At 46.9% G+C, this 144,179-nt stretch overlaps 2 protein-coding genes across 9 annotated transcripts in view; both read left to right on the top strand.

Moving 5' to 3' along the window:
* The window catches only part of SCAI (suppressor of cancer cell invasion), a 175,882-nt gene extending 141,763 nt beyond the window's left edge, over positions 1-34,119 (top strand). For 2 of the 3 annotated variants that reach the window (XM_073590731.1, XM_073590732.1), the window contains exons 15-17: positions 20,018-20,191; positions 26,335-26,435; positions 32,529-34,119. In XM_073590731.1, the coding sequence (XP_073446832.1) occupies positions 20,018-20,191; positions 26,335-26,435; positions 32,529-32,675 (422 nt within the window). In that variant the 3' untranslated portion in view covers positions 32,676-34,119. The remainder of the gene's footprint in view (positions 1-20,017; positions 20,192-26,334; positions 26,436-32,528) is intronic. The other variant, XR_012234999.1, reaches the window with a different exon arrangement.
* Positions 34,120-58,610: 24,491 nt separating this feature from the next.
* Positions 58,611-131,417, top strand: GOLGA1 (golgin A1). 6 transcript variants are annotated; one of them, XM_073590724.1, is made up of 24 exons: positions 58,611-58,731; positions 65,071-65,339; positions 65,452-65,542; positions 68,019-68,093; positions 77,160-77,257; positions 90,017-90,049; positions 91,188-91,316; positions 92,369-92,538; positions 93,261-93,372; positions 93,981-94,076; positions 94,521-94,646; positions 95,511-95,606; positions 101,181-101,276; positions 102,395-102,490; positions 114,313-114,465; positions 115,432-115,527; positions 120,383-120,472; positions 120,556-120,658; positions 120,888-121,048; positions 121,343-121,495; positions 123,501-123,560; positions 124,011-124,169; positions 125,520-125,606; positions 128,050-131,417. In XM_073590724.1, the coding sequence occupies exons 2-24, from the start codon at positions 65,205-65,207 to the stop codon at positions 128,128-128,130; spliced, it is 2,496 nt and encodes an 831-aa protein (XP_073446825.1). In that variant the 5' UTR covers positions 58,611-58,731; positions 65,071-65,204; the 3' UTR covers positions 128,131-131,417. The 6 variants fall into 6 exon arrangements, with proteins under 6 accessions (XP_073446825.1, XP_073446829.1, XP_073446827.1 ...); XM_073590725.1 differs by having other exon boundaries at positions 58,626-58,735; XM_073590728.1 differs by lacking the exon at positions 68,019-68,093.
* Positions 131,418-144,179: the final 12,762 nt, after the last annotated feature.

Raw genomic sequence — 144,179 nt, 5'->3', positions numbered from 1 at the left:
GAGAGTGATGTCTGAAGTTCATTGCTCTGCATTGGCTGGTCATCCAGGTATTTTTGGTACTAGAGATCTGGTGAGCCGGTCTTTTTGGTGGCCCTCCTTGTCTCGTGATGTCAGGAATTTTGTGCAGTCCTGTGGGACTTGGTCCCGATCTAAACCTTGTTCTCGCTCTAGTAGATTGTTGATGCCTTTGCCGGTCCCCAGGCGGCCATGGACCCATATTTCAATGGATTTCATCTCTGATATGCCTGTCTCTCAGAGAATGACTGTTATTTGGGTGATTTGTGATAGGTTCTCTAAGATGGTTCATCTTGTACCACTCCCTAAGTTGCCATCTTGTACTCAACACTAAAAAAACTGCTGAGATGGTTGTGGATTTTAGGAAAGATCAACATGAGATACTTCCAATCTACATCCATGACGAAGTGGTTCTTAGGGTCACAGAGACCAAATTCCTTGGTGTTATCATCTCTCATGATCTTAAATGGGGGAAAAACGTGGATGCTGTTATAAGAAAAGCACAACAGAGGATGTTCTTCCTGCGTCAGCTGAAAATATATGGTTTGTCTAAGAATCTGCTGATCTTTTCTTTAATGCTGTCATCAGATCTGTGATTTGTTCTTCTCTGATAGTCTGGTATGGGGGAGCCACTGTGCATGACAAAATCTGCTTACAAAGGACTTTCAAAACAGCAGAGAGAATTATAGGTTCCCCCCTGCCTAAAATCCAGGATCTTTATGATAAGAGTATTCAATCCCATGCATTAAAAATTTCATCCGATCCCTCTCACCCGGGACACTCCTCATTACAACTACTCCCTTCAGGACGTCGCTTCAGAGTCCCCAAATGCAGCACCAACCGCCATATGAAAAGCTTCTTTCCACTCTCTGTTCAACAATTAAATCATCATGTGTAGACTATATACTGTATCTGTCTTGTTAGATGTTACTTGTTGTATCTGTTATATATTATGTTGCCTCTTTGCCACAAAGAATTCCTTGTATATATGTAATATGTACTTGGCGATAATAAATTTGATTGATTGATCTTCCTCTGAGTTGGTGCCCCTGTTTTTGCAACAGGTGGTTCGCTTGCACGGAATTCCTGAGAACATTGTATCTGACAGAGGAGTTCAGTTTGTGTCTAGATTTTGGAGGACTTTCTGTTCCAAGCTGGGAATTCAGTTGTCCTTCTCCTCTGCTTTTCACCCTCAGACCAATGGGCAGACGGAGAGAACAAACCAGACCTTGGAGTCGTATTTAAGATGTTTTATTTCCGCTGATCAGGATGATTGGGTTTCATTTTTGCCCTTGGCCGAATTTGCTTTAAATAATAGAGCTAGTTCTGCCACTTTGATGTTACCTTTTTTTTTTGTAACTTTGGGTTTCATCCTTGATTTTCTTCAGGGCAGGTGGAGCCCTCTGCCTACCCAGGTGTTGACACTGTGGTGGAGAGAATGCACCAGATCTGGGACCAAGTGGTGGATAAGTTATCTCTCTCCCAGGAAAAGGCCCAGCGGTTTTCCAACCGACATAGGACCATTGGTCCCCAGTTTAAGGTTGGTGATATGGTTTGGTTATCATCAAAAAATATCGCTATGAAGGTGGCTTCTCCTAAGCCTAGATTTATTGGACCTTACAAGATTTTGGAGATTATTAATCCGGTCTTTTTTCGTTTGGCTCTTCCTGTTACATTTAAAATCCATAATGTGTTTCATAAGTCCTTGTTAAAGAGGTTTGTTGAACCAGTAGTTCCTGGGGTGGCACCTCCGGACCCTGTATTGGTTGTAGGTAACATGGAATATGAGGTAGAGAAGATACTGGATTCCCGTTTGGCTAGACGGAGACTCCAGTATTTGGTTAAGTGGAAGGGTTATGGTCAGGAGGATAATTCCTGGGTCTCTGCCTCTGATATTCATGCCAAAAGATTGGTACGTGCCTTTCATCGGGCTCACCCTGATCGCCCTGGTGGCGTGGATGAGGGTTCGGTGACCCCTCCTCATGGGGGAGGTACTGTTGTGAGTTCATTTTCCCCTTCACCATTGAGGTCTGATGAACTCCATCTTCTGGTGAAGGAAGATAGTGAGGCTGATTACTAAGCACCTGGGCAGGATGATGATGACTGGGTGACGGGAATTACTGCCTGGATATAAGACAGCCGACGCCCTTCTGCCTTGCTGGTGATCTCTCTGAGGGATTCTAGGAGACCAGTCTGATTCCTGCTCCTCAAAAGCTAAGTTTTCTGCTCTACCTTTTGCATTTGTGTTTTGGTTTTGTTTTGCTTTGTTTTCCTCGATTTCTGCCATTCCCTGCTGGTGTGAGCTGAAATCCTTCTTGCTCTGTCTTCAGAAAATACCTGAGTACTGATATAGTCTTTTTGAAGCCTAGCGTCTTCAGGGCTTTTTTCCCTATCAGCTGTTGGCTCTTGTTTTGATAGGGTTTTGGCGGATTACAGACAGCAGCTTTTCTATCCTGTCCTGTCTAGTTAGCTTGGGCCCCATCATTTGCTCAGCCTATCTTTCTATCTGTGTGAGTGTTTTTTCATCTTGCTTCACCGTCATTATATGTTGGGGGCTGCCTATTGCTTTGGGGTCTGCTCTGGGGCAGTTTAGATCTCCCTTTCTGTCTTTAGGTTATGCAGTTCTCCGGCTGTGATCGAGGGGTCTAGGGCACCGTAGGAACCCCCCACGGCTACTGCTAGTTGTTGATAGGTTCAGGGGTCTGCAATCCGATAGCTGCCAACTTCTCTGGTTTTCTGGACTTAGCTAGTATTTCTGTTTTTGCCTCCTATGGTGACTCATTCATAACAAAGTATGGTTTAATTAAGGTCTATTAAAGGACTCTGTGTTAAAGGACCTTATTCTGGCTGTGTCTTTATTTAACATGTAAATATAGGATTAGTAATGGATACCTGTCATATAGACTCTTCTCCATTACTAAACTGTGGGCTTGATGTCACCAGACAATAGAAAGGTGACATCAACCTCACAAATTACCCCATTTGCCACCACTACAGGGCAAGTGGTAAGAGCTTGGTAAAGTTCCACAATTCGCGCATCTTTGGATGGGGGCGGCTGTGGGCTGCTATTTTCAGGCTGGTGTTGACCAAAATCCACGAGCCTCGCCAGTCTGAGAATACCAGGCTGCAGCTGTCTGTCTTTTTTCTTGGCTGGTTAACAAAAATAGGGGGACCTCACACTTTGATTTTTTTTTTTATTTTTTTTTTTGGGAGGGGATCCCACTATTTTTGCTCAGCAGCCAAGGTAAGCAGAATGCTTCTGCCTGGTATTTTCAGGCTAGTAAGGATCATGATTATTGGATGCTTGCCAGCCTGAAATACCAGTCCCAGTAGTCTGCTTTACTCTGGCTGGTTTACAAATATAGGGGGACACAATCCATTTTTTTTTTTCTTTAAATTATTATATACTGTATTAAAAAAGGGGAGCGCTCTCTGCTTTCCTCCACTTCCTGTGTCATGTACTTCTGGCTGTGTCAAGATTCACCATTATGTAAATTAGTACACCTGCGTTGTAAGCTGCGTTCCTGCACTTAATACACATGTGACTAGGAAGATAATACGGCTTTACCACATCTAATGAAAGTGTATGGGTAATTCACGCATCTACATAAATTGACATGCTGCAGTCTGGAAAGACGCGCCGCATATCCGTCTCTGCGTGTGAGCCGCGCGCATAGTGGGCATGGGATTTCTTGAAATCCCATCCACTATGCTATAACATCTGGATGCTGCAGGGTGGACATTGCAGATGTACGCAGCATCCAACCCGCAGCGTTTACTGACCGTGGGAAAAAACCCCAATACAGCTCTGGGAAAAATTAAGAGACCACTGCCAAATTTTCAGTTAGTCAGATTTTTATCTTTTATAGGTATATTTTTGAGTAAAATGGAAGTGGCTCTTATTCAATCTACTGACAACATATTTTCAGAAAATGAGAAATGGTCAAAATAACAAAAAAAATGCAGTGCTTCCAGACCTCAAATAATGCTAAGAAAAGTTAATAATTTAGAAACAACCAATACTAATGTTTTGACTCAGGAAGAGTTCAGAAATCAATATTTTGTGGCATAACCATGATTTTTAATCATAGCTTTCATGCATCTTGGCATGCTTTCCACCAGTCTTTCACACTGCTTTGGGGTGACCTTCCACTCCTGGTACAAAAATGTAAGCAGTTCTTTGATGGCTTGTGACTATCCATCTTCCTCTAGATTACATTCCAGAGGTTTTCAGGTCTGGAGATTGGGCTGGCCATGACAGGGATTTGATGTGGTTGTCCTTCATCCACACATTGATTGACCTAGCTGTGTGGTATGGTGCATTGTCCTGCTGGAAAAAACAGTTCTCAGAGTTGGGGAACATTGCTTGAGCAGAAGGAATCAACTGTTTTTCCAGGATAACCTTATATGCTGCTTGATTCATACGTGCTTCGCAAAGATTAACCTGCCCACTTCCAGCCTTGCTGAAGCATCCTCAGATCATCCCCGATCCTCCACCAAATTTCACAGTGGGTGCAAGACACTGTGGCTTGTACGCCTCTCCAGGTCTCCTTCTAACCATTAGACGACCAGGTGTTGGGCAAAGGTAAAAATTAGACTCATCAGAGAAGATTACCTTACTCCAGTCCTTTATAGTCCAATCCTTATGGTCTTTGGCAAACTTCAGCCTGGCTCTCCTTTGATTCTCATTGCTGAAAAGCTTTTTTTTTAATTCAGTCGCCATGACAGCACCACGAGAGAGGGGATCCGCCCTTCAGGGACAGGAAACCTACAGACATAAAAAGGGTGTCCCTCTCTCCCGCTTCAGTTGGTTTCCTGTCCCTGACAGGGGATCCCTGCAGACATACCGTAAGCTGGAATCATGGAAGACCCAGGCCTGGCGGCCGACTCAGGCAGCGGTGGTCCCCTGCCTCGGCCTGACCAGGGCCATGGAAGCGCCGCACAGCAGGGGAACTGTCGGTGCAGGCGATGCAATTGTGTAGGTGGCCTCCAGGGGGAGCGTCCACTACAGGACAGCCAGCGCCAGTACCGGGTGAGTAGGCTGGCTCCCTCTTTCTCCTCGGCCGGGGGGGGGGGCGGATGCTGTCCTTCCTGCTCGGTGAAGTGCGGGCCCGGGTACGTCCGCGCCGTTGCCGTCGCCTACTTCCGCTTCAGGGGGCGGCCGAGGGTGTGCGCGGGCGCTGACTGATGGCCCTGGCGTCACAGGTGCGCGCCTCTGGGGGGGTCGAGCGGCGGCGAGCGCATGTGCGGCGTCCTGGGGGCGTGCGCCGGGTGGGGGGCGTCCCGCCGGGGTTGCGGTCGGGGGGGCGGCTAGGGGGATGCTGGTCCACGAAGAAAAGAAAAATATTCGGCGCTGGTGGAAGGCACCTGCGAGCCCCAGAGGGGAAGATGCCATGGCTATTTGAGAGCTTCGGTCACAGGGAGAGCTGCTTCTGGCCCTGTATCAGCCCATAATGGCGTCGCAGGAACAGCCAGACCCTCTGGAGGAGACGCAGCCTCAGTCTTCAGAGAAACCGGACCAGCGTTCTGGCAGCAGCAGCAGCCGTTCTGAGAAACACAGGTCTACTCAGAAGGCAAGACCTGAGAAACCCACGAGTAAGAGTTTGGCGGCTCCGATGGACCCCCCGCAGAACCTGGTACTGCGCTGTCGTAAGCCAGGGTAAGTGAGCCACGAGAGAGTTCAGTGGGTGATGATCTGTTCCCCCTCCCCCATTCTGCCAGGGGAAAAAGTGTTTGGGGAAAAGCAAACACAGACAGTGTGCCGAGTGTGGAGTCCCCCTCCCGGACGTTCAGGGAAGAAAACTCTGTAGACCCTGTATTAACCGCCTGGTCTCAGAAGAGACGGCTGACTTTTCCTCCAGTATAAGGGAGATAGTCAGGGGTTCAGTTAGATCCCTATCTCCGGCAAAATCTAGGGGAATGTCCCCTAGATCACTGGTCCTAGTCTCCGATAGTGACTCACAGGAGCTAAGATCAGATTCACCATCATCCTCGAACCAGATCAGGACGTTCCTGTTTCCCACTGGAGCAGGTCAATCATCTGGTAAAAGCAGTAAATACTACAATGGGAATTGAGGTAACCCCAGCAGAGAAGTCAGTTCAGGACTCTGTTTCGGGGATTGGACCGAAAAAAATCGAAGGTCATTCCCTCTGATGGATTAAGTCAGTGCCCTTATCACAGGAGAATGGAAAAAACCTGAGAGGAAGGGCTCCCTACCTCCGGCCTTTAAAAGAAGGTATCCATTCGAAGAGACAGATTCAGCATCATGGGACAAAGCCCCAAAACTGGACACGGCTATAGCAAAGGCTTGCAAAAAGACTTCCCTTCCCTTTGAGGATCTGGGTAGCTTAAAAGATCCCCTGGATAGGAAGGCGGACTCGTTCCTCAAGGGAACCTGGGAGACGTCAGCTGGAGCCCTTCGGCCAGCAATTGCGGCCACATGCACCGCCAGATCCTTAACGGTTTGGTTAGACCAGCTGGAAGAACAGATTAGGGATAAGGTCCCGAGACAGGACATTCTTTCTTCCCTCTCTACAGCTCAGGGAACAGCGGCCTTCCTGTCTGATGCTTCGGCGGATTCTGTGAAATTAGCAGCCAGATCCGTGGCCCTCTCCAATGCTGCCCGCAGGGCCTTGTGGCTTAAGTGTTGGCCAGGCGATATGCAGGCCAGATCTAAATTATGTGGCATGCCGTGTGAAGGGATTTACTTGTTTGGCAAAGTTCTGGACGAACTGCTGGAAAAGGCAGGCAATAGCAAGAAACGCTTCCCAATTTAGGAAGACCGCCTTTCAGAAGAGGCTCCTACAGAAGGTGGTTTGATCAAAGGAGTTCTTCCAGAGAAGGACCCAGATATGATGCCAGGAGAAGAGGTAGGGGGTGTATGTTTAACACCCCTCGAGACCGTAATGAGCCCAAATGACTGTCGGACAAGGTGGGAGGAAGGTTGCTGTCCTTCTACCCGGCCTGGTCACATATCTCAAGTAGTCCTTGGATCCGGAGCATCATAAGAACAGGACTAAGATTTGAGTTCCAGCAGACTCCGGGTGACAAGTTTATCTTAACTCCCATCCGTTCTTCGTCCACAGAGCAGAAGGCGGAGATCTACGATCTTCTCCGGAAAGGTGTATTGGTTAAAGTTCCTGAGCTACGAAGAGGTAAGGGGTTTTACTCCCCCCTCTTTCTAGTCAAGAAGCCGGATGGCTCTTATCGCACCATAATCAATCTCAAAGGCCTTAATAAATTTATTAAAATCTATTCTTTCAAAATGGAGTCTGTAAAATCGACAATTAAACTACTGTTCGGTGGGTGCTTTATGGTAGTCCTAGACCTTAAAGACGCCTATTATGTCCCGATACATGCAGATCATCAGCAGTTCCTAAGGGTAGCCATCTCACTGGGGGGGAGAGATAAGCCATTTTCAGTATACAGCACTTCCCTTTGGGGTGGCAGTGGCACCCCAGGTCTTTACAAAATTAATGGCTGAGGTCATGGCCCATCTGCACGAGCAGGACATTCTAGTAATTCCCTATCTAGACGATCTCCTGATTGTGGGGAACTCGGAGTCTCATTGTGCCACCCAATTAGGGAAGGTAATAGCCAGCCTCCAAGATCTGGGTTGGATCATTAACTTTAAAAAATCACGACTACGACCCACGAAAGTACAACAGTTCCTAGGTCTTACCATAGACTCTGGTTTACAGGATTGTCTGTTACCAGAGTCTAAAGTTATGAAAACCCAGCATTAGATACGTAGGGTGATAGATAATCCATCAGTTACCCTTAGAGGGGCTATGTCACTTTTAGGCTCTCTTACGGCATGCATCCCAGCAGTTCTCTGGGCACAACTCCACACAAGAACCCTACAGTGGGACATCCTACACAACACCCATCGGCTGGAGGGTTGCCTCGAGGCTAGAGTCACCTTATCTAACGTTACTGTTCAGTCCCTTCACTGGTGGTCCCTAAGTTCGAATCTGCGTAGAGGTGTTCCTTGGATTAACCGAATCTCCCGATTTCTAACCACGGATGCTAGCCCCAGGGGTTGGGGGGCCCATATGGGGGCAACTGGGTCCAGGGAGTGTGGTCTCCCTCCGAACGAAGTTTCTCCTCTAACCTTAAAGAACTGCTAGCAGTAGAGCAGGCGGTAAATGCTTTCCTTGTGTCCTTACAGGGCGAACACGTCAGACTCTTTTCAGACAACCAGGTAACTGTAGCCTACATTAACCACCAGGGGGGAACCCGGTCCAGGCCCTTAATGGATGTAGCAAATCGTATTTTCCAGATCGCCGAGCTGCACCTCCTATCCCTCACAGCTTTACACATAAAGGGAAAACAAAATCTAACAGCCGACTTCTTAAGTCGCAACAGGCTCAAACAGAGAGACTGGACACTAAAAAATGCCATCTTTGGACAGATTGTACACAGGTGGGGGCTTCCATAGATAGACTTGTTCGCCAGCAGAAAGAACAGTCAACTCCCTCTGTTCTGCTCTCTGAATCCCAGAGAAAACCCGTACGCGGTGGACGCTTTCCTGGTTTGGTGGAGCTTCGACCTAGCATATGCCTCCCCCCCCCCCCCCCCCCCCCCCTCTGAATCTGATTCCAATGGTGCTAAGGAAAATCTGAGAGGACAGGGCCAGTGTTATCTTGATAGCCCCATTCTGGCCCAGGAGGGCTTGGTTTCCTTGGCTGAGAAGATGTCTGTGTCCCAGCCATGGATTCTCCCCGGGCTCCCAGACCTTCTGTCCCAGGGTCCAGTATACCACCCACGAGTCTCCAACTTACATCTAGCGGCATGGAGTTTGAGGGGGAGCTGTTAAGAGGGAGAGGTTTGTCCCGGGGGCTAGTCAATGCCCTCCTAAAAAGTAGGAAAGTCTCCACAACAAATATCTATGCTAGAATCTGGAAGAGGTTTTTGGCAGTGTCAGGAGCAGAAGTCTGTCAGAGAATCCGAATTGATCAGATTCTGGAATTTCTTCAGAAGTGGTTGGAGATGGGTCTAGCCACAAATACACTTAGAGTCCAGGTTTCGGCGCTAGGGGCCTTTTACAACTGTAACTTAGCGAGGAATTACTGGGTGGCAAGATTCATTAAAGCAGCAGCAAGATCCAGACCCATCATTAAAGACAGGCTGGTCCCATGGGACCTCAACTTAGTCTTATCAGCACTAACAGAGCCCCCCTTTGAACCTATTGATTCCATTCCCATAAAGATCCTGTCATTCAAAACTGCCCTTTTGGTTGCCCTAACATCGGCCAGGAGGGTTAGTGACCTGTAGGCCCTCTCTAGGATACCACCATACACCCAGTTTGGGGAAGATAGGGTCTCCTTAAAGCCAGACCCCTTATCTACCTAAAGTCGCCTCGAAATTCTACAGGCTTCAAGAAATAGTCCTCCCATCTTTCTACCCGAACCCCTCTAACCTGACCGAGCAGAAGCTCCATTCCCTTGATGTGAGACGGTGCCTCCATAGTTACATTTCGGCCACGGAGCCATGGAAAAGGGACAGTGCCCTATTTGTATCTTTTCAGGGAGCTAGAAAAGGACTAAAGGCCCTTTTACATTTAGCGATGCACCAGCGTTCCAACCAGCGATCCGACCCGGTCAGGATCGCTGGTGGATCGCTAAATGATCGCTAGTGTCACAGCGATGCAGCAGCGACGCAGCGCACGATACTTACCATTCACACACAGCGATCCTGCGTCCTCCCGCCAGCGTCGCTCGTCGTCACAGCAGGAAGTCTCAGCAGGAAGCGCCCGACGAGAAATGGAGCCGGACATTCTCGCGCGATCAGCGATGGACAGCGGGGGAGCCGGTCGGAGGTAAGTATCACACATAGCGATATCGCTAGCAATATCGCTATAACGTCACAAAACCAGTGACGTTTTAGCGATATTGCTAGCGATATCGCTTAGTGTAAAACCCCCTTTAGAGTGTCGAAGAACAACCTAGCCTCCCTAATCCACCTAGCTATCTCTTTTGCTTATACAGCAGGTGGTCTGGAGATTCTGGAAGGCATAAGAGCACACTCTACTCGGGCCATGGCAACATCCTTGGCAGAGAGATCGGAAGTATCCATCGAGGACATATGTAAGGCGGCCACATGGTCCTCTCCAACTTTTTTTCAACCACTATAGATTAGATTTAGGTGGGTCCGCCGACCTCCCGTTCGAGAGAAAGGTGCTTGAGGCAGCTATCCCTCCCTAGAGCTCTCCTCATCTCTGTAATTCTCTCGTGGTGCTGTCATGGCGACTCAATAAATGCTTAGCTACTTACCGGTAGCGGTGTTTTTCAGGAGCCCATGACAGCACCTTCACATTCCCTCCCTCTGCTTTCACGTCTTGGATCAGCACCTTTTACTTTGGTTAAAAATTTGTCACGGGAGTAAAGTATATTTAGTTTGACTGCATTTATGAATTGCTACTAACCAGGGAGGTCCTCTCCTGCTCTGTAATCCAACTGAAGCGGGAGAGAGGGCCGCCCTTTTTATGTCTGTAGGTTTCCTGTCCCTGAAGGGCGGATCCTCTCGTGGTGCTGTCATGGGCTCCTAAAAAACACTGCTACCGGTAAGTAGCTGAGCATTTTCTAGCTTTACATGACTTGAGCCCTGCCTCTAGGGGCCTGTAAGTCTAGGTTCACATTTGTGTCGATATGTGCAGCGTATCAACCACAAACGCATCGTTTTTTATCCGCGTCCGCTTCGCATGATGGCAAAAAAAATGCGTTCGCATGCGTTTTTTTGCATGCATTTGTTTTTTCAGCGCATGCATTCGGGATTACCTTGACACAAGCCACACCCATTGGGCGTGTCTCTTTTCCAGGACATGATTATGTGAAAAATGCATGCGTTTTGAATGCATACGTTCCCATAGATAGTAATGCGTTTATTTGACGCACTCCATCTGCATGCGTATGGCCGTGGAAATTTGACGCCTCAAAAAATGCAACATGTTGCGAAACGACGCATGCAAACGGATGTGCCTGCATACACCATGTCAAAGATACGCACACTGAACGTATGAGGATGAAGTGCTGCGTTCAGACGCAAATGTGAAAGCAGCCTTATGAACTGTTCTTACCGTGCACTTCACCCCAGCTGCCATTTTCCATTCCTTTTGTAGGTCACTATGTCACCCTGCGGTTGCTGAGTGACATTCAAATAAGATGACTGTCATCCCAGTCAGTGGAGAGTTATGCTTCGCCCTCTGCCGGTTTGTAGCTTTGTTGTCCCCAATGTCTGCTGCTTGACCTTGTTGTAATGGACTACTGTCTTAGAAATTTTAAGGATGGAGGCAACATGACGCTCACTGTATCCCTCTGCTAGTAAAGCCAGAATTGAGCCTTTCTTTACCTCGCTCAACACTTTTCAATTCCTTTGGCTTTGGTTAAGTTATTTTTTCATTCCTATTACTTTTGGGATATTACTAGCACTTGTTTTGCCATCCAGCTTGTCCTATTGCAAGAGGATTGTGAACACCACAGCAGGGTTTTTATACTTTCCTTCATTAAATAAGATTTGGTTCAGGTGATCACCTAATCAGAAGCGCATTAAGTAGAATGAGGTGTACTCTGGTTGGAATTCAACTGACACTGGAATGGCTGTCAGACATGTAGAGAAGCTGATTTTTAGAAAACTGTGCCTGAGCTGTAGATCTGCAAACAGGAAATCCCTTTTTTTTTTTTTTTCCTTTCCAGAAGCCAACTTTCAATTAGCTTTATTTCAAGTGACAAAAAAAGCATGCCATGAAAAAACTCCTCAAAAACGCAGGCAACCTACCTGTGACCTCAGATGCAGATTTGGTGCAGATTTCACTTGCGTCAAATTCTGAGCAAATACTGAGCCATTACTGATGGTGTGCACATACTTAGCACGTTTTTAATCTTGAGATTTGATATTCTTCCATACCACACGATGCAACCCATTATACGACAGCTGAGTCCGCTGCTCATCAATCGTGTGATGCAATCGGCAGTGCAACATAGTTTTTAAAGGTAACCAAGAAAGAGATGTAGGCAAAACCCTAGCGATGATTTTCTTTTTGATGAGCGAAAAGCAGATCTGTCTTTCCTATTAAAGCTCTGCTTGCCTTGGTGGATCCCGACAGACCCTGTTAGCCAGCGGGGTCTGGCACATGCTGCTGTTGGCGCCAACCCAGCTTTGCTTAGTGGTTTTCCATATACATGGAGCCCAGGGTGCTAATGTGAGTGGACCCTTTATTGTTCCCATACTGGGTAACGCCTTACTGCAAGAGAAATCTATTTTAAAATGCCTCCTGGTGGTAAAAATGACCAGGAAAAGCACAAAGCAGGTTGGGACGTTTCTCTTTATTACTAGGGTAACCATCTATACCCAAATATTTCCTTTATTTGAGACCTTTCTTTTTTTTTTTTCTTATTATTTTGCCTTTGTGGGTGCAAAGTTGTGAAAGATAGAAGTACAAGTATAGCCCGGTAAATAAGAAATAATCTGCAGCTACACCAAGCACAAAGTGGTCTAGATATTAAGGTGTTAAAATAACTGGCATGAAGTGGTTAACCCCGGCCAGGATGTGGGTGGGGGTGGGGGGGTAAAGCCTTTGTACTCCTGCCAAGTCAGCGGATCCTGGTGGTAGTGTCCCAGGCCCAGCCGGTTGGAGGCGCTCACTTCAGACTGTGGCGCGACTCACACCAATATTGCTGGCTTCCTTCTACTCCTGGGATCTGTGACCTTAAGTAAGCCGCACCGTAAGCCATGATTCACACTGGCGTCAGTCCAGACGCACGCAGCGTGCCAGGACGATGGCTCGGCTGTGAAGAAAACCACTTTTACAGATACTACTGCAGCCATTCCTCTGTCTAGCAAACACTGGGTTAAAACTGCAAGCCAAGAACGCCTGCTTAAAAAAAAAAAGTAGCTTAGTCTGACTTCACCTTTTAATTGTTTTGTTTAACCTTTTAACAACCAGGCATGATTGAACTTTTTAAAGGGGGTTTCAGAGAACCCCTGGCTACAATGAAAGAAAAGCACAAAACTGCTTTATGCACACTCCTCGGGTCCAGCGCTGAGTCTCAGCTGCTACTGGTTGTCTGTTATTGTAAGCAGCACTGATTTCACATCAACATTGATGCAGCCAATCAGTGAGATCTTACGCCTCCCCGAGCCGCCCAGAACCGCCGGGCTCACTGATTAGTTGCAGTGTTATTGACGTGACGTTATATTAGCGCTGCCGCCTTGTGTTTTGCAGACTGGATTTTTTTTTAAATTGATTATATGTATGGTGGGGATTTGGAGAAAATTAAAGGCTAATTCTCATTTTTCCATGAATGGGTATTGCTGGATAGATCTTGTAACTACAAGCAATTTTACTGCTTATTAAAATGTTCAGCCGTTCCTGAGATGTTAACACTTTTGTTTACAGCGTACTGCCTAGGAGACCGACCACCACTGCAACACATCAGAACATGCACAATTCTACAAGCTTTCCTATTAATCTAGTAAGCACAGTTTAAGGCTATGTGCACACGTAGGAAAAGTGGTGCAGAATTTTTTGCACAAAATCTGCATCTCCTGTCAGAATCCACAGCCGTGGATTTGCTGCTGTTTTTGTGCGGATTTGCCGCGGAATTGGTGCGGATTTTGTGCAGTTTTTGCCACTGCGGATTTCTATCATGGAGGGGTCTAGAAACGCTGCAGATCCGCACAAAAGTGACATGCACTTTTAAATCCGCAGCAATTCTGCACTGATTTTTCTGCACCATCTGCACAGCTTTTTTCTGTCGCCTCATTGGGGGGACACAGAACCATGGGTGTTATGCTGCTGTCCACTAGGAGGCGACACTATGCATAATCTGAAAAAAATTAACTTTGGTTCCTCCTCTGCAGTATACACCCTTGGACGGCGTCAACCTTCTCCAGTTTTTGCTTAGTGTCGCATAGGAGGCAAACCTAAAGATTTTTTTTTTTTCCAACGGATTACAGATGAAGAAAAGTGGATCTCATGCGAGACTCCCGGCATGGCTCCTTCCTCGGTCCCCTATTATGGGGTGCCCGGTTGAAGTTGAGATGGATATTCCCCATGTCGCTCCTTCCCCAGTCCTTCGGGTACTGGTTCGAAGTCGAGACCCCCCCCCTCCTTCCCCAATTCCTTTGGGTTCTGGGTTGAGGTCGAGGCGAGGATGAAGACCCCTGATGGTGACAAAAGCACCCTCCCTAATCCCCCTCTAGGGGCATTAGGTTGAGACGCCTCAGGTAGGGTCTGAACAAGGCAGCATTCTGCAGCTCCGAAAGCCAGGGACCCCAGACAGCTGCGGGCTCCTGTTGGGGCTGGGGGAGAGTGCAGGCAGGCATGGCACATGCAGACACAGGGCTCCCTGCGCCCCTGTCTCTGCGGCAGCACCTGCTCCATAGCGCCTCAGGGGGACCCCTCACAGGGCCCCGTTTTGGCTTTAGCCCCACCGCCATCCTGCCTCTTAATCCAGGGGGGGTCTGGACACTCAGACTTAAGCGGACCCACAGGTCGCGTTCATCTGCGTCATCCTATAGCACACGGTCATCCCCCTCTAGGGACAGACACCGTGGTTCCAGGTCACCTAGACCGTCCCCTAACAGAGACAGACAACGCAGATCTCCACAGAGATCGCCAACCACAGAAGTCCTCCGCCCCAGTTCGCCCACCAGGGAACGCCTTAGCGATGCGCAGGATTCGGAAGGCATCTGTGACTCCGACTCGGACAACGAAACGGAGAGGTCTCTGATCCCTGGCCCCCCCTAGCAATACAGCGCTAGTTGAGGACATAATTTCTTCCATCCGTCGGGTGCTGGACATTTCTGACCCACCCCAGGAAGCCTCAGAACACAAGATTTGCTTTGAAGGTGTTCTGAAACCACCTAAGGTCTTCTCTAATCATCCGGAATTTCAAGCGATACTTACTAAGCAGTTTTCGCAGCCTGAGAAGAAATTCACCAATCGCAGATATTTGGAGGCAAGGTACCCCTTCCCACAGAAGGACACCAAGGAGTGGACATATCCACCTGAAGTGGACCCCCCAATCTCTAGGCTAGCAGCACAGACCCTCCTCTCACTGCCAGATAGCTCAACCCTCAGGGACGCAGCAGACCGGCAGGTAGAACGCATGGCTCGTTCAATCTTCGAAGCGGCAGGGGCCTCTCTGGCTCCCGCATTCGCTTCAGTCTGGGCGGCCAAGGCCATTCTGGCTTGGGCCAAACAATTGCAGGCTGGCTTCCAAGCTTCAAATCCTGAGCTGTCGGACCAAGCGGTTCAAATAGCAGTGGTAGCAGATTACATGCTTCATGCAGCTCTGGATTCCGCAAGAGGTGTAGCGGGAATAGCATCAAACGCCATCACGATCCGGCGTATCCTCTGGCTGCGGGAATGGAAAGCAGACGCAGCCTCAAAAAAGTCCCTCACGCATCTCCCGTACCTCAGTGGGCGGCTTTTTGGTGAAAAGTTGGACACAATGATATTCAACGCCACTGGGGGTAAGAGTACCTCTCTCCCTCAACTAAAGCCTAAACGCGCGTTCAAAAGGCGTAAACAAACTCAATTCCGATCCTTTCGGACTTCTTCGGGCTGGTCTGTCTCGCGTCCAGCACAAAACCGTAACTGCTCTCCGCGCAGGGACAACCCACGGGCGGCGCAGAGGCCGTACAGGACCTGGCTGTCAAAAGCGGGCCAGGCAAAGCCCAAAGGAGGAAAACCTCAGACTTTCTCCTCTTCATGACTCAAGAATTCCGGAAGACACCCCACCCGTAGGTGGACGACTTCTACTCTTTCAGCAAGTCTGGCTGCCTATTACAGAAGACAGGTGGGTCAAAGAAATAGTGTCTTCCGGATACAAGATAGATTTCACTTCCAGTCCACCGAACCGATTCTTTCTCTGTTCCCCCCAAAACCGCCAGACAAGGCTCGTGCCTTCCACCAAGCGGTTTCCTCCCTCCTTCAAGCAGGAGTAATGGTACCGGTTCCCGCGGCCGAGCACTTCTGAGGGTTCTCCTCCAAATCTGTTCATAGTCCCCAAGAAAGGAGGCAGCGTCCGGCCCATTCTGGACTTAAAACAACTCAACAGTTACGTACGGGTTCGTCATTTTCGCATGGAGTCCCTTCGGTCAATCATTGCGTCCATGGAGAAGGCAGAATATCTCGCCTCCATAGACATACAAGACGCATACTTGCATATACAGATTGCTCCCGCCCATCAGAGATTTCTCAGGTTCGCAATCAACCAGGACCACTACCAGTTTGTGGCTCTCCCTTTCGAACTCGCCACGGCTCCAAGAACGTTTACCAAGATCATGGCAGCCACCATGGACGTTCTACACTCCAGAGGCATAGTAGTCGTTCCATACCTGGACGACCTTCTCATCAAGACTTCCACCTTCGAGGAGTGCGAGGTCAGCGTCTCAATCACAATCGACACGGAGTCGCCTGGGCTGGTTAGTCAACTTGCAAAAGTCATCGACTGCCCAAGTCAGTCTCTGACATTCCTGGGGATGCTATTCGACACCTCCAGGGGTCTGGTGCTCCTTCCCAGGGACAAGTCACTGGCTCTCCATCTAGGAGTTCGCATACTCCCCTGCAATCCACCCCGATCTCTCCGGTTTGCCATGAGAGTCCTTGGCAGGATGGCAGCAGCAATGGAGGCGGTACCATTTGCCCATTTTCACCTCAGGCCGCTTCAACTTGCCATCCTCAAGTCCTGGGACAGGAATTCCTTCTCCCTCGACAGGGAGATAAGGCTAACATCGGCAACCAGGAGGTCCCTGCACTGGTGGCTCAAGCCAACCTTGCTTGCAATGGGAAAATCTTTTCTCTCAGGTCAATGGAAGGTCCTGACCACCGACGCGAGCCTGACAGGTTGGGGTGCGGTGCACCTACATCACAGAGCACAGGGCAAGTGGTCACCAGTGGAAGCGAGCATGCCCATCAACATCCTGGAAATTCGGGCCATCTTCCTGGCATTGAGAGCCTTTCGTCACTTACTGGCAGCCTCTCATATCAGAGTACAGTCGAACAATGCCACGGCGGTGGCATATGTGAACCACCAAGGCGGGATCCGCAGTACCCAGGCGATGAGAGAGGTGGCACATATCCTCCACTGGGCGGAAGACACGAGGTCGGTACTCTCTGCGGTCCATATTCCGAGTGTGGACAACTGGGAAGCCGACTTTCTCAGCAGACAAGGAATGGACTCGGGGGAGTGGTCCCTCCATCCCGAAATTTTTTGCCAGATCTGCCATCGCTGGGGGACCCCGGATGTGGACCTAATGGCATCCCATCTCAATGCCAAGGTCTCCAATTTCATGGCCAGGACACGCGATCCGCGGTGACTTGGAGCAGATGCCCTGGTTCAGGACTCGACCCAGTTCCAGCTTCTGTACATTTTTCCACCTCTCCCCCTGATATCCAGAGTCGTGAGGAAGATCAAACAATAGGGAATTCCAACCATCCTGATCGCATCGGACTGGCCCAGACGTACATGGTACGCTGACATCGTGCAACTTACAGCAGACGCCCCCTGGCGTCTCCCCGACCGTCCTGATCATTTGTCACAAGGCCCGTTCTACCACCAGAACTCAGGGGCTCTCAATTTGACGGCGTGGCCCTTGAGACCTGGGTTCTAACCCAGGCAGGGCTCTCACTGGACGTCATTAGAAAAATGATCAGGGCACGGAAGCCAGCCTCCGCCAAGATCTATTACCGTACCTGGAGAGCTTTCTTTACTTGGTGCGAATCTCGCGGCCAGATCCCACTCCCTTATTCCCTCCCAAAGGTACTTGGCTTTCTCCAATCAGACCTGGACGCCAGGCTATCCCTGGGCTCCCTTAAGAGCCAGGTGTCAGCGCTCTCGGTGCTTTTTCAAAGACGCATTGCTAACAAGCCGCAAGTAAGGACTTTTTACTCCAGGGGGTTTCCCGATTGGTTCCTCCCTACAGACGTCCACTGGAAACGTGGGACCTCAACTTGGTCCTGACAGCATTGCAGGCACCACCTTTCGAACCCCTTAAGGAGGTCCCACTCCGCCTTCTATCACAGAATGTTGTCTTTCTGGTGGCAATCACCTCGCTACGCAGGGTGTCTGAGCTGTCAGCACTCTCCTGCAGACGGCCCTTCCTGGCTTTTCACCAGGACAAGGTGGTTTTCCGTAAAGTCACGTCCTTCCTTCTGAAGGTTGTGTCCAACTTCCACCTCAATGAGGAAATTTCACTGCCATCCCTTTGCCCGGTTCCGGTTCATAGAGTGGAGAAGGCTCTGCATACGCTTGACCTCGTCAGGGCATTGCGTATATACGTGTCTATAACTGCACCCTTCCGGAAGTCTGATTCCCTTTTCCTTCTTCCGGAAGGTGTTCACAAAGGTCTGCCGGCTTCCAAAGCTACCCTTGCCAGGTGGATCAAGTCCACCATACAAGAGGCTTACCGTCTTAACAATTCTCCATGTCCGGCCGGTATCACGGCACACTCTACACGGGCGGTAGGGGCCTCCTGGGCCATTCGGCACCAGGCTTCGGCACAAGTGTGCAAGGCAGCCACTTGGGCTAGCCTACACACGTTTACGAAACACTACAGAGTTCATACCCAGTCCTCAGCGGACGCGAGCCTGAGTAGACAGGTTCTGCAGGCGGCAGTGCCCCTAGTTTAGGGACCTGTCAGCACAATATTCGTCCATTGCGTCCCACCCAGGGACTGCTTTGGGACGTCCCATGTTTGTCCCCCAATGAGGCAACAGAGTAAAGGAGATTTTTGTGTACTCACCGTAAAATCTTTCTCTTAGCCTCTAATTGGGGGATACAGCTCCCACCCTGTTGCCCTTACGGGCTGTTACGGTTCAGTTCTCATATTGTTCTTGAGCTCGTGCATAGTAGCCTTCTTACAGGCATGGTTATGTTTCTGTTATGTTCCTCCTAATGCTTTTGCACAAAACTGGAGAAGGCTGATGCCGTCCAGGGGTGTATACTGCAGAGGAGGAGCCATAGTTAATCTTTTTCAGATTATGCATAGTGTCGTCTCGTAGTGGACAGCAGCATAACACCCATGGTTCTGTGTCCCTCAATTAGAGGCTGAGAGATTTTACGGTGAGTACACAAAAATCTCCCTTTTTTTTCCATTGATTTACATTGTACTGTAAATCACAGTGCGGATCTGCAGCGTTTCTGCACGGAAAAATCCGCTGTGGATCTGCAGCAAATCTGCATCGTGTGCACATAGCCTAAGAGCCCACCAGAATCACTGGATCACACCCTGTCTCCTTATCCCGGCCAGCTTCAGTGCTGTGTTGACAAACTGGATTGCAGCGGTGGTCGGTCTCCTAGGCAATAAGCACTAAGCAAAAGAAAAGTGTTAATATCTCAACGACTGCTGCAAACTTTTCTAAGCAGTAAATTGTAAAAATACTTGTTTTTACAAGCTCTATCTGTATATGAAGAATGGGAATAACCGTTAAATAGAGCTGAGCCTTTGATATGCTATAAAGTTTAGAATAAACAGCTGGTGTTAAAGGGTCGACATTCACGTTTAAGAGGAGATGCCCGGTCAGTGTCCCCACTCAGTTCAAGGTAAGGTTTCTGGAAGAGTTAAGGTACTGTCACACTTAGCGTTGCATCAGCGATCCCGACCAGCGATATGACGCGGTCAGGATCGCTTGTGCATCGCTAAGTGGTCGCTAGTGAGCTGCCAAACAGGCAGATCTCACCAGTGACATCGCAGGGGTCGGGGGTCGCTACTTACCTGTCAGACGAGGCGATCCTGACGATCAGCGATAACCAGCGGGGGAGCGGTCGGAGGTAAGTATCAGACATAGCGATATTGCTAGCAATATCGCTGCTGCGTCACAAAAACCAGTGACGTTATAGCGATATCGCTTAGTGTGACAGGCCCTTTAGTGTCTGTTTTACATGAGCATGGGCTTTTTAAGGCTGATTTTTACCATATTACTAGTAAAAAGCTCTAATCTCATTGTTAGTGCCAGCTCTGTGGTAAAATCCCCCATCTTGTTCTGTCTTGCAGATCACTCGCAACGTGGGAGCCTCTTCACTCTCTTCCTAAATAACCCTCTTATGGCATTCCTGTTCATCTCCGGCCTGTCCAGCATGCGCAATGGGCTTTGGGAAAAGTGTCAGGATCATTTACGAAAAATCAATAGAGATATCGCACAGCTATTGACACACTCACGGTCTATAGGTAACATATGGAAATTTCTTGTAAAGGCTAGAACAAGACAGCTGCTACTTCCAGGATCTGCAATACTCTTGTCCAAAAATTGGGTCCGGTGTTGTCAGACTGATTCAAGTTGGGGGACACCAGATGCAATACCACTAACTGTCCATGGACAAGAGTGGTGACATTTGTAGGCAAAAAAAAACAAAAAACACACACTCATATACATACACACACACACTATATATAGTGGATACGGAAAGTATTCAGACCCCTTTAATGGAAATTTCTTGTAAAGGCTAGAACAAGACAGCTGCTACTTCCAGGATCTGCAATACTCTTGTCCAAAAATTGGGTCCGGTGTTGTCAGACTGATTCAAGTTGGGGGACACCAGATGCAATACCACTAACTGTCCATGGACAAGAGTGGTGACATTTGTAGGCAAAAAAAAACAAAAAACACACACTCATATACATACACACACACACTATATATAGTGGATACGGAAAGTATTCAGACCCCTTTAATTTTTTCACTCTGTTTCATTGCAGCCATTTGGTAGATTCAAAAAAGTTCATTTTTTTTCTCATTAATGTACACTCTGCACCCCATCTTGACTGAAAAAAAAAAAAAACAAATGTAGAATTTTTTGCACATTAAAAAAAAAACCCTGAAATATCACATGGTCATAAGTATTCAGACCCTTTGCTTCTACTCAGTACTGAGCATAGGGTCTGAATTCTTATGACCATGTGATATTTCAGTTTCTCTTTTAATAAATTTGCTAAAATTTCGACTTTTGTTTTTTTTTTGTTTTTTTGTCAAGATGGGGTGCAGAGTGTACATTAATGAGGGAAAAAAATGAACTCTTTTGAATTTACAAAATGGCTGCAATGAAAGTGAAAAATTTAAAGGGGTCTGAATACTTTTCATACCCACTGTAAGTACCATATTTTGCGGTTTATAAGACGCACCCTAAACTTTGAGAATAGGGAAAAAAATTATTATTTTTTTTTTTTAATAAAATGGTGGTGCTTCTTACAAGCCATGCATCTTATTACCTACCGGGGGTGGTGGCTGCGGTGGAGCAGGGTCGCTGTTGGAGGAGGCAAGAGTGGAGTGTTGCTGCAGGCTGGGATGAAGGGGTGTTCCGAAGTGCAGCGCTGTGGGTGTTCAGTGATGAGGGGGCTCCGCCGACATTTTGTGAAAGCCCAGAGCCCCAGAACTTCCATGGTTTACTATGCGGTGGACTCTGTGAAAATGGCTGCCGGGGACGACGCATGCTCATATGGAGATCTTGGCACCAAGATCTCCATCTGGGCATGCGCAGCCCCCGAAATGCATTTTCCTGGAGTCCACCGCATAGTAAACCATGGAAGTGCTGGGGCTCTGGGCTTTCACAAAATGTCGGCGGAGCCCCCGCATCACTGAACACCTTCAGCGTTGCACTTCGGAACACCCCCTCATCTCAGCCTGCGGCCAGCAGCAACGCTCCACTCTTGGCTCCTCCAGCATTGACCCTGGGACCCTGCTCCACCTCGTTCGGTAAGGTATACTCGCATTATAAGATACCCCCCTGTTTTCCCCCCAAATTTGAGGGGGAAAAAGTGCATCTTATAATCTGAAAAATATTATGTGCGTGTGTACATGTATGTATGTACATTGCTCAAAAAAATTAAAGGAACTCTAATATCCCAAATCCTAGATATCACTGAAATATTCCAATAGCAAATCTTTACTCATTACATAAATGAATACGTTGAGAACAATAAAACATAAAAAATCAATGTCAGTCAAAATGAATATCCCATGGAGGTTTGGATTTTGGATGATACTCAAAATCAAAGTGGAAAATCAAATTACAGGCTGATCCAACTTCAGCGGAAATGCCTCGACAAGGAAATGATGCTCAGTAGTGTGTGGCCTCCATGTGCCTGAATGACCTCCCTGCAACGCCTAGGCATGCTCCTCGAGGTGGCAGATGTTCTCCTGAGGGATCTCCTTCCAGATATGCATCAGTCTACTCCTGGACAGTCTGTGGTGCAACTGATGGTGGATGGAACGAGACATGATGTCCCAGATGTGCTCGATTGGATTCAGGTCTGTGGAATGGGCAGTCCGGTCCATAGCATCAATGCCTTCATCATGCAGCAACTGCTGACTCACTTCAGCCACATGAGGCCTAGCATTGTCATGCATCAGAAGGAACCCAGGGCCCAGTGCTCCTGCATATGGTCCCACAATGGGTCTGAGGTTCTCAACCTGGTACCTAATGGCAAAGAAATCCCTCTTCACACCATTACTGACGCACTGCTAAACTGGTCATGCTTGAGGATGTTGCAGGCAGTGGATTAATCTCCATGGCGTCTCCAGACTCGTCATGTCTGTCATGTGCTCAGTGTGAACCTGCTCTCTTCCATGAAGAGCACAGGGTGACAATGTTGAATCTGCCAATCCTGTTCTCTGGCAAATGCCAACCACCCTGCATGGTGTGGGCTGCAAGGACAACAATCACTTGTGGATGTCAGGTCATTTTGTATGGCTCTGGCACTGCTCCTCCTGTTCCTCCTTACACAAAGGAGGAGGTAACGAACCTGCTGCTGGGTTGTTGCCCTCCTACGACCCCTTGTCTCCTGGTGTACTGGCCTGTCTCCTAGTATCTGCTCCATGCTCTGGACACTCACTGCGCTGACAGTCACAGCTACTGTACTGTACCTTTAGGGGTGAGAGCAATGACAGAATGCAAAAATGACCAAAACAGACAAATGATGAGAACAGAGATATGGTCTGTGATTTTCTCCCCCCCCCACACTGCAGAACCATTCTTTTTATACGGGTTGTCTTGCTTAATTGCTTATCGTTGCACCCCGGTAGACTGAGAGCCCTTGCGGGCAGAGTCCCCTCTCCTTATGTGCTTGTGTGTCCCTTGTCTTACACATGTTTATTATACTTGTCTATATTTCCCCTTTTCACATGTAAAGCGCCATGGAATAAATGACGCTATATAAATGCATAATAATAATTGCTACCTGTTTGTTCCATTTGCACAACAGCAGGAGTAATTGATTCACAATCAGTGTTGCTTCATAACTGGACAGGTGGATTCCACAGAAGTGTGATTGACTTGGAGTTACATTGTGTTTGTGTTTCCTTTATTTTTTTAGAGCAGTGTATATATGTACAGAGGGGAAAATAAGAATTTGATACGCTAATTTTGCAAGTTTTCCCACCTACAAGGAATGGACAGGTCTGTAATTTTTATCATAGGTACATCTCAACTGTGAGAAACTTAATCTAAAAATAAAATCCAGAAATTCATTGTATGATTTTTTTTTTACATCATTTGCATTTTATTGCATGAAATAAGTATTTGATCACTGACCAACCAGCAAGAATTCTGGCTCTCATTGACCTGTTATTTTTTCTATAATGCTATGTGCACACGGTGTGGATTCACCCTCAGATTTTGCACAATCTGCAGGTAAATCCGCAGGTTAAAAGACCTGCAGTTTTGCCCTGCGGTTTCTCACCTCCACAATGGAGGAGATGCCAAACCGCAGCAGAATCCGCAGAAACGGATGACATGTCAATTCTTTCTGCGGATTTGAAACCGCAGGCAAAACCACGCGGAAAAATCGCAATGTCTGCACAGCGGTTTCATTTTTCCATAGGCTAGATTGGTACTGTACATCACCTGCAGTTCTCCTGCGGATCCGCAGGGCCAAATCCACTGCAGATCCGCAGCAGAATCCGCAACGTGTGCACACAGCCTAAGAAGCCTCCTACTCTGCACTTATTGCCTGTATTAATTGCACCTGTTTGGCTATGCCATTCCAGGTGCAGTTAATCCAGGTAATGAGTTCGGAATAGGAGACTTCTTCGGCCGGGGTCACACTAACCAGCGCAAAATACGGTCAGTATTTTACATGCGGAATACGGATGAATGTCCCCTAAACAGTGCTCCGTATGTCATCCGTAATCAAGTGGTCGCGTATTTTGCGCATGTCAGCATCCGTATGTAATCCGTATGGCATCCGTGTGGCGAGATTTTCTCGCAGGCTTGCAAAATGTACATATAATGGAGCCCTATGACAGGTTTTCTAACACAAACCAAATAGATATAGACACATAGAATGTATATATATATATATATATATATATATATATATATACACACTCACTGGCCACTTTATTAGGTACACCATGCTAGTAAGGGGTTGGACCCCCTTTTGCCTTCAGAACTGCCTCAGTTCTTCGTGGCAGAGATTCAACAAGGTGCTGGAAGCATTCCTCAGAGATTTTGGACCATATTGACATGATGGCATCACACAGTTGGCGCAGATTTGTCGGCTGCACATCCCTGATGCGAATCTCCCGTTCCACCACATCCCAAAGATGCTCTATTGGATTGAGATCTGGTGACTGAGGAGGCCATTTGAGTACAGTAAACTCATTGTCATGTTCAAGAAATCAATCTGAGATGATTCGAGCTTTATGACATGGCGCATTATCCTGCTGAAAGTAGCCATCAGATGTTGGGTACATTGTGGTCATAAAGGGATGGACATGGTCAGCAACAATACTCAGGTAGGCTGTGGCGTTGCAACGATGCTCAATTGGTACCAAGGGGCCCAAAGAGTGCCCAGAAAAAATTCCCCACACCATGACACCACCACCACCAGCCTGAACCGTTGATACAAGGCAGGATGGATCCATGCTTTCATGTTGTTTACGCCAAATTCTGACCCTACCATCCGAATGTCGCAGCAGAAATCGAGACTCATCAGACCAGGCAACGTTTTTCCAATCTTCTACTGTCCAATTTCAATGAGCTTGTGCAAATTGTAGCCTCAGTTTCCTGTTCTTAGCTGAGAGGAGTGGTACCCAGTGTGGTCTTCTGCTGCTGTAGCCCATCTGCCTCAAAGTTCGACGCACTGTGCGTTCAGAGATGCTCTTCTGCCTACCTTGGTTCTAACGGGTGGCAATTTGAGTCACTGTTGCCTTTCTATCAGCTCGAACCAGTCTGCCCATTCTCCTCTGACCTCTGGCATCAACATGGCATTTCCGGCCACAGAACTGCCGCTCACTGGATTTTTTTTCTTTTTCGGACCATTCTCTGTAAACCCTAGAGATGGTTGTGCGTGAAAATCCCAGTAGATCAGCAGTTTCTGAAATTCTCAGACCAGCCCTTCTGGCACCAACAATCATGCCACGTTCAAAGGCACTCAAATCACCTTTCTTCCCCATACTGATGCTCGGTTTGAACTGCAGGAGATTGTCTTGACCATGTCTACATGCCTAAATGCACTGAGTTGCCGCCATGTGATTGGCTGATTAGAAATTAAGTCTTAACACACAGTTGGACAGGTGTACCTAATAAAGTGGCCAGTGAGTGTATATGTGTGTGTTTGTCACAATGACTTGTGTGTGTGTGTGTGTATATATATGTATTCTGTGTGTCTATATCTATTCTTTCGTTTCTTTATTAAACCTGTCAGTGTGAGTTTACTGTATCGTGCACTGAATTGCCGGCTTTGCTAAAAGACACCTGGTGCGTATTTCTCGCAAGTCACATGTGTGGTCCGTGTGTAGTCAGTATTTTTTGCGCACCCATAGACTTGCATTGGCGTATTACGGCCGTAGTACGCTGACAATAGCAGCATGGTGCGATTGGCACGGAGCGTAGAATACGCCCGAGAAATATACGGCTGGTGCGAGGGACCCCATAGAGAATCATTGGTCCGTGTCTAATGCGTGCTTTTAGCGCCTCTCACTTTGCCGTATTCCTCACCAGTGTGACCCCGGCCTTACAGAAAAACTAACAGGTCTGTGAGAGCCAGAGTTCTTGCTAGTTGATAACTGATGAAATACTAATTTCATGCAATAAAATGCAAATTTATTATGTAAAAATCATACAATGTGACTTTCTGTTTATTTGATTCTCTCTCTCACAGGTGAAGTGTACCTACAATAAAAATTACAGATCTCTCCATTCTTTTGTAGGTGGGAAATCTTGTGAAATCGTCAAATTATCAAATACTTATTTTCCCCATTGTGTGTGTGTATATATTTAAAAAAAACAAAACATAAACCATGTGTACCGTATTTGTTGTGTTTTTTTTTTTTTTTGCTTAAAATCGACTTAATTGTGTGTTCTCCTTTGCAGACCAAGCTTTCCTTCAGTTTTTCGGGGATGAGTTTTTGCGTTTACTTCTTACAAGATTCATATTTTGTTCTGCAACGCTTAGAATGCATAAAAGTTTTAAGGTAAGTACTTAACTGCAATGAAATTGACAGTGTGAAATTTTTTTTTAAATTTCTTTTTTATAGAATTACTGCTTCTGCTGGTACCTTCAGCAATCACAGCGATCTGCAAATGGTCTGTCTCCCTGCACTGCCCTCAGCGGTGAAAGGAATAATTGCAAGGCTCCTATTTAAATCAGTGGACTTTCTCGGCAATGACTTTGTAATGACTGTGCAGTTCTTTAAAAAGATACAGCAAGTTGATCCCTTTATGATCCCAAAGTGATGTTCCAGCAAAGGAGTGTTGTGATTAATGTGAGGCTGAGGAACTGTAAAAGAATCATCACTAAAGTTGAGTGAATTTGTTCGGATTCGGTTCTGAATACTATCGGCATCGAACGATGTTTTTGCAATATGCATTAACCCCTTAACGTCCATTGACGTGCACAGTCCGTCATGGCCAGGTGTAAGTTACCACACCATTTTCAATTAACTTTATTAAAAATTTTTACAGAAGAAATTAACAGTAGTATTTTTACATCGTACTGGTAACAGTAGTGTTTAGATTAATATACAAGAATAACAGTAATGTGGTACTTTAAGTATACCCAGTAGGAGTATCCAATACACATAAAAAAATGTAAAACACTTAAAAGAAATATAGTATATTTTTGAAGTACAAAGAGATAATCCTACAAATAAACTAAAGTAGTGAGTTACATTGTTTTTCTGTTTTAAGAGGGTAATGCTCAAGTTACCACACCATGACAGGCTGTGCACGTCATGCATTTGAACTGTCCACTGCGTGTAAACACGCAGTGACAGTTCAGTGCCGACGGCGGTCCATAACAGCGGAGAGGCACGGCAAAGGGTGCAGGGACCCTTGCAGTCGGTCCTTGCACCCAGAGCTCTGTGATTTGGTCAGTCAATCTGACTGACCAAACACGGCGTGATCAGGCATGAGATGCTGAAATTGCAGGAGCTCCCGCGCTGGAGTGGCTGAGCTTCCTGCGCTGACAGCCAGGAGCGGCATCCGTGCCCGCCCCTGGCGGTTAAGCCCCTGAGTGCTGCGATCGAGCACGATCGCAGCATTCAGGGGGGGAGGCAGAGGGTCGGGGAACCTCTGCCTCAGATTGGCATCCCCGCGATGTAAACACGGGGCCCAATCTCAGCCGTGATGACCTGGGGGTTGTCATGACAACCTCCGGGTCATCCAGCTACGGAAAGCCGCTGAGACCATACTCACAGCATGGTCTCGGAAGCTTTCTCCATAGGCATAATGCTTTGCAATGCTGGAGCATTGCGATGTATTATACCTGCAAATCCAAGTTAAAAAGTGAAAATAAAGGGACTAGGTAAAAAACTTTTTAAAAAAATATTAAAATAAAAAATAAAAAAATTCCCCTTAAAGGGAATCTGTCACCCCTTTTTTGAGATATCATATAATGATATCATTCAATAGTGTGTCACATAAGGATTCTCTTAGTACTTTTGCTTCCCCTTGACCCCGCATCTTTCATGCATAAATACCTTGTTTATATCGGTTCAGATGTATGTAAACTGCCGCTGTCCGGTCCGCTGTGCGGGGCTTATTCAACTGCTCTCCCCCGCCCCCCCTCGCTGTCTTGCTCTACTCATTTCTTGTGTAGAGAAAGACAGGGGGGGGGGAGCAGTTGAATAAGCCCCGCCCAGCGGACCGGACCGCGGCAGTTTACATAAATCTGAACCGATATACAGTGGGGCAAAAAATTATTTAGTCAGTCAGCAATAGTGCAAGTTCCACCACTTAAAAAGATGAGAGGCGTCTGTAATTTACATCATAGGTAGACCTCAACTATGGGAGACAAACTGAGGAAAAAAAAATCCAGAAAATCACATTGTCTGTTTTTTTTTCATTTTATTTGCATATTATGGTGGAAAATAAGTATTTGGTCAGAAACAAAATTTCATCTCAATACTTTGTGATATATCCTTTGTTGGCAATGACAGAGGTCAAACGTTTTCTGTAAGTCTTCACAAGGTTGCCACACACTGTTGTTGGTATGTTGGCCCATTCCTCCATGCAGATCTCCTCTAGAGCAGTGATGTTTTTATAAAAGTGTCACCCTAGTTAACCCCTTCAGTGAACGCCGTAAAAAAACCCCACAAAAAAATAGCAAATTATACTTTTTCCAAGCGGTATCATCATACCGCTTGGAAAAAGTGCAATAGCACGATCAAAAAGACAGATATAAATAAACATGGTACCGCTGAAAACGTCATCTTGTCCCACAAAAACGAGCCGCCATACAGCTCCATCAGTGAAAAAATAAAGTTATAGCTGTCAGAATAAATTGATGCAAAAAGAATAATTTTTTCTGTAAAAGTTTTTGTGTAAAAAAAAAAAAAAAAAGCCAATACATAAAAAAAAATAAATGAAGTATCGCTGTAATCGTAATGACCCGAAGAATAAGACTGCCTTACCAATTTTACCACACGTGCAACGGTATTTAAAAAAACAAACCAAAAAAACAACTCCTGAAATGCTGGTTTTTGTTCATTTTGCCTCCACAAAAATCGGAATAGAAAGCGATCAAAAAACGTTGTGCCCGAAAATGGTACCAATAAAAATATCAGCTCGTCCCGCAAATAACCCTGCACATGACTCTGTTGGCCGAAATATAGAAAAATCATAGCGCTCAAAATACAGCGATGCAAAAATTTCTTCCAAAAAAAGCCTCTTTTATTGTGACAGAAGCTATACATGAAATAAGGTATAAATCTGGTATCGCTGTAATCGCACTGACCCGAGGAATAAAGTCGCCTAATCACTAATACCGCACGAGGAACGGTGTAAAAAATAAAACCAATTCTTCACCTTTTGTGCATTTGTTCATTCTGCAACCCAAAGATCGCAGTAAGGTGATAACAGTGGTTTACCCCCACATATGGGGTATCAACCTACTCAGGACAAATTGCAAAACAACTTTGGGAGTCTAATTTCTCCTGTTACCCTTGGGAAAATAAAAGTTTGGGGGAAAAATATTTTTGTGGAAAGTTTTTTTTATTTTCATGGCCCTACGTTATAAACTTCTGTGAAGCACTTGGGGGTTCAAAGTGCTCACCACACATCTAGATAAGCACCTTGGGGGGGGGGTCTAGCTTCCAAAATGGGGTAACTTGTGGGGGGTTTCTACTGTTTAGTCACATCAGGGGCTCTGCAAACGCAACATGACGCCCGCAGACCATTCCATCAGTCTGCATTCCAAAACTGCGCTCCTTCCATTCTGAGCTCTGCCATGCGCCCAAACAGTGGTTTCCCCCCCCCCCATATATTGGGTATCGGCGTACTCGGGACAAATTGCACAATAACTTTTGGTGTCCTGTTACCCTTGGGAAAATAAAAATTGGGGGTGAAAAGATCATTTTTGTGGAATAAATGATTTTTTTAATTTTACGGCTCTGTTATAACCACCTGTGAAGCCCTTCAGGGTTCCAAGTGCTCACCACACATTTAGGTATTTTTCGGACTATAAGACGCACCCCAATTTTCAGTAGGAAAATGGGGGGGAAAAAAAAAGTGTCAAATGGGGGTCCGTCTTACAGTCCGAATTCAGCTTACCTGGGAAGGGATCCGGCACAGGTGGAGAAGTAGTCACAGGGGTCATTCAGTGGTCCAGGCTCGTGCGGTGGCGGCTCTGTGCTGGGGCAGGTTGGTTGTGCTGGGGCAGCTGTGCTGGGGTAGGGGCAGCTGTGCTGGGGCAGCTGGGCTCTGTGGTGGTGGCAGCTGTGCTGGGGCAGGGGCAGCTGTGCTGGGGCAGGGGCAGCTGGGCTCTGCGGTGGTGGCAGCGGGCGGCGCTCTGCGGTGCGGTGGTGGCAGCGGGCTGTGCTCCGGTGCAGGGGCGGCGGCTCCGCCGGCATTTCTTCGCAGCGCGGAGGCCCCCGCAGTTCCCTTGCTGGCCGCCGCCATGTTGCCTCCGGGAGCATGGATGCCGGAAAGATGGCTGCCGGTCCGGGGACGGCGCATGCGCGGGATCAGATCTCGTCCCGAGATCTCGGGGGACAAGATTCAAATCTCGGCAACGAGATCTCGTCCCCCGAGATCTGAAGCTGCGCATGCGCCGTCCCCGGACCGGCGGCCATCTTCCCGGCGTCCATGCTCCCGGAGGCCACCGCAACATGGCGGCGGTCAGCAAGGGAACTGCGGGGGCCTCCGGGCTGCGAAGAAATGCCGGCGGAGCCGCCGCCCCTGCACCGGAGCACAGCCCGCTGCCACCACCGCACCGCAGAGCGCCACCAGGTTAGACCGTGTATTGCGACCATAAGACGCACCCCCCACTTTCCCCAAAAATTTTGGGGGAAAAAAGTGCGTCATATGGTCGGAAAAATATGGTAAGTTCCTTGGTGGGGTCTAGTCTCCAAAAATAAAAAAAAAATGTGTCCGAAGAAAAATTTTAGGTGAAAAAAGTTAAATGTTCATTTTTTCCTTCCACATTGCTTCAGTTCTTGTGAAGTACCTAAAGGGTTAATAAACTTCTTGAATGTGGTTTTGAACACCTTGAGGGGTGCAGTTTTTAGAATTGTCACTTTTGGGTATTTTCTGTTATATTGACCCCCCCCCCCCCCCCCTGTCAAACAGACAGCTTCACCAGCGATTAGCACAGCGATGCCGAGCGCATGGCATCACAGTGTTAGCGCTGATGCCATGGATCCATGTAAAAAATAGAATTCAAGTAAAAAATATTGTTATTCTCACCTTCTGACATCCCGCGCAGCATTCCCGTCTCTCTCCATGCTCCGGTCCCAGTAATCCTTTGCGAGAATGACCGCAATGACGTCTGTTCTCGCGGATCGCAAAGTCTTGAGGTCATTTTTGCAAAGGATTACTGGGACCGGAGCGTGGAGAGAGGCGGGAATGCTGTGCGGGACGTCGGAAGGTGAGAATAACATTTTTTATTTTTTTTACATCCTATTACAGCTGATCGCTGGTCTCCCGCCTGTCACACACAGCGATGCGTACTGGCCGGCGGGAGACCAGCGACCCCCAAAATGTCCAGAGGTTTCCACAGCGATCAGCGATACCCGGCAGGGGGGCCGGTCGCTGATCGCTGTCACACACAGCGATCTCGCTGGTGAGATCGCTGTTGTGTCACAGAAGTTGTGACTCAGCAGCGATCTTACTAGCGAGATTGCTATGTGTGGCGGGGCCTTAACATGAAGTACAATATGTCACGAAAAAACGCTGAGTCAACGGGATCCAGAGTTTATAAGCACATAAAGTGACAGTGGTCCGATTTCAAAATTAAGGCCTGGTCATTAACCTAAAAAATGGCTTGGTTCTTAAGGGGTTAAACACAGCCCAAATGTCATTAGAGTAAACGGGAATAGAAATTACCGAATATGTTCGGAACCGATCATCAAACATAAATTCGGCACAAATAGGGAACAGATATGATGCAAATATGTCAAAATTAGATTTGGACAAAATCCGAACAAATTCGATCATCTCTAATCATCACACCCTTATGCACTTCCAGGCACACACATACAAAATTTCAAAAATCGATCTCTCACTGCTGGGTCATCACTTTGGGGGTCATAAAAGGATCAACTTTGGGGGTGCTGAAGGTCGACAGGTTCTCTTTAGCATAGCTGTGCAGTAGTTTTCATTGCTTGACGGAACGCAAGTGTTAGTTGTTGTTGGGATCCACTAGCGTTCCTGTCATCTCCATCATGATTCCCAAAAGGTGAGGCCACGGAGTCAGGTGACTAGGGATCACTTCTAATGGGATTGGTCCTATTCATCTGACCGCTGCAGCCAATCACTCACTGCAGTGATCAGGTGACTGATGGACCTTCCTGCACCAGAGCCAATCGGTGACCTCTGAGTAGAAGGCATGAGCCGCTTAAAGCCTCTGAGGTCACTGATTGGCTATAGTGCTATCAATATGATGGCAGCACTGCACACGTTAAGCGGGAGCAGCGGCGGGGAGCCTGCAATGGACCTGGGATGGTTGAAAAGTGTTTTTATTCTACAAACTGTAGCCTTGGGTCAGAGACCCTTCTAATCTACCATTCCATTGACATGTCTGATGTATCGTTTGGATCATACCACGGTGCTGTTGTCTTTTCTTACAGGAGACTAGGAATTACCCCGAAACCTATCCCGCTCTTCCCCGAGAAGAGTTGGTGGAAAACGTTCACTTGCAGAAACAGATTTTCGAGCTGGCTTCAATATTAGACGTGAGGAACCTATATTTGGAGACCACCATGGATGAATATTAAAAAAAAAAAAAAAAAAACTAAACAAATAAAAAGCACCAGTTTTACTTGAACTTTTGTGACTTTAAGGTCACAGAACCTGGAGGGTGCATATTTTCTAAAGCTGAATCTCTTCTGTAGAGAACCTTTTAGTTTGAAAATCCCAAACTTCGATTTAAAATCAAGCGCCTCCCCGAGGAAAGGTACAGAGGAGCCGGTCGTGACTGCACTTTCTTGCCCTCTTCTTACCCCCGTACGATCAGTAGTGTGGCACATAGTGCTTGTGTTTTTGCTTGCAGGTCATCGCCTCTAGCTTTCCTGCGCATGATGTTTTAGGTGTTCTGTCCTGGAATGACGAAACTCCCTCCCCGCAGCATGAAGAATTTACAACGTGGAGACGGGAGAAGCAAAAAAAGCGTTCAGACAGCCCGGACCGCTGTCTCCTCTTCAGTATACATGACTATACCGCACAAAATAAAGATCCTGCCTTCCACGAACAGCGGACACTGGTGGCTCTTTCCACCATTCTCTTTTCATATTGTTGGGACGTTTCCGATACGGTACTTTGCAGCTCTTGCATTATTTGGTTACATATGAAGCAGTTCTGGACAGGCACAGAAGTAATATAGATTTTTTTCATTTCTTGCATCCATATTACAACCTATAGCTAACCCAGTGCATGCCAAAGATAGCCTTGTGGGATCTGTGCACTAAAGGGGTCTCCATCAGTCATAAAGCTGTATGATTTGTGTCCGTCGCAGGATCAACATTGCATAGTAGTGCCTTATGTGCTATGATTTTTACTTTATTTTAAACCATAGAATTATCCTGACAATTGTACATGACAATCTTTACTAAATTTTTTTTTTTTTTCTTTGTACAGCACAAGCATCTGGGATTAGCGGTGATTAATTCCGCCCAATGGGTGAAAGATACCTATTGCTCCTATAACAAAACATAGTAAATGTTAAACCTCTTATTTTAAGGAACGCACTTCTCCTGTTACCTTCTAGCCTGGCGAAGGGGCGGTCCTACCGAAGATTGACAGTTCAGACTCGCAGCCTGCTTGTGCTGCCAGTCTGAACTGTGTGTTTTCCCTTGTTGCAAGCAGACGCCGCTTTTCCTCTGCTGGATCAGAGTAGTCTGTTCGATTCAGCAATTCGGATGGCTTCGGAGCTGCCCTTGCAAGCTGTTTATTGACCAGCTTGTAAGCGTGTGCTCCTTGCATCTGATAGAGGTGGCCGGTATACTAGGTAACAAGCTGTAAACTCCAAAAGTAGCAATCCCTCTGTTCCTGAGAATTGAGGTTTTTGATAAAATGCAGAATTGCTTCTTACCCATTTTATTTGAGTCCATTCCTTTTTAAAGGAAATGTTCCCTTTTGAGAATCCTAAAAATTGTAGAATACCCGGTTGCAGGTTGGTTGTAAAGACCCACATACATGTTAAATAAAAGTTGTTCAAACACATACACCACAGCAAACGTCGGCCAACCATTTTTTGTGTATGGGGCCTCCTGACGCTCCCCGCCCTGACTGGTAATGGTAGTAGAAGGATTGAGCTTGTTCAATTTCAATTGCTGATATTTATTTTTTCTTTTTTTTTTTTTTCCCCCGCTTTTCCCGTGTCTAAACACGTGCATGCTCAGACTAGTCTAGCATGTCTTTAGCAGGCTCAGGAGACCACCGAACAGGCGGCTGGTATCTAAAGTTTATGGGCGCCTTTAGTGTGGGAACAACAAAACATGAGTGAGAAGAGTAAAAATACAGTATATCAGTCAAAGAGCACTTTAATGAGGTTATCCTAGAAACCAATTTCATACCAAAAAATCCTGTATGGTTGAGACTTGGTTGTTTAATTGTAAATTTCAACATTTAAAGTACAAAAAATGCTGCTCATCTGTGCTGTCTGGGGGTGGAGTCTGGACAAACTCGGTCTCCTTACCCCTCTGGCAGCTGATAGAAGTTTTTAGAAACCAGCTATACTTGTATGCAACTCAAAATACCCTGCTCTTTCCTGACAAGCAGAGACAAATATTGAGCATTTTTTTTATAATCTATACAGGGACTGATACTAAATGGTGGGTCAACCTCTTTGATAATGTAATTATGGGGCCTACACTTTGTCCAACATCCTTCCTTAGCCTGAGAATGTTAGCCCTCACCAATTAGGACTCCTCTCTTAGGTTGGTACTTGTATGACTTGTGGAAGGATATTAGATTTTTTTTTTTCTTTATCTGCCAGTCTGCAGTTTTCTGGTTTTCTCCACTGTGGTGTTTATACATTAGGATAGGATTTGTCATTTTTGCTAGTTTTAATGTCTGTGTGTGTGTGTGTGTGTGCGTGTGTATATGTATGTGTGTGTGTGTGTGTGTGTGTGTATATATATATATATATATATATATATATATATATATATATATATATATATGTATGTCCATGTGTTAACTTTATAGCTGAGACCCCCGAGCTAAATGTGTCTCTAGCTTTAAGAATAGTTTAGTGGGTTCCAAGTGGCAAAAAAATAAAAATGGAAATATCTATGCTGATTCCCATCCCTATTCTTTAATTATTACTCTTTTTAAGAATGTATAATTACAGCCATGTGCTGATCAGACTGTGCATGAAGCAGCTTTTTCTCCCCGTTCGTAGCAGGAAGTTCCAGCAAAATCATCAAACCTTTTTCCTGTCTTTGAGTAAATGCCATCAGTACCTGCAAAATCAGCAAACACCCTTGATTAAAATACTTAAAAATGACATTGAAGGTGAATCATTGTGGGTCTGACTGCTGGGGACCCCCTTCCAGAACGTAGCGCCACCACTTTTTTCCAATGAGGCATGTCAGAGCCCCACCCTTGGGGGGCCTAATCTGCTAGTTAACACCTATCCTGTAAATAAGTAGGTGATTAATGTTGGAAATAATCCTTTAATGGACAAGAACATTTTTAGACATGATCACGAAGTTTAGCTCCTCTCATGGGGCAGATAGATAATACACTAGGGAAATTAAGTATTTGATTCAAAAGTAAGTTTTCTCACCTACAAAGAACGGAGAGGTCTGTAATTTTTATCGTAGGCACACTTCACCTGTGAGAGAGAATCTAAATATAAAAAACAAAGTCACATTGTATGATATTTACATAAATAATTTGCATTTTGTTGCATGAAATAAGTATTTGATACAATAGAAAAACAGAACTTAATATTTGGTACAGAAACCTTTGTTTGCAATTACAGAGGTCAGACGTTTCCTGTAGCTCATGACCAAGTTTGCACACACTGCAGCAGGGATTTTGGCCCACTCCTCCATACAGATCTTTCAGATTTCGGGGCTGTTGCTGGGCAACATTGAGTTTCATCTCCCTCCAAAGATTTTCTATTGGGTTCAGGTCTGGAGACTGGCTTGGCCACTCGAGAACCGTGAAATGCTTCTTACGGAGCCACTCCATAGTTACCCTGGCTGTGTGTTTCGGGTCATTGTCATGCTGCAAGACCCAGCCACAACCCCTCTTCAATGCTCTTACTGAGGGAAGGAGGTTGTTGGCCAAAATCTCATGATGCATGACCCCATCCATCCTCCCTTCAGTACAGTGCAGTTTTCTTGTCACCTTTGCAGAAAAACACCCCAAAAGTATATGGTTTCCCTCACCATGCTGCATGGTTGGAACGGTTTTCTTGGGGTTGTACTCGTCCTTCCTACAAAAAGTGTGTGGCGTTCATACCAAAAAGTTCTATTTTGGGATCATCTGACCACATGACCTTTTCCTATGTCTCCTCTGCATCATCGAGATGGTCATTGGCGAACTTCAAACGGGCCTGGACATGTGCTGGCGTGAGCAGGGGGTCCTTGCCTGCCCTGCAGGATTTTAATCCATGACGGTGTAGTGTGTTACTAATGGTAATGTTTGAGACTGTGGTACCAGCTCTCTTCAGGTCATTGACACAGGTCCTCCTGTGTATATCTGGGCTGATTCCTGACCTTTCTCAGAATCATCTTTACCCCACAAAGCGAGATCTTGCATGGAGCCCCAAACCAAGGAAGATTGCCAGTCATCTTGTGTTTCTTCCATTTTCTAATAATTGTGCCAGCAGTTGTTGCCTTCTCACAAAGCTGGTTGCTTATTGTCCTGTAGCCCCTCCCAGCATTCTGCAGGGCTACAACTTTGTCCCTGGTGTCCTTAAACAGCTCTTTGGTCTTGGCCATGGTGGAGAGGTTGGAGTGTGATTGTGTGTGGACAGGTGTCTTTTATACAGGTAACAATTTCAAACAGTTGCAATTAACACAGGTAATGAGTGCGGAGTAGGAGACTTCATAAAGAAATTCTTGCTGGTTGGATGGTGATCAATAATCAGACGGTAATCAATGCTTGAAAAAGACCCTTTTGGGTCGAAACGTTGCATTTGGCAGAATAAAGATGTCATAAGATACTTTATCTTCAACCGGATGGAATGCTCTGTTTTTTCTTATGGTGATCAATAATCATTTCTTGCAATAATATATTTAATTATGTAAAAATCATACAATGTGATTTTCTGGATTTTTATTTTTAGATTCTGTCTCACAGGTGAAGTGTACCTACGATAAAAATTACAGACCTCTCCATTCTTTGTAGGCGAGAAAACTTGCAAAATCAGTAGTGTATCAAATACTTTCCCCATTGTAATTACGGCCACTGACCATAATCATTTGGCTAGCTTTTCAGCCACTATTGGCAAGGTGGTCGCAAGGTGAATTGATACCGGCACATATAAGCTTCTTATGTCAAAGTAGATTAGTTAATTGAGGTTTCATGTTTCTGTCACTTGCTAACCGGGATCCATGTGGATTTGAAAAAAAGATTTTCCACTAGGAATAATGCCCCTTTACCAAGAGACACTCCAAAATATAGTATTTTTACCATTGATGTCTACAACTTTTCTCTTAAGTTGGAAAACGGGAACCTTACGCTCCTGGCCTTGTTGGGTAGAAATCAGTGAAGCAAAACTTAGCACTGAAAAACGTAGGAAAAAATTCTTCCATTAACTCATTTTGGCGCGTTAAAGCCTTATTACAGTAGGCAGTATACAAGCGTTAATTGATACTTGGTATGGGCAGAAATCAGGACCTTGAATTATCCTCTTAAATTCTCCAGCACAAATGTTACCGCTATCTGCATTATTGTGGTCCAAATGTTCATAGTGGTACTCCTGGTGCTTTGCTTACCGTGCCCAAGGCCGTAAGTTTCTATTGTTCCTTGTGGACGTGTCTGTCGCTCACTGGTGAGCTCACCAACCTGCCTCTACACAAGTGAGCGATATAGTCCATACACGCTTAACACATTGCTTTCTTACAGATAATGGTGCTCGGTTCTGGGGAAAAGTTGCTTTTTCCAAAATATGCTGCTTGAAGGCCACCTCCTTGGACCTTCTCTCAATCACAAGGGCTAACTGGACTCCACCTAATGTAGATGATGCCCTTTTGGCAATCGGCTGAGTGCTTTGGCTTATAGAGGGATGTCTCTACCCTCTGCGATCTATTGCAAGAAGTCAGAGCCGCTGATGTTTATATGGGGTCCCTGTAAAAGGGAACTCCTAGGTCCATTTGTCCCCCACTTCTATGTCTATAGGCAGTGTGGTTCTGGGCATGGCTGCCTTTCTCCTTTGGGTTCCTTAAAATCGGCTAATAAGGGAAAAGGGTGCACATTTCTGTAAGGGATCAGGGTTACCAGTTTTTAGATTGGAGAATGCAACAAAGTGAACTATGGTCTGTTAACATTTTAAAGCACAATTTTTCAGCTTAAAGGTGACCCGTTGAGTGGTCTAACATGTCGATTTTAGGGTTCTCCATAAATTAACTAATCAAGAGCTGCTTTTCTTACAACATGGCGTTGTGCCATTCTTATTTTATTCTTCTGGAAATGTATGAATAAATATTGACTGAGTCATTCTATTATGGGGGCGTGTCCTTGCAAACTCAGACTCTGGCCAATCATTGCAGTGTGTATGGACACACCCTCAACTGGTAATGCCCATGAGGAATAACAGAGGAACGGCACAAAATAAAGATAAGATGTTCCAGAATCGTGATGGAAAATAAAGGATGGAATCTCCAGCGCTGGACTTCAGTTAAAAATACATCATTTATTGTAAATTCTTAAAATCGAACAGAAAAAAGTGTGGATAAGGACATACAGGCAGATGGGGTCTCTGGTGGTCTCCAACCAACGCGTTTCGACCTAGAGGGTCTTACTCATGGTTCACACTAGAATTTACAATAAATGATGTATTTTTAACTGAAGTCCAGCGCTGGAGATTCCATCCTTTATTTTGCTTCAGTCAACACCCCTGATCAAGGTGACTCCGTGCGCAGGAGGATTATGGATCGCAACCGAGACTGGTGAGCTGACCTCCCTTCATTTTCCCTATCCTTCTATAATTAGAATCGTGATGGGGAATGCAAGTATTTACTAAACCAGACATGGCAGAAGGGCAGATGGGTCTTATTTAATACTTAACATAACTGTGAAGATAAGAAACTGTGTAGATGCTTCGAATACATCTACTGTATATATTTAGTTTGGCAGAAGAAAACTGTTTATAATCCATTCTGTCTGCTTCTGCATTTTCCATATTAGTTGTGATCATTTTATTAAGAATGAAGCCTTTTCTTTTATTAACCAATGACCCTAACCTTAAAGGGAACCTGTCCTGTTGTACCCGCAGTCGGATTTGTGGAGAGCATGGTGTACAGAAGGAAAAGCTGAGCACAGATTAATATATAGGTTTATGGGAAAAGATTCAGTCTAAGTTGTATTTTATTCATTGAAATCCCAGGTGTTTGTATGTAGGAGTCCAGTGGGCGGGGCTATTCTGGTATTGACAATTATATACATGTACAGTCATTCAGGTAAGACTGCCAACGGATATGAATGCCCATTGGACGCGTACGTATATAAACACCAGGGATTTCAATGAATAAATGCAAGGCCCTTTAAACATTGTCCTCCCAGTGTCATTGAAAATGTATGTCCAGGTTGAATGATTGTAATAACCAATATGTACTGAAATGTGTATAGCTGCTTCCATGGGCCAAGCGATCGCTCGGTTATTCAACCATCAAACTTTTATCTAATGGACACTCTGAGGGCCAGATTGTAGTTTTTTTTTCCTCTGGGTGTTCATTGAAAGGCATTTCTGCACTAGAGGTAGATCAGGCAGGTGCCACGGGGCTCATAAAGAAAGGAGACCCAGTCCTGATGATTGCTCGAGTCCAATCTGCAGCTGTGAAGGGAGCCCAGGACCCTGCAGCTGGAAAGGGAGTCAAGGACCCTGCAGCTGGAAAGGGAGCCAAGGACCCTGCAGCTGGAAAGGGAGGCCAGGACCCTGCAGCTGTAAAGGGAGCCAAGGACCCTGCAGCTGTAAAGGGAGCCAAGGACCCTGCAGCTGGAAAGGGAGCCAAGGACCCTGCAGCTGTGCAGGGAGGCCAGGACCCTGCAGCTGGAAAGGGAGCCAAGGACCCTGCAGCTGGAAAGGGAGCCAAGGACCCTGCAGCTGGAAAGGGAGCCAAGGACCCTGCAGCTGTGCAGGGAGCCAAGGACCCTGCAGCTGTGCAGGGAGGCCAGGACCCTGCAGCTGTGCAGGGAGGCCAGGACCCTGCAGCTGTGCAGGGAGGCCAGGACCCTGCAGCTGTGCAGGGAGCCAAGGACCCTGCAGCTGGAAAGGGAGCCAAGGACCCTGCAGCTGGAAAGGGAGCCAAGGACCCTGCAGCTGTGCAGGGAGGCCAGGACCCTGCAGCTGGAAAGGGAGCCAAGGACCCTGCAGCTGGAAATGGAGCCAAGGACCCTGCAGCTGGAAAGGGAGCCAAGGACCCTGCAGCTGTGCAGGGAGCCAAGGACCCTGCAGCTGGAAAGGGAGCCAAGGACCCTGCAGCTGTGCAGGGAGCCAAGGACCCTGCAGCTGGAAAGGGAGCCAAGGACCCTGCAGCTGTGCAGGGAGGCCAGGACCCTAGAGCTGGAAAGGGAGGCCAGGGACCCTGTTTGGACTCCTTTAACTAGGATGACTACATAGCTTGTAAAACATGGTGGGTGAGAAATTGACCCAAGGGTCATAGAAGCTCGAGATTTCTGCCCTTGGTGGTCAGACCTGGCTAGTAGATGTGTGGACATTTTGGATTGACCGGTCTCTGATCCTTTTGCAGTTGTTTTTGCCATATGTAATAAAAGGATAGGACATCATGCAGCAGTGCTGGACCTGCCTCTGGTCTAAGAATCTTACTGGCATCTTAGGTGTCGGTAAGTCTGTTTTGGCTTCACAGTTGGCCAAATCTATTGCTGCCAAGAAACCATACTGTTTTTTTTGGTTAAATATGACCATGTATCACGTCTGTACCCCCTGCCGTGCACAGCTAAGAGCTGGGCTTGTTTTTGGTTTTAATGTTCCCTTTTGTGTATTAGTTGCAGAAAGTTCTGTATTTTTTACAGTCTTAAGAAATCCCATCAGTTTAACGTTATACTACTTGTGTTGAAAAATAAAGAGCATTGTTCGCTAGCCGATAAAGACAAGAATGGCAGAAGTGTACACTGTGAACGCAAGTTAAAGTACACCCCACCTTTTGTACGACATTCTAAGGGAACCTGTCGGTGGTTTCCTGCTGCCCGAACCATGAGCACATGCTCCTCATTTACACTCAGTACTATAATCCAAAGCTGTATTCACAATCCTGCAGCCTTCAGACCTGCGATCTCCCAGCGTTTTTTGCTGCCTAGCGGAACAGTCCTTGATGTGTTAGCATACTTTTTTTTTAACAGATGCCATACACTAATCTAATAAACTACAAATTTACCATTCTGCTACATTATAGCAGATCAGCTAAGCTGTTACAGCTATCCAACAGCCCACTCACTGACTAGCGTTAACGACGACCAGCAGACTAGTGAATGCAGCTCCGAATCGAGGATCATGAGATGCAACGTATTGACAAAGTTACCGAACCATTTATGTGAGTTAAATGGGTTTAGACTTCAATCGACAGAGGAGGTGATACATTTATGATGGCTCGTCACAAGAGTCTGGGTCCTAACCCTCTATAGCAGGGTTCCCCAACTCCAGTCCTCAAGGCACACCAACAGATCATGTTTTCAGGATTTCCTTAGTATTCCACAGGTGATAATTGCTTCACCTGTGCAATATCAAGGAAATCCTGAAAACATGATCTGTTGGTGGGCCTTGAGGACTGGAGTTGGGGAACCCTGCTCTATAGTGAAGAGATGTCTGAATTGAGCCCAGCTGACGATTCTGTCGTCCATCCTATAGAAATGTAATGGATCAGTAGTACGCGGATGTAGTAAAACTCCTACTGCTACATTCGCAGACCACCAATTTAGTGATTGGGTGGGCTGCCATATATCAACTTTCTTGTGAATAGGTGATTTAGCCCTTTAAAATAGATACCAGGAAAATATCAAAGAATATATATATTTTTGTTTTGACCATCCTGTATAACCATGTGCATCCCCCATTGTGTTTCTGTAAAGGACTCACTGCTGGAACCCTCATTTTACAGTCTGTGTGAGCGAAGTGTCCTATGCAAGTTTCAAGTTCTATAGACCCAGATAAGCACACAATTATTCATCTGGCGCCTTTTTTATTTTTTGTAGTTGTCTGTCTTTCGTTCTCTGTAGTCATAAGAGAGGGGTCAGGATTTACTATTAAAATTAGCACAGTGTATATTGTGTATACTTAGAAAAATGTAGTAAGTTAGGGCGTATAAACTGCTATAAAAATGTGAGTTTTTTTTGTCAATTGTGTTTTTCTGTTTTTTTTTTTTTTTTTTTTTTTTACGGATTTTCTTACCATAAAAATGGTCATTGATTTTATAAATCATCAGAGATCCAAATGCCATTAATATTTATGGTGGAAAACTCCCTTTTAAAGGGCTTGTCTGCTTTTTACAATCCCCAGCGGTCTCCCAATAATTAGCTGTTCATAAGATTTCCCAAACTAATTAGCTGGAAATTTGAGGAACATGGCAGCATGTGGTCATTATTCCCACAGCGCCTCCTCAGGAGAAATAAGGCATTACTTAGTGATCATCTAAATTAACATTGTCTATTTGTAATGCATTGACTTTGGGAGTCTTTCCAAAAGAGAGAGAGAAAGAAGGGTCTTGTAGCTGCTCTCTGCTTTGTGAAGTAACAGAGTCCTAATTTTACAGCATGTTCAGACGGCCATATAACTCGTGGGAGAACCGCATTGCATTGCATGGACTGGCCCACCACCTCTCCTGACTTGAGCAAGACAGCATGATGGATTACTATGCAGCTGACAAGCTCGGGTCAGGAGAGCCGCCAGCCAGGATGAGGTTTACCATGCGATTCTCACACGAGTTATAAGGCTGTCTGACCCTGCCCTTAAAGGGGTTGTCCACCTCCTGGGGACAATTATTTATTTTTAAACTTAAATTTATGTATTAGAGGATATAAATATTTTTGCATTGTTTAGTTTTTAGAGGTTCTTTGTTTCCCTGGATGTGGTCTTTGGTCATAAGTTAGCTGAGTAAAAAAAAAAAAGTTAAAAACTATCCCATTAGGGCCACCAGAGCAAGCTCACTTAGTGTGGTTTCACATTTGCGTTTCCAGCAGCAGCGTCGGCCTGCGCACAGCTGCCGCTAAGCCCCAGCCCCTGCCGCACCTCCTCCGGTAGCTCCGCCTAGGGGGGCATGACGCATGCGACCTGCGTCCCCTATCTTTAGCACTGGGGACGCAGGCTGTGCACAGGTATGCGTTTGGCAGTGCATGCGTCCTTTTGACGGTGCGCTGAGCGCACCAAATTGCAACAGGTTGCATTTGGCGCTGGTCGGCGCACCGTCAAAAGGGCGCATGCGTCGGCAAACGCATATCTGCGCACGGCCTGCGTCCCCAATGCTAAAGATAGGGGACGCAGGTCGCATGCAGCGTCATGCGCCCCTAGGCAGAGCTACCGGAGGGGGCAGGGCTTGGCGGCCGTGCACAGGTCGACGCTGCTGGAAACGCAAATGTGAAACCACCCTTACAGACCCTCAGTCAGCTGATTCTGCAGCCAGCGAAACACAGGCTACAGAAGGCAAACGGTGCAAAATTTTTAATGAAACCAAATTACAAAGTTGATTTTTAGCCAAAAAGTAAGGAAAAAAAAATTGTACCCAAAGGTGGACAAACCCCCTGTAAGAGACCCCCTTTAATTTCCTAATAGGATAGTGCAATTGGGTTTTTGTAAACCAGACAATCCCTTTTAAGCGTCCTGTTCATTCTTGGCACTATTAAATTAGACCTCTCCAAAGTACGGAATATTTTAATTCCGTTTGGGTTCCTGTCCACGTTTTTAATGGCGGTCTACAAAATGACTGCGTACTGTGATGGTTGAGGACAGGCTCACTTAGACATTTAGCTTATTTTTTTTTTTAAATAAAGTTTTTAAGCAAAGCCTTGACAAAAGCCTCATAATTTTATTTTGTTTTTTATGTAGTGTGTAATTAACAGTCTCAGCACAAGTAAAAGCCTGCGCGGGAGAAAATCACCCGGCGTTGGATCGTCTTGCAATAAATGGTCGCCTGACTCTGTCAATTACTGTAGATCGCTGTGCCTGTGTTCTGGACACCAGTTTAGCCAAATCTGTAGAAATAATGACAAGCATTGTGCCATTGTGAAAGACTGAAGGAAAAAAAAAAAAAAAAGCTTGGGATTATTTTTGTTGTTTTTCCATTGTTTTACAGTCGATGGTCTCTAGCGTTCTGTCCGTTTGTTCCACGCTACGTTTGGAGTTTTATGTCCTCTGTCCTGTAGCTATTGTGCCACAGGACAGCACAGATTGTATGATGTCCATCGCTCCTCAGCTATTGTACATAGGATCACACTCAGCTGCTCGGCTCATGTTGTAAATGTCGTTCTCTCCGGAAATTCAAAGCAGCAAGAAAAAGAAAAACGTGAAAATGTTGATTCTTAGACTTGAATATATTTGCTTGATGTCTGTGGTTACGTGTATGAGCATTTTCTCCTTCAGAATAAAGATTTGGGTTTTTTTCCATAAATTTACCTGTACGATTTTATTGTAGCATTGTCTCTGCTTTCATGTGTTCACAGTGCCCTCAGGGTCTCTGCAAAATCGGTGCACGTGCTAGTTATAATTATTTTATTTATATTTTTATATATTTTAGATTTTATTTATAGATTTATTTACTGTATATATTTTATAATTTTATATATATTTCATTTTTATTTATGTATACCCCCTACAGGTGCAGTGAGACCCCGTGTATTGTGAGCACCCCACCCCTTACAGCGAGTCCCCGTGTATTGTGAGCACCCCACCCCTTGCAGTGTGAAATTCCCTGTGTATTGTGAGCACCCCTCCCCTTGCAGTGTGAAAGCCCCTGTGTATAGTGATACCCCTTGTATATTGTCAGACACCCCCGAGTATTGTAAGCACCCTTCCCTTGCAGTGTGAGCCCCACCCCCGTGTATTGTGAGCCCCCTTGGGCAGTGTGAGCCCAACTTGCACTTCGGTCATGACAGGGCTGTGACAGGCTGAGGGTAGCGTAGTCATGTGGGGGCACGGGGGGAGTGTGCTCGGTGAGAGGTGAAGTGGTCTCCACTCATATCCGTGGCTGCTGCCCCCTCCACGGCCCCCCGTGCGGTGATTACCTGCACCCGGCTCCCGCACGTCCGCCGCCGGCCAAGACAGGCTGAGGGCAGCGGAGTCATGTGGGGACATGGGGGAGTGCGCTCGGTGAGAGGGGGAGGACGCTGAGAAGTTGTCTGCGCTCCCCTCCTGTCCGTGGCTGGTGCCTCCCGCCCTGGCCTCCCTTGCGGTAATTACCTGCTCCCGCACTGTTCACCGCTACCTCCCGAGCACCAAATCCTCCATTCCTCTGTCAATTGTCACCCAAAATCCCCTTGGTCAGTCCCAGGCCATTCCAACCCACTGCCGCTCTCCATTGGCTGTGAAGTGGGCATGGCTTGACACACACACACACACCTACCTTTATAAATAGATACATAGATATATATTATATTTATATTTTATATACACTGCTCAAAAAATAAAGGAAACACTTAAACAACAGAATATAACTCCCAAGTAAATCAAACTTCTGTGAAATCAAACTGTCTACTTAGGAAGCAACACTGACAATCAATTTCACATGCTGTTGTGCAAATGGAATAGACAACAGATGGAAATTATTGGCAATTATCAAGACACCCTCAATAAAGGAGTGGTCCTGCAGGTGGGGACCACAGACCACATCTCAGTATACCAATGCTTTCTGGCTGATGTTTTGGTCACTTTTGAATGTTGGTTGTGCTCTTACACTCGTGGAAGCATGAGATGGACTCTAGAACCCACACAAGTGGCTCAGGTAGTGCAGCTCAGCCAGGATGGCACATCAATGCGAGCTGTGGCAAGAAAGTTTGCTGTGTCTGTCAGCGTAGTGTCCAGAGGCGCTACCAGGAGACGTGGAGGGAGCCGTAGGAGGGCAACAACCCAGAAGCAGGACCGCTACCTCCGACTGGGGAAGGAGGAGCACTGCCAGAGCCCTGCAAAATGACCTCCAGCAGGCCACAAATGTGCATGTGTCTGCTCAAACTGTCAGAAACAGACTCCATGAGGGTGATGTGAGGGCCTGACATCCACAAGTGATTGTTGTCCTTGCAGCCCACACCATGCAGGCACCCCTTTTGAGAAAGCATCTAACGCAAAACGCGCATCAGGGGGTCACAGAAGGGCACATTGGTGCACTGGCGATCATGGGTAAGTGACAATAGTTAGATGTTGAAGGGCACTTGATCTGTTTAATGCTTTAGACAATACTTATATCCTGTATGGGTACTTTGCCCGGGACTTATGTTGTACCATATTGTCGCTTTATATACTTTATAACCCTTGGTCGCAAGATCACCATGTGTACCTAGTATTCCTCCTTTTCCTTTTTACTGTATAAGCCAATATTGGTATGTATACCCTTTTGTATTTTCAATTGTTTGAATTAATAAATTAGTGTTTTTTATTGGATGGTGTTCTCTGCTCCGTTTTTTCTGTGTGTAATATTTCAATGGGAGCATTTCCATTTTCTAATTGTTGTTAGGCCTTTGCCTTATTCTTTGGATTGACGTTATTTCTTCAGTATTTATTTATGCTTATTTTGACTATTTTTCGTTTTCACAAATGTGCATGTGTCTGCACAAACGGTTAGAAACCGACTCCATGAGGATGTTCTGAGTGCCCGATGTCCACAGATGGGGGTTGTGCTCACAGCCCAACACTGTTCCATTGTCTATTCCATTTGCACAACAGCATGTGAAATTGTCAATCAGTGTTGCTTCCTAAGTGGACAGTTTGATTTCACAGAAGTTTGAGTTACTTGGAGTTTTATTCTGCTGTTTAAGTGTTCCCTTTATTTTTTTGAGCAGTGTATTTGTTTTATATATTTAATACTAGCTGAAGAGCCTGGTGCTGCCTGGGCATAGTAACTGAGACACCAGAAACGCATTGAGAACGCAAGCATCTATATCTTCTATTCTGGCATTTTAATCTCTACCCTGTATTGATTGAAGTGAATGAAAGAAATTTGTTTTCACTACATCGTGGAGAGGGACAACCTTTTTCCATGTCAGAACCAGAGCGCTGAGTGGAATGGTCCTAACTTCCATACCAGGGATCCCTTTTTAGAAAGGCTTGGGGTGAGAATCAGAGCGCTGAGGGATTTACCCTAACTTCCATACCAGAGATCCTTTTAAGAGAGGCCTGGGGTCAGTACCAAAGAGCAGAGTGGATTTGCCCTGACTTCCATACTGGGGATCCCTTTAAGAGAGCCTGGGTTCAGAACCAGAGCGCTGAGTGGATTTGCCCTGACTTGCCTACAGGAAATCCCTTTAAGAGAGCCTGGGGTCAGTACCAGAGCATTTGAAGGCAATTGCCCTAACTTCCATACTGGGGATCCCTTTGAGAGGCCTGGTGCCAGAACCAGAGCGCTGAGTGGATTTGCCCTGACTTCCATACCGGTGATCCCTTTAAGAGAGCCTGGGGCCAGTACCAGGGCATTTGAAGGCAAATGACCTGACTTGCATACCGGAGATCCCTTTAAAAGAGGTCTGGGGTCAGTACCAAAGCGCTGGATGGATTTGCCCTGACTTCCATACTGGAGATCCCTTTAAGAAAGTCCTGGGGTCAGTACCAAAGCGCAGAGTGGATTTGCCCCAACTTCCATACCAATGATCCCTTCAAGAGACCCTGGGGTCAGAACCACAGAGCTGAGTGGAACGTTTTTAACTTCCATATCGGGGATCCATTTAAGGTCTGGGGTCAAAACCAAAGTGCTTTGTGCTCCTTTCTGTGGGGCAGACAATGGCTGGGAGCTTATGTTCCAATTGATGCTAGATTTCTCCCACCATGTCAGTGTCTGCTGAGGTGTCAAGTGGGAAAACTTGTTCATAGCAACCAATCACAGCTCAGCTCCTTTTTAACCAGCTCTGGTGAAATGAGAGATGCTTAGTGGTTGATTGCAAGTAAAACTGTTGCTCATAGCAACCAGTCACAGCTCAGCTTCTTTTGAACAGCTCTTGCAAAATGAAAGATGTTTCGTGATTGGTTGGTGATACACATACATACATTCAGTTTTATATACATAGATTGTGTGTAATTGTATATGTGTGTGTGTGTATGTGTGTGTATGTGTATATGTGTGTGTGTGTGTATATATATATATATATATAATATTTTCTCTAGGTTCCAAAACTGAAACATAAATTTGGAAAAGATAAATTGTTTTAGAAAGGGGGTTTTCTCAAGTTTTTACACGGATCCTATTTGTGGGTTTTTTGTGTTTTTTGCTTGTAAGCTCTGGTCATTATCTGTAAGATCGTGTGAATGGTGTCCTACAACACCTCTCAAACCTCAGATCCAGCATACCTCCAAAAATGCATTTTATACATGTCCCTCGCTGCATGTAAACTGCGCAGTCTGGGCCTATGGGTGTCTCCATATTGCAATCGGTGCCGCCCCGCTCCCTTGTAACGCCGCCTCTTCCCTCTAGTTGTCGGTGGGTGACGTCTCTACCTGTGCATGACATGGAGGTGTCATCCGTTAACATCCAAAGAGGAAGGTGATGTTACAAGGGATTGGGGTGGCGCTGATTGCAATATGGAGACACCCATCGGTCCAGACTGCAATTAACATGCAGCGAGGGACATGTATAAAATGCATTTTCAGAGGTATGTTGGGTCTGAGGATATAGAGGGGTTGCAGGAGCACCATTCACATGATCTTAAAGATGATGGGGAAGGTTTATAAGTGGAAAAATGACAGTGTATCATTAAATCGGTAAAATATCAAGTGCTTGGAAAAATGAGCAAAATTGCAATTTACTTATTGAAAAAATGTTCTGCTCTCAAGAATCAAGACTTAAATTTAAGTTTGTTGCTTAGTTACCGGCCACCTGCAGAACCACTCCTTTATTGAGGGTGTCTTGATAATTGCCAATAATTTCCATCTGTTGTCTATTCCATTTGCACAACAGCATGTGAAATTGATTGTCAATCAGTGTTGCTTCCTAAGTGGACAGTTTGATTTCACAGAAGTTTGATTTAGGCTATGTGCCCACGTTGCGTGTTAAAACGCACACTGAAAACTGGACTCCTTCCCAGAAATCGCATGGTTTTTCAGTGCGATTTCACCGCGATTTTCTCAAGCACTTTCCAAGCGATTTGAAGCATCGCTTGGAAAGTGATTAACAAGTTGGTCACACTTGTCAAACATAGTGTTTGACAAGTGTGAGCAGCTTTTTACTATTGAGGCCGCCTATGCGGCATCAATAGTAAAAGATAAAATGTTAAAAATGATTAAAAAAAAAAATAAAAAATCGGGGTATATTTACCTTCCGACGTCCTTCCGACATCCCGCGACGCCATCCCGGGCCTCAGCGTTCCCAGCGATGCCTTGTGAGACCTGTGATGACGTTGGTCTCGCGTTACTATAGTGATCTCGTGAGACCGCTAGAGTCACGTGAGACTACATCATCACAGGACCTTGCCGCAAGGCATTACTGGGAACGCTTAGGCCGGTAATGCAGCGCGGGACGTCGGAAGGTAAATATACCCCTTCTTTTTTTTTTCTTTTTTTTTTTTTACAGGGGTATGGTACTCAGGGCCTGGAGAACAGTCTCCTCTCCTCCACACAGTGGGTACTAACCGCACATGAGACGCTTAACTTCCCGCATGGTGGGCATTCTGCACAGCATGTGCGGAATGCCATAGGAATGCATGGGGGGCGTTCTGTACACGATTTTTAAACGTTTTTGTGCTGAAAATCGTGGCAAAAACGCTTAAAAATCGCATCGTGGGCACACAGCCTAACTTGGAGTTATATTCTGTTTAAGTGTTCCCTTTATTTTTTTGGAGCGGTGTATATATAAACCTCCTGGCTGTCATTGCCAAAGTTCCTCACTAAAACAGTATGGTTTCCTGCCACCCGTTCCTCATTTGACATAAGCCCCATCTGACAACAGGCTTATATCAGGTCAGAAACCAACTCCGGTAGCGTATAATTGACCAACGGAGAGTGAGGATTCGTGTTTCGAGATAAAAGAGCAGCCTAAGATTAATTTTAGATTTAATCGCCGAAAAGGCGCACTAGAAATATCTTCAAGTCCCTGGAACAGTGTGTTGACGATCTGCTGAAAAGTGGCAGGGGCAGGCTTCGTGCCGAATGGCATCACAGTGGGTTTGTACAGTCCAAACTGGGTGATAAAGGTAGAGCACTCCTGGGCCTCGTGGGTCAGAGGGATCTCCCACTATCCCTGGCTCAGATCCATGATGGTCAGGTACTTGGCCCTGGCCAACTCATCGAGCAGGTAATAGGTGTGTGGCATAGGGAACGCATCGGTGACCGTGACAGCGTAGAGCCCCCGGTAGTCCACGCAGATCCTGGATGTTCGGTCCTTTTTGAGGACAAAGACTACGGGCGATGCCCACGTGCTGTTAAATGCCTGGATCACCCCCAGCTTCAGCATTTTGTCAATCTCCTGGCACGTCTGCTGCTGCACCTCGAGAGAGACCCGATATGCGGACTGCCGGATCGAGGGGTGATCCCCTGTGTCCACGTGATGGACAGCCAACTCGGTCCTTCTGGGAAGGCTGCTGAATAGCTCTCGGAAGAGGCATAGAGTATCTGCCAGCTGGGACCGTTGGTACTCGGAGAGCTGGTGGCCAACCTCTATGTCCTCAGTGGCTACACCCACCTTGGCTTGGGTGAGCAGATTCAGGAGGGTTTCGGCATCTCCTTCCTCGGGAAGGTTGCATAAAGGGAGGGCGCATGTCTCCCGCTTATGATGGGCCTTCATAGTATTCACATGGAAGGCCTTTCTCCTTCCACTGGCGTGTTTTAAGGTGACCAGGTACGCGACGTCATAGAGCCGCTAGTGCACGAGGTATGGGCCCTCCCAGGCTGCCTGAAGCTTGTCATGTGGTACTGGGACCAGTACCCACACTTTATGCCCCACCTGGTTGGTCCTTTCACAAGCGTCCAGGTCATACCAGCACTTCTGGTCAGTCTGGGCCATATTATCCTGCACCAGCCGCAACAACGCCGTCATTTTGTCCCGGAAGCGCACAAAGTACTCAACGACCGACACTCCAGGGGTGGCTAAGTTTCCTCATGCCTCTTTCACCAGAGCAAGGGGCCCTTGTACACGCCACTCATACCGGAGCTTGAAGGGGGCGGAACCCGTTGAGGCCTGTGGAGCCTTCTGGTAGGTAAATAGTAGGTGGCGGAGGTACCGTTCCTAGTCGCTTCCACAGGAGTCAGCCAACATCTTAAGCATCTGCCATTGGGTGCCATTGAACCGCTCACACAGTCCATTAGTCTGTGAATGGTATGGGCTGGCCTCCAGATGTTGCACCTGTATTTGAGTACCTTTGTAAGCAATCAGCTGCGGCATAAACTGGGTCCCTTGGTTGGTGAGCATATCCTGGGGAAATACGACTCTGGAGAAATCCAGTAAAGTGGTGGCAAGGCTAATGCTTCTAGGTACTAGGTGGCACAATCCACTACCGTTAGTATGTAGCGTTTCCCGGAGTGGCTGGGAATGGACAGCGGTTCGATGAGATCCACAGCCACCCTCCAGAAAGACTTGTCAATGATGGGCAATGGCATCAGTGGGGCTTTGGGTTGCCGCCCCGCCTTCCCTACTCTGACAGATGTCACACGAACGGCAGTAGGCAGCCACGTCGGTCCCCATTTTAGGCCAGTAGAAATGCTGGGCTAGCATGGCCTTGGTCATGGTGTCCAGCCATCGGGATCTCATTTGCGATCCGCAACTACGCGCAGAACGGCTAGAGTACCACTAACTGTCGGTCCTTAGGCCATGCCTCTGGTGACTTGCTGAACCGACACCCTGTACAGCCGTCCCTAGTCCCAGACCACCAGCTCAAGGTCTGAGTCCGTGAAAGGCTGTGATTCCTGCTCCTTAGGGCCTTCAGGCTGTCATCGGCCTCCAATGCTGCCTGAAACCCCTGACTAGATGTGGCCATAATGGATGAAACTGCTACGTCTTCTGTCAGTTCCCCAGGTCCCAGCTCCAGGCCTCTCTCTGGCTCAGCCGCCACTTAGTCGGAAGGGGGAAGACCGTCGAACCTCCTCTGTGAGGCTCCTTGGGCTCCAGCTCTCCCACTCCTGGTGACAGCTACCATGACCGCTGTAACCCTGGGTAGAGCCTGCCTCCCCTCGACTTCCACACAAGTCGCCGAGTCAGGTGGACCGACCTGGTCTCTTGGCATCCTGGGTGTAGGGACCTCCTGACCTGGAAGTTCCACCTATCCTGTGACAGCCCCAACCCCATTGGCACGTTTCCCTTCCTGCATCTGCGCACAACCCAGCAGTTTAGACTCATCTAGGGCCCTTACAATCCCTGCGGCAGCCCCTTCCGCCAACTTGGGTTCTGGCCTTGCAGCTACCTGCCCTCTACCTCTCCCTCCAGAGCCCACTGCCTCATCACACCTGGGGGCATTCACACCTTCCTGTGTCTTCTGGCTCCATCTCATTGAGCGTGCTGCATGTGTCCTGTCAGCTCTGGAGTAACTCTCAGCTCCCACCACCCCCTTGCCACAGAAGGAACAGGCAGCACACTTACATCATCACTAGCAGTAGACAAATCAAGACACAGTGAGGGGACCAGGACTTGGAGTCTCAGTAGCCACATACAGTGATACTAGCTGCTCCAAATCTGTCCCAAGTAAAACATTCTCAGGAATATTCGCCTACACTCCCACCATCCTCATTCCCCTCCCAGCGCCCCAGTCCAGATGATCCCTGGCGACGGGCAGCGCCTGTTTGATGCCTCCAATCCTGGAGACGGCGAGGATTTTTCCAGGTATCAAGTCCTGGGGGGACACTTATCTCAGGCCGCCCGAGGGTCATCTTGGCGCCAGTGTCCCGCAGTTCCATAGCAGTGGCATGGTTTACGGTGATGGGCTGGTATTTGTCACGCCACAAACACATGAAAGGGGATGGCTTTGGGGATGAAGACGGGGCCTTGTGGTGTTGGGGACACGTGGCCCTAAAGTGTCCAGGTTGGTTGTAGAGGTGACACCTCCTTGGTTCTACCCCTGGCTTGGAGAGGTAAGCAGAGGGGGGGGGCACCCCTTGCTTTCTAGGGGCTGGGGGAACTTGCTTCAGGGGCCCGGTTGTTGGCATAGTCATCTGCCAGGACGGCTGTAGCAGCGGCCCCCTTGGGTTTCTGGTCAGGAAGGCACTGCTGGAGGTCCTCTAGGCAGTTCCACAAGAATTGCTCTGTGACAAACGCTTCCTGGATCTCCTGGCCAATGGAGAGCTCCAGACCTTTCATCCAATGCTCTGCAGCTCTCATAAGGGCCCTCATGTGGTTGGCCCATGTGTACGTGGGGCCTTTTTGCAGGCTCCGGAACTTCCTGTGGTACGACTCCGGGATGAGGTTGAACTGCTGGATCAGGGCCTGTTTGATGCTCTCATAGTCCTATTCCTCCCCAGCAGGTAAGTCCCCTAAAAATATCCTGAGATTTACCCCTCAAACAGGGGCTCAGGTGCTTTGCCCATTGATCCGAGGCCAGATGGTGCTGTTGGCAGATCCGCTCCGAGGCCCGCAGAAAGGAGTCCAGGTCTCCATACTTCTCCAGCAAGGGGAAGTCTTCAGCTCGAACCTTGGCTGTATTGGGTTCCAGAGGTGCTTTGGTGGGCGGTAGGGGAACCTTCTGAGACAACTCCAGCTGATGTTCTCGCTCTGCTTGGCATTCTGCAGCCTCTCAATCTGCCTGACGCTCCGCCATTTTCAGGAGGGCTGCATAGGCTTCCTCGCGCCCCGCCTCGAGTCTCGCCAGGGCAGTTTGAAAGAGGGCCTCCAATCTGAGCTGTCCGGGGAGAAGGGCAGTAGGATGGCGTTCTCCTGCGGTGGGGTAGTGCACTGGCGGCGAGATGCTTGGGGAGCCCAGGCAGGACAACTGGCCCACCCAACCCCTGGTTCACCCCTTCTTCAGAACCAGTACAGTCATTCTCCGCATTGTGAGCTAGCTCCGTGGCCATCATTCTTGTCCAGCTTTGAGTGCTTGTAGCCAGTCTTTTCAGCCCTCGGTCACGGACACAGCGGCAACCCGAGCACCCCACACCTACAATACTTTGCACTAGGATTGTCTAGTGCTGAGCTGATCTTAAGACCCCAGAAACACAAGCTACCGCTATTAGTCCTTAGTGTCCGGGAGTAGGGATACCACGCACACTATTTATTATATCTCCCATTGCTCTGCCATAAATCTGTGACGGATCTCACAGTGGAAAGGGGGTGTCGACTTTGCTCACCTCTGGGGAGGGGAGAGAAGGACCCAGCAGGGATCGGCTCTCTGGTGTCACCACTTACCCCAAGTCAATCAGGGAACTGCACCGAGGGCAATTAGTCGCTTGAAAGGCTTCCCTTATAGATATGAGTTAAAGAGGCACTCCCAGGGAGGGGGGATATATATCACCAGTCCAAGCAGGGGATATATATATAAACCTTCTGGCCATCACTGCCAGAGTTCCTCTCTAAAACAGTATGGTATTCTGCCACCAGTTCCTCGTTCGACATAAGCCCCGTCCGACAACGGGCTTAATCAGGTCAGAAACCAACCCGGGTTGCATATAATTGACCAATGGAGAGTGTGGACGTAGGGATTCGTGTATCGAGATAAGAGCAGCCCAAGATTCATTTTATATTTAATCACTGAAAATGCGCGCTAGAAACATAAAGGTGTATACAGTACAGACCAAACGTTTGGACACACCTCATTCAAAGAGTTTTCTTTATTTTCATGACTATGAAAATTGTAGATTCACTCTGAAGGCATCAAAACTATGAATTAACACATGTGGAATTATATAACAAAAAAGTGTGAAACAGCTGAAAATATGTCTTATATTCTAGGTTCTTCAAAGTAGCCACCTTCTGCTTTGATTACTGCTTTGCACACTCTTGGCATTCTCTTGATGAGCTTCGAGAGGTAGTCACCGGAAATGGTCTTCCAACAGTCTTGAAGGAGTTCCCAGAGATGCTTAGCACTTGTTTGCCCTTTTGCCTTCACTCTGCGGTCCAGCTCACCCCAAACCATCTCAATTGGGTTCAGGTCTGGTGACTGTGGAGGCCAGGTCATCTGGCGTAGCACCCCATCACTCTCCTTCTTGCTCAGATAGCTCTTACACAGCCTGGAGGTGTGTTTGGGGTCATTGTCCTGTTGAAAAATAAACGATGGTCTAACTAAACGCAAACCGGATGGAATAGCATGCCGCTGCAAGATGCTGTGGTAGCCATGCTGGTTCAGTATGCCTTCAATTTTGAATAAATCCCCAACAGTGTCACCAGCAAAGCACTCCCACACCATCACACCTCCTCCTCCATGCTTCATGGTGGGAACAAGGCATGTAGAGTCCATCAGTTCACCTTTTCTGCGTCGCATAAAGACACGGTGGTTGGAACCAAAGATTTCAAATTTGGAGTCATCAGACCAAAGCACAGATTTCCACTGGTCTACTGTCCATTCCTTGTGTTCTTTAGCCCAAACAAGGCTCTTCTGCTTGTTGCCTGTCCTTAGCAGTGGTTTCCTAGCAGCTATTTTACCATGAAGGTCTGCTGCACAAAGTCTCCTCTTAACAGTTGTTGTAGAGATGTGTCTGCTGCTAGATCTCTGTGTGGCATTTACCTGGTCTCTAATCCGAGCTGCTGTTAACCTGCGATTACTGAGGCTGGTGACTCGGATGAACTTATCCTCAGCAGCAGAAGTGGCTCTTGGTCTTCCTTTCCTGGGCCGGTCCTCATGTGAGCCAGTTTCTTGGTAGCGATTGATGATTTTTGCCACTGCACTTGGGGACACTTTCAAAGTTTTCCCAATTTTTCAGACTGACTGACCTTCATTTCTTAAAGTAATGATGGCCACTCGTTTTTCTTTACTTAGCTGCTTTTTTCTTGCCATAATACACATTCTAACAGTCTATTCAGTAGGACTATCAGCTGTGTATCAACCAGACTTCTGCACAACACAACTGATGGTCCCAACCCCATTTATAAGGCAAGAAATCCCACTTATTAAACCTGACAGGGCACACCTGTGAAGTGAAAACCATTTCCTGTGACTACCTCTTGAAGCTCATCAAGAGAATGCCAAGAGTGTGCAAAGCAGTAATCAAAGCAAAAGGTGGCTACTTTGAAGAACCTAGAATATAAGACATATTTTCAGTTGTTTCACACTTTTTTGTTAATTATATAATTCCACATGTGTTAATTCATAGTTTTGACGACTTCAGAGTGAATCTACAATTTCCATAGTCATAAAAATAAAGAAAACTCTTTGAATGAGGTGTGTCCAAACTTTTGGTCTGTACTGTATTTACAGAACAATATACTGGTATACAGTCAGGAGTGTAGTACAAGGATAGGGTATAGATAGATTGCAATTACCATGTTATGTAGCATGTGACCACAGGGAGGTGCTGATGAACCACAGGTTCAAATCTTAGTTACGTGATTCTCTTGGCTGTGTGAGGTAACAGGTCCTCCTGTCAGTAGAAAAAAAAATCTAAGTCCAAAATGAGACTGCCTTATATCTCCTAGGCTGAACCCTCTCACACTCTGCTGCCACCCCTGGGCTGGGCTGCCTCCCTCCTCCCATGTCTGAGAATATGATTTTCTGTCCAGAATAGGGGATGGCCCATAACTTTCTGCCCGAAGCTCTGCATGGGTCGGTGGTGCCGCCACTGGGGCCACAGGTATAAAGTACAGTCATGAGTGTAGTACAAAGGTAGGGTGTAGAAAGGTTACAATTAACATGTTATGTAGCATGTGACCACAGGGAGGCGCTGATGGATCACAGGTCCAAATCAAAGTTACAGGCTTTCCTGGCTGCGTCAGCTAACGTACCCTCCTGCCAGTAGAAAACTAAGTCCAAAATGAGGGGCTGCCTTATATCTCCTAGGCTGATCCTTCCCACACTCTGCTCCCACCCCTGGGCTGGGCTGCCTCCCTCCTACCAGGTCTGAGAATATGATTTTCTGTCCAGAATAGTTTATGGCCCGTAACTTTCCGCCCGAAGCTCTGAATAGGTCAAAGGTGCCGCCACTGGGGTCTGCTGGATTTTATCTACGCATAGAGACTAAATATGAATACCATTTGTATTTTTGTGCCTTGTTGTGCCACGGTATCTCCATGTGCTTCAGTCAGACAAAAGGAGCCAGCTAGCTGCAGAAGATTTCACACCCTTGTGTTAAGAGCTTCAAAGAGGACCTGTCACACCCCCCTGGCGTTTTTGAGTAAAAGAGCCACCTTGTGCAGCACTAATGCTGCATTCTGTCAAGGTGGCTCTTTTATTTAGGGTACCTTCCACCGCAGAAATAATAGTTTATAAAATTGGTCAGACATACCTGATATTTGACAGGGGGGCAGGTCTTTCCGCATCTAACAGAGACTATTATTTCTTCGGTGCAAGGTACCCTAAATAAAAGAGCCACCTTGACAGAATGCAGCATTAGTGCTGCACAAGGTGGCTCTTTTACTTAAAAATGCCAGGGGGGTGACAGGTGCCCTTTAAAGAAAACATTGCATTGCTTTTTATGGCCTGGGGCAATGCCAAGGTGGGGGCACTTGCCAGGAGTGGACGGAGATGTCTTGTGCCTATAATCCAAAATGAATTCTTCCTCGTCCTTCAAAGGGAGGAAAAAATAAAAACGGAAATTGTCCTTGTCATGAAGGGGTTAAGGGATGCCGAAAAAAACTATGCCGACATGTTGCAGCCTGCAGTCAGGTGCACATGGGGGAGACGTCCTCACTGGACCCCCGAGTAGTGATTGGAGCTGAGGACAGGGATGGTTGCTATGGGCGACAAGGCATTTTTTTTTTTGTTAGATTTGGAACGAATTTCTTCCTTTCTTACCGGAAAAAAAAAAATATTCCTTCATTAATAATTAAAAATTGATGTGTGAAAATTTGTGTATTTCTTTCTTATTACAGAGGTTTTGGTATTATTAAAAAAAAGGTGCAAATTTGTATCGCTGCCATAGTAACGGCATCGTACAGGCCTGGACCTTCATATAAGCTGTTCTTTTAACCGAAAAAAGCAATGGTGTTTTGGTTTTTTTGGTTTTTTTATTTACGTTTTATTATTTCCTGTTTTTAGCGTCATTCGAAACACCAATGTTCACACACACAAAAAAAACAAGTCAATGTCAAGAGAAAAAAAAATCTAAATGACGATGAGCAGGAAAGAAGGCTAAAATCCCTAAAAGATGACTCCACTCCAGGGAGACTGGGTTAATTATTTTTTTCCAGCTAATCCCTGCCTCTTGTTTAACTACATATCCCATCATGCTTCGCGAGCTCTCCATACTGCGCATATCTGACGCTCCTGACGTCACGTTTCACGCTTCAGCCAATCAAATTGCAACCATTCGCCTCTCGTGATCGCTCCGCCTCCTTCTGAGTTAGCCAATCAGCTGGCTGCGACTCACCTGACCTGGGCGCTGTGGTGACGTCACTGGCCACATCTACCCCAGGAGAGAAGAGAAAGACGGAGACCGGAAAACCGGCAAGTAGGCGATGTGGCTGGGGAGGCAGTTAGAGGCGGTCACTCAGCCTCCTGGAGGCGACACACGAAGCCGGGGCATATGTCCCGTAACTATAGGAAAGTGGTGTGCGATGTCACCCAGGAGCAGATATTACTGATCGAGATGTATCCTAGTGATTCCCATGGCAGGTGGCCCTTCTACAGGGCTGTTCACACTGTGCGGACCCCCCACTACACGTATAGAAGGGGCTGTAACACTAATCCCACTGCTCGGGATTGCCCTTCTCCAGGTGTGTGTGTTGGAAGCGGGATACGAGCAAGTGGGACGATCCGGCCAGACGCCTGGGTCAGGTTACGAGCAAGCGGGAAGAGCCGGCCGAACGCCTGAGTCAGGATATGAGCAAGCGGGAAGAGCCGGCCGAACGCCTGTGTCAGGATATGAGCAAGCGGGACGATCCGGCCTGACACCTGGGTCAGGATATGAGCAAGCGGTATGATCCCTCCAGACGACTGGGTCAGGATACGAGCAAGCGGGACGATCCGGCCAGACGCCTGGGTCAGGATATGAGCAAGCAGTATGATCCCTCCAGACGCCTGGGTCAGGATACGAGCAAGCGGGACGATCCGGTCAGACGCCTGGGTCAGGTTACGAGCAATCGGGACGATCCGGTCTGACACCTGGGTCAGGTTACGAGCAAGCGGGACGATCCGGCCGGACGCCTGGGTCAGGTTACGAGCAAGCGGGACGATCTGGCCGGACGCCTGGGATAGTATACAAGCAAGCGGGAAGAGCCGGCCGAACGCCTGAGTCAGGATATGAGCAAGCGGGAAGAGCCGGCCGAACGCCTGAGTCAGGATATGAGCAAGCGGGACGATCCGGCCTGACACCTGGGTCAGGATATGAGCAAGCGGGATGATCTGGCCGGACGCCTGGGTCAGAATGTGGTGGAAGCAGCTGGTCATTCCCATAGACAGTGGCAGGAATCCGCGCTAGACGTGAGACCCCCATGCAACCGGACTTCGTCCGCACCTCTTGTTTTCATTGGCCGGTGTCACCCCACAACAATGATATTCTGCAAGGCCCGGCCAGTGACATGTGGGGCCTGAGATGCTGTCCGATGAGGGGAGTCTTCCCCTCCCCCCGCCCAATTCTCCAGTGTGGCAGCAGATAGCTGATTGTGGACAGGGTACAGCTGATCCACGGCAACGATTGTAGCCAGTACCTGGTAAAAAAAAAACTACCAGGATCCTGGGCGCCTAAAGTTTATTATTGTGAAGTTTCCGCTCGCCCGTCTGGACCTTCTCATTGGAGCACAATTGCTGATCATGCTGACTCGGTGGGTTTGTCCTATGGGAAAGTCACATTTCTAAAATGTTTTATTGGCAAAGAGAAGTCTTCATCCTGGCTGACATATGTCAGTGTATTGTTGCGACTCCCCTCTGTTAGGCGTCCATCATCGCCTAAAATTAACATCTATAGGTTGAGAGCTTTTCACATGTTAAACATGGTGTGAATGCCACCCCAGATAGATGTCTGGATACAGAGCGCTATTGTGATGAGCGTCAGCTTACGCTGAGTCGTTTTTCTTTGAATGAGTGAACCCTCTGGGCCGTGGCACCCACCCACCTAGGGCGAGCTGACCTAGTGAGGAACCACCCCCTGTACAGCAAGTGTCATGGGCAAGACCAAGGGGGTGAGCCACCACGGCTGCTGGACCAGACGGCCGGCTCAGGAAGCAAGACAAGACGAGACAAGGCATTAGCTCAAGTAAACTTCATTCAGGAACGCTTCAGGGTACAACAGGTGCCAAGGTGAACACACAAAGAACACAAAGCAAGATGCATGTAAGGGCACGCCGAGGTCCAAGGCATGAGGAACTCTTCAAGGTAAAACAGGTGCAAAACGTGAACACACAGAATCCATATAACAAGGTGCGTGCCAGGGCACGCCAAAGTCCAAGGCAGGGTGTGAGGAATCTGACTCCGGAAGGCTGACAGGGTCCAGGCATCAGAGTGTAGACATCTGGCTCCAGACCTCCGGCATTAGCTGGCTTCAGGAATCCGGCAGACAAACTAGGAGACAAAACCGGGTGCGTGCAAGGAGACACGCCAGGATCAGATTCACAGAGAGGAGACCTGCGCATGCCAGGGACGGATACAAGGACGAAGGCCTGCGCGTGCGAGGGCACGCCAGGGAGGAACACAAGGACTGTGTCCTGCGCGTGCGAGGGCACGCCAGGGACGGGTTCAATGGCATCGGAATCCGGGGTGCTGGCATCGACCGACAGGGTCCAGGAATCAGGCTACGGACATCAGCTCCGGACATCAGGCCGCAGTCATCTAGGTCCGGACCTCTGGCAGCGGTCGGCAGGTTACGGAATCCGGCAGGCAAACTAGGGTTCAGAGCAAAGAGAGCAAAAGACTTTGTGCAAGAGTAGCACGAAAAGGCACAGTGCGAGAATCAGCGTGCGTGCAAGGGAGCACGGAGACCACAGCTGGGGGCACCGGCAGGTGGTACCGACGATGGCATAAGCAGGCGGGCACGACTAGAGGCGGCACCGCTGCGGCCACGCAGCCGGAAACCACTATAGCACTGGACGTTGGCACGGCTAGAGGCACACAGGCGAGCACGGCTAGAGGCGGCACGGCTGAGGCACACCAGGCAGGCACAGGCACGTGCACGGAGGCACCAGGCAGGGCTAGGCAAAGATGCAGGACAGAGACGCGTGCAGGACAGACGCGTGCAGACAGCACGGCAAAGCCTAGTACGAAAAGTGCAAGAGCGCACGAAGTATCAGAGACAAGGCATAGAGTAGTAGACAGGACCCTGCACATGCAAAGGACATGCCGGGGGCAAAGTACAAGGCGAGGCCTGCGCGTACCGAGGGGCACGCCAGGGACAGAGCACAGAACGGGGACCTGCATGTGTAGACAGACACGTCAGGGACAGAGTCTAGCAGTGGAGTGTAGGCCGAAGCCCAGAGCTGGGCCAAGGGAGAACCATGGGACTAGACAGGGTACAGAGCAGAGACCTGCACGTGTAGACAGACACGCCAGGAACAAGGACAGAACGGAGGCCTGCACGTGTAGACAGACACGACAGGGACAGAGTCTAGCAGCGGAGCGTAGGACGAAGCCCAGAGCCGGGCCAAGGGAGAACTTTGGGACTAGACAGGGTACAGAGCGGAGACCTGCACATGTAGACAAACACCCCAGGGACAGAACGGAGGCCTGCACGTGTAAACAGACACGACAGGGACAGAGCAAACATAACAAGAAGACATAGCAAGGACAAACAGAACACGGAGGACAACACGAGACAAAGCACAAGACGAGACGAAATACGAGCACGGAGCGTGTGCAGAGACGCACGACAGAGCAGAGTGCAAGGGCACAGAATAGAGGGAGCGACCCAGCAGACCAAGCGGCCATGCAGGGAAGCAACACAATACTCAGGCCCTGAGCATAGGAAGGGGCGGTATGATATAGGGCATAGCACCACCACTTGCGGGTCAGGACCAGGGAAGAGCTTCCAGTTCACATCCTCTAGGATCACAGAGCGCAGTCACATGATCAGGATTCCAGACACGCAGGGATGATTGCAGAACTTGGACAGTGCAGGATCCTAGGAAAGATCACATGATCAGGGTTTCAGACATGCAGAAACTATTGCAGAACCGGACAGTGCAGGATCCTAGGAAAGGTCACATGATCAGGGTTTCAGACATGCAGAGACGAATGCAGAACCAGCCTATGTTAGAACTTAGGAAGGACACATGATCAGGGATTCTAGACATGACGAGATGATCACAGAAGGAAGAGCAGAAACGCAGGCATCCTGCAGCTCAACAGACATGAGGTGTGTGTGCACACTGCTCTAGGGAACATGCAGGATAGCAGACACGAGATGCGCGTGCACACCGCTCCAGGGGTTCTTGAGGCAAAACAGACAAGGCAGACATGGCGGACATGACAGCTATGTGTTAGGTCATAGTGACCGTGCTGGTCCTTGGTGCCTGCTCTGGTCCATGGTGCCTACACTGGTCCATGGATCCATGGTGCTCGCCCTCGTCCATTGATCCCTGTGCCCGCACTGATTCATGGTGCCTACTCTGGTCCATGGTACCTGCACTGATCCATGGTGCCTGCTCTGGTCCATGGTGCCCGCCCCCGTCCATTGATCCCTGTGCCTGCGCTGATTCATGGTGCCTACTCTGGTCCATGGTAACTGCGCTGGTCCACGGATCCATGGTGCCTGCCCTCGTCCATGTCGCCTACCCTAGTCTTTGGATCCCTGTGTCCACGCTGATCCATGGTGCCCGATCTGGTCCGTTTCCTCCAAAATGGACCACGGAGCGTCGGAGGACAGTTGTAAGGTCAGATGCACGTCCTGATGAGGCAGAGCTGCTATGGTGGCATGAGAGGAACTTACAGAATAATATGTCAGTGATTTTATTGTTGCAGCTGATCGATGTGTAACCAAAGCCCTTGTATATCAGACATCCTTCGGTACATACCCTCCAATCCACATTGATATGTTGTCCATACAGTCAGTGTACCTGTGGACCCTCTTTAGAATGATTCTGCTGTTGTTCCTCTGTTCTGGAGTTTGGTTACATCCTCCCCAAAGCCCATTTTGTGAATTTCTCAGGCAATCTTTCTTACCTACGTCTAATAGGACCATTGCCACGATGTCAGCATTTGTCCTGTTAGACATTTATGTCCTGTGTCTTCTCCATAAATATCTGAGATGGGAGTAGTTGGCCAGGGCGCCTCTATTCGGGTACCCTGTGACAGTTTTTTACTTTTTGGTAATAATTGGCTTCAATATAATTTTACTTTGTTCTGATTTCCACCATTACTGTAAAGCCTTAGTCATTAGATCACCAACATCATCCACGCTTGGTATAATTCCCCCCCCCCCCCCCCCCCCCGTATGATGTTTTTGTTGCAGCATTTATTCACTGTCCTGTGATGTATTATTGTGTGCACTATAAAGGAGCTGTCCCCTCTCAGAAAGGCTTGGTGCCCGGCCGCTGTTTCTTCCAAAAAAGAAAAAATATGCTAACTTTACTCACCCTTCCCAGTCCCAGCTCTGAGTCTCCGCTGCAACAGTATCTGACATTGACTACAGAACTGATATCATAGAGAATAATTGAGCTCGGCAGCTCTGAATGGCAGCACTTCATCAACTCAAGTTCAGTGATTGGTTGCAGCACTGTTGGCGTGATCGCCTCTGTACCGGACCAGGGGAGGGTGCGTAAGGAACACTTTTTAATTAACTGCGCCCAGGGGACCTTGATTTTTCCCCAAAAAAAGGCACGTTGCCTCTACTTGCAGCTTTCAGAGGGTGCACATTTCGAATCTACTTGCTTGGCCAATTTTTTTCCGGTCTGAACTGTTGATATTCAGGAGCGCGCTAGTAAAAGAAAGAATGTAAAAAGTAATTAAAAAATAAAAAATCGGGGTATATTTACCTTCCAACGTCCCGCGCTGCCATCCCGGGCCTCAGCGCTCCCAGTAATGCCTTGCGGCAAGGTCCTGTGATGACGTAGTCTCGCATTACTCTAGCGGTCTCGTGAGATCGCTATAGCAACGCGAGACTACGTCATCACAGGTCTCGCAAGGCATTCTTTCTTTTACGATTGATGTCGCATAGGCAGCCTCAATAGTAAAAACCTGGTCACACTTGTCAAACACTATGTTTGACGAGTGTGACCAACCTGTCAATCACTTTCCAAGCGATGCTTCAAATCGCTTGGAAAGTGCTTGAATATCGCACGCGAAAATCGCGAACATAATCGCGGTAAAATCGCGAGGAAAAAAGCACACGATTTCTGGGAAGGAGTCCGGTTTTCAGTGTCCGGATTTAAACGCTACGTGGGCACATAGCCTGATAATGTATGCAGTTTATATTGGGAAATCTGATGAAAGATCCCCCTTTAAATTCCAGCATGTTGATTCTTTATGTGAATTTTCACAGCAGATTTCACCCATTGCAATATAAAGGTGCAAAAAGCCCTAGTAAGAATGATTATTTCTGACCATAAAGCAAATGCTCATCTTATAAGCAGCCTGAAAAATCCTGGATGTCAGCAATTATTCTTTACATGGATGCTGCCAACTGTATGGAGACCTAACGGTGTAAACGAGCGACAGTCGGCCATTGTTATGGGCAGAGATCTACCAATGTCAGCCCAGCATCCGCTGCACCTATATCTGTCCCCAACTCATTCATTCATTGATTGTTTTATTTTTTTGTATTATTTTTGTGCATATAATTGGTTTTGCACTTCAGCGGAGATCTGATACCTGCTGCTGCTTTTCGTGTTATGACTTTTTCTTTCGGTGTTCACGCAGGATGGAAGTGAGTGCGGATTCTGCGATCTGAAGTCCGGCGCTGCTTGGTGAAGCCTATCCCCAGCACAGCCTGAGCACCCCTTTGACTTTGATACTTGTGCCTCTTTGGGCTGGGAAGCAGTGGGAGGGGTGCAATGTTCACCAAGCTGAAGAAAAAACTTGCGGAGGAGGCGGCCATAGCTCCGCGGCCCGGGGGCGCCACTCGCATCCCACGCTCTATCAGCAGAGAGTCGATCACGTCTGTCGGGGCTGACTCCGGTGATGACTTTGTGAGTGACAGGTGATATGGACTCTGAATATTACCAACAGCTGAGATCTCCCTATTCTACCTTATGCTCAGGTTCTAATTCTCTGTGGACTTACATGTGATTCTTCTCGCAGGCCTCGGACGGCAGCAGCTCCCGAGACGATTTGCCTTCCCAAATTTCCAGGAGGAATGAGCATATCCGCAGATTGGAAGCCAAATTATCAGGTATCCTCCTTATAATATCTCATTACCGGTGAATTGAATGCTTTGATCCATCCACTTTTTAGAAGCCTTAACCCCCTTGGGTATGGAATGAATGAATATTGCCCTGTGCAATATTGACCTACTCAAACAATGGCAAAGTTTTCCATGGGACGATGAAACATAGCCCAGGTCTGTGGGATCCATGTCCGGTGACTGCCCGTGCCATGGAGGTGTCCCAATGTCTCTTTGCAGTAGTCGATGTTTTGCTCTGCAGACTTCTTAAGAACATTTTGGTCTTTTGAAGTTTTCGTGTGCCGAGTTGGACAATATTCCACAGGTCAACATAGCAGAACTCCCATCATGTCCGGCCTGGCAAGGTTAAGACTTTGAAGCCATCAAGTGGGCGAGACCTCTAAGCTTTAATATGCATATTTGGGGCCGATGTAACGGGCTAGCAGCACCAAATCTGGCTTAATTTATGTTAATAAAAAAAACCAACTTCATGCACTGTGACATATTTATTATGTCTTTTAGCCACGTTCTATAAATGTGACCTAAGTGTTAAAATTGCTCCAAAAACTATAGACCTAAGTAATCCTAGTAGCAAATGGTATAAAGTTAGGCCCGAAGTCATCAAAGCTTTTACTCCAGGGAATAAAGGTTTTGAAAAGTCGCAAAATGTTGGCGCAGCTCGGAGTTTACGCCAGCAATGCCAAAATGGACGGGAGCACGGCGAGGGGGTGATGCCACAACAACTCTAATACACCACAAGGCGTTTAGTATTTTTTGTCCCATTAATAATTGTCTTATTTCTTGTGTCAACTATGACCACGTGTGTTCTTGTAAGGCCATGTTCACACATTCTGTATTCGGTCAGTATCTGTAAGCCAAAACCAGGAGTGTGTGATAAATACAGAAGTGGTGCAAATGTTTCTATTCTACTTTTCCTCTGTTCCATTTCTGGTTTTGGCTTACAAATGCTGATGGAAAATACTGACAGAATACTGATTGTGTGAACATGGCCTTTGTATGTGTCCATTTCTTAAAGCCCCCGTCTCACATAGCGAGATTGCTGTTGCATCACCAATTTAGTCACGCAACAGCAATCTCGCCTGCGATCTTGCTGCGTGTGACACATAGCAGCGATCGGGCCCCTGCTGCGATGTCGCTGATCGTGCCTGAATGTCCTGGGACATTTATTGATCGCTGATGTCCCGCTGGCCAGCATGCATCGCTGGGTTTGACAGGGACAACGACGAACAACCTCAATACTACAGGACTGAGAGACAGAGTCCCATCGACCGTCGTATCGTTGCTGGGTCACTGTTGAGATCTGACTTTTTGACATCTCACCAGCGACCTTGTAGTGACGCACCAGCGATCCCTACTAGGTCTCATCGTTGCCGGCAGGGCTGTGGAGTCGGTAAGCCAAACCTGCGACTCCGACTCCTCAATTTCCCTTACACCGACTACGACTCCGACTCCCACACATATTGCTTATATTTAAGTGAAAAATTTATTGTAGTACAATGTGAACCTCAGACATTTAATCATTTTTATGATCCAATAATTATTATTATTATTTATTGTTATAATAATAATAATAAAAATGATTAAATGTCTGAGGTTCACATTGTACTACAATAAATTTTTCACTTAAATATAAGCAATATGTGTGGGAGTCGGAGTCGTGGAGTCGGAGTCGGTGTAAGGGAAATTGAGGAGTCGGAGTCGCAAGATATTTAGATAGAACAGAATATATATTGGTGTACTACCCGGTTTTCATTCTTTTTGGTACAGATACGATATGGATAGACAGATATGGATAAATGGATAGATAGAGCAGATTTCTAATCTGCTTTTGCTATTGAAAACATTATCTATGAGCTCAAAAACCTTTCAGGTGATGCAGTTTTTTAAAAAGATGATCAGCTTTTGCAGCTGAAAAACGTATCCTCAATAAACACTGGAAAAACGCTGTGTGAATGTAGCCTTAGATCAGGAATATAACAGCCATTTATAGGACATTTCATAACTTTCCCAAACTCCTATGAAAAAATATTCAGCACATCCTGCATTGAACTACTGTACCCAATTTATTATATATTTTAGGAGTCGGAGTCGGTCCATTTTATGCCGACTCCGACTCCACCAAAATGAGCACCGACTCCGACTCCACAGCCCTGGTTGCCGGGATCGCTGGTGCGTCACCAAGTGTGACGGTACCCTTACTGTCACGCTGACTATTAAGACGCCGTCTGTCCTCAACATGGTCGGTGATGGTTTCCCCATAAGTGTCTGCTCCTGTCAGTGCCTCCCATTAGTAAATTGATTTTAGATGTGTGACTATCCCTGCCCTTCTCCCACTCATGTTTTTTTTTATTTTATTTTTTTTTTTCCTTTTGTTACCCCCCTCTACCTTTCTGTCCTGTTTTGCCTTTTCCCACGTGGTCCTCTCCTCCTCCTTCCATTATGTGTGTCTACTTCACCTACAAAGATTACACAGAACAGCTCCGAAACCTACAGAAGACGAAAGAAAAGCTTGAGCTTGCTTTAGAAACGCACCAGGATTGTACGTATCTATAAAGTCCCGTCGTCCCTTCTCCCTGTCCTGTCTCTGACCACCATCCTCTCTTCAGGTTGTCTTTTTTTTTTTGCAGTTTTTCTTAAAGAGTTTCTACACAATCTTGCCATTTGACCACGCTTGCTTGGAAAATAAAAAATGCTCTTTTATGTCCAGGTACAGCCATAACCTTGTCTGTCGCATGTGGTTGGTACTTGGTGTAGAAATCCTTTATTCTCTGTCTTTGGGGGGAATGCTCCTTTATGTAGATGGAGACCCAAAGGCAGAAGTGCTGCTGTTTCTAGGGGGGATGTTTTTTCTAATCCTATACAAAGCTGCAAGCTTATTAATGATCACAGCGCTCTAATCCTCCTGATCGCTAATAACAATTCTTACATGCATTTATCATGTAATCCAATAACTTCGTTATTTTAATTATGAACCGCTTGTGTAGTCCAGTTTTTATTGCATGTTTAGAGGAGTCACCTTTTGCACTACCATTTGTGTCTTCCATGGTTCGGCTGGCCGTACACTTTATTCCTTTTAATTCCCCCCATGCATATGCATGCTCCATTTTGCCAAGCATGCATGTGCTATCACATGGGAGGGGGTAGTAAGCTGCTGTCAGACATCTCTAGATGCAGATTCTCTTTTAAGAGCAAAAGGATTGGGCATGTTGAAATTCAGCATGGCCGATCTTTTCACTGACACCTACCAGTGCAGGAGAGTCAGGTCACAACCATACAGATTATATGGATATAATTACTGATTGTTGGAGGTCTGACCACTGATGAACAGAAAGGGGGATTTTTGTTCTCAACAGAGCACCTTTAACCATGTTACAAAATGGAGCAGCAGGTTAGATGCTGGAATGTCGCTCCGTTCGTTCTCTACATGGCTACCGGAATGAATGCTGCCCCCCCATCTGGGAATGAATGCTGCCCTCCCATCTGGGAATGAATGCTGTGCCCCCCGTAGGGATATGAATGCAGCCCCCCATAGGAGTATGAATGGAGCCCCCCCCTGTAGGGATATGAATGTAGCCCCCATCTGCGAATGAATGCTGCCCCCCATAGGGATATGAGTGGAGTCCCATCTGGGAGTGAATGCTGCCCCCGTAGGGATATGAGTGGAGCCCCCATCTGGGAATGAATGGAGCCCCTCTCCCGGTAGGGATATGAGTGAAGCCCCCATCTGGGAATGAATGCTGCCCCCCCCCCCTTAGGGATATGAGTGGAGCCCCCATCTGGGACTGAATGCTGTCCCCTGTAGGGATATGAGTGAAGCCCCCATCTGGGAATGAATGCTGCCCCCCCCGTAGGGATATGAGTGGAGCCCCCATCTGGGAATGAATTCTGTCCCTCCCGTAGGGATATGAGTGGAGCCCTCATCTTGGAATGAATGCTGTCACCGTAGGGATATAAATGGAGCCCCCATCTGGGAATGAATGCTGTCCCCGTAGGGATATAAATGGAGCCCCCATCTGGGAATGAATGCTGTCCCTGTAGGGATATGAGTGGAGCCCCCATCTGGGACTGAATGCTGTCCCCTGTAGGGATATGAGTGAAGCCCCCATCTGGGAATGAATGCTGCCCCCCCCCCCGTAGGGATATGAGTGGAGCCCCCATCTGGGACTGAATGCTGTCCCCTGTAGGGATATGAGTGAAGCCCCCATCTGGGAATGAATGCTGCCCCCCCGTAGGGATATGAGTGGAGCCCCCATCTGGGACTGAATGCTGTCCCCTGTAGGGATATGAGTGAAGCCCCCATCTGGGAATGAATGCTGCCCCCCCCGTAGGGATATGAGTGGAGCCCCCATCTGGGAATGAATTCTGTCCCCCCCGTAGGGATATGAGTGGAGCCCTCATCTTGGAATGAATGCTGTCCCCCCCCGTAGGGATATGAGTGGAGCCCCCATCTTGGAATGAATGCTGTCCCCGTAGGGATATAAATGGAGCCCCCATCTGGGAATGAATGCTGTCCCCGTAGGGATATAAATGGAGCCCCCATCTGGGAATGAATGCTGTCCCTGTAGGGATATGAGTGGAGCCCCCATCTGGGAATGAATGCTGTCCCCGTAGGGATATGAGTGAAGCCCCCATCTGGGAATGAATGCTGCCCCCCCCCCCCCCCCCGTAGGGATATGAGTGGAGCCCCCATCTGGGAATGAATGCTGTCCCCATAGGGATATGAATGGAGCCCCCATCTGGGAATGAATTCTGTCCCCGTAGGGATATGAGTGAAGCCCCCATCTGGGAATGAATGCTGTCCCTGTAGGGATATGAATGAAGCCCCCATCTGGGAATGAATGCTGCCCCCCGTAGGGATATGAGTGGAGCCCCCATCTGGGAATGAATGCTGTCCCCCCCGTAGGGATATGAGTGGAGCCCCCATCTGGGAATGAATGCTGTCCCCCTGTAGGGATATGAGTGGAGCCCCCATCTGGGAATGAATGCTACCCCCCGTAGGGATATGAGTGGAGCCCCCATCTGGGAATGAATGCTGTCCCCTGTAGGGATATGAGTGGAGCCCCCATCTGTGAATGAATACTGCCCCCCGTAGGGATATGAGTGGAGCCCCCATCTAGGAGTGAATGCTGTCCCCCGTAGGGATATGAGTGGAGCCCCCATCTGGAAATGAATGCTGTCCCCAGTAGGGATACGAATGGAGCCCCCATCTGGGAATGAATTCTGCCCCCCGTAGGGATATGAGTGGAGCCCCCATCTGGGAATGAATGCTGCCCCCCGTAGGGATATGAGTGGAGCCCTCATCTGGGAATGAGTGCTGTCCCCGTAGGGATATGAGTGGAGCCCTCATCTGGGAATGAATGCTGTCCCTGTAGGGATATGAGTGGAGCCCCCATCTGGGAATGAATGCTGCCCCCCCGTAGGGATATGAGTGAAGCCCCCATCTGGGAATGAATTCTGTCCCCCCCGTAGGGATATGAGTGGAGCCCTCATCTTGGAATGAATGCTGTCCCCGTAGGGATATAAATGGAGCCCCCATCTGGGAATGAATGCTGTCCCCGTAGGGATATAAATGGAGCCCCCATCTGGGAATGAATGCTGTCCCCGTAGGGATATGAGTGAAGCCCCCATCTGGGAATGAATGCTGCCCCCCCCCATAGGGATATGAGTGGAGCCCCCATCTGGGACTGAATGCTGTCCCCTGTAGGGATATGAGTGAAGCCCCCATCTGGGAATGAATGCTGCCCCCCCCCCCCCCCCCGTAGGGATATGAGTGGAGCCCCCATCTGGGACTGAATGCTGTCCCCTGTAGGGATATGAGTGAAGCCCCCATCTGGGAATGAATGCTGCCCCCCCCCCGTAGGGATATGAGTGGAGCCCCCATCTGGGACTGAATGCTGTGTTCCTGTAGGGATATGAGTGAAGCCCCCATCTGGGAATGAATGCTGCCCCCCGTAGGGATATGAGTGGAGCCCCCATCTGGGACTGAATGCTGTCCCCTGTAGGGATATGAGTGAAACCCCCATCTGGGAAAGAATGCTGCCCCCCCGTAGGGATATGAGTGGAGCCCCTATCTGGGACTGAATGCTGTCCCCTGTAGGGATATGAGTGAAGCCCCCATCTGGGAATGAATGCTTCCCCCCCCGTAGGGATATGAGTGGAGCCCCCATCTGGGAATGAATGCTGTCCCCTGTAGGGATATGAGTGAAGCCTCCATCTGGGAATGAATGCTGTCCCCGTAGGGATATAAATGGAGCCCCCATCTGGGAATGAATGCTGTCCCCGTAGGGATATAAATGGAGCCCCCATCTGGGAATGAATGCTGTCCCCGTAGGGATATAAATGGAGCCCTCATCTTGGAATGAATGCTGTCCCCGTAGGGATATAAATGGAGCCCCCATCTGGAAATGAATGCTGTCCCCGTAGGGATATGAGTGGAGCCCCCATCTGGGACTGAATGCTGTCCCCTGTAGGGATATGAGTGAAGCCCCCATCTGGGAATGAATGCTGTCCCCTGTAGGGATATAAATGGAGCCCCCATCTGGGAATGAATGCTGTCCCCGTAGGGATATAAATGGAGCCCCCATCTGGGAATGAATGCTGTCCCCGTAGGGATATGAGTGGAGCCCCCATCTGGGACTGAATGCTGTCCCCTGTAGGGATATGAGTGAAGCCCCCATCTGGGAATGAATGCTGCCCCCCCCCCCCCGTAGGGATATGAGTGGAGCCCCCATCTGGGACTGAATGCTGTCCCCTGTAGGGATATGAGTGAAGCCCCCATCTGGGAATGAATGCTGCCCCCCCCGTAGGGATATGAGTGGAGCCCCCATCTGGGAATGAATTCTGTCCCCCCCGTAGGGATATGAGTGGAGCCCTCATCTTGGAATGAATGCTGTCCCCCCCCGTAGGGATATGAGTGGAGCCCCCATCTTGGAATGAATGCTGTCCCCGTAGGGATATAAATGGAGCCCCCATCTGGGAATGAATGCTGTCCCCGTAGGGATATAAATGGAGCCCCCATCTGGGAATGAATGCTGTCCCTGTAGGGATATGAGTGGAGCCCCCATCTGGGAATGAATGCTGTCCCCGTAGGGATATGAGTGAAGCCCCCATCTGGGAATGAATGCTGCCCCCCCCCCCCCCGTAGGGATATGAGTGGAGCCCCCATCTGGGAATGAATGCTGTCCCCATAGGGATATGAATGGAGCCCCCATCTGGGAATGAATTCTGTCCCCGTAGGGATATGAGTGAAGCCCCCATCTGGGAATGAATGCTGTCCCTGTAGGGATATGAATGAAGCCCCCATCTGGGAATGAATGCTGCCCCCCGTAGGGATATGAGTGGAGCCCCCATCTGGGAATGAATGCTGTCCCCCCCGTAGGGATATGAGTGGAGCCCCCATCTGGGAATGAATGCTGTCCCCCTGTAGGGATATGAGTGGAGCCCCCATCTGGGAATGAATGCTACCCCCCGTAGGGATATGAGTGGAGCCCCCATCTGGGAATGAATGCTGTCCCCTGTAGGGATATGAGTGGAGCCCCCATCTGTGAATGAATACTGCCCCCCGTAGGGATATGAGTGGAGCCCCCATCTAGGAGTGAATGCTGTCCCCCGTAGGGATATGAGTGGAGCCCCCATCTGGAAATGAATGCTGTCCCCAGTAGGGATACGAATGGAGCCCCCATCTGGGAATGAATTCTGCCCCCCGTAGGGATATGAGTGGAGCCCCCATCTGGGAATGAATGCTGCCCCCCGTAGGGATATGAGTGGAGCCCTCATCTGGGAATGAATGCTGTCCCCGTAGGGATATGAGTGGAGCCCTCATCTGGGAATGAATGCTGTCCCTGTAGGGATATGAGTGGAGCCCCCATCTGGGAATGAATGCTGCCCCCCCGTAGGGATATGAGTGAAGCCCCCATCTGGGAATGAATTCTGTCCCCCCCGTAGGGATATGAGTGGAGCCCTCATCTTGGAATGAATGCTGTCCCCGTAGGGATATAAATGGAGCCCCCATCTGGGAATGAATGCTGTCCCCGTAGGGATATAAATGGAGCCCCCATCTGGGAATGAATGCTGTCCCCGTAGGGATATGAGTGGAGCCCCCATCTGGGACTGAATGCTGTTCTCTGTAGGGATATGAGTGAAGCCCCCATCTGGGAATGAATGCTGCCCCCCCCGTAGGGATATGAGTGGAGCCCCCATCTGGGACTGAATGCTGTCCCCTGTAGGGATATGAGTGAAGCCCCCATCTGGGAATGAATGCTGCCCCCCCCCCCCCGTAGGGATATGAGTGGAGCCCCCATCTGGGACTGAATGCTGTCCCCTGTAGGGATATGAGTGAAGCCCCCATCTGGGAATGAATGCTGCCCCCCCGTAGGGATATGAGTGGAGCCCCCATCTGGGACTGAATGCTGTGTTCCTGTAGGGATATGAGTGAAGCCCCCATCTGGGAATGAATGCTGCCCCCCGTAGGGATATGAGTGGAGCCCCCATCTGGGACTGAATGCTGTCCCCTGTAGGGATATGAGTGAAACCCCCATCTGGGAAAGAATGCTGCCCCCCCGTAGGGATATGAGTGGAGCCCCTATCTGGGACTGAATGCTGTCCCCTGTAGGGATATGAGTGAAGCCCCCATCTGGGAATGAATGCTTCCCCCCCGTAGGGATATGAGTGGAGCCCCCATCTGGGAATGAATGCTGTCCCCTGTAGGGATATGAGTGAAGCCTCCATCTGGGAATGAATGCTGTCCCCGTAGGGATATAAATGGAGCCCCCATCTGGGAATGAATGCTGTCCCCGTAGGGATATAAATGGAGCCCCCATCTGGGAATGAATGCTGTCCCCGTAGGGATATAAATGGAGCCCTCATCTTGGAATGAATGCTGTCCCCGTAGGGATATAAATGGAGCCCCCATCTGGGAATGAATGCTGTCCCCGTAGGGATATGAGTGGAGCCCCCATCTGGGACTGAATGCTGTCCCCTGTAGGGATATGAGTGAAGCCCCCATCTGGGAATGAATGCTGTCCCCTGTAGGGATATAAATGGAGCCCCCATCTGGGAATGAATGCTGTCCCCGTAGGGATATAAATGGAGCCCCCATCTGGGAATGAATGCTGTCCCCGTAGGGATATGAGTGGAGCCCCCATCTGGGACTGAATGCTGTCCCCTGTAGGGATATGAGTGAAGCCCCCATCTGGGAATGAATGCTGCCCCCCCCCCCCCCCCCCCGTAGGGATATGAGTGGAGCCCCCATCTGGGACTGAATGCTGTCCCCTGTAGGGATATGAGTGCTGCCCCCCCGTAGGGATATGAGTGGAGCCCCCATCTGGGACTGAATGCTGTCCCCTGTAGGGATATGAGTGAAGCCCCCATCTGGGAATGAATGCTGCCCCCCACCGTAGGGATATGAGTGGAGCCCTCATCTTGGAATGAATGCTGTCCCCGTAGGGATATAAATGGAGCCCCCATCTGGGAATGAATGCTGTCCCCGTAGGGATATAAATGGAGCCCCCATCTGGGAATGAATGCTGTCCCCGTAGGGATATGAGTGGAGCCCCCATCTGGGACTGAATGCTGTCCCCTGTAGGGATATGAGTGAAGCCCCCTATCTGGGAATGAATGCTGCCCCCCCCGTAGGGATATGAGTGGAGCCCCCATCTGGGACTGAATGCTGTCCCCTGTAGGGATATGAGTGAAGCTCCCATCTGGGAATGAATGCTGCCCCCCCGTAAGGATATGAGTGAAGCCCCCATCTGGGAATGAATGCTGTCCCCTGTAGGGATATAAATGGAGCCCCCATCTGGGAATGAATGCTGTCCCCGTAGGGATATAAATGGAGCCCCCATCTGGGAATGAATGCTGTCCCCGTAGGGATATGAGTGGAGCCCCCATCTGGGACTGAATGCTGCCCCCCCCCCCCCCGTAGGGATATGAGTGGAGCCCCCATCTGGGACTGAATGCTGTCCCCTGTAGGGATATGAGTGAAGCCCCCATCTGGGAATGAATGCTGCCCCCCCGTAGGGATATGAGTGGAGCCCCCATCTGGGACTGAATGCTGTCCCCTGTAGGGATATGAGTGAAGCCCCCATCTGGGAATGAATGCTGCCCCCCACCGTAGGGATATGAGTGGAGCCCCCATCTGGGAATGAATGCTGTCCCCGTAGGGATATAAATGGAGCCCCCATCTGGGAATGAATGCTGTCCCCGTAGGGATATAAATGGAGCCCCCGTCTGGGAATGAATGCTGTCCCCGTAGGGATATGAGTGGAGCCCCCATCTGGGACTGAATGCTGTCCCCTGTAGGGATATGAGTGAAGCCCCCTATCTGGGAATGAATGCTGCCCCCCCCGTAGGGATATGAGTGGAGCCCCCATCTGGGACTGAATGCTGTCCCCTGTAGGGATATGAGTGAAGCTCCCATCTGGGAATGAATGCTGCCCCCCCCCGTAGGGATATGAGTGGAGCCCCCATCTGGGAATGAATGCTGTCCCCGTAGGGATATAAATGGAGCCCTCATCTTGGATGAATGCTGTCCCCGTAGGGATATAAATGGAGCCCCCATCTGGGAATGAATGCTGTCCCCGTAGGGATATAAATGGAGCCCCCATCTGGGAATGAATGCTGTCCCCGTAGGGATATAAATGGAGCCCCCATCTGGGAATGAATGCTGTCCCCGTAGGGATATGAGTGGAGCCCCCATCTGGGACTGAATGCTGTCCCCTGTAGGGATATGAGTGAAGCCCCCTATCTGGGAATGAATGCTGCCCCCCCCGTAGGGATATGAGTGGAGCCCCCATCTGGGACTGAATGCTGTCCCCTGTAGGGATATGAGTGAAGCTCCCATCTGGGAATGAATGCTGCCCCCCCCGTAGGGATATGAGTGGAGCCCCCATCTGGGAATGAATGCTGTCCCCGTAGGGATATAAATGGAGCCCTCATCTTGGATGAATGCTGTCCCCGTAGGGATATAAATGGAGCCCCCATCTGGGAATGAATGCTGTCCCCGTAGGGATATAAATGGAGCCCCCATCTGGGAATGAATGCTGTCCCCGTAGGGATATGAGTGGAGCCCCCATCTGGGAATGAATGCTGCCCCCCGTAGGGATATGAGTAGATCCCCCCCCCCCCATATGGATATGAATGCAGCCCATTCCACTGATCAGTGGTGTCCCTATCAGATCTCCAGCAATCAACCATTTAGTTACTTTCCGCCAGAGAACATCTTTAATATTGAAGCCTAAGTGCACTTGTTCGAAGGCCGATGCTCTTCATAGCGGACGGTTAGGCGGCCATTTATGATATAATCTGGTTTGATCACTTAGCCATGCTCTTTCTCTGTAATCCTTGAAAACACTTTTAACCACTAATGTTTTACCATTGATTCCCAGCTTGCATGATTTGTCAAATATAAGAAAATCACACAATCCAATGATTAATTTACCTGCTTATTAAAAATAAATAATGTCCTTGTGACAACTCATATTAATGTTCTATTATGTCCCTGAGAGTTTGAGCGCTTTGTGTTTCCCCTACTAATATGTACACCGACCTAATGGCGTCTCTGTGTGATGGAGATGGTCTGCTTAGTGACTCGCTGCTTCTGTCCCAGCATCAATGAGGAAGTTTCAGGACCAAAATGAGGCGCATCAGGCGAGCCGGGCCAAGATGGCGGAGGAGTATGCACTTTCTCTTGAAAAGAAAGACCAGGTGGGTGTGAAGAGCCGGGCTTCTTTGTCCCTTTTTGTTTCTTCAGCACTATCTTGTCATGGACTCTAATCACATTAGTCTTTCTTCGTATATCTAGTATCTTATTTCATGTTTAGTTTTTCTTTAAAATGGGTTACTAAATACAGTTATGTTTGAAAGTGTTGACACCCTTTGAGATTATTCCGGGAAATTAAGTATTTTGTACGGAAAATTCTTAAAATTACCCATGATTTGTTATACACATGTGTAATTCATTTTGTGTGTATTGGAACAACACAAAAAAAAAGTTCAGATAAAAAAGACAAATTGGACCTAATTTCACACAAACCCCCAAAAATAGGCCGGACAAAATTGTGGGTGAACAACTTTCTTTCAAGCACGTGATGCTCGTTCAAACTCACCTGTGGCAAGTAACGTGTGGGCAATATGAAAATCACACCTGAAACCAGATAGAAAGGGGAGAAGGTGGCTCAATCTTTGCATTGTGTGTCTTTGTGTGCCATACTAAGTATGGAGAACAGGAAGAGAAGAAAAGAACTGTCTGAGGACTTGAGAACCACAATTGTTGAAAAATATCAACAATCAGTTTTCCATCAGATCATGGTTGCATCAATAGTGTGTGAATAGGGCCTAGCTTCAATCAGCCAGTAGGTGGCACTATATAACAGCATTGGGGAACCAATATTGCTAGTAATTCTAAGTAAAATGATTGCTTATAGTATGTGACAATATCATATTATCTGATGATGACTCTACAAGGACCACCAGAATGAAAAATCAAAGAATAGGGCATTACCCCTGCTGGAATTTGGTGCCTGATCCCCAGCACAAACCTAGTACAATGGTAATGCCCAGTCCACTTCCAGGAGGAGTAACAGAAGAACAGCATAGTACAGAATTATAATAAAAAAAAGCCTCAGAATTATTTTATATAGTTACATAGTTTAATAAAAGCTCAAGTTCAAACTTTAATTGGAAAGTATTTACTAACACAGATTTGAGGTGATTTTTAAGCAGGACCTAGTTATTCAAAATACAATCAGCGTAGGGTTAAACAATATAATTTACAAATTGACGAATGGCAAATAGACCCTAACTATAGATTCCAAGATTAAAATGTAACTTTTATTAATATTAAATAGGGTGTCAATTACAGGTAAAAAAACAAGGTCCTATAATCTCTTCCTTTAGGAAATGACCCGGAAAGACATGATTATTGGCTCCCTTTGGCGCCAATTATTCGGATTGGGTGGGTACTGAGGGTGATTCCCAGAAAAACCATCACATTGGCCAGGTACGAACAACTCTGTATTGCTGATATATACAGTACAGACCAAAATTTTGGACACACCTTCTCATTCAAAGAGTTTTTTTTATTTTCATAACTATGAAAATTGTAGATTCACTCTGAAGGCATCAAAACTATGAATTAACACATGTGGAATTATATTATTAACAAAAAAGCGTGAAACAACTGAAAATATGTCTTATATTCTAGGATCTTCAAATTAGCCACCTTTTGCTTTGATTACTGCTTTGCACACTCTTGGCATTCTCTTGATGAGCTTCAAGAGGTAGTCACCCTAAATGGTTTTCACTTCACAGGTGTCCCCTGTCAGGTTTAATAAGTGGGATTTCTTGCCTTAGAAATGGGGTTGGGACCATCAGTGGTGTTGTGCAGAAGTCTGGTGGATACACAGCTGATAGTCCTACTGAATAGACTGTTAGAATTTGTATTATAGCAAGAAAAAAGCAGCTAAGAAAAACGAGTGGCCATTATTACTTTAAGAAATGAAGGTCAGTCAGTCCGAAAAATTGGGAAAACTTTGAAAGTGTCCCCGAGTGCAGTGGCAAAAACCATCAAGCGCTACAAAGAAACTGGCTCACATGAGGACCACCCAAGGAAAGGAAGACCAAGAGTCACCTCTGCTGCAGAGGATAAGTTCATCCGAGTCACCAGCCTCAGAAATCGCAGGTTAACAGCAGGGCTGTGGAGTCGGTAAGCCACAGTTGCGACTCCGACTCCTGGATTTTATCAGGCTCCGACTCCGACTCCGACTCCTTCATAAATGGCCAATTCATAACAACAAATTTACTGTTGTAAAATATTAAACATCGTGCTTATTCAGTTTCTCACCATCATATAAGTAATCAGACCACTTAGAGCAAAAACTACATTTATTAGAATACAATTAGAATATAGCAAATAACTTTTATAAACTTTTCTAAACTGTAAGTAAATATGCAATAAACACTTTTATGCAGTTAATAAGAAGAAATCTATAAATTTGTCATCAGAAAAAGTATTGCCTCTGTCAGATCCTCCTTCATGGATGCCCTCAAATCTGATCTAATTTTGAGAGCAGAGTCTCTACACTAACTTGTGTTGGTGGCAAAGCAGTAACCACTCGGGCAACATCTCTGACAATGTCAGGATACAGAGGAATCGCTTGTTGCACTGTTATTTTTGATGAACGGTCAAATTTCTCAATTTCTTTTAGTGCACATGAAAAATTCTGCTGAAATGTACTGGCTGTGTTGCTTGATGGGGGTGACTCTTCTATGTGGGAACGCTTTGCACGGTCCTTGTGATCCAAATATTTTTCGAAATTAAATTCTTCATCAGTTGATGATGAGGGTGAAGATGTGGCAGGACGACCAAATTCTTCTTGTTCCTCCTGACTGTTCTGCAACCCTTTCATCCTTACTGCTATTTCAAACAGAGCTTCTTTTCCTTTACTTAGCTATTGATCATCTAGAAGAATCCGATGCATTGGGTCTACATAAACAGCTGCCAAAAGAATTTTATTTTGTAATAGTAGCTCCTCTCTCCGTTTCATTGATGTAGCAATGCCACTTGCAATTAACCCTCCTCTTTGGGACAGGCGAAACATCAGGTTCTTCCACTCCTTTAAGAAAATACCTGGCGTTAAGTCCTCTGCTTGTAATTTTTTAGTCACTGTAAATGGGTGCTCTAGCAATTTTTCCAGCTCAGTCACCTGATTCCACTGACTTTCGTTTAGCGTCAGTTGAGGGTTAGCCATGTCTACAAGAAAGGTTTTCAGTTCAACCAAGCGCTGAATCATTAAGTAAGTACTGCCCCATCGTGTGGCTTGATCAATAATTGCCCTTTTTCCAGCACGTCTCTTCAAAATTGAGTCAACTTTAGGGGTTCTGGCAACAGTAGCCAATTTTCTCACCTTGCCAATCAGTGCAGCAGCATGTCCTTCTTGCAGACTGTCTCTTATAGCCAGCTGTAGCGTATGCACAACACAGCGCATGTGATGAATGAAAGAACATATTGACACAGTTTCAACAAGATCATCTAAGCTATCATGTTGCTGTTCATCTGCAGCAACTTCAGTTTGCTCCTCAGTTACAATACTGTGTTCCTCTATTTCAAACATTTCTGTGTCTGTGGACCCAGAATGTTCTTCTAGCTGCTGGTCACCATCATTACTCTCATTCATTAGCTTAATAGTACTTATCATATTTGAAGCATTGTCAGTTATGACAGAAAGAACTTGCTCTTTTTTAAGTTCATAGTCTTGCAGAACCTTTTCCACCAAGACCTGGAGAAACTCACTGGTGTGATGAGCTTTGGTGTCTCTTACTGCCAATGTCTTGGTAACTATTTCATTTTTGTCACAAACAAATCGGACATTGATAGCAAAATAGTTCACTCTGTGACGTGTGCAGGCATCCATTTTAAGAAACAGAAAGCGTCCCTTGAGAGTTTTTTTTAAGTTCTTCCTTTTGTTTAAAAGCTTCTTCGATTACTAATTTTATAATACTCTCTCTCTCCAGAGAAACACCAAGCTTGCGGGCCATTTCCCCATTCAGACACATAAAAGCTGGTCGTGAAAATAATGAAATAGGCACACTATCCTTTACAACAAGCTCTATGATCTGTTTTTTAAATGTATCTACTGTCATTGTCACAGTAACTTTGTCACTGACAAAATATCTTGCAACTGATGGCTGCAAAGTTCTCTGCTCCTTTGTTTGGCTGGAAGAGCTGGGCACTGGTTCATTGGTTTGGATGCAGTCTTTCTCATCCACTGCTTTCAGTACTTCTGGATGAAAGCACTGTAAATGTCTGTTTAGATTAGAAGCTCTGGTAGGAGCATTTTTATCTTTGCCTGAATATGCACTCATCTTGGCTTCACAGCATTTGTTTTCGTCTGGATCATTTGTCATACACTGACAGACATAATGTTTTCTATCTTGAGTGATGGTGAAATGTTCAAATACAGCTGATTTAATGTGATGCTTCTTTGACATTCTCAGGTTTTTAATTCTGCATTCACAATCCAAATGACAATTGTTTTTCCTAAAAACAATTGTACAAAATTATTGCCAGGTCGTACAACTGATATAGTGGTCAGTAATACTGTTATTATTCCTCATGTACTCACAGTTAACTGATGCAAAGTTTGTTGAAAGGATAATACTTCTTACAGTCTTCCTCTTCTGAGTAGCAGGCAGCTGTGAGATGCTTGGAAGACGCACACCTAGTATGATCTAGTCTAGAGGAGGAGCTTTACTACTAAGAATTTGCAACACATTTTCACTTTCAGTTTCATACATTGTAATTAGGGGTGTTGGGGCAGCATGAGGTTAACCAAGTATAAGATTAGATAAGGGCAGTGGAGAACAGTGACACACAAGAAGTAAGAAATGTCTCTATCTCCAGCAGAACTGCTTATCACTGTTGTTCATAGTTTGATAGAACATATATATTTGAGTAACATTTATAAAATTCATATGAAAGTTCAATTATGAAATATTAATACATTTTTTTTAAAGCTGGAGTCGGAGTCGGTACATTTCTACCGACTCCAACCAAAACTAACTCCGACTCCACGACTCCGACTCCACAGCCCTGGTTAACAGCAGCTCAGATTCGAGACCAGGTCAATGCCACACAGAGATCTAGCAGCAGACACATCTCTACAACAACTGTTAAGAGGACTAAGGACAGGCAACAAGCAGAAGAGACTTGTTTGGGCTAAAGAACACAAGGAATGGACATTAGACCAGTGGAAATCTGTGCTTTGGTCTGATGAGTCCAAATTTGAGATCTTTGGTTCCAACCACCGTGTCTTTGTGCGACGCAGAAAAGGTGAACGGATGGACTCTACATGCCTGGTTCCCACCGTGAAGCATGGAGGAGGAGGAGGTGTGATGGTGCTTTGCTGGTGACACTGTTGGGGATTTATTCAAAATTGAATGCATACTGAACCAGCATGGCTACCACAGCATCTTGCAGCGGCATGCTATTCCATCCGGTTTGCGTTTAGTTGTACCATCATTTATTTTTCAACAGGACAATGACCCCAAACACACCTCCAGGCTGTGTAAGGGCTATTTGACCAAGAAGGAGAGTGATGGGGGGCTACGCCAGATGACCTGGCCTCCACAGTCACCAAACCTGAACCCAATTGAGATGGTTTGGGGTGAGCTGGACCGCAGAGTGAAGGCAAAAGGGCCAACAAGTGCTAAGCATCTCTGGGAACTCCTTCAAGACTGTTGGAAGGCCATTTCCGGTGACTACCTCTTGATGCTCATCAACAGAATGCCAAGAGTGTGCAAAGCAGTAATCAAAGCAAAAGGTGGCTACTTTGAAGAACCTAGAATATGAGACATATTTCTTTATCGCCTTATTGGGGGACACAGAATACCATGGGTGTATGCTGCTGCTGCTAGGAGGCTGACACTATGCAAAACAAGAAAATTAGCTCCTCCCCGGCAGTATACACCCACCGACAGGCACCAAGCACCTCAGTTTGTGCTTAGTGTCTGTAGGAGTTGGACCGGGATCTCCCCAGATCCGCATTTAATCCTTTTCTTTTCAGGTTTTAGTTGTGTTTTTTAATGATTTCCCCTTTCTTTTTCAGATACAGCATCAGGAAACGGGATGTGAGTTCATCCTGCTTTTCCTATTAATGCGGCTGAGCGAGCAATGTGGTATTGCCCACATCGCAACTCTCAGGACCGCAGGCAGGACCTTCCCCTATCACCCTCGGGTGCTATGGGCTTATAACGGTGGCCGGTCCTAGCCGAGTACCCTCCTCACCCCTCTCCCGGGACAGGGCTGAGAGGAAGACGGCGGTCGCCAGCGGTGACGTTTCCCCTACCATGAGCCGTCTTCTGCACCATACGGACATAGTGCGGGTACTGAGGATCGTTTCGCCCAGCGGCCTGCTGGCTATCGTGGGCCCCTGCGGTCATCCTCCTCAAGGACGTCAGGTAAGCGGCTCCAGATGTCCCCTCCAGCCCCGCTCTCAAATATGGACCTTAGCCCTGCAGCGTTACAGCCAGTACCGCGCTGTATTAAAATACAGCCCTGCAGCACGCTATCAGGATCAGTACCCTTCTCCCTTTTTGAATTTCCCGCCAGTTTTCCTTCTCCAAGCGCTGTTAGACGCGCTTATCATCGGGGGGTTCAGCGGTGGCCTCCACAGGCAACATCCTACCCGGTGGCTGCCCTGTCCCTGTGACTTTCCTATCCCTGTGGCCTCCCGGTCTCTGTGGGTCCTGTCCCTGTGGTTTCTTTGCTCCGAGCGCGCCGTCGCTCATGAGGGCAGAGGGAGCACTTTCACTTTCGTTTAAAAAAAAAAAAAAAGTTAAGGAAGCTTCTCCCCCTCTCCCTGCGCGCTTTCTTCGCGCACTTTTACAGCATATCACAGGGCTGCTTTCACTCGGTCCTCTTCCAATCAGGGCTTGGCGATTAAGCCCCGCCCACCGCTAGCGTCTCTTCCTGCCGCTCTCTTCACAAGATTTCTTCCTGGGGGACACAACGCTGGTTTTTCTGCATCTGAACCTCGGTAGGCTCAGCGCTGCTTCAGCTGACGCTAGAATTAGCTCCCATCCGCAGTTCCACATCAGGCAGTGTTTCTACACCTTTGACATATGCCCAATCCTGCAGGGGCTCTCTGCTCTAGGACCCACCGCTATTCACTACGCCTGCGCGCGACGTAAAAAGAAGTGGGTATCAGGTTAGTCGTCTCCCTTCGGTCCGTCCTGCAGCCCTTCCTCCATGTCTGCCCCTCAGGAGCACTCCGAGCCCCGGGTTGAGAGCACCCCACCCCCTGAGAGGGCCGTGGTGATGTCTCAGTCGGTCTCTGATCTCACGAAAGTATCTCAATCTCTGGTCCAGGTCTTAGAGCGGTTACCCCAGCTATCTGCAGCCACCTGTGCGCCGACCGCCTCTCACGGTGAGTCGCCAGCACCTGACCGCGACCCTCAGACGGACAAGCCGGGTAGGGGCTCTAGGAAGCGGGTCCTGTCTGGCTCTTCTTCCAGTTCGCAGGGTCCCTCCGCTTCTCCCAGGCTACGCTCTTTGTCTCCATCCTCAACAGACGATCCTAGGTCAGACGATGATTCCCAATCTGGATCTGACTCAGAAGCGGACAACATAGCTAGAACTCGGGATATGGTAGATAGTCTCATATCGGCTATATTCCAAACTCTCAAGATAAAGGAGGATAAGGCACCCCCTCAGGAATGCCCTGTTTCCTTTAAGAAAGCGAGGCCTCCATCTCGAACCTTTCCTAATCACAAAGAGTTCGACACTTCCTTAGCCAATCACTGGCAACATCCTGAGAAACGTTTTTCAGGCCGCAAGTACTCAGATGTACTATATCCCTTCGATGCAGATCTAGTCACGAAATGAACCAAAGCTCCCGAGGTAGATCCACCAGTTTCTCGGATTTCCTCTAAGACGGTTCTTTCCCTTCCGGACGGAGCTTCTCTTAAAGATCCAACAGACAGGCAAATAGAGTTGATGGCTAAGTCAATTTTTGAGGCATCCGACGCTTCCCTCTGTCCTATCTTCGCCTCCGCTTGGGTGGCGAAGGTCATTTCGGCTTGGGCAAAGATTCTGCACAAACGCATTTCAGCAGCAGCCCCTCAGGACGAGCTGGCGGGATTAGCAGACCAATTTAGTCATGCGAGCAAATACCTTTTGGCTGCCTCCTTGGACGCGGCTGGGTGCGTAGCAAGAGCTAACATCAACATAGTAGCCATACGCCGCATTCTTTGGTTGAAGTCGTGGAATGCGAATCTCGGATGCCACTGGTGGAAAGAGCATTTCCCTTCCCCAGTCCCGCCCTAAGAGGTTCATTAACAGGAAGGCTTCTCGGCCATTTAGGTCCTTTCGCCCCTCCTCTCCCGCAGAAGGTTCATCCCAGCAGTACCGGCATCCTGCTTCCAGAGACCGGAGAAAGCCTTCTTATAAGCCAGCTCCCTGCTGGAGATCCAGAGGTCAGCCCTCCAGGTCCTCAGGCTCCCGATCCGGCAGATTTTCATCTAAGTGACGGGTGACCCCCACCTGGAAATCTTTCCAGGTTGGGAGGCAGACTTTCCTCTTTCAAAGACGCATGATTATCCATTATCGACGACGCTTGGGTCAGGGAAATCATCACATCCGGATACAAAATCGAGTTTTCTTCTCCCCCAGTCGCTTCTTTCTGTCTCGATCCCCAAGACAGCGATCACAGATTCCAGGGTTCCTTCAGGCCGTCTCCTCCCTCCTTTCCGCAGGGGTCATCGTTCCTGTTCCTGCAAACGAACGGTTTTTAGGGTTCTACTCAAATCTCCCGAAAAAGGACGGCTCTCTTCGTTCAATTTTGGACCTCAAGTTGCTCAATCGCCACGTGAAGATCCGGAGAGTTTCTCTGCTCTGTTGTCATACAGGATGGCTACCTCCACATCCCCATTTTCTCTGTGGCATCAGAGATACCTCCGCTTTGCGATTCAGGACATTCTTACCTGGACGATCTCCTGATCAAGGGTTCGTCCCGCCAAGACTGTCTTCACAGTCTTCAGATAACCTTGGATGCCCTCAGCCGCCTCGGATGGATAGTCCATCCTGCGCCCTACCCAACGTCTGACCTTTTTGGGAATGGAGTTCGACACGAATCTAGCCCGGGTGTTTCTACCGAGGGACAAGTTTTCAACCCTTTCCAAAAGGATCCGGTCCCTACAACGCTCGAGGATCAAGTCCCTTCGGTCCTGCATGAGGGTCCTGGGGAAGATGATAGCTTCCATGGAAGCAGTGCCCTTCGCACAATTCCACTCTCGCCCTCTCCAACTGTTCCTCCTGTCAGTCTGGGACAAGACCTCGTTTTTCTCTGGACCCCCCCCATTCTTCTTCCGCTCAGAGTCAGACAATCGCTGACTTGGTGGGGATTGCCGGCGTCAGTTCTCCGCGGAAGGTCTTTTCTTCCGCCTCGGTGGCAGGTCTTCACCACCGATGCCAGTCTCCTAGGATGGAGGGCGGTTTACCATCAGAAAACGGCCCAAGGGCGCTGGAACGCCTAGGAGACTCTTCTGCCCATCAACCTTCTGGAGATCAGGGCAATCCTCCTTGCTCTCCTTCGTTGGCAGCATCTCCTCGTAGGCAAACCAGTCCGCATTCAGTCAGACAACGCCACGGCTGTGGTGTACAAAAACCACCAGGGCGGTACTCACAGCAGGCAGGTAATGTCAGAAGTGGCAAGGATGCTGCGCTGGGCAGAGCGTCACGTTCCGGCGATCTCCGCTGTTCACATTCCAGGGGTGGAAAATTGGGCAGCCGACTTCTTGAGTCGCCAAGGTCTAGCGTCAGGCGAATAGTCCCTTCATCCCACAGTCTTCAGTCAGATATGCCAGCGTTGGGGCACCCCGGACGTCGATCTCATGGCATCTCGGATGAACAACAAAGTTCCTCAATTTGTAGCCAGGTCCAGGGATCCTCTAGCCGTCGGTTGCGACGCCCTAGTAATTCCGTGGTCCCAGTTCCAGCTGCCTTACCTGTTTCCTCCCCTTGCCCTCATTCCAAGAGTGGTCAAAAAGATAAAGTCAGAGGGCATCCCAGTCATCCTAGTGGCTCCAGACTGGCCGAGACCCCCTTGGTACGCGGAGTTGGTGAACATGCTCGTGGACGTCCCCTGGAGGCTTCCAGACCGTCCAGATCTTCTCTCGCTAGGCCCTCTTTACCACCAGAATTCTCAGTCTCTGAGTGTAACGGCATGGCCGTTGAGGTCGCAATTCTGAAGGATTCAGGGTTTTCCAGCCGTGTCATTCAGACCATGATCAAGGCTGGGACGCCAGCTTCCTCCCGCATTTACCATAGGTACTGGAAGGCCTTTTTCCGTTGGAGCGATGATAACGATGTTCTTCCACTGTCATTCTCCATTCCATCCATTCTTCGTTTCCTCCAATCTGGTTTGGATGCGGGCCTATCCCTCAGTACTCTCAAAGGCCAGGTGTCTGCCCTAGCAATCCTCTTCCAGAAGGATCTAGCTTCCTTACCGCAAGTGAAGACTTTTCTCCAAGGAGTCGCCCATGTGGCTCCTCCTCATCATTCTCCGATAGATCCATGGGATCTCAATCTTGTTCTTGGCGCCCTCCAGAAGGCTCTATTCGAACCAATCCAGGACATCCCTCTGTCTTTTCTTTCATGGCAGGTGTCTTTTCTAATCGCCATTACTTCCATCAGGAGAGTTTCTGAGCTGGCGGCCTTATCCTGTCGTTCTCCGTACCTTATCCTCCACCAAGATAAGGTTGTTCTCAGGCCAGTTCCTTCCTTCCTTCCAAAAGTGGTATCTCCCTCTCACATTAACGAAGATATCGTCCTTCCATCGTTTTGTCCTACGCCTGCTCATCCTCTGGAAAAGTCGCTCCACAAACTGGACGTAGTGAGAGCCTTGCATGTTTACCTTGCCAGGACCGCTTCTTTTCGCCAATCTGATTCCCTGCTTCTCATTTCTGAGGGTCGCCGGAAAGGTCTTCCGGCCTCCAAATCCACAATTGCTCGCTGGTTTCGTTCTACCATCCTGGAAGCCTATCGACTTCAGGAGAAACGGCCCCCTCCGGGAGTGAAAGCACACTCCACCCGTGCTGTTCGGGCTTCTTGGGCTGTGCGACACCAGGCTTCGGCCTCACAACTTTGCAGGGCCGCGACCTGGTCGTCTTTGCACACCTTTGCGAGGTTCTACAGGGTTCATACCCAGGCCTCGTCTGATGCAGCTCTTGGTAGGAAGGTTCTGCAGGCGGCGGTCGCGCACCGGCCGACCTAAGCCCTTCCTTCTGTCGTTCCTTTTATTGCTGTTCCCACCCTCGGGACTGCTTTGGAACGTCCCATGGTATTCTGTGTCCCCCAATAAGGCGATAAAGAAAGAGGGATTTTGGGTTCTTACCGTAAAATCTTTCTTGGAGCCTTCATTGGGGGACACAGCACCCTCCCTGTTTAAGTTGTACCGTGCTGGGTCTTCGAGTCCCTTGTTGGGTTGGTACATATGTTCATGGTTTTTGGTTGCTTCTCCTACTGCTTTTTCACCAACTGAGGTGCTTGGTGCCTGTCGGTGGGTGTATACTGCCGGGGAGGAGCTAATTTTCTTGTTTTGCATAGTGTCAGCCTCCTAGCAGCAGCAGCATACACCCATGGTATTCTGTGTCCCCCAATGAAGGCTCCAAGAAAGAGATTTTACGGTAAGAACCCAAAATCCCTCTTTTCAGTTGTTTCACACTTTTTTGTTAATTATATAATTCCACATGTGTTAATTCATAGTTTTGATGCCTTCAGAGTGAATCTACAATTTTCATAGTCATGAAAATAAAGAAAACTCTTTGAATGAGAAGGTGTGTCCAAACTTTTGGTCTGTACTGTGTGTGTATACATGTGATTGACACCCTATTTAACCTATCACAGGCAATTATATCACCATCCTTGAGCACCCTGGATTGGTCCAAGTTTTAATTCCTTTGATAGGATGACCTCATGGACCAACCTTATATAATACCTGAAGGTCCCATGTGGTGACCATTTGCAACCTCATTTCCCTGAAGAAGCTAGCAATGGCGAAACAGGCAGCTGTTTAACATTTTAGAGCAGTTAGTCCATAATGGTGATATATGCCATAGAGTGGTCCACGGCCACCAAGGCTAAAACACCACTGACATGTTCATAGGCCTCACATGGGGAAGTATTGAATAATACTTACCCCTAAGGCTAATCAGCCAGAGAAATCAGTCACTAAAATTGTCGCAAAGGGGAAGAATTGAATAATACCTACCCCCATGTGAGACTGCTTAACCAAAAAACCTAAAAGGAAAATAAAGAGGAAGAATTGAATAATACTTACCCCTAAATAATAGCCATCAGACAATTGAAATTGGAACAGCAATTTAATTGAGAGGAGGAATTATATTCACCCCTAACTGCTATTACAGTAAGTTGGGACATTACTAACCAATATGTATTTTTAAAGAGCACAACGTTATTATCGTTATTATACGTAATTTAATAAAAGTTACATTTTAATCGTGGAATCTTTAGTTAGGGTCTATTTGCCATTTGGCAATTTGCAAATTTTAATCAGGACCTGTCACAACACTTATTTTATTCCCACTGCTCCCCTTAATATTCATCGTTCTTTTTCCTAAATCCACAATATGGTCCCAGAGATATGGACCTTTTTTACTCAGTGCTAACTTTTTTTGTTCTTGGGGGGCGTGGCTCACATAATCCTCGTGGGCGTGTCTTTCAGCTGCCCTGAAAAATTACCTTTTGAGCACCGCCCTGTTGTGAAGACCATAAAAATCAGTAGTGATGTTGGTGCGACTCCAATAATATAGAGGGACTTTATACAGTGCTTTCTTCCAGAATTGGCACTATGGTGGGCCATGGGCACCGTCTGGTATTGAGATTTACCCCCGTTCATACATTTATGGAAATAAAGCTAACTGTGAATGTTTTTTTTTTTTCTTAAGGAGTGGCTAGTGAAGCTTTCAAGTCTTGAAGAGGTAATTTAAAAGTGGAATTAAACAATAAAAATAATTTTAATTTAACAATTAAATTTTTTTCCTACCGAACTTTTGTTGCCTGTTCGGTAACGTATAGGCACAAAGGAAATATTAAAATCTTAAATTAAACCACATTATTATTTTAATCATTTGAATACAAAAAAATCTCCTATCTAAATTTTCACCACTTTTTAACCTCTTCACTCACTGCTGCTGTTTGTCTCTTTGCTTTCTGCATCTTCTTCTGTCTCTCTCCCCAGACCTCACATGGCCTCAATAATCCCAGTAATATATGCACCTAGTTTTGTCTATCTATTGATCATTCCCACTTGTTACATCTATTGCACATGTTCCATTTCTCCTTTCCCCATAGTTTCAGCCTTTTTACTGTTAATAAGGAGGCTACTGAGCATATGCAGCTACAAGCGAAGGTGGAGCCGGATTGGAGCCTTACAAGAAGCAGCCGGGGTCCTACAACAACTACACACTTTAGTAGATGTGTATTGTAAATTCCCTTCATTTAGCATCCCCTATTGGATTGAGTAAAACTCTCTCTGTGAGACAACCCCTTTAAAGCGAACCTGTCATTAAGAATATACCGAAGGTTGTTTAGTGAAACGCGTTTCTAACTATACATATCGTTTTGTTATCTGTCGCACCAAAATTCATGCAGATTAGGCTCAGAAGTGCACTGGTGGGGAATATCTGTGCACTTGCTGTCCTCGGCTCCTCTTCAGTTCTTCCTGCCGGTGTTTCCCCTATTTCTGGAAATGACAGTGGTGTCTTCATTCCTCTGATCTTTGTCTTCACTTTCAATCAAGAAGGGACGACATATCTGAAAAGAATCAAAGAGGAGCGGAGGACTGAGACATCTGAAGAGACTCAAAGAGGAGCGGAGGACTGCAAGTGCACCAATATGCTCACCAGTGCACTTGCAGACCTAATTTACATATACCTCAAACTTGGATTTCGACATAACGGAGCAGCGGATAATGACAGAATAGGTAATTTGTTTCCCTGCCCTGTTCTGCAGTAATTTTGGAACATTCTTATGGACCCTTTACACTACTATACAGATGGGGTTGATTATATTTATGGCTGCTCAGCTTCTGAAATCTTTTGTTTTTGTACTTTTAAGGAAAAGAGAAAACTTTCCGAGCAGGTGGAACTTCTGAAGAGGCAGAGTATCTCCTTGTTTCAGAAACGAGAAGATCTTGATGAGTTGGAAGTGTTTCAGCAGCAAGAAATGGGAAAAATCAAACACATGGTAAGAGCGATGGACCTTATCCAAGTTCTTGTTGTAAGGTTTATAGGACGGCATGTTTCTTATATGATGTGGGGTTCCTCGTGTGCAGAAGTGGAGCTGCACCAACAGAGGTAAAGCGTGGTTGGTAAAATTGTGTTTTTATTTTTCTTCAAGAATTTACAAAATAGTCGACATCGACTATCGAAAGGGCTGCACATTTGTACTTTTTTCATCATTGCTTCTTCCATGAACCTGTAGTCCTCTGGTTGCTTCTACTATGTGCTGCAATACTTCAGTATTTTAGCATGTTGGTCAAATCTTTGAAGCTCCACTCCATAGAAGTCATCGGGGGCCGTTCACAACCCATTGGTACCTTGCGATCACAGCGTGGAGGTGCTGGTTGGCGCCTGGGCAAGATTATATAGCATAAAGGTGTTGCGTGGTGGTCACACTGTGAATGCAGACTTCCCAATTTTCACAGTGCGCACTCCGCACACTGTCAGGATTTGCCAGAGACCATGTGACCCCAAGTATGCGATGTATAGACTTCCAGCCACATTTCAACTAGACGTGTCCAGCATTGCTGAATTCACTAGCATTGATGATTACAGATTTTAGGAAAAGTTCGGACAACTCCTTAAATGCTGCTGTCTAGTAATTGACATGTAAGCCTGCTTCACACACCCTGACCTGCTCAATGAATGACTGATCTATGTGGCATGGATCGTTAAGGGGTTACGTTTCTAGTGTCACCGCTGTCGCCTTCCTTTAGAGATTAGTTGAGCAATGGACTGTTATCTGCGGATACTTGGGAGACTCTTAGATGGAAGCGGACCACTCCTTACAAAGAAAGATTGCCGGCTGTTTTTCTACCCCTGTACTTGTTTCTGCCCCGGTTGTTTCACACCCCTATGTTTTGGGGGTTTCAGACATTGCTGGAATATGTGACCCTTAAATTTCCGCAGCTGGCTTTGTTTCTGTACAGAGAAAGAACACTTTTTTTTTCTTATGGCTACACATCATTGCATTCATGTTTAGTCTAATGGGAAGGTTTTGCTTTTTGCTCATTTCAGCTATTAAAGAAAGAAGAATTGCTGAGCAAAGCTGAAACTGACTTAGAGCTAAAGCAGAGAGACGCGGAGACATCTCAGGCAGAGCTGCAGGACAGTCGTCGCAACTCGGAGAAACTCAAGGAAGACCTTCATCAACTCCAGGAGGAGAACATCAAGCTGGCAGAGCAGAGGTAAACACCAGAGGAAAGACTGACCTATGTGCCTGAGAGATTGCTGCAGGAAAAATGCCACATGGTTGCTCACAGTAATAATAGCGCACAGCTCGTTCCCACGTGTCGCAGCACGGCTGGTTCCCACGTGTCGCAGCACGGCTGGTTCCCACGTGTCGCAGCACGGCTGGTTCCCACGTGTCGCAGCACGGCTGGTTCCCACGTGTCGCAGCACGGCTGGTTCCCACGTGTCGCAGCACGGCTGGTTCCCACGTGTCGCAGCACGGCTGGTTCCCACGTGTCGCAGCACGGCTGGTTCCCACGTGTCGCAGCACGGCTGGTTCCCACGTGTCGCAGCACGGCTGGTTCCCACGTGTCTCAGCACGGCTGGTTCCCACGTGTCTCAGCACGGCTGGTTCCCACGTGTCTCAGCACGGCTGACTCCCACGTGTCGCAGCACGGCTGGTTCCCACGTGTCGCAGCACGCCTTGGTTCCCACGTATCGCAGCACGCCTTGGTTCCCACGTGTCGCTGCACGCCTTGGTTCTCACGTGTCGCTGCACGCCTTGGTTCCCACGTGTCGCAGCACGCCTTGGTTCCCACGTGTCACAGCACGCCTTGGTTCCCACGTGTCGCAGCACGCCTTGGTTCCCACGTGTCGCAGCACGCCTTGGTTTCCACGTGTCGCCACACGCCTCCTTCCTTCATGTCGCAGTACAGCACGGCTTTTTCTGATTCTACAGGGCAGAACTGGCAGCGGCTCAGGAAGGGGCAGAGAAGAAGATTACGGAGCTGGAACAGAGACAACAAGAACTACAGGATTTTATCCAGCAGCTTTCCCTGGACTTGCAGAAGGTCTGTTGTCAAAATTTAAGAGAACTTTTCTTCTTCTACCTACTATTACGAAAAGTATTTTGGGGTGTTCGTAGAAGTTCACCTTTATTGGTTTAAAAGTTAAAAACCAAATAAGTTTGTACTTAATGAGCGAATTAATATTTCTCTGGCAAGGATCGCATCGCAATTCTGGGACTGACCTGAGTGTGACAACTGCATAGAAATACATCACGCTGTCACACTCAGGTCAAGAAAGGTGTCGGGCCAGTCCGTGCACTGTGATGCGATCCTCACACGAGAAATACGGTCTGTTTGCGCCCTAATAGGCTAATGCGCTAAAAGGGGTGATTCAGTGCAGCACACCTGATCTTATGACTTCGCTCCTACGTTTTTCTTTAATAAATCTTTAGGAGGTATAAATAGAACCAAAGGGTTGTCCAGTGAAAACAAGTTATCGCCTATCCACAGTAGGGGATCCTACCGCTGGGGCACCCGCTAATCAGCAGAAAGAGTCCAGAATGGAGCAGCGGCGCACATGTTCGACCGCTGCCCCATTAATTCCCTTTGGGGCTGCCAAATTCTCACGTGTGATGTCCTATATGGCTTTTACCGTCTTCCCCTGTACTTAGTCCCGGTCCGGAGCCTCTAGCGGTGAGAAGAGACTGGCTGAGATTCGGGATGAGTATGAAGCTCTGAAGCTGCAGCATGAACAGCTGAAGTGTAAGGTACGGCTCCTCAGCGCTCCTACAGATATTGGCAGAGCCATCGACCGTCTGCTTTGTAAGTCCTGTTACCATTGTCCATTTATGTTGACACTAAGCTGAAGGGTTTGGGGATCACATAAATGAATAGTGAGAATTTTAAAGTATTTCAATGCATTGTATGATCTAATGCAATACAGAGGGGGATTATACAAAGCAAAACGCACTGAATTCCAGCTCCTATTGCAGGAAAATCTGTGTATTTTTTTTACACCTCTGCACATTTTTGATAAGTGGCTTTGAGAAAACATGGCATAAATTGCCAAAGTTGTTGGCACAAAAATATTAATCTAAAATGTGTTTTGACGTGTAGCCTGGTGGGGGGGACCCTGATGATTTCTTTAAGAGACATGGATTCTTGCTCGTAAAACTTAATCCTGATACTGACACACATTTTTTTTGTACTAGATGGCGGTAGAAGCTGAAGAGAAGGACGCCGTAATAGTTCGTCTGCAAGAGAAAGTCACTTCTCTGGAGAAGACGCTTGAAGGAACTTTCTCTGGAGAGGAAGGTCTACAGGAACTTCTTAAGGAGGTGAGCACATTGTGGCGATCTCCTGGTGATCGGTATGTAGTAAGAAAAACTCCGAACTTGGCGAGCAGTGCGTGGAAAAGGAAGCAGCGGCCAAATTGGACTACAGCTACAGAGCGGTGCGGTGAGGAGAGGGAAAGACACCACCTTCCGATCTGATAATTGCCTGTGGTGCTGGTCCCTCGCTTGATTTGGGTGCTCTTAGCTCTGCGGTCCAGTCATGTCTGAGTCACAGACCTTCCCTGCCTGGTGACTGAGATATAGAGAGGAGACCCTTAGATTTTAACGCTGCTGAGTTCCCCTCCCAGCAATCAGCATTTCAACAGCACGGAAGCAAGTGGTGTCGGAAGTTTCCCTGGTGCTGAGACATTGGGCTGTGGTAGCGCAGTGACCCGCAATAAGAAGATGAGGCGCAGCAGGAGAGCTCCCAAAATGGCACCTGTGCATCCTGTGGAGGAAGGCAAAGGGATGCAGCTAAGTGAGGAAAATATGCCCAAGAATCACATACTGCAACTTCCATGTGACAGAGATATGTAGCCACTATGCAGGGGTCCCAAAGTGGGTCTCCAACAGGATCCCATTCTTCAGCTGGATGAGGAAGAGAACGGATCTCCTGAAGTGTCACCATATGCAGATCTGCATGGTAAAAGGTCCGCATGGAAGAAGAATGCGCTCCTGACGGTGCACCATGGCTTGATGTATGAGTACAATAAATAAGTGTAATGCTGCACTGGATGCATGGACAGGGCAGGTCGGCCACATTCACCAATCTATTTCCATAAACTGTCAAGATGTTGAAAAAGTGGAGCAGCGTACTACAGCAGTTATTACACGCTTGTTCTAACATAGACTTCTTAATATCTGCAGAAAGTCGCCCTGGAGATGAGACTAGATGAGACAAGACAACAACTTTTGGAGACCAAGTCTATACATGTAGATACAGTCACCCAGATGGAGTCCCAGGTAAATACCTGAAAATCACAAGTTCGAGCACTTTCCTCTAGTTTTTTCAAAATCTCCCTAGAAAAGTTAGATCATTTTCACAAACCTATTTTATTATTTCTCTTATACTGGTCCAGAGTTATGACCTGTAATGTAATCCAGAGCTGCATTCACAATTCTGCTTTCTCTTGGAATTGGAAGATATTCCTACTCTCCAGTTCCTAATGTAAAGATATCACGTTTTGCAGAGTATTAACCCCTTTCTTCCATGAAACGTACTATCCCGTCCATGTGCCCTGGGACGGGATAGTACGTCATAGCGATCAGCGGCGCCCACGTGGTGAGCGCCGCTGATCGCGGCCGTCAGGGGCGGTCACGGACCGCCCCCCGACACATTAACCCCTTGCACACCGCGATCAAGCACGATCGCGGTGTACCGGGGGTTAAAGGGAAGCATCGGCAGGGAGGGGGCACCCTCCGTGCTTCCCTGAGCCCCCCCACGGCAGCGCAGTGTGCAGCGCTGCTGCGGGGGGCTCCTTCCCTGCAGGCCCCCGAATCCAAGATGGCGACGGGGACCTTCGGGGGCCTGCAGGGAGCCGGCTTCCTCAGTGCCTGCAAAGCGCAGGCACGAGGAAGCCTGCTGCACTCCCTGTGACAGATCGCTGATCTGTCACAGTGATCTGTGATGTGACAGATCAGCGATCTGTCACAGGACAGTGATGTCCCACCTGGGACAATGTAATAACGTTAAAAAGAAAAAGTGTTAAAATAATTTTTAAAAAATCGCCAAATAAATTAGAAAAAAAAAAAATATTCCCCCAATAAATTAATTTTTTGGAAATAAAAAAAACCCAAACAATAAAAGTACACATATTTGGTATCGCCGTGTCCGTAACGACCTGCCCTATAAAACTGTCCCATTAGTTAACCCCTTTAGCGAACCCCTTAAAAAATAAAAAAACGAAGCAAAAAATAATGGTTTATTATCATACCGCCGAACAAAAACTGCAATAACGCGCGATCAAAAAGACGCATATAAATATCCATGGTACCGCTGAAAACGTCATCTTGTCCTGCAAAAAACGAGCCGCCATACAGCATCATCAGCGAAAAAATAAAGTTATAGCTCGCAGAATAAAGCGATGCAAAAATAATTATTTTTTATATAAAATAGTTTTCATTGCATAAAACCGACAAAACATAAAAAACGACATAAATGAGGTATCGCTGTAACCGTACTGACCCGAAGAATAAAGGCGCTTTATCAATTTTATCGCACGCGGAACGGTGTAAACGCACCCCCCCAAAAGAAATTCATGAAACGCTGGTTTTTGTTCATTCTGCGTCCAAAAATCGGAATAAAAAGCGATCAAAAAATGTCACGTGCCCGAAAATGGTGCCAATAAAAACGTCAACTCGTCCTACAAAAAATAAGACCTCACATGACTCGGTGGGTCAAAATACAGAAAAATTATAGCTCTCAATATGTGGTGATGCAAAAACTGTTTTTGCAATAAAAGCGTCTTTTAGCGTGTGACAGCTGCCAAATATAAAAACCCGCTATAAATAGTAAATCAAACCCCCCCCGTTATCACCCCCTTAGTTAGGGAAAAATAATAAAATTAAAAGAAGATGTATTTATTTCCATTTTCCCATTAGGGTTAGGGCTAGGGTTAGGGCTGAGATTAGGGTTAGGGGTATGTTGGGGTTAGGGTTGGAGTTAGAATTGGGGGTTTCCACTGTTTGGGCACATCAGGTGCTCTCCAAATGCAACATGTCGTCTGATCTCAATTCCAGCCAATTCTGAGTTGAAAAAGTCAAATGGTGGTCCTTCCCTTCCAAGCTCTGCCATGCGCCCAAACAGTGTTTTGCGCCCAAACAGTGTTTTACCCCCACATATGGGGTATCAGCCTACTCAGGACAAATTGCAAAACAACTTTTGGGGTCCAATTTCTCCTGTTACCCTTAGGAAAATAAAAAATTGGGGGCAAAAATATCATTTTTGTGGAAAAGATCTTTTTATTTTCACGCCCGGGCGTTATAACCTTCTGTGAAGCACTTGGGGGTTCAAAGTTCTCACCACACAACTAGATAAGTTCCTTAGGGGGTCTAGTTTCCAAAATGGGGTCACTTGTGGGGGGTTTCCACTGTTTAGGTACATCAGGGGCTCTCCAAAAGCAACATGACACCCGCAGACCATTCCATCAAAGTCTGCATTCCAAAACATCACTACTTCCCTTCCGAGACCCGACGTGTGCCCATACAGTAGTTTTCTCCCACATATGGGGTATCGGCGTACTCAGGACAAATTGGACAACAACTTTTGGGGTCCAATTTCTCCTGGTACCCTTGGGAAAATAAAAAAATTGGTGACTAAAAGATCATGTTTGTGGAAAAAATACGATTTTTTTATTTTCACGCCCGGGCGTTATAAACTTCTGTGAAGCACTGGAGGGGTCAAAGTGCTCACCTCACATCTAGATAAGTTCCTTGGGGGGGTCTAGTTTCCAAAATGGTTGTGGGGGGTTTCCACTGTTTTGGTACATCAGGGGCTCTCCAAACGCGACATGGTGTCCGATCTCAATTCCAGTCAAAAACGTCAAATGGTGCTGCTTCCCTTCCGAGCTCTGCCATGCGCCCAAATAGTGGTCTACCCCCACACATGGGGTATCAGCGTACTCAGGACAAATTACACAATAACTTTTATGGTCCTGTTACCCTTGGAAAAATAAGAATTGAGGGTGAAAAGATCATTTTTGTGGAAAAAATATGATTTTTTAATTGTACGGCTGTATGTTATAAACTTCTGTGAAGCCCTTGGGGGTTCAAAGTTCTCACCACACATCTAGATAAGTTCCTTGGGGGGTCTAGTTTCCAAAATGGTGTCATTTGTGGGGGGTTTCCACTGTTTTGGTACATCAGGGGTTTTCCAATCGCGACATGGTGTCCGATCTCAATTCCAGCCAAAAACGTCAAATGGCGCTGCTTCCCTTCCGAGCTCTGCCATGCGCCCAAATAGTGGTTTATCCCCACATGTGGGGTATCAGCGTACTCAGGACAAATTGCACAATAACTTTTAGTGTCCTGTTACCCTTGGGAAAATAAAAATTGGGGGTGAAAAGATCATTTTTGTGGAAAAAATGATTTTTTAATTGTACCGCTGTACGTTATAAACTTCTGTGAAGCCCTTGTGGGTTCAAAGTTCTCACCACATATCTAGTTCCTTGGGGGTCTAGTTTCCAAAATGAGGTCACTTGTGGGGGGTTTCCACTGTTTAGGTACATCAGGGGCTCTCCAAACGTGACATGGCGTCCGATCAGAATTCCAGCCAATTTTGCATTGAAAAAGTCAAACAGCGCTCCTTCCCTTCTGAGCTCAGCCATGCGCCGAAACAGTGGTTCCCCCCACATATCAGGTGTAGGCGTACTCAGGACAAATTGCACAATAACTTTTGCCGTCCAATTTCTCCTGTTACCCTTAGTAAAATAAAAAAAATTGAACCTGAAGTATTTTTTTTGTGAAATAATATTCAAAAAATTCCTGTGACGCACCTAAAGGGTTAATAAACTTCTTGAATGTGGTTTTGAGCACCTTAAAGGGGTGCAGTTTTTAGAATGGTGTCACTTTTGGGTATTATAGACCCCTCAAAGTGGCTTCAAATGTGATGTGGTCCGTAAAAATAAAATGGTGTTGCGAAAATGAGAAATCGCTGGTCAATTTTTAACCCTTATAACTTCCTAACAAACAAAAATTTTGGTTCCAAAATTGTGCTGATGTAAAGAAAACATGTGGGAAATGTTACTTATCAAGTTTTTTGTGTGCCGTATCTCTGTGATTTAAGGGCATAAAAATTCAAAGTTGGAAAATTGCGAAATTTTCAAAATTTTCGCCAAATTTCCGTTTTTTTCACAAATAAACGCAAGTTATTTGAATGAAATTTTACCACTAAAATGAAGTACAATATGTCACGAGAAAACAATGTCAGAATTACCGGGATCCATGGAAGCGTTTCAGAGTTATTACCTCATAAAGGGACAGTGGTCAGAATTGTAAAAAATGGCCCGGTCATTAATGTGCAAACCACCCTTGGGGCTTAAGGGGTTAAACAACCAGGTCAGACAATGCAAGATCCTGCCCATTGGTGTCCCCATCACATGATTGCGGGGCGATGATGTTGTAATGACTGCTGGGAGTCTACAGAAGACCCCCCTGCCTGTCACTACGATCCTCCTGTGAACGTCGGCTTTTGAACGGTGTTCATAATGGATCGTGATTTCTGCTACACATAGCAGTACTGAGGCAGTGCTATGTATAGCGGAGGTGATTGGATGATCGCTGTGTCAAGTCCCTTCAGGGGACTATTGAAGTCAGTAAAAATTGTGGGGAAAAAAAAGTTTTTATAAAAAATATCACAAGTTTAAATTGCCCCCCCCTTTTGCCTCATTGAAAATAAAACAACAAAAAAAAAATAAATGCACATATTTGGTATCGCTGCGTTCAGAGTTGCCCAATCTATCAAAATATAAAGTAAATTAATCTGATCAGTAAATGGCGTAGTAAGAAATAAAATCAAAATGCCAGAATTACGTTTTTTGGGCGCTGCAACATTGCAATAATGGACGCTCAAAAGGTTGTATCTGCCCCAAAATAGTATCAGTAAAAACATGAACTCAAGCCGCAAAGAATAAACCCTCACCCAGTGCCAGATCCCAAAAAATGAAACCGCTACGTGTGTCCAAAAATGGCAACATAAGTGGAATTATTTTTTTGTCTTACAAATTTTGGATTAAGTAAAGAAAAACCTATACATGTTTGGTATCTGCGTAATCGTACTGATCTGGAGAATCATATTTCCATTTCAGTTTTACAATATGGTGAATATGGTAAATAAAAAAAAAAAATACAATTGTGAAATAGCAATTTTTTTTTTTTTGCAATTTCACTGCACTTGGAATCGTTTTTTCCCCATATTCCAGTACATTATGTGGTAATTCGATGGTGTCGGTCAAAGGTATAACTTGTCCCGCAAAACACAAGCCCTCTTCTCTTGGAAGAAGGGGCGCAAAAAACGAAAGCACAAAAATGGAAGATCGCCAGGTCAATGAAGGGGTCAACTCATGGTATTATTTTAATGAAGGGGTCAACTCATGGTATTATTACTTTTTAAATGAGTACTAGCAGGACTACTTTATAAGCGGACATTTGTGGAATTATTATATTTTATAAAGGGGCACTCAATATAAATATTATATAACGGGGGCTTGGGCCTTTATTAGTTTATGAAGGGGCACTTGGAGCATTAGTCTTTTATAAAGTGGCACTCAGGGCTGAAATACTATAAAAGGGCCCCCCCCCTTCTGCAACGTAAATCTGAAAAAGTGATTGTGTCCATGAGTGCGCGCTGTTGCGTTCACACATTCATCAGTAGTGGTGGGCTGACGAGCGGCAGATGTGTTTTGCCCCCATTTAGTGACTATCACAGGACTGACGGTTCCCCTTCAGCTGCTTCCATTGTTTGCTATGAGGACGCATGGTTTTGTTCTTTGTTTGCGCCTTTGGATAACTATTGATCTACGGCTTCTTCTTCTTTTTCAGACAGCAAAACTGAACAGCAGGTTGCAAGATCTGCAGGATTTACTGCAGCGGAAGGATACGGAGATTGACCAGTTCAGAGATGAAAGTTCCTTGAAGGTTAGAGGGCCTGTGCCGCTGGTGTACTATTCAATGGTGCCCACAAAAATAAGGGGATCCACTTGGTTGTCAGAAGGCTGGTGTAGGGGGTGAAAGAAGAGACAACTTGTTTCTTAAGGTTGTAATTCTTAGTGTCAGCCTCCTGATGGCAGCAGCATCATGGTTTCCTGTGTCCCCCAATGAAACGTCCAAGAAAGGATTTTATGGCAAAGAAAAAAAATATACAGTATATATTTTATCAGCAGGAGATTATCAGTAGAGGATAGGGGGTCTCCAGCCTCCTAGTCCGACCCTGCCCACACCAGCACAGTATATAGGCTGTCAATCAGTGGTGTGGGTGGAGTTATACAGGGCTCCGCATTCTGAGCACTGCTAGTTCTGTGGCAAAGAAAGCTGTGATTCTATCACAACTGCTGCACCCAGTAAACTACGTGATACATCGCTGGAATCGGGGTCTCTGCCCCTACATCATGCTGCTGACAATTTTACTCAGCGCTTTGCCTTAAAGTGACGCAATTTACTACTACTATTATTAATGAAGGAGGCTTATGCACTATATAGGTACCTGCTACTGACATGCTATTGAAGTGGTTGTCAGTGTCCCTCGAAAATAGGCTTATTATTTAGTGTCCCACTGCTGTAACCCATCAGAAATCTGTGGAGTAACCTGACTACAAGTCCAGTGTGGAAATAAAGCACTGCATGGTGCCCACTGATATGTCTGTGCTTAGGTGGTCATACATGTCAAACACATATTTGGCCAATGGTTAAAAGATAACTTGCTGATCGCTGTGGAGCTGAACACTAATTCGGGAGAACGGAGATCTGCAGAATCTGAATGGACTGGAGGTTGCCAGCAGCATAGACCATGGATGGAGCAGAGGTGGGCATGTTGGACCTCCACTCCATTCTGACGGGGCTCTGCAAAGTCACAATCTTGGGGTACCTGGGGGCTCCAGCGGTACGATTCCTCCCCAGTGATCAATAAGATACTTTTCAATCTTGGTAAAGATTAATGGCTGGCAACATTCATCCGGCCCTTGTCCGATCAGTGGTATAAAGGCATCAGTGTCTCGGGATTGCTCAGTTATACATTTTATTTTTTTTTTCCTTTTAAGCTCCAAGATTTAGAGCAGACTTTACAGACGGTGAGAGAGCGACTGCAAGCCAGAGACGAGGAGCTGAAGCACAAAGAGGAGCAAATCACTGTATGTGTAAGTATCAGACCCCCTTACTGCAGCTTTTCATTACATCATACACGTAGATGGATTACAAATGGTGTAAGAAAAGTGGATTTGTCAATAGTTTTCATAGGAGAGCCTTCATACATCATTAAATGGATCTCTTAGACCTGGTGAGGCTGGTACACTTATTTTGAAAATGAGCGACAAATAGTTGTGGGTTACAGGGCCTCATACAACACATTAACAAGGTAACCCATGTGTTTCATCTTGCGATACAATCAGGGCTGTGGAGTCGGTAAGCCAAACCTGCGACGCCGACTCCTCAATTTCCCTCACTCCGACTGCACGACTCCGACTCCCACATATATTGCTTATATTTAAGTGAAAAATTTATTGTAGTACAATGTGAACATCAGACATTTAATCATTTCTGTGATCCAATAATCAAGATATTTAGATAGAACATAATATCTATTATTGGAATACAACTTTAGAACACAAAAAACTGTAATAAATTGTAAATATGTAATACACTGTATAATATCGATTACATACATACGGTACAGACCAAAGTTTGGACACACCTTCTCATTCAAAGAGTTTTCTTTATTTCTCGTTCGCCTTATTGGGGGACACAGAGACCATGGGTGTATGCTGCTGCCACTAGGAGGCTGACACTATGCACAAAAAAGGTTAGCTCCTCCTCCGCAGTGTACACCCCACCGACCGGCAGGGAATTCCCCAGTTTAGCTTAGTGTCAGTAGGAGGTGGACACGGGTCCTTCATTGGACCCATATCTACCTCGACGTGCATCGTTCCTTTTCAGGTATTAGGAGGGATACAGTGTGAACAGTCACATCTGTACTCCCACAGAGAGGCTATGAGTACGGCGTGTACTGCCACCCCGTATGCTCATAGTTCTCCGGGCGGACCACGGGCTCAGCACAGGTGACGTGCAAGCGAAAACGGATGGTCCTTGCCCCCTGCCTCCCACCCACTCGCCCACCAGAGCCTGTCGGTTGGACGAGGCGCGAAGACGGAGACAGACAGCGTGGGATACAGAGGTACCTTTATTGGACGGCTCAGGAAACCACAAAGACACCTGGATGCGGCGCCGAAGTAGCGCCGCAGGTTATCGGCGCCTCCCGGATCCCTTTTTGCCTCAGCTGCGGTGCGGGCCCTCTTCACCCCACCGCCGGTATCTTGGAGAGGGTTACCTCTGGGAGCAGGACTATGGCGGCGTCTTCTTTAGGGGCGGGCGCGGCTGCGCCGCTGCTCTTCCGCGCCGCCCCGCGCTAACAGGCGGCCGCCGTGTTAAATTTAGTCCCCGGCTTCAGTTTGGGCCTTCGCGCCCGTCGCGGCCACGCCCCCGTTCACTCTCATAGGTCGGCCAGTTCCTGAGCCCTCCCACCGCCCCTTCAGGCTTGTGGCTGGGAAGGGGGGGGGCGGATCTTCTCTCTGGTGAAGGCGACTAGCTCCGCCTTTCTTCCTCCACTGAAACCACGCTTTCTCTTCCTCACATCGGGCTGTCGCCATCTTTGCAGCCTGACAGCCGGAGACTAAAGCAGAGGCCAGCGCTCCCTGTCGGTTCCTGGCCAGTTGCAAGAGCCTAAATCATCTCTTTCGGGGTCACCAGACCGTGAGTACTTCTGCAACTGCAGACTGACACCCTACTCTGCCTTTCTGTTCCCTGCATTTCCGCAGGTTTTCATCTTCTCTTCCTTCACCATGTCTAATTCTAAGTCTGATCGTGGCCGTCCGCCAGTTCCCACGGGCACTCTAGTCCAGTTCTTCGCATGCTCCTCTTGCAATCGCAAGCTTCCCTCAGGTCAGCCTACCCCCATCTGCCTGGACTGCAGCAATCCCGTTCAGCATGACCCCGTCCAGGAACCACCTATTGCGCCACGTGAAAGCGAACCACCCATTCCTGGCTGGGCCTCGTCTCTTTCACAATCTGTGGCAGACCTCACCAGGGTGTCTCAGTCCCTAGTGGCCGTTCTTGATAGGTTGCCCGGGACACTTCTGCAGGGTTCAGCAGGTCACAGGACGCTCCATCTGAGCCAGCTGGCAGAAGCCGCAAAAGGCCTAGGCAGGATCTCCGGCCGGAATCCTCTCCTCATCTGCACCTAGTCCTTCCCAACAGTCGCCCTCCCGTGCCTCCTCACCCGAGTCAGGTGAAGCGCTCTCAGATATGTCTTCTGAAGGGATTGTAGAGCTGGAATCTGGCCAGGACGCGGACATGAAGGTTACAGTACAGAACCTCATTGCGGCGATTAACCACACCTTCGAAATCTCTGACTCCCTTGCGAAGTCCTCAGATCAGGAGGTTTCGTTCAGACGGGAGGAAACGCCATCCAGGGTATTTCCCTTTCATTCCGAGTTTGGAACGATTTTTACCAGGGAAAGAGAAGATCCGACCAGACGCTTTCAAAGAGGTAAGCGTCTCGGCGTACTGTACCCGTTTTGCTAAAGAGCTCACGGACAACTGGTCTGCCTCTCCCTCGGTGGACCCGCCCGTGTCCAGACTTTCTAATAACACGGTTCTCCCGCTTTCAGGTGTGGCGTCTCTCAAGGATTCTAATGATAGGATTATAGAATCCCTAGCGAAGTCTGCCTTCAAAGCGGCTTCGACGGCGGTATGCCCAATCTTTGCTTCATCTTGGGCAGCAAAGGCCATAGCTACTTGGGCAGAGGATCTTCTTCAGGGCATCCTAGAGAAAGCACAACCAGATCGATTGGCCGATCTCGCCAATCAGATTTCCCATGCGGGGGATTATCTGCTTTCTGCTTCTTTGGATGCTGCATCCTGTGCAGTTCAGGCGTCAAGCAACGTTGTGGCAATCCGACGTACAATTTGGCTCAAGGCCTGGCAGGCGGACTTGTCTTCTAAAAAGTCTCTTACTAATCTGCCTTTTCAGGGAGTGCACCTCTTTGGTTCCCAATTGGATCAGATTATTAAGGATGCCACCGGAGGCACGAGTTCCCTCCTCCCTCAGTCCAAACCTCGCAGACCTCCTCTAATGCGTCAGTTTCGACCCTTTCGGGCTTTCCGCCGTTTCATTACGGCGGAGACATCCTCCAACCAACAAAGACCGCAGGCACGCCAAGATAGGAAGAAGGTTTCCTTCAGACCCACTCCCTCCTGGCGATCCCACTCTTCACAGGGCAGACTATCCAGATCCAGATCTGGACGGTCCACATCAGCATGACTATCCTCGGACTCCAGAGGGTCCATTCCAACTGGGAGGTCGACTCTTGTTCTTCAAGGACTTCTGGCTGGCCTCAGTAGAGGACGCTTGGGTCAGGGAGGTTGTATCGTCAGGATACAAGATAGAGTTCGTCTCTCGTCCGCGGGATCGTTTCTTCGAATCCCGTCCTCCAAAAGATCCAGCTTTGATCCCGGGGTTCGTTACGGCCATCAACTCTCTCCTCAGTGCCGGGGTGATTGTGCCCGTTCCCGAAGCGGAGCGGTTTACAGGGTTTTATTCAAACCTAGTTGTCGTGCCGAAAAAAGACGGGGCGGTCCGACCCATCTTGGATCTCAAGCTGCTCAACAAGAGAGTCCGTCTTCGCCACTTCCGGATGGAGTCGGTTCGTTCGGTAATCGCTTCCATGGAGGAGCAGGAATGCATGTGTTCTATAGACATCCAAGATGCCTATCTACATGTTCCCATATTCTCCGGACATCAGAAGTTCCTGCGTTTTGCGGTTCGCAAGGAACATTACCAGTTCGTCGCGCTGCCCTTCGGTCTCGCCACCGGTCCCAGAGTCTTCACGAAGATCATGGCTGCGTTGATGGCCTTGTTGAGGATCAGAGGTCTCGTTCTTTTTCCGTACCTCGACAATATTCTGATCAAAGCTCCCTCTTTTCAACAGGCTCGCCTAAGTTTGATGATCGTCCTAGACACCCTTTCCAATTTTGGGTGGATCGTCAACAGGAAAAAGTCCTGTCTGGTTCCTACTCAACGTCTTGTGTTCCTGGGTCTCCTGTTCGACACTTGTCGGTCAAGGGTCTTTCTCCCACAAGAGAAGATTCTCTCCCTGCAGCAGGATGTACGATCGCTGCAGACCACACGATTTCCGTCCCTCCAAACAACCATGAGGGTCCTGGGAAAGATGGTGGCGGCGATAGAGGCAGTTCCCTTTGCCCAATTTCACGCCAGACCTCTCAAACACGCCATTCTGTCGAGGTGGAACAGGTCGGCTCTGTCCCTGGATCGCCCTGTTCGGCTTTCACGCCGGATCAAGCGGTCACTCAACTGGTGGTTGACGTCACCTCTCATCCTCTTGGGGCGGTCTTTTCTTCCCATTCACTGGCAGATTGTAACAACGGATGCTGGGGTGCAGTGTTCCGCAATCACACTGTTCAGGGTCGTTGATCGACTCAGGAATCGGCTCTGCCGATCAACGTCCTAGAGATACGAGCGATCCATCTGGCTCTCGTCCACTGGGAGAGGCTCCTCAGGGGCTTGCCTGTCCGGATTCAGACAGACAATGCCACAGCGGTGGCATATGTCAACCGCCAAGGAGGGACTCGGAGTGTCTCAGCCCTGGCGGAAGTGTCCAAGATCCTTCAGTGGGCAGAGATTTCGGTACCGACAATCTCCGCGGTACACATTCCCGGCGTAGACAACTGGGCCGCCGACTTTCTCAGCCGCGAGGGTCTTGCGGCAGGAGAGTGGTCCCTGCATCCGGAGGTATTTCTTCAGCTTTGCCGTCGATGGGGAACCCCGGATGTAGATCTGCTAGCTTCTTGCCTCAACAGGAAAGTCCCACAGTTTGTGTCCAGAGCTCGAGATCCTCTCGCAGTGGGCGCCGACGCTCTGGCCATTCCTTGGTCGCAGTTCGAGCTCCCCTATCTGTTCCCTCCCCTGCCTCTTCTCCCCAAGCTGCTGAAGAAGATCAAAGCAGAAGGGATTCCAGTCATTCTCATCGCCCCGAATTGGCCCAGAAGGGCTTGGTTCGCGGACATCGTCAACCTTCTCGCGGACGCCCCCTGGAAGCTTCCAGACAGGGCAGATCTGCTGTCTCAAGGTCCGGTTTGCCACCCCAATTCTTGGCCGCTCAATTTAACGGCGTGGCTGTTGAGACCGAGGTTTTGAAACGAGCAGGTTTCTCCGGTCGAGTAATTCATACTATGATCCGAGCCAGGAAGCCATCGTCTTCCAAAATTTATTACCGTACTTGGAAGGCCTATTTCACTTGGTGTGAGGCCAATAACATCGCGCCCATGTGCTTTTCGCTCCCTTCCGTTCTGGCGTTTCTTCAGGCAGGGCTGGATGCGGGGCTTGCTCTCGGTTCCTTGAAGGGTCAGGTTTCGGCGCTGTCCATTTTATTTCAGAAGACGTTGGCCTCCCGCCCTCAGGTCAAAACCTTTCTTCAGGGCGTGGCTCACACGGCTCCTCCGTACCGAGCGCCCGTGGATCCATGGGATCTTAATTTGGTTCTTGAGGTTCTGCAAGGTTCTCCTTTTGAACCTCTCAGGGATGTTTCCCTTTCTCTTCTTTCTTGGAAGGTAGCTTTTCTGGTGACCATCACTTCCATCCGGCGCGTGTCGGAATTAGCGGCTCTTTCTTGCCGCTCTCCTTTCTTGGTACTTCACCAGGACAAGGTAGTTCTACGGCCTCCGCCCTCTTTTCTTCCGAAGGTGGTGTCCTCCTTTCACCTCAATGAGGATATTGTTCTGCCGTCCTTCTGTCCGAGTCCAACTCACCCTCGGGAGCGGTCCCTGAACAAGCTGGACCTGGTCAGGGCGATGAGAGTCTATCTGTCTAGGACAACTTCCTTGCGAAAGACAGACTCTCTTTTCATCATTCCAGATGGGGCGCGGAAGGGTCACCCGGCTTCCAAAGCTACTATTGCTCGCTGGATCAGATTGGCGATTTTGGAGGCCTACCGGGTTAAGCATCATGTGGCCCCTCCGGGGATCAGAGCGCACTCTACCCGGGCAGTGGGTGCTTCCTGGGCGGTACGCCACAGAGCCTCCGCGCTGCAGCTTTGCAAAGCTGCAACCTGGTCATCGGTTCACACGTTTGTGAAATTCTACAAGGTCCACACCTACGCTTCGGCAGACGCCAGCTTAGGTAGAAGGATCCTGCAGGCAGCGGTGGTGAGTCCACTGGCCTGATGGAAGTTTGTTTCCCACCCCAGGGACTGCTTTGGGACATCGCATGGTCTCTGTGTCCCCCAATAAGGCGAACGAGAAAACAGGATTTTTTGGGTTGCTTACCGTAAAATCTGTTTCTCGGAGCCTTCATTGGGGGACACAGCACCCTCCCATGTTCTACAGCTCCTGTTCTTACTTTGGTTGATTGGTTACAGTTGAGTTGTTTGTGCTGTTTTCAATCTATTCTGTTACTTCTCCTACTGCTTTCTCACTAACTGAGGAATTCCCTGCCGGTCGGTGGGGTGTACACTGCGGAGGAGGAGCTAACCTTTTTTGTGCATAGTGTCAGCCTCCTAGTGGCAGCAGCATACACCCATGGTCTCTGTGTCCCCCAATGAAGGCTCCGAGAAACAGATTTTACGGTAAGCAACCCAAAAAATCCTGTTTTTCATGACTATGAAAATTGTAGATTCACTCTGAAGGCATCAAAACTATGAATTAACACATATAATTAACAAAAAAGTGTGAAACAACTGAAAATATGTCTTATATTCTAGGGTCTTCAAAGTAGCCACTTTTTGCTTTGATTACTGCTTTGCACACTCTTGGCATTCTCTTGATGAGCTTCAAGAGGTTGTCACTGGAAATGGTCTTCCAACAGTCTTGAAGGAGTTCCCAGAGATGCTTGGCACCTGTTGGCCCTTTTGCCTTCACTCTGCGGTCCAGCTCACCCCAAACCATCTCGATTGGGTTCAGGTCTGGTGACTGTGGAGGCCAGGTCATCTGGCGTAGCATCCCATCACTCTCCTTCTTGGTCAAATAGCCCTTACACAGCCTGGAGGTGTGTTTGAGGTCATTGTCCTGTTGAAAAATAAATGTTGGTCCAACTAAACACAAACCGGATGGAATAGCATGCCGCTGCAAAATGCTGTGGTAGCCATGCTGGTTCAGTATGCCTTGAATTTTGAATAAATCCCCAACAGTGTCACCAGCAAAGCACCCCCACACCATCACACCTCCTCCTCCATGCTTCACGGTGGGAACCCGGCATGTAGAGTTCATCCGTTCACTTTTTCTGCGTCGCACAAAGATATGGTAGTTGGAACCAAAGATCTCAAATTTGGCCTCATCAAACCAAAGCACAGATTTCCACTGCTCTAATGTCCATTCCTTGTGTTCTTTAGCCCAAACAAGTCTCTTCTGCTTGTTGCCTGTCCTTAGCAGTGGTTTCCTAGCAGCTATTTTACCATGAAGGCCTGCTGCACAAAGTCTCCTCTTAACAGTTGTTGTAGAGATGTGTCTGCTGATAGAACTCTGTGTGGCATTGACCTGGTCTCTAATCTGAGCTGCTGTTAACCTGCGATTTCTGAGGCCGGTGACTCGGATGAACTTATCCTTGACAGCAGAGGTGACTCTTGGTCTTCCTTTCCTGGGGCGGTCCTCATGTGAGCCAGTTTCTTTGTAGTGCTTGATGGTTTTTGCCCCTGCACTTGGGGACACTTTCAAAGTTTTCCAAATTTTTCGGACTGATTGACCTTCGTTTCTTAACCTCTTCCCGACCGCCCACAGTAGATAAACGTTGGCGCTTGCTGGGCTTTGTGCAGCGCCGACGTTTATCTACTGTCGGCGGTTTTGTGCCCCCCCGGGACCCCCACATACCTTACAACGCGGGGATCCCGGTGCACAATGCATGCTGGGACCCCTGACGTCATCGAGACCTGATTGGTTCAGGTCCTGATGACATCAGCGTCACAGCAGCCAATGGGAGGGATCGCTGGGAAAGCTGCTTGTTTCCCGGCGATCTCACTCATTGTAACGCGGCTTCTCCTCTGATCTAACACTGACAGATGATCAGAGGTGAAGCAGCGTTACTGTGTGACTAGATCGCTGCCTGGCACAGCTGATCGCTGCCTGGCACAGCTGTGCCAGGCAGCGATCTTGTCACACAGTAACGCTGCTTCTCCTCTGATCATCTGTCATTGTGAGATCAGAGGAGAAGTCGCGTTATTATGTGCCAGGCAGCGATCTTGTCACATAGTAACACTGCTTCACCTCTGATCATCTGTCAGTGTGAGAACAGAGGAGAAGTGGCGTTACTATGAGTCAGATCGCAGGGCAGCAATCTTGTCACAAAAATAAAAAAAAATAAAGAAAAAAAAAAGCAGGTACACAGGTTAGGGTTAGGGCTAGGGTTAGGGCTAGGGCTGGGATTAAGGTTATGGGTGTGTTGGTGTTAGGTTTTTGGTTAGGGTTATGGTTAGGGCTGAGATTAGGGTTAGGGGTGTGTTGGGGTTAGGGTTGGAATTAGAATTGGGGGTTTCCACTGTTTAGGTACATCAGGGGCTCTGTAAATGCAATATGAAGCCCGTAGACCATTCCATCAAAGTCTGCATTCCAGAACGTCACTACTTCCCTTCCGAGCCCCACCGTGTGCCCAAACAGTAGTTTTCTCCCACATATGGGGTACCAGCGTACTCAGGACAAATTGGACAACAACTCTTAGGGTCCAATTTCTCCTGTTACCCTTGTGAAAATAAAAATTGGGGGCTAAAAGATCATTTTTGTGGAAAAAAAATGATTTTTTTATTTTCACGCCTCTACATTATAAACTTTACTGAAACACTTGGGGGTTCAAAGTGCTCACCACACATCTAGATAAGTTCCTTGGGGGGTCTAGTTTCCAAAATGGGGTCACTTGTGGAGGGTTTCCACTGTTTAGGTACATCAGGGGCTCTGCAAACGCGACATGACACCCGCAGACCATTCCATCAAAGTCTGCATTTCAGAACGTCACTACTTCCCTTCCGAGCCCCACCGTGTGCCCAAACAGTAGTTTTCTCCCACATATAGGGTACCAACGTACTCAGGACAAATTGGACAACAACTTTTGGGGTCCAATTTCTCCTGTTACCCTTAGGAAAATAAAAATTGGAGGCTAAAAGATAATTTTTGTGGAAAAAAAATGATTTTTTTTTTTATTTTCACGGCTCTACATTATAAACTTTAGTGAAACACTTGGGGGTTCAAAGTGCTCACCACACATCTAGATAAGTCCCTTGGGGGGATCTAATTTCCAAAATGGGGTCACTTGTGGGGGGTTTCCACTGTTTAGGTACATCAGGGGCTCTCCAAATGCGACATGGCATCCGATCTCAATTCCAGCCAATTCTGCATTGAAAAAGTCAAACTGCACTCCTTCCGTTCTGAGCTCTGCCGTGTGCTCAAACAGTGGTTTAGCCCCACATACGGGGTATTGGCGTATTCGGGAGAAATTGCACAAAAAATTTTGTGGTTCATTTTCTCTTTTTACACTTGTGAAAATAAAAAAAAATGGTTTTGAAGTAAACTGTTTGTGAAAAAAAGTTAAATGTTTATTTTTTCCTTCCATATTCCATTCATTCATGTGAAGCACCTGAAGGGTTAATAAACTTCTTGAATGTGGTTTTGAGTACATGGAGAGGTGCAGTTTTTAGAATGTTGTCACTTTTGGGTATTTTCTGTCATATTGACCCCCCAAACTCACTTCAAATGTGAGGTGGTCCCTAAAAAAAATGGTGTTGCAAATTTTGTTGGAAAAATGAGAAATCGCTGGTCAACTTTTAACCCTTATAACTTCCTAAAAAAAAAAATTATGTTTCCAAAATTGTGCAGATGTAAAGTAGACATGTGGGAAATGTTATTTATTAACTATTTTGTGCGATATCACTCTGATTTAAGGGCATAAAAATTAAAAGTTTGAAAATTGCAAAATTTTCGCCAAATTTTGATTTTTTTTTTTTTTTAACAAATAAGCGCAGATCATATCTAAAAATTTTTACCACCATCATGAAGTACAATATGTCATGAGAAAACAATGTCATAATCAGTAGGATCCGTTGAAGCGTTCTAGAGTTATGACCTCATAAAGTGACACTGGTCAGAATTGAAAAAATTAGCCCGGTCACGAAGGCAAAAACAGGCTCGGGTGCGAAGGGGTTAAAGTAATGATGGCCACTCGTTTTTCTTTACTTAGCTGCTTTTTTCTTGCCATAATACAAATTCAAACAGTCTATTCAGTAGGACTATCAGATGTGTATCCACCAGACTTCTGCACAACACAACTGATGGTCCCAACCTCATTTATAAGGTAAGAAATCCCACTTATTAAACCTGACAGGGCACACCTGTGAAGTGAATACCATTTCCGGTGACTACCTCTTGAAGCTCATCAAGAGAATGCCAAGAGTGTGCAAAGCAGAAATCAAAGCAAAAGGTGGTTACTTTGAAGAACCTAGAATATAAGACATACAGTATTTTCAGTTGTTTCTCACTTTTTTAATTATATAATTTCGCATGTGTTAATTCATAGTTTCGATGCCTTCAGAGTGAATCTCCAATTTTCATAGTTATGAAAATAAAGAAAACGCTTTGATTGAGAAGGTATGTCCAAACTTTTGGTCTGTACTGTGTGTATATGTATGTGTGTATATATATATATATATATATATATATATATAATATACACACACACACTCTGACTCATCTCGGCTAAGATAAAGCCTAGATCCTCAGGCTACATTCACACTATGGGCGTTGCCAGGATCAAACCTGGGGGGGGGGGGGGGGGCAGAACCTCATACTGTTCCGCAGAATTTCATACTGCGCACCTCAGCTGCTGCAGAGCCTCATACTGCACACCCCTACACTTGAACATAAAGCCTGCACCTTAAGATGTGGTGATGAATGCAGTCTATTTATTCCAACTATCAATTGATGTTGATGTGTTACTGAAGACGAGCAATGCCTATCCTGGGGATCCTTTTGGGCAGCTATGAGGTGTACTTGACTGGTTCTAAAAAAAAAGGAGTGTTAGTCTGTGTGCTATCCGGCTTTCATTCTTTTTGGTACAGATATGATGTGGATAGACAGATATGGATAAATGGATATATGGATAGAGCAGATTTCTAATCTGCTTTTGCTATTGAAAACATTATCTATGAGCTCAAAAACCTTTCAGGTGATGCCGTTTTTTAAAAAGCTGATCTGCTTTTGCAGCTGAAAAACGTATCCTCAAAAAACGCAGGAAAAACGCTGTGTGAATGTAGCCTTAGATCAGGAATAGAACAGTCATTTATAGGATATTTCATAACTTTCCCAAACTCCTATGAAAAAATATTCAGCATATTCTGCATTGAACTACTGTACCCAATTTATTATATATTTTAGGAGTCGGTCCATTTTATACCGACTCCACCAAAATGAGCACCGACTCCACGACTCCGACTCCACAGCCCTGGATGCAATCTCTAATTGGGTATTATGCTCTATAAAACCATCGCATGGAAAGCAGTCATCCCTGATGAAGCATATTTGTGAAACTCTGATCTGGTTAGAGTGACTGCCTCGTCTTATGAGCGTCCTGGTATTGTTTGCGTTCTGATTCTTTCCATGAAAGGCTATACACGTTATGCTACTTATTTCACTACCTTCATTATACAAGTTACTGTTTTCACTGCAGATAATTTGGCCGTCTCCAGTTGTTGTACTTATTATGTAAATTGTCTGCTCAGACCAGGAGGCCTCCTATTATTGATTTCACCCTGGTGCATTTTTAATATATTTATGAAAAAAAATAGAAATGTAATAATCAAGATAACTTTGATATTTTATTGTCTTGTCTGGAATTTTTTTTGTTTCGTTTTTACACATACAAGAAGCAAAAACGTAATTGAGACCGAGGTGACATTTTTTGTTTCCTCTTATTAAGGAATCCGAGCTCAAATCCGAGACTGATAAACTCACCCATCAGCTGCACAGCATACGGCGGCAATGTGCAGAGAAGGTGGATCGATTGGAAGCCCAGGTCTCCGCTCTGGAAAGTGCTCGAGAAATCGACAGGACGTCTGCACAGCACAATATTGTAAGCACGGCCGTCCGTCATCCTCTATTATTGGAAGACGTATTGGTTATTCAGAATGTTTCGCCTTACCGATGCAATGCTTAGAATTAATAAGTGACCGTTTCTGCTGGGAAACTAACTTTATAGATTGGGACTTACTGCGAAACTAGGGATCTCTGGAAGTAAATTGGCAATATTCATACCTTGTGTTACTAAAAAGAACCTGATATTTACACCGTACAGGAGGCATTAGAGGGGTTGGTCCTGCTCCGTGCACCTCCGCATTGGGAAGTCACACCAACCAGGATGCGTGCGCTCTATCACTTGTCCCGCTCTCTTTTCGATGTAGAAGTGAGCACAGCTGTAATCCTTTAAAGGGATTGTGCTACAGAATAAGGGATAAGTTGCTAACAGCGGGGACCCCCACCAGCCTTAAGGGAAGGGGGTCACGAGTGTCCAGTGTGCATGACCAACCCCGGCTCCATTCAAAGTTTATGGCGCTGCATCAGCAACATTTTTCTAGAAAAGTACTGCAGAATTAAAAAGGGGCTCAGACCCTACCTCCTGATGATCGGTGTGGGACCCTCAGTCGTCAGGGTCGGTGTATGACTTACTGCACAAGTCCAGCTCCAGTAGTAAGTATATTTTCTCTGTAGGGGAGTATTAATATCACAGCCTCTAGTCCTGGCCTGACAGTGGATTTCATGGTTTGATACAACAGTATCATGTATGCCGGTGATAAAGGTAGTTCTGATCCCGAGTTCTGCGGTGTGGCCGGGATGTTATATGGCCGCTATATGCTCACTTATATGGGAAAGATGTTTGGCTTTGAAGTAACTTGTTATAATGTATCAAGTGTTCATTTAGTGTTTCTTTTTTTGTGATTGTATCTGAGAGGTCCGCAGACCTTTTTACTTTCCTTCTGATTTATCAGATTCTGAACCATCTTTTTATAACTATTTTGTTATTTTATCTATTATTGTACAGAATCAGTTAGAACAAGAAAATGAGTCTCTACAGAGAAGAAATAGAGATGTAGAAAGTACTCTGAAAAGGCTGGAGGCTGATCAGGAGAAGATGAAGGTATGTGCCATTAGCGGGTACAAAATCCTCATCCTGCCATCATAATGCTAAACTGTGACCGATACAGTCCCGACTAAGGCCTGTTTCACACTTCAGTTTTTTTCCATCAGTCAAGAACCGCCGTTTTCCTAAAAAAACGGATCCGCCATTTTGTTTGGCGGATCCGTTTTTTTTCCCATTGACTTGCATTACTGGCGGATCTTGACGGATGGCTAGCCGTTGGATCCGTTATTTTGCGGATCCACCAATTTTTTTTTGCATCCGCTGACATGCCCGGACGGAGCTTGTAACATTTTTTTTGGGTGAAGGATCCGCATTTCTGTACTGCGCATGCCCAGAGGAATGATCTCAGCTGGAAACTTAACCCTGAAATCATTTCTGGCGGACGGTAAAAAATCTCTCCCTCGCTCTCCCTCTCTCTCGCTCTCTCTCACTCTCTCTCTTAGTAGATGTAATATTATTAGCAAATCTCTTCAATTAGAAATGTAGTATAGTTTTTCTGATTGGCTATGTCACTTACCCCATGTGAAGGGCATTGCAGGACCTTTGCTATCCGTGTTTGCGACCTCTATCAACTGTCACCATATGATTAATCTTAGCCATAGATACCTAAGCTACTACAATGCACTGTACATGTGGTAAGCGATGTAGCAGAACTATACTGCATTTCTTAGTGGAGGTATTTGTATGAAAATATGTAATATCTTTCATTAGGGTATAGACGCGTCTCCATTTTCCTGCGTACAGGATCTGTAAATGTTCTAAAACCTCCACAAACATATTAATACTGCATCCTGTTAGGGTGGGGGGCATAAATAGGTGGGCTTTTTAATGGGGGTCAGAGTGCAACAAAAAGAGCCCTCCACATTTTTGTGAATGACACTGACTAAATACTTGGAAATAAGTGACTATTCTGAGTCTTGTTTCTATCTTACCCAGTTTACTGAATGCAAAATGAATGTTCTGTGTATGTGTACAGCGTAATCATCTCCTCCTGTGTTGTGTATGGAGGGGGCTGTACGACGTACATGTCTCCTGTGTTATGTGTATGGAGGGGACTGTACGGCGTACACGTCTCCTGTGTTATGTGTATGGAGGGGGCTATACAGCGTACACGTCTTCTGTGTTATGTGTATGGAGGGGGCCATACGACATACACGTCTTCTGTGTTATGTGTATGGTAAGGGGCTATACAGGGTACACGTCTCCTGTGTTGTGTATGGATGGGGCTGTACGGCGTACACGTCTCCTGTGTTATGTGTATGGAGGGGGCTGTACGGCGTACACGTCTTCTGTGTATGGTAAGGGGCTATATAGGGTACACGACTCCTGTGTTTTGTATATGGAGGGGGCTGTACGACGTACACATCTCCTGTGTTATGTGTATGGAGGGGGCTGTAAGACGTACATGTCTCCTGTGTTATGTGTATGGAGGGGGCTGTAAGACGTACATGTCTCCTGTGTTATGTGTATGGAGGGGGCTGTATGGCGTATACGTCTTCTGTGTTATGTGTATGGAGGGGGCTGTACGGCGTACACGTCTTCTGTGTTACGTGTATGGAGGGGGCTGTACGGCGTACACGTCTCCTGTTATGTGTATGGAGGGGGCTGTATGGTGTACACGTCTTCTGTGTTATGTGTATGGAGGGGGCTGTACGACGTACACGTCTCCTGTGTTATGTGTATGGAGGGGGCTGTACGACGTACACTTCTCCTGTGTTATGTGTGTGGAGGAGGCTGTACAACGTACACGTCTCCTGTGTTATGTGTATGGAGGGGGCTGTACGACGTACACGTGTTATGTGTATGGAGGGGGCTGTACGACGTACACGTCTCCTGTGTTATGTGTATGGAGGGGGCTGTACGGCTTACACGTCTTCTGTGTATGGTAAGGGGCTACACAGGGTACATGTCTCCTGTGTTATGTGTATGGAGGGGGCTGTACGACGTACACTTCTCCTGTGTTATGTGTATGGAGGGGGCTGTATGGCGTACACGTCTTCTGTGTATGGTAAGGGGCTATACAGGGTACACGTCTCCTGTGTTGTGTATGGAGGGGGCTGTACGACGTACACTTCTCATGTGTTGTGTGTATGGAGGGGGCTGTACGACGTACACTTCTCCTGTGTTATGTGTATGGAGGGGGCTCTACAGCATACACATCTCCTGTGGTTTGAACTGATGTATAAATACTCCAGATCACACATGGAAAAATAAAAGTTATGTTTTGGGCTTTAAGACTCCCATTTTTCCTCCCACAAATTTGCGTAGAAAATGGGGTGCGTTTTATAGTCCGAATACTGCTTATGGGGGGTGTGGAGGAGGCGGTGGAGCGGGATACAGGAGAATTCCTGTAGCGGCGACCATGCCTGCAGCCGCAGGATTGAGGCAATGCTGCGAGCCCTGGGCTGGGAGGAGGGCGAGCTGAGATCTCAGTCTACAGTCATGGCCAAAAGTTTAGAGAATGACACAAATATTAATTTTTACAAAGTCTACTGCTTCATTTTTTCTAATGGCAATTTGCATATACTCCAGAATGTTATAAAGAGTGATCAGCTTAACAGCAATTACTTGCAAAGTCAATATTTGCCTAGAAAATTAACTTTATCCCCCAAAACACATTTCAACATCATTGCAGCCCTGCCTTAAAAGGACCAGCTAACATCGTTTCAGTGATTGCTCCATTAACACAGGTGTGGGTGTTGATGAGGACAGGGCTGGAGATCAATCTGTCATGATTAAGTAAGAATGACACCACTGGACACTTTAAAAGGAGGCTGGTGCTTGGCATCATTGTTTCTCTTCTGTTAACCATGGTTATCTCTAAAGAAACACGTGCAGTCATCATTGCACTGCACAAATATGGCCTAACAGGGAAGAGTATCGCAGCTAGAAAGATTGCACCTCAGTCAACAATCTATCGCATCATCAAGAACTTCAAGGAGAGTGGTTCCCTTGTTGCCAAAAAGGCTCCAGGGCGCCCAAGAAAGACCAGCAAGCGCCAGGACAATCTCTTAAAAGTGTTTCATCTGCGGGATCGGGCTACCAGCAGTGCAGAGCTTGCTCAGGAATGGCAGCAGGCAGGTGTGAGTGCATCTGCACGCACTGTGAGGCGGAGACTCTTGGAGCAAGGCCTGGTCTCAAGGAGGGCAGCAAAGAAGCCACTTCTCTCCAGAAAAAAACATCATGGACAGACTGATATTCTGCAAGAGGTACAGGGAGTGGACTGCTGAGGACTGGGGTAAAGTCATTTTCTCTGATGAATCCCCTATTTGATTGTTTGGGACATCTGGAAAACGGCTTATTCGGAGAAGACCAGGTGAGTGCTACCACCAGTCTTGTCTCATGCCAACTGTCAAGCATCCTGAAGCCATTCATGTGTGGGGTGTCTTCTCGGCCAAGGGAATGGGCTCTCTCTCAGTCTTGCCTAAAAACACAGCCATGAATAAAGAATGGTACCAGAATGTCCTCCGAGAGCAACTTCTCCCAACCGTCCAAGAGCAGTCTGGCGATTAACAATGCCTTTTTCAACATGATGGAGCACCTTGCCATAAAGCAAAGGTGATAACTAAATGGCTCAGGGAACAAAACATAGAGATTTTGGGACCATGGCCTGGAAACTCCCCAGATCTTAATCCCATTGAGAACTTGTGGTCAATCATCAAGAGACGGGAGGACCCTTCAAATTCAGACAAAATAAAAGCATTGATTTTGCAAGAATGGACTGCTATCAGTCAGGATTTGATCCAGAAGTTGATTGAGAGCATGCCAGGGAGAATTGCTGAGGTCCTGAAGAAGAAGGGTCAACACTGCAGCTGCATTAACTCATTCTAACTGTCAATATAACCTTTTGTTACTCATAATATGATTGCAATTATATTTCTGTATGTGATAAAAACATCTGACAAACACACATAAAAACCAGAGGGCAGTAGATCATGTGAAAATATAATATTTGTGTCATTCTCTAAACTTTTGGACATGACTGTACTCATGTGCCGCATTCGGCGCCATTTAGCTGAAACCGGGATATCAATGTGCGCAGCAGGAACTCTGCTCCTGCCTCACACCGCCCGACACCAACTCTTCTCAGCCAAGGGCCCACAACATGGCCCAACTCTTGCCGCCACTGGCTTCCTGCATTGGCGACCCTGCCTTATGCGACCCTGCTCCACCTCCCCATCCTCCCTGTAATCTAAGTTCAGACTATAAAAAGCGCCATTTTCACATAAAAAAATTTTTTTTCCTATTTTTTCACTTTGCAGCATTTTTTTCCACACCTACCTAAAACTTTTGCACAGTACTGTGTATTATTGAAGAGCATTTTGTATCCTGTTTCGCCTAACGCTCTACCTGGGGGCTGGAGAGATAAAGGGAAAACAACCCTGCGTCTCTAGCAGCTAATAATTATTGTATTCAGCGCGATACAGCTCTATATTGTTTAAAGGGGTTGTCCGGCCATACGGTATTGATGACCTAGCTGCAGGTAGCACATTCGTGGGAGTCCGTCACCTGGCGCCACCTCAGTTTAGCTGGTTTTTGTTCCAGTGGTTACCAAATGTAAACGTGTTGAACGGAGCTGCTGTGCACATCTGCATTCAAAGTGTTTGCACCCAAGCATCACCGATCGGTGGGGGCGCCGACTCTGAGACCCCCAACATTCTGCTATTCCTGTCCTATCCTATAGGTAGATCATTAATACCTTAGTATTACCTATATTATTGTTTAATCTCAGCTCTTACGTTGTAACAAGGATTTCTGTGGAAAAAAGAAATCTGGCTACTTTTGGAGGTAAATTACAGTTTGACATCACAGACGAATTTGTGAACCTGCTCAGGATAAGTTCTCATTGCAGGAGGAGCTGAGTAGTAGAGAGACTGTAAGTGTCGAGATCGCCAAAGCTTTGGAAGAAACTCGGAAGCAGAAAGAAGATCTTCAGCAGCAGGTGTGTGATGGCCAGAACGTTTATGGCAGATTGGGGTCTTCGTCATTCAGGATTGATATACTTTACACTTTGTGTTCTGGCAGGTGGCAGATTTGATGGCTTTAGTCAACAGCAACGCTCAGGAGATGTCTCTGAGGAAGAAGGAGCTGGCCAGAAAAAATGAGGAGGCTGCACTGCTAAAGGGAGGTGAGCGGTGTTCTCCTAGTACATAGTACCCCTGACTTGCCTGACAGCGGCTTTCTCATAGAGGGTGCAGGGGGGCTCTGTGAGGCAGGGGGCTTCGCGGTGTGGGAGAAATCTTAGACCAAGCATAAAAGGTTTGCGGGGGACCTTAAGGAAGAAGAAAGAGGACAGGCTCAAATATCCATGCTGTTCTTCTGCACAATTTATGTCTTCTAATTACTTTCACCCCCAGATTACGATGCCATCGTATTAAAAATGCAGCAGTTGCAGTCCGATCTGGAGACGTATAAATCTAGAGCCACTCAGAGTGAGGAATATGCTGAGAAACACGTAAGAGATGTCACCGTGCAGCTCCAGGAACAAAAAGAGGCGCTGCTGGCAAGTGAATCACAGGTAAGAAGAAGCCGGAGAAGAAGGTGCTCAGTTGTTGAGGTATAAGTGCAGGAGACATTAGAATGTGTGATAGCTACCCAGCGTCATGATCGTTCTCTGGAGATTTCTCATGATGTGGCGCAGGATTCTTCCTGCGGCTCTCCAAGCTCGTAGCTGTTTGTGCATGCTTGGAGTTGTGGTTTCATAACAGCTGAAGAGCTTCAAATTGTAGACCACTGATCTTGAAGGATAATTCTAGTTTTGTATTTCAACTTCACACAATAGGGGTCACAAGTAGTTTTCCCTTTTTTATAGGTCTCCTCCCTCCAAGAGGAAGTCTGTACTCTTCATGAACGTTTGCATGGTTCACATGCCCCGGAGTCCAATGGAGAGGTGACAGTTGGTGACCTTGCTCAGATCCAAAAGGAGAACAGGGAAATGGAGCAACAGATCGCTGAAAAAAACAAGGTGCCTCCGACAGAAGAATTGTCGCTGGAAAATGACTTCTAGCAGATGTACTAAGGGGTAGCAGCCAATATGCCATGCTTTGTGGGTGCAGTCCAATAGTAATTACTGACTGGTGTCATTCGAATGAATCCTGCACATTGGAAGTTTTAGGGCTTTTGTAGAGTTGTTTAAGGGGCAAATAGATTCAGATTGAAAGGAAAATGTTTCCAACATTCTGGACAGTGCAGATGTTTAACTAATCAGAGATATACTCACTTTAGACATTTATAGTTCAACCACAGTATGCCGAAAATGGTGATACCCGCATCTTTCTCCAGAGTGGGGGTGTCTCATCCCTTTGTCCTGCAGGTTGGCCATACAGAGGGGGCCGCACTCTCCCCATGCGTTTTTCTGAGACTTCTGAATATTACAGAGAGAGTGTGTTTCAAACACCTGTAGACAGATACCCTCAAGAGATGGTGTGTAGGATTACACCAGAGAGATCACACAGAATCCCTTCGCTGCCACCACAGGTGACGAACCCGCACCTCGCCCGCCCACCTGACGTTACTATCACATCAGCGAGATCACATGATATGTTCTCCTCACTTGCACCAAAGTGATGTTCTGCACTTTCTGGGGACACGTAAGGTCAGCTTCGTACAGTTTTACACAGACACCCCCTGTCCACATGGGCTTAGGAAAGCACGGTGATTGAGGGGAGGTGGTTCACACAGTCACTGACATGGCATCGCACTCGCCCACAACCCTGACAAGGCCCCTTCCTTTCACTAGTTCCAGTGAAACAGAACCTTATCAGCTCGGTAGAACTGTCACCAGTTCCTCTTTCGATATAAGTCCGGTCCGTTAACAGGAATTATATCGGGCCAGAAACCAGCCCTGGTAGCATGGAAAATTAAACCGAGAAACGGACGTGTGCATTTGTAAATTGAGATCAAAGAGCAGCCCATGGTTAAATTATATATTTAATTGCCTTAAGGGCACACTAGGAAATACACTATATACACAATGCTTATACATATACAATGGTCAGATATGCAAATACATGGTATAGTACAAAAGATACAAGCAGAATATATGGGTCAGTTACCAGTAGATGAAAGGCCTGGATTGGGGGAGGGTGATATGTCGTTGCGAGAGGGAGCTTTGGAGGGGATGTGTCGCGTGTGCTTTTGGGGGGGGGATGTGTCGCGGGATCTTTGGGGGCGTGGGATGTGTCATGGGTGCCCTGAGGAGGGGGGGGGTGTATATGTCGCGACGTAAGTGCATCTGTGTCCTAAGGTTGTAGATACACTTGAATTTAACGTAGGACTTTTCGCTGCTGTTCATTTGTGTAAAAACTGAGGGCCATGCCAGAACCTTTAGGTCAGATGATGAGGAGCAGGACACAGGCAAACTGTGTATGGGGAAAATCATACTGCCTGGGGGGCACTGTGGGGGTTATGAAATTGGTCCCATACTGTGTGGGGAACACTAATTGCTCCCACTAGGAATACTTTTTTTGTGTGGACACATGTACAGGACTGGCCGAGGTTAGAGGTCCTGGCTTGCGCGCCCCAGTATATGTCCCCCTTTTTCTGTCTCCCACAGTTGGGGGGTGTGCTGGGATGTATGTGTTCTCCATACAGGGCATGAATAAACAAACTGATGACTTTTCTCTGCATATTGATGTTGAACGTACGCTCTCCGTGCCGAACATTACTAGGATTTACTTTTACTATTCTAAAGTGACTCGCGACCTGCGATGGCTGAAACCGATAACTAAAATGTGGATTTGAGGGCGATTTGGGCAATTTTTATTTCTTACTTACAGATGTAGCAAATATTGCTTTCACTGTCTATACGACGGACCATATTCCATAATCAGTGCAGGCACACCACGTTAACAGTATCAGTGGTACAGCTTGGGTGCATGCTGACTATAATGTTTGACCACTTCCGATAAGTCTTACCCTTTTTTTTTTTATCAGCATCAAAATTAATTCTTAATTCCCTTTATTCCTAGACTATAAAACAACTTCAACAGAGAATGGCAGAACTGAAGAAGACGCTGCAAAAAGAGCTGGTGAGTTGGTGGGCATATCCATTAAAGGGGTATAGTCAAATTTAAGTTATCCTGTATCTATAGGACAAGGTAACTTCCTCCACCAGTGTCAAGAACTGTGGCACTGAGGAGCCCATGTGAATGCAGTGGTGGGCCATGTTGTGGACTCAAATGCTATTCTTTCTTATTGGAGTGCCGAAGACCAGGCGAGCGCAGCGCTTGATCCCATCTCTCATTAAGAATGACTAAAGCGGCTGTACACATGATTGACCACCGCTCTGCTCTTTTTTTTGAGTGCCAAAGGTCAGATTCCCTATCCCATGCAGAGGATAACTTTCAAGCTTCAGAATCCCCCTTTAACTTTTCATGAAGTATTAATGACAATCTTACTATCATGTGAAAACCGTGAATGGTACCAGAGTCCGATCTTGCGGAAGCCCAGATCTACTACTACTATATCTTGTTTTCTAGCGATTGAAACCTGAAGCGGATGAGAGGCTGAGTCCTGCGGACCCCCCACTGCCTTCTCTCACCGTGACCAATAACGCTGATCTCAATGACTCTCGGGAGATAAACTTTGAGTACCTGAAACACGTTGTACTGAAGTTTATGTCTGCTCGGGAAGCAGAGGTGAGTAACTGTGTGTCCTATGTAGTGCGAAGGGGCAGTTCATCCCAAACCTTCATAGCCTGTATGTTTTATATGGATTTACAGCTCGTATTGACCATGTGATAAAGATCACTTTTCTAGACCTGTGCTGCAGTTTTACATCTCTCCTCGTAGCCTGACATTCTCTATATGGATCACATGGTTTTTTAATTTTTTTTTTTTTTTATAAATGTTCTCGTTGATACTAATACATACTAAGAAAAATGTGGATTTCTCTGGAACAAAAACATCAAATCACAGCTATCGAGGTATCATTTTATTCAGCTTCCTATGACCTACATGCCCATATAGACGGCTTAGGAGGGTTGATCCTACTGACAGATTTCCTTTGACCACTTTCCGACGTTGGACCTAATAGTACGCCCATGTCGGAATCCCCTTCCTGTGATGTGGGCTCCGGCGGTGATCCCACATCGTTCCCCGCACACGTCAGCTGTTTTGAATAGCCGACATGTGCTCCTAACAACCGCAGGTGGAATCGCGATCTAAACCCCTGCTAATTAGTTAAATGCCGCTGTCAATGTCTGACTCGCGCTTACCGGAAGCGTGTCAGAATCTCACCCATCTGTGACCCCCATCATGTGATCGCGGGTCACGACCATTATGGTTATAGCAAGTGAGCAATTCTGCTACATACAGGCGAGATCTGATCATCGCCTGTATGTAGTAGAGCCGATCAGATTATGGCAGCTCCTAGTCTCCCATAAAGACTATTGAAACGTGCAAAAAGTAAAAAAAAAAAGTTCAAATCACCCCTCTTTCACCCCATTCAAAGTAAAACAATAAAAAAAAAATCAAATATGCACATATTTGGTATCATCACATTCAGAATCGCCTGATTTATCAATATAAAAAAAGAACCTGATCACTAAATGGCGTAAACAAAAAAAATGGCAACATTACGGTGTTTTTTTTTGTCGCCGCTACATTGCAATAAAATGCAATAACAGGTGATCAAAAGATCGTATCTGCACCATCATGGCATCAATAAAAATGGCAGCTCGGTGTGCAAACAATAAGCCCCAGCCCAGCTCCAGATCAGGAAAAATGGAGATGCTACGGGTCTCGGAAAAGTGCACTTTTTTTTTTTTTTTTACCAAAGTTTTTGTTTTTTACCACTTAAATGAAAAAGAACCTAGACATATTTGGTGTCGTTCAAAAGTACAACTTGTCCCGCAAAAAGCAAGCATGGTCATTTTGACAGAAAAATAAACTAAAGTTATGACTCTGGGAAGAAGGGGAGCAGAAAATGAAAATACCTCTGGTCATGAAGGGGTTAAGCTAATAACTTATTTTTCACTTATATTTTAGGCGTTTCATCTTATTAAAGCTGTATCAGTATTGCTCAACTTCTCAGTGGAAGAGGAAAATCTCCTTAAGGAGACGCTAGAATATAAGGTAATCCATCGTTTCATCCGTTATTTCCTTCCATTTATAGATTTCGATGTCATGGACAAAGCAGTGTCTCCCATCACACCCGGCTGGCATAGGCTGTGTGACTTGGATACCCTGCAGATTTTCTGTTTGGATTTCTGGGTGGAAAATCCTTCTTAAAGTGGCAGCAAAGTAAATACGATTTTATTAAATCCCCCTGCCCCAGAGAACATTAACTTGTGATGCAGCTTTTACATTTGCAGCATGTTAATTAATGATTTTACTTTTTGTATTTCATATAATGAAATCTGCAACTAACCCGCATGTAACACATGAAGATTTTGCTGCAAACACTCTTGGGGCATGTGCACACGTTCAGTATTTGCATCAAAAAATCTGCAAATAACAGAGTGTTTGCCAGGAAACATTGGTATGAGATTTCAAATGTGTCATTCCCCTTGCGTTTTTGCTGCAAAAATAAAAAGCATGCAATATTTTACAGTACATGCAATATCTGAGCATACCCTAACTAGTGCCTTTAGGCCAAGACCACATGACTGCATGGCATTACAGTAACTTTAAAGGGGATGTCCAGACTTGGCGTTCAGCCAGCAGTCACGTAAACTGTAGACTTGTGAGTCCTCACAGTGCATGCTGTCAGGATTCGCAGGGAGCGGACTGTTAGTTCTCGCATCATGATGCTCGTCATGTTCTTAAGCTGTCATTGTGTGAAAACATGTAGAAAACACGGTGACAGCTCCGTGCCGGACAGCGGTCACTGACAGCTGATTGGCATAGCTAGAGATGTGGGGAGCCGTTTCTGTGGTCCTCGCTCTCTGATCGGCCAGTCAATCTGTTTGAAAGATCACAGTATGTGATGGCTGGGGAGTGCTGAATTATCAGCACTTACCTGCAAGATCATCATTGGGAGCTCGCTGCAGAAGACAGCCTAGCTCCTGTGGCAACAGCCAGGGCTGGTGCCAACCCCCTTCCCAGATGTCACGATTGCAATCAATCGCAGCATTTGGAATTTGAGAGTGGGATGTGGCTCCCCCCACCACCTATTGGCATCTTCGTAACGAAGTCACTGAGAGCCGATGGATATCATGGCACCTGGAGGTCAAACATTTATAGTGGTAAATATGTAATTTTTTATTCTTCACCGCTCAGTGATATAAAATTCTGTGAACCACATGTGGTGTCAATGAGATCACTCCACCCCTAGATGAATTCATTGAGAGATGCAGTTTGTAAAATGGGGGCTCTGCTGTTCTGCCACCTTAGTGGCTCTGCCAATGTGACATTGCACCCACAAACCATTCCAGGCAAATCTGAAGTGCAATATGGCGCTCCTTCCCTTCTGAGCTTTGCACAGTGCATGAAAAGTAGTTTTTGACCAAATGAAAATGAAGAAACCCCAAAATTCTTCTATTAGCTCTTTTGAAAAATTGAAAATTAATAACTTGGGGCTAAAACAACATTTTAGTGGAAAAACATGAAACTTTTCATTTTCACAGCCCAATGTTATAGAATTATGTGAAATACCTTTGGGTTTAAAATGCTCACTACACCCCTAGAGCAAATATTCGAGAGGTGTAGCTTCCAAAATGGGGTCATTTGTGGGGGTTTCTGCTGTTTTGGAACCTCGGCGGCTCTCCAAACATGTGCACAATCTATTTCAGACAATTTTGCACTCCAAAAATCAAATGGCCTTCCAAGCACTGACGTTTGTCTAAACAAGAGTTTCTCAGCACATATGGGTATCTGTGTACTCATGAGAAATTACACAACACATTATGTGGTCCATTTTCTCCTGTTACCTTTGTGAAAATTAAAAATTTGGTGTTAGAACGAAATGGTTAAAGAAAAAACATATTTAATTTTCACTGTCCAATGTTTTGAAATTCTGTGAAGCACCACACTTATAGATAAATTCCTTGAGGGGTGTAGTTCCCAAAATGGGTTCACTTGTGGAGGGTTTCCACTGTTTAGGCACATCAGGGGCTCTCCAAGCGTGACATGGCGTCCAAACGTCAAATGGTGCTCTTTCATGTCCGAGCCCTGCCATGCACCCAAACAGTAGTTTTCCCTCACATGTGGGGTATCGTTGTACTTAAGAGAAAATGGACAGTACAATTTCTCCTGTTAACCTCATGAAAATGAAAAATTTGGAGCTAAAGCAACATTTTTGTGGGAAAAAGTAAAATGTTATTTTTTTCCTTCAAATTGTTTTAATTCCTATTATGCACCTAAACGGTTAATACATTTCTTGAATGTGGTTTTTGAGGGGTGAAGCTTTTAGAATGTTGTCACTTTAAGGTATTTTTTTTATTTAGGCCCTCAAACTTTGTTCAAATTTGATGTGGTCCATTAAAAAAAAATGGTACGGTAAATTTTGTTGGGAAAATTGATCATCTTTTAACCCTTATAAATTCCTAACAATTTTTTTTTTTTTTTATATATATAGATGTCTTGGTTTGGCTCTAAGCCTGCTCCTAAGGGTACAGTCCGCCCATCGATTTCCAAGCCAAGGACACCCTGGTCTTAAGTGGACAGAACTCTGGGCAATGAACTTCTTTTTCGAATGCACTTTCTATGAAATGACGAAGGTTTTCGGGGCGTTCTGACCAGTCTCCTCAGTACTGTAAGATTCTCCTGACTAGTCTACAATCCGGGTATCTCGGTGGTGACTTCTTCTGTGGTTTGGGTGGATGATTTAATGTTCACTTAACCTCCAACCACTGTACATCTGATCCTATGCAACAGAAGACTCCGGGACTGTTCTCGCTGCAGCCGAGGATTTCTGGCCCCAATTCTTGTGGGATTTCTCGCCGGCTACACTGACACTTTGGGAGGATTTTGTTTCTGCATCTTGCCTCCTTTCCCCTGTCTCTTCCAAGGACTTTAGCTAGAAGTTAGGAGCAGTTTGTGGCACAGGGATAATTTATGGTGTTTTATAGGGTGGTGCCTTTTAATTCCATCTTTCTTCCGTGAGGCATTTGTATGTCAAATTTTTTTTTTTTTTATGAAAGGGGAAACGCGTCTGCACTCTGTATGGTGACGGCGGCATCTTTACCAAGCCACAGTCAGTGGGACCACCATTAATGTAAAATCATCGAACATGAAACATGCAAACATCCTCAGGTTTATTCCCTGGTTGGTTGCAAAAACTACAAGAGAATAAATGGTCAGAAGGGATAGATTTTAGATTGTTTGCATTTTGTAGCTTACTGTAAAATTAGTTAACTGAGAATCTGTTAGTGAACTTGTTCCAATTGTAACTCTTATCTTTCTTCTTCTGAGCCGTCCTTAGCAGAGTTATAAACTTTGTGACAGTAAAGCATCTGCGAGAAGCTCAGAAGAAGGAAGATAAAAGTTACACTCTCTCCTCTTGGAACAAATTTGCTGATTCTCAGTTAACTAATTCTGCAGCCAGTAATAGACAGTGCAACGCAGAGGCTGTAAAAGGCAAATGGTGACAAGGTTTGGATGGAAACCCACTTTCAAAAAAACATTTTCAAGCAAAATACTTGCATTTAAGTGTATAAAAAAAAATTCCATGCGAAGTGTCACAATCCTTCAAGCTCCTTTTTAAAGTTAGTCGTCTGAAATGCTCGCAGCGGCAGTACCGCTGTGTAGATCATCCCTACTTCCGATTCTGGAGGACTTTGGTAGCAGATGAGAACTGTTTTCTCACCTGTCTAAGAAGTAGTGACTCCCCCCCCACCCCCACCTATGTGCCGGCGGTGCTAGAGCAGAAAGATGCTCCATAATCCCAGCAGGGAAGGGAACAACATTGTGAAAAGTTTTCCCTCTTTCTCCATTGAAAGACAACAGCAAATCTTCACTGGGGAAGTCTTCAGTTATACATTAGGGGAGGAGGGGGAGATGCAGCTGCAGGTTGTGGACACAATTTTGTAAAAATCCTCTTTCCAAGAAATATACACACAACCACCTACACATCAAGGGGGCGGCGGAAAAGACCACTAGATAGTAAATTATTGCATGTAGTAGAAATGCTACTCGGTAACCGTTTCCAAAGTATTAATGAATTTCTTTGCTCTAATCCATCACAACGCACTTTAGAGGTCCGAGGCGCGGCGTACGACTGCACGTCAGTGTTAGCTGCTTTCTTTACTGCTTCCCTGGGGATTTCTAGGATGAGACCAGATTTGTAGGGTAATTTATCACTAAATATGTCTAGCTGCCAGGTACCACTGACCTGATCCGGCTCAGCTCTACCCTATATGTCCTGCAATGGCGTCCTAAGCCTGATCTTACACCGCTCTGTGCACGAGCTGCGGTAGGAGCCAGTGGTCGGGGACTCATTTTATTACATCCTGTGCCTCAAATTGGGGTTTGCACATTTGTCACCTTGACTTGTGACGACAAGATTAGGCACAGACGGCGCAGAGACAGAACAGGTGTCTGACGCCATCTTGCGTAATATAGGTCACGGTGGTGTTGGCCTATTTCTGAATTAAATGCTGGCTCTTTGGGGACCGCGTGTACCAAAATGTGAGAGTCAGATGTGAGCTTGACACACATTAGATTTAACTGCAAGAATTCAAATTATCACTTTGGGTGGAAACATTTGGGCAGAATAATGCAATGGAAACATAATAAATGTAACTATACGGCCTCATGGAAATGATGCACTTTTGGATATTTTTATGAAAACTCCATCCCGCCCCATCTGCTTTTATGAGAGCCTGTAATATTGCCATTTAAAATGCAGAACACCCAAAAAGTTTTTTTTTTTTTTTTAAGTCTAGAAAATCAATAATGATCCTGGGAACAGAGACTCTCATATAGTCAGCAAGATGGGCCATTAAAGGGAAGGGCCAGCAGGACAATTATGACTTAATAAATCAGACCCTCTAACCCCCATATACTATACTCCTTGATAAATTTGGATCATGACCCTCACACTCCAGCAGTATACGCCAGGCTTGTTTTGAACCATTTATGTCTTTGAAATACTCCACTGTATAGGTAAACGTTGGGGGATAAGGTACGCTGATACGGGCCAAGTTTATGCCATAAGGACACTTTATTTTTTTTGTGCACATTTTTTATGCAGGGTCAAATATAGCATAGATGGATAAAGGTCTATAAAATAAAATGAGCCTTTAGGTCTCCATACGCTAGCATCAATACTTTTTTGACCCACAGATAGATGCATAAAGTTCTATGAAAACATTAAGCCTTTAGGTCTCCATACGCAGGCAACAATGCTTTTTTGACCCACAGATAGATGCATAAATGTCTATGAAAAATTGAGCCTTTAGGTCTCCACACACTAGCAACTGAATCCTTTTTTTTTTGACCCATAGCTATTTCTCCTGATCGTTCCTAAACACAAGTGCGCTCAAGGGAAGTAAGGTAAAATTTAAGCCTATTTTCTAGAAGTGCAGTCTTTTCTATGGAAATCTATTGGTAAGAAAGGGAAAAGCAAAATGCTACAGTACTGCCTGCATCTAAGGCCGCATTCACAAATCCATGTGCCAGAGTCTGCGAGTCACAGGCTGGGCCGACCTCATATACAAGGTTGTAAAGTTTGGATCCGTGCACCTGAATAATAAAGGGCCAGAACCAGTCATTGTTTCCCTGTACTGGTGATATTGAACGTTCAGCTATAACCTGATAATGCCTTTCTTCCTCAGAATTTATCTATTTCTTTTGCATTTCTGTGTATATAGTCAGTCCAGAGGCGGACATGATGCACTATAAATTCTCTGACACTGTATATAGGCCATGAATGATGTACAGAGCCTCAGAGTTGGCTTATTTAATTTGCAGTGCAATACTGATTAAATGATAAGACTGCCGGTGTAGATGTGTGCGAGTCATCATTTGTAACACCAGAGTCATCTCTGTACGCAGTGAAGATGACTTATAACTCCTGTGACCTCCGCCCATGAAATGATGGGAGTTATCAAGGGTGGGAACAGAAACCGAAGGCTTGTAAGTGGTTCTGCGGCTAGAAGCTCTGAGTCATAGCATGAATGGGGAGAATTGGTGCACGTACATCAGATGGTGGGGGGCACTCAGTGGTTACATCAGCCTATGATCGCCAATAAAGAGTAGACCACCGCGAGAGAGTTCAAAAGTGGGGGGGTTGTCCTTTGCAGCCAATTGGGTTGCTGCTTTGTTTCAGAACGGCTCCCATAAGGGTTTAAAAATGGTTGGCCACTTTTTTTATCCCCACTTTTTGGGCTAAAAATTTTTGGAACTGGGTTTCATTAAACGTGGCACTGTTTGGCTTATGTTGACTATCATTTATCAGCTGAGAGGAGTTCAGATAAGAGCTACAAGAGGAGCTCACTGACAGATTCTCAGTTAGCACCTTCTAATAGACTGTCAATAGAAAGCAAATAGTGACTTTTTTTTTTAAATGAAGTCCAGTTGAAAAAAATTTTTAGCACCCAGTACATGATTTAAAGGAAACCTGTCAGGTTAGAAAACACTATTATTTTGCAAATGGAGGGTTAATCTGCAGGATGATAGTTATGAAGGTATCCGACTGCCGTACTGAAAGTGTGGCACCTGGGAGAAAACTAACTTTTTCTTATAAGCTGCTGCCTTTCAGTTACATGTGCAACTTCAGTCATCAGTGGATGTGAGCACGCCCCTGCACTGACATCCAGCTCAGCGGTGGATGTGAGCATGCCCCTGCACTGACAGCCAGCTCAGCTGCGGATGTGAGCACGCCCCTGCACTGACAACCAGCTCAGCGGTGGATGTGAGCATGCCCCTGCACTGACAGCCAGCTCAGCGGCGGATGTGAGCACGGCCCTGCACTGACAACCAGCTCAGCGGCGGATGTGAGCACGCCCCTGCACTGACAGCCAGCTCAGCGGCGGATGTGAGCACGCCCCCTGCACTGACAGCCAGCTCAGCGGCGGATGTGAGTACGCCCCTGCACTGACAGCCAGCTCAGCGGCGGATGTGAGCACGCCCCTGCACTGACAGCCAGCTCAGTGGCGGATGTGAGCACGCCCCTGCACTGACAGCCAGCTCAGCGGCGGATGTGAGCACGCCCCTGCACTGACAGCCAGCTCAGCGGCGGATGTGAGCACACCCCTGCACTGACAGCCAGCTCAGCGGCGGATGTGAGCACGCCCCTGCACTGACAGCCAGCTCAGCGGCGGATGTGAGCACGCCCCTGCACTGAAAGCCAGCTCAGCGGCGGATGTGAGCACGCCCCTGCACTGAAAGCCAGCTCAGCGGAGGATGTGAGCACGCCCCTGCACTGACAGCCAGCTCAGCGGCGGATGTGAGCACGCCCCTGCACTGACAGCCAGCTCAGCGGCGGATGTGAGCACGCCCCTGCACTGACTACCAGCTCAGCGGTGCATGTGAGCACGCCCCTGCACTGACAGCCAGCTCAGCGGTGGATGTGAGCACGCCCCTGCACTGACAGCCAGCTCAGCGGTGGATGTGAGCACGCCCCTGCACTGACAGCCAGCTCAGCGGCGGATGTGAGCACGCCCCTGCACTGACAGCCAGCTCAGCGGCGGATGTGAGCACGCCCCTGCACTGAAAGCCAGCTCAGCATTGGATGTGAGCACGCCCCTGCACTGACTGCCAGCTCAGCGGTGGATGTGAGCACGCCCCTGCACTGACTGCCAGCTCAGCGGTGGATGTGAGCACGCCCCTGCACTGACTGCCAGCTCAGCGGTGGATGTGAGCACGCCCCTGCACTGACTGCCAGCTCAGCGGTGGATGTGAGCACGCCCCTGCACTGACTGCCAGCTCAGCGGTGGATGTGAGCACGCCCCTGCACTGACAGCCAGCTCAGCGGTGGATGTGAGCACGCCCCTGCACTGACAGCCAGCTCAGCGGTGGATGGGAGCACGCCCCTGCACTGACTGCCAGCTCAGCGGTGGATGTGAGCACACAACTGCACTGACAGCCAGCTCCGCGATGTATGTGAGCACTCCCCTGCTCTGACAGCCAGATCAGCGGTGGATATGAGCATACTCCTGCACTGACAGCCAGCTCAGCGGTGCATTTCTGGCTGTCAGTCACCGATGGATGTGAGCATGCCCCTGCACTGACTGACTGAAACCTTGGCCAGATCTGTGCCTTGCCACAACTCTGTCTCTGAGCTCCTTGCCCAGTTCCTTTGACCTCATGATTCTCATTTGGTCTGACATTCACTGTGAGGTCTTATATAGACTGGACTTGATTTGTACAGGCACACACCTATCAGTTTAATTAAACACAGCTGGACTCCAATGAAGGAGTAGAACCATCTCAAGGAGGATCACAAGGAAATGGACAGCATGTGACTGAAATATGAGTGTCTGAGCAAAGAGTCTGAATACTTATGACCATGTGACATTTGTTTCTTTTTTAATTTGCAAAAATTTATACATTTCTGTTTTTTTCAGTCAAGATGGGGTGAAGAGTGTACATTGATTAAATAAAAATGAACTTTTTTTGAATTTACCAAATGGCTGCAATGAAAGAGTGAAAAATTTAAAGGGGTCTGAATACTTTCTGTACCCACTGTATCTACAATATGGGGACATCTATATAATATGGGGACAACTACAATATGGGGACATCTATATAATATGGGGACAACTACAATATAGGGACATCTATACACTGAGAACCTGGATGGGGCTATAACGACAATATGAGGACCTGGATATGGGGACATAACTACAATATGGAGACATCAATACAATATGAGAACCTGGATGGTGACATCTATACAATATGGAGACATAGCTACAATATGGGGACATAATTACAATCGGAGTGCACATTTGTTATCACCACATCCAACCGACCCAAGCACTAAAAAAAAAAAAAAATAAACACGGCAAAAATGGTGTTTAGAAAACAAACGGTATCCATAAAATTGTCACTTTGTCCTTCAAAGAATGTGGACCCCAATTCAAATTTTTTTGATATGCGGCTCTTAGGGTACCGTTACACCTAGCAATGTACCAGCGATCCCAACCAGCGTTATGACGCGGTCAGGATCGCTGGTACATCGCTAAGTGGTCGCTAGTGAGCTGCCACACAGGCAGATCTCACCAGCGACATCGCAGGGGACGGGGATCGCTACTAACCGGTCAGACGCGGCGATCCTGCGTCCTCCCGCCCGGGTCCACGCGACGCTCGTCGGCGCCACAGGAAGCACTGCAGGAAGTGGCCGACAAGGAATGGTCCAGCAGCTTCTCGCGCGATCAGCGATAACCAGCGGGGGGGCCGGTTGGAGGTATCACATGCAGCGATATCGCTAGCAATATCGCTGTAACGTCACAAAATCGGTGACTTTACAGCGATATTGCTAGCGATATCGCAGTGTGTAACGGGGGCTTTATACCTAGAGCTGAGTTTGAGACCCCTGTCCTAAACCATCAGAAAACTACATAACACCGGCTTCATTCCCATGAACCGCTCCACCCGGATCATAAAGCTGTGATGCAAGCAGCTGGCATTATATTGTGTGAATTTTATCAACCACTTTCTGTCCCCACCCTTGTTCTATAGTCTAGATCTGCAATATAAGACAATACGAGCACATGGAATTTGAGCATTTTCTTATTCATCACAATCCATTGGAACCCTTACAATACAAATTGGTGTCAGAAGTGGGATTGTTTTGAATAAAAATGTTTGCGAAATTGAATAAGTTTGTTAAGAGTAGGAAAGCAGTTGAGAGAAGTGTCAGATCTTTGCCAGAATGGGTGTTACCAGGAAAGTGGACCCCAATGGCACAGGAATGTAACAAATATATGGAGGGACAGCGCTTGCCTAATCCCCAGGATGTGGCTGGCAAATTTCTCTCAAGGTATGATGCAAAAGAGCAGAAAGCTGCAGCAGCCGTTGGATGGATCTGTGTGCAAGTGTCTCAAAGCTTAGAGGAGGAGATAGATAATTTGCGTTTAGAGCTGCATACAGCTATAGATAGAGCAAAGGATTAGCTTGCAATCAGCCTTGAGAGACCAAATGAAACAGCATGACAATATGCAAAGGAATTTTGAAGCTTATGTAATGAAAAATGTGAATAAGAATAGGCGCAGGAGGAGACAGCGGCCAGTGTCAGATATTAGTACTGCACAGATTAGACCCATGATTGCACATGAGAAATGGTCAGATTTGCTAGAATGGGAAGGCTGTGACAGTGAGACAGATGAGGAAGAAAAGCAAGCCAGACCAATTGTGACTACTAAAACTAGGAGAGACGTCACACAGCGTAATGGAGATAGGATGGATGCAGGAAACGCAGCTACAGGAGCGGAAGCTTCAATGACCGAAGTAACTAGGAATTATACAGCTGGAGAATTAACAGAATTAGCTACCAGGTACAGGCAGCAAGCAGGAGAACCTTTGTTAGCATGGATTCTCAGAGTATGGGATCAGGGAGCCGATACTATAATCTTGAACCGTCTTGAGGCAGTAGGACTTTGTAGTATTTGTATTGATCCTATGGTGCGTCTAAAAATGAGACGTGCAAGGGACACTTGAGAAACTGGGTCTGAGCAGAAAAAGTAAATTAATGTGCATGCAAAATGTAATTGCATATGAACACATGACCTTTACACAGAGAAAAGCAAAACACAAAACAAATAACCTGGAATAAAAAAGTAAAAAATATATTGCAAAAATTGCATGAAGGTAATAATAGTAATAATAAGGGTATTTAGTTAATATAATTTAGATCAAAATAATGTAGAAGCCATGCCACCACGTCAAGGCAACCCCCGTGGCGGGATGGCATGCACATTAATTTACTTTTTCTGCTCAGACCCAGTTTCTCATTTGTTTCATTGTGCATTCTGTGCATATAAGGGTGTGACCGCCCTGTTTCTGAGTTGTAAAATCCGTCCTGTCTGGCCTATGCTTTACAGGTGGTTCAGTCCCTCTGTCCTTGTTCACATTTACGTCACTTGACAAGTGGAAAGGTTTTAAATACAAGAGTAGGACTGTCCCACAAGGGTTGCCTTGACGTGGCGGCATGGCTTCTACATTATTTTAATCAAAATTATGTTAACTAAATACCCTTATTATTACTATTATTACTACCTTCATGCAATTTTTGCAATATATTTTTTACTTTTTTATTCCAGGATATTTGTTTTGTTTTTCTATGCAAGGGACACTGCAGAGAATTTCTCTTTGCTGCATTTGGTGAGGGATTCTGTGGCACAAGTGTATGACTCTCCCATGGAATTATTACCACAGACACGATGGGAGACTCTTGCAGATGGAGTTCAGAGATTGAGAGAAATTGCAGGTATAGGTGGCATAACTCGCAATCCTTTGCCAGATCTGAATGATCATTTTGCTGTTGTTGAGGATTGGAAGGGACCAGATGCTGCAATGTTGACAGTATTGATGAAGAATAAGTTCATAGAAGGTGCCCCAGCGTCATACAAAGCCCCATTGTTCACCATGTTCAGTGCACTTATGGGAAATTCCACTACTGTATACACAGCATGCAACTTAATCTCCCAGCTATCTGCTCTAGAGAGAGCAAAAGTATCAGAAAATAGTACAGTAAAGAGTAGATTAAGAAAGGAGAAAAGAGGATGATACTCAGATTAGAAAGAGCAGGACGGAGTTGTTTTGTGACCTGATAGCTAGTGGAGTTCCTTTCCAGGAGATAGATGGGATCTCTACAAGTGACCTGTTGAGGAGATGGCAAGATCTGAGGAGAAAAGGTAAATTGCAACTTGCCAGACCCAAGAAGGTGGCGACAAATGAGATAGGGGGTTGGAAAGATAGAGGTGGGACACCTGATGGAGGCATGCAAAGCCCCCACTGTAACCGCCCCTTGCACTCTTCCAATACCATGGCATACTACACCCCCTGCCAAAATTCCCTCATGGACTAATTATAAAAGTTGTGGAACATCCCTGAAAATTGTTGTTTGAACAGTTTTGCCATTTTTTGATGTCTAATGATGTTTGTTTTCATTCTAGAGTTTCTTAGAGAAATACTCCTGTGAGCATACTATGAAGTATGCGCTGGCTGATATATGATGAGAAATACTCCTGTGAGCATACTGTGACATATGCGCTGGCTGATATATGATGAATTGGGTTTGGTCTTGGTGATGCATAAATGTGCATTCCTCACCTGAGGGTTTGTAATAGACCTTGATGTTTTAAAAGGCAAAAGACCACAGCAGATATAAGATGATTCTGTATGTGGGAGCCATTGTGAGAGAAACATACAAGGCAAAGAGGGAGTGACAGCACAGGCAATGAATTTAAGACTGACCTAAAGTTAGATGACTGATAATATACTGGGGGGTTGACAAGATAATAGATTACTTATTTGTACTAATGTTGTATTGTCATTGTATGTGCTTTGTGTATTTGTCATGGATATCCCTTCATAAAATTGGTTCACAGCCAAAGAAAAAAAATCCACGTGGTATTTTTATTTTTACTTTTTATTTGGTATATTTTTATTTTTTATGAACTCATTTTCTGAATTTTAATTGTACTTTGTTTAGCATTCTTGGTTTTTAAAGGAATTGGTTTTTTTACTCTTTTCAGTCCACTACATGTTGGATTGGGGGGTGGGGGGTGTAATTAACCTTTTGTTTGCAGGAGTAAAAGAAGAAACCTTGGCCATTTAATTAACATGTAAATACAGTGCACAGTAAAATAGTTCATTTCTGCAGTAGTGAAAAAGGAGTCCATCTACCTAATATAAGATGATATTTTTCCCTTCACCCATGACAGCACCACATGAGAGAGGGATCCGCCCCACCAGGACAGGAACCTACTGAAACATAAGGGGCGGCACCTCTCCCCCCCGCTTCAGTTGGGTTCCTGTCCTGGAAAGGAATCCCTCTGACAGCGGCGGTGCCTGTCAGGATGAAAAGACCCAGGGCCGTCCCGGCGTGTAAAAATGCAGGGCTGGCTTACCTGCGACGCTGGCCGTCGGCAGCTGGTAGCGCAGTCCCCGGGGTTTTCCTCATACGGGCCCCGGGTTCGTGCGGGCACGTTCCGATGTCCTCCCTTCGGAGGTTCCTCCCTATGCTGCCCTCCCCCTGTGCGCGCGCCCGTTCCTTCCCCTGCATGCAGGGGAAGCCGGGGGCAGAGACCGGCGTCTGACGTGGGAGCGCGACTGCTGACGTCATCAAGACGCGACGGTCATGGCGCCGGGCGCGACGCCGGCCAGGAGAAGCGGCTGGCGGTCGCGGGGGGAGGGGTAATGAGGGGCTCACTCACCGCATAAAAGGAGCAGAAGCGGCTGCAGGGGCGACAATGGCGTCTCAGGAGGATCGCTCACCGTCCCCATTGTCTCTGCCCCCATCGCAAGCTTCTGGTCGCAAGAGCCGCTCGAGCGGCAAAAGCAGCAGCCGTCCGAGTCACCGATCGAGGGATTCCTCGAGATCAAAAGAGCACAGAGCGCACGCTCCTTCGCAGCCCCAGAGCCCGGTATCCGTCTTTCCTGGGTGGTGAGTGATCTCCGTGAAAGTTAGACAATAATAGGCTTTCCTATGTCTTGTCTTTTTTTTTTTTTTATGGAGGCAAAAAAGCTATAAGCAAAAAGAAAAATAGAGAATGTGCCATATGCCACAGCCCTTTAGCAAAAGACTACCAAAAGGACTTATGTGTCAGCTGTATCCAGCGGACTATGGCTGAAGAGGTGCCGAGCCTGGCAACAAACCTCAGATCGATGATAAAATCTGAGGTACAGGGCTCACTTAAAAAATTGTTAAAAAAGAAGAGTAAGAGTAGGAAAGCCTCCCCGAGTTCCTCGTCAGGCTCCTCCTCTTCGGAGTATCAAGTTGAGCACGGGTCATCTTCATCCTCAGACAGTGATACGGGGGGCAGACCTTGCTTTCCCGTAGAAGATACGGACGCTCTCCTTAAAGCCATCAGGTCCACTATGGGCCTGCAAGAGGAGAAGGTAGAGATCACTGGAGGATGTAATGTTTGGCGGCCTGCAAGAAAGGAAGAAGCGTACCTTTCCGGTCAATGACAAGGTTCAGGCCCTAATCGAAAGAGAATGGAAGAAACCGGAGAAGTCAGGTAGCCTTCCCTCCTCTTCAAAGCGAAGATACCCCTTTGAGGCTAAAGACACGGACGTCTGGGACAAGGTCCCAAAGATTGACGCAGCAGTGTCTAGGTCTTCCAAGAAGTCGGCCCTGCCCCTGGAGGATTCAGGGGTTTTGAGAGATCCCTTGGATAAAAAAGCGGACTCATACCTAAGGCACACTTGGGAGGCAGCGGCAGGGGGTCTGAAACCGGCAATAGCCGGCACCTGCACAGCCCAGTCATTAATGGTCTGGTTGCAACAACTTGAAGAAAAATTAGTCTCCAAGGTACCAAGAGAGAAAATATTAGGAGAAATGTACTTGCTACACGGAGCTGCCGCTTTCTTGGCTGACACCTCCGCCGACTCGATGAGGTTAACGGCAAGAGCAGCGGGGCTATCGAACGCCGCAAGACGGGCGTTATGGCTCAAAGGCTGCCCTGGGGACATTCAATCTAAGGCGAAATTATGCTCGTTACCATGTGATGGGCAGTTCCTGTTTGGGAAAAACCTGGATGACATCTTGGAGAAGGCCGGGGATAAAAAGAAGGGCTTCCCCAGATTCATGGGTGATCAAAGGAGACCGCCCTTTCGGAGGGGAAAGTTCAATCGGGGCCATCCCCTGGGAGAGCGGAAAAGGTGGGACGACAAGAGGAAAAAAGAACCAGGGTTCATGTTTGGGGGATCTACCTCAACCGCCAAAAAATCCCCGCAATGACGCCAGCCCTCCGGTTGGGGGAAGAATGAAGCTCTTTTCTCAAGAATGGGAGAAAATATCGGCCAACAATTGGATTCTGAGCATTATAAAGAATGGCCTAAAAATCCCTTTTTTCCAGCATCCAAGAGCTTCATTTGTGGTGACCCCCGTCAGAAAGGAACCAGGGGAGCAATCAGCCATAGAAACAGAAATTTTAGGACTGTTGGAGAAACAAGTTCTAATAGAGGTCCCAAAAGATCAAGAGAGAAGGGGGTTCTATTCTCCCCTCTTCCTAATAAGAAAACCAGACCTCTCCTTCAGAACGATAATAAATCTCAGGCGCCTCAATCAATGGATCATGAACCAAACATTAAAAATGGAATCAGTGTCTTCGGCCATAAAGCTGTTACACCACAACTGCTTCATGGCCGTAATAGATTTGAAGGATGCCTATTACCACATCCCGATGCACCCAGAATACCAGAAATACCTGAGGGTAGCCCTATACATCCAGGGTGACCTCAGGCACTTTCAATTTACAGCTCTTCCGTTTGGCATCTCCATAGCGCCAAGGATTTTTACGAAAGTAATAGCGGAAATGACAGCTTTCCTTCGAATCCACAATGTGATTATGGTGCCTTACTTGGACGATTTTTTGGTCATTGGCAATTCAGAACGTCACTGCGCACATCAAGTAGAGAAAATAACAAACCCTGCAAAGACTGGGTTGGATGGTAAACTTAAAGAAATCAAAACTTCAACCCCTAAGGAAACAAACATTTCTAGGTTTCGTCTTGGACTCCGACCGTCAAGTTTGTCTCTTGCCAGAGAAAAAACTAGAGAAAGTGAGAGAAATGACCCTTACAGCAATACAATAACCGCGCATGACCCTAAGAAGGGCAATGTCCCTGTTGGGCACGCTAACAGCCTGTATCCCTGCGGTCAACTGGGCACAGTTTCATACCCGACAACTGCAGGCGGAAATCTTGTCAGCCCAGAAACGATTGAAAGGGCGTTTAGAAGGGAAGCTGGAACTTTCCGAAAAGGGGAAAAACTCTCTCACTTGGTGGCTAGACAGCACAAATTTAGCAGGGGGAACTTTGTGGCACAGGCCCGTGTCCGATGTAATATTGACGGACGCAAGCTTCTTGGGATGGGGGGCACACCTGAGAGAACAAATAGCCCAAGGGTCCTGGGGTCACCTAGAGCAGAAGGCTTCCTCCAACTTAAGAGAGTTAAGAGCGGTAAACAGAGCCTTGGGGGCATTCATTCCCAGGCTACAGGGTCAAAATGTCCGAATTATGTCAGACAACAGGGTGGCAGTGGCGTATGTCAACCACCAGGGAGGGACAAGGTCAAACTCCCTAATGGACGAAGCCAAAAGAATCTTTCTCAAAGCAGAACAACATCTAACCTCCCTGACGGCCCTACACAGAAAATGTTCAAGCCGACTTTCTAAGCCGCAACAAGTTAAAACAGGGAGAGTGGGCCTTAAATCGTGTAATATTCCAGAAGATAGTACAGTTATGGGGGCAGCCAGTGATCGACCTCTTTGCCACCAAAAACAACCGGCAGGTGAGGAGGTTCTGCTCATTAAACCCAGGGGAAAACCCGTGGGCAGTAGACGCTCTGCAAATCCCGTGGCTGTTCAAACTGAGCTATGCCTTTCCCCCAGTAGCCTTAATCCCGGCAGTGGTAAAAAAGATAAGAGACGAGCAAGCCAGAGTAATCCTCATAGCCCCGTTCTGGCCAAAAAGACCGTGGTTTTCACTACTGCAAATGATGTCTCTCTCGGACCCGTGGGTACTGCCAGAAATTCCAGATTTATTAGCTCAGGGGCCGATATTCCACAAACAAGTCAAGGGGTTCCATCTGACGGCGTGGAATTTGAGAGGGCACTTTTGAGAGATAAAGGTTTTTCCCCGGGGTTGGTGACTACTCTAATGAAAAGTAGAAAACCAATAACAACCAGGACGTGGAAGAAATTTCTACAATTCCTGGGAAAACCGTTAGGTCAAGAACCCCCAATCGAGTCCATCTTGGAGTTCTTGCAGACAGGTCTACAGCTAGGCCTGGCGGTTAATACCCTCAAGGTACAGGTTTCAGCGCCGGGTGCATTATACAATTGCAATATAGCGGCAAACAGATGGGTAGCCAGGTTCATAAAATCTTGCCACAGATCTAGGCCAGTTTCCTTACCAAAATTAGCTCCATGGGATCTAAATCTGGTGCTGGAAGCCCTTACGAAGGAGCCGTTTGAACCCATACAGCAGATTTCAACTAAAAACCTCACCCTAAAAACCATCATTTTGGTAGCTCTAACGTCGGCACGTAGAGTTAGTGACTTGCAGGCCCTCTCAGTCAACCCACCATATACCCAGATATACCAGGATAGGGTGGTTATAAGAACAGACCCTGTTTACTTGCCGAAAGTAGTAACTAACTTTCACCGAAACCAAGAAATTGTCCTCCCTTCCTTCTGTGAGAATCCGAAAAACCCAGGGGAGGAGAAATTTCATAGCCTAGACGTTAAAAGAACCCTAGTAGAGTATATGTCTATAACCAGCCAGTGGAGGAGGTCCCAGTCCCTATTCGTAGCCTTCCAGGGGGCTAGGAAAGGTTATGGAGTGTCAAAGGGGACTATTGCCCAATGGATTAGGGAGGCCATTAGTGTAGCCTATTCAGCTAGTGGCGTCCCGGTTCCTGACGGCATCAAGGCTCATTCCACCAGAGCCGTGGCGACCTCCTGGGCTGAGAAAGCAGAGGTATCAATAGAGCAAATTTGTAAGGCCGCTACCTGGGCCTCACCCTCAACTTTCTTTAGACACTATAGACTAAATCTATCCTCTGCTGACTTGACCTTTGGTAGAAGGGTGCTGCAAGCGGTGGTCCCTCCCTAAGGTGTTCGAAGTCTCCAGAATCTCTCATGTGGTGTTGTCATGGGTGAAGGGAAAACCACCATGGTTACTTACCGGTAGCCGGTTTATACGGAACCCATGACAGCACCTGTATATTTCCCCCCATTTTTCACCGTTTGGGTGTGCACAATAGTCGGGTGTATTTGTGTGATGTGGTGTTGGATAAATATGTAACTAACCGGGAAGTCCTCTCAAATGCTCTGTAATCCAACTGAAGCGGGGGAGAGGTGCCGCCCCTTATGTTTCAGTAGGTTCCTGTCCTGGCGGGGCGGATCCCTCTCTCATGTGGTGCTGTCATGGGTTCCGGAAAAAACGGCTACCGGTAAGTAACCATGGTGGTTTATGACTTATTTTTGAGTTTTAACATTTTTATTTTTGGGAGCTCCCGTGCAAATTGGGTTTTGAAGAACATACAAGTTAAATGATTTCAATGAATGCTAGTTTGTTAATGTCTTGATATAGCTTTGTTCACCTACACCTGAGTCATACAATGCAAATGTGTGGGTACCCAAAGTGTGTGTTTGTCTATATATAAATGAGAATCTCTGCTTACTGAATGAATGCATTAGGTGAAGCCAGAGTGTGTATTGATGTAATGTGTATATTATGATGTAAAAATAATAATTTGCTAGAATTGGGTAAATAGCAAATTGGTTTGGGTTCTGTTTTCCTTAACATGTAATTCTACTGATTCTGACTACTAGTAACATTATTTTGTGATCTCCATGAACATGATTGTACTGGTAATTATGATCATCGTTATTATGCAAATGTGATTGACATGAATTTGATGTGTTTAATAACTGGTATCTGATATTTTGATATTATGATTTATTCCAGTGTATAAGTCCATACACATGATATATTTTATGTAGTAGTTATTATCTAGAGTAGAAATATTTGCTACAGTAGAAAATTTCAATGGTCATTCTGAGCACAATTAATTTGGACCAACAA

Source organism: Dendrobates tinctorius, unplaced genomic scaffold, assembly GCF_039654945.1.
Source record: "Dendrobates tinctorius isolate UK_male_01 unplaced genomic scaffold, ASM3965494v1 ptg000120l, whole genome shotgun sequence".
Lineage (NCBI taxonomy): Eukaryota > Metazoa > Chordata > Amphibia > Anura > Dendrobatidae > Dendrobates > Dendrobates tinctorius.
The sequence above is the reverse complement of the archived record's forward strand: the minus strand, read 5'-3'. Positions and strand labels throughout refer to the sequence as shown.

Bases quoted from the DNA above. Each gene is read 5' to 3' on its own strand.
- GOLGA1 (XM_073590724.1), top strand. From the start codon at position 65,205: ATGTTCACCAAGCTGAAGAAAAAACTTGCGGAGGAGGCGGCCATAGCT. The intron at 102,491-114,312 runs GTAAGTATCAGA...CCTCTTATTAAG, and splicing joins AGGAGCAAATCACTGTATGT to GAATCCGAGCTCAAATCCGA. The intron at 121,049-121,342 runs GTAAGAAGAAGC...CCTTTTTTATAG, and splicing joins TGCTGGCAAGTGAATCACAG to GTCTCCTCCCTCCAAGAGGA.